Source organism: Canis lupus, chromosome 30, assembly GCF_011100685.1.
Source record: "Canis lupus familiaris isolate Mischka breed German Shepherd chromosome 30, alternate assembly UU_Cfam_GSD_1.0, whole genome shotgun sequence".
Classification (NCBI taxonomy): domain Eukaryota; kingdom Metazoa; phylum Chordata; class Mammalia; order Carnivora; family Canidae; genus Canis; species Canis lupus.
In genome coordinates this window covers 31,672,738-31,815,926 of record NC_049251.1, presented here as the reverse complement: position 1 = coordinate 31,815,926, position 143,189 = coordinate 31,672,738, and the positions used below count along the sequence as shown (strand labels likewise).

Sequence of the window (143,189 nt, the reverse complement as noted above, 5' to 3'; positions counted from 1 at the left end):
TTCTTCTGTTTTTTGGAATGGTTTGAGGAGAATAGGTATTAACTCTTCTTTAAATATTTGGTAGAACTCACTTGTCAATCCTGGATTTGGTTGGGAGTTTTTTGATTACCAATTCAGTTTCATTACTAGTAATTAGTTTGTTGAAATTTTCAATTTCTTCCTGATTCAGTTTTGGAAGACTGTATATTTCCAGTTCTTCTAGCTTGTCCAAGTTGTTGGTATATAATTTTTCATAGTAGTCTTTTAACAATCCTTTACATTTCTGTGGTGTTAGTTGCTATTTCCCCTTTCATTTCTGATTTTATTTATATGGATCTCCTGTCTCTTTTTTTAGTAAGTCTGGCTTAACAGTTTTTTATCTTTTCAAAGAACCACTGTTGGTTTCATTGATTTTTTTTCTATTGTTTTTTTGGCTCCCAATTCATTTATTCCTGCACTAATCTTTATTATTTCCTGCCTTCTCCTACCCTTGGGCTTAGTTCTCTTTTTCCTAGTTCGCTTAGTTGTAATGTTATATTGTATATTTGAGATTTTTCTTATTTCTTAAGGTAGGCCTGTATTGCTATAATTTTTTCTAAGGAAAATTTGCTTAGGGGGATGTTTTTGCTGCATCCCAAAGATTTTGGACCATTGTGTTTTCATTTTCATTTGTCTCTATGTATATTTTAATTTCCTCTTTGATTTCTTAATTGACCCTTTCTTTGGTTGTTTAGTAACATGTTTTTTTAGCCTCCTCGTGCTTGCGCTTTTTCCCCAGTGTTTTTTTTTTTTCTTTCTTGTAATTGATTTCTAGTTTCATATTGTCATGATCAGAAAAGATACATGGCATGATTTCAATCATAAGTTTATTGAGACTTGTTTTGTTACCCAACATAGTATCTATCCTAGAGGATGTTCCATGTGTACTTGAAAAGAATGTATATTCTGTCATTTTTGGATGGGGTGTTCTGTATATACCTGTTAAATCCATCTGGTCTAATGTGTCTATTGATTTTTCTGCATGGATGATCTGGCTGATGTAACTGGGGTGCTAAAGTCCCCCACTATTATTGTAGTACTGTCACTTTCTTCCTTTATGTTTGTTAATATTTGCTTTATGTATTTAGGTACTCCAATATTGGGTGCATAGATATTTACAATTGTTATATTCTCTTGTTGGATTTAAAATAAATCCCTTTTAAAAGGCTGTCTGAAATGGTGTTGATACTACCTCTATTATGCTGTTCTGACTTAATCCAAAGTATAGGTAAAAGCTGCAGATAGTGTAATAAATACTTATATATTACTTTTGAGTGAAAGATAGTTTATTTTAAATTATTTAGTGTCACAAGAGATTATTCTTTTCAATTTGAGTTAAAACTTATGTAAACAGAAGGTACTCAGTTAATGTGTTTTTGTTACTTAATTTCATATTGTAAAAGCAAACAGGTAAAATTATACTGCTGAAATTGTAGGCAAATTATTATCTGAGAAAGAGGTTTGAAAATCTCCCTAGTATGAGACATAACTTTTGGGTTATTTTATAATAACCTAGTTTTATATTCTTGGTTCTACCAGTGTCTTGTTTCATAAAGTAAGGTATGCATTCATAATGCATAGAGTGGAAGGTGTGACTTCCAATGCTCCAAGAAATGAAATGGTTAGGACTGCCTTTACATTTGGGCTCTGCTTTTTCAGATCTCTGTGTCCACATCAGTTTGCTCACTGCCTTGCCTCCCATTTCTTGGCTATGGCTCAAGAAAAGAGATGTGGGTACCACCTCAGCTGTCTACTTGAGTTACCCTCAGCCCCTGTCAAAGCTGAGCTCATGGCTGTGGGGGCCTAACATTTGGGCCTATCATTTATAGTTTGATAATATCCCCTTTATGAGCATCAGGAAAGGAGAACTGGGTAGCCCAGGTGGCTCAGCAGTTTAGTGCTGCCTTCAGCCCAGGGCCTGATCCTGGAGACTCAGGATCGAGTCCCACGTCAGGCTCCCTGCACGGAGCCTGCTTCTCCCTCTGCCTGTGTCTCTGCCTCTCTCTCTGTGTGTCTCTCATGAATAAATAAATAAAATCTTAAAAAAAAAAAAAAAAAAAAAAAGGAGAACTGGAGGATCAGTACTTTTTGCCAAATATGTCTGACATTCTTCCTCACCTGGGTAGCTCAGTCTATTAAGCATCTGACTCTTGGTTTCAGCTCTGATCATGATCTCCGTGTTGTGAGATTGAGCCCAATGTTGTCTGCTTGAGATTCTCTCTCTACTCCTCCTCTCTGTCTCTCTCTCTCAAATAAAATAAATAAATAAATAAAATCTTTATAAAAAAAGTAGACCCCTCTTACTCCTTTTCTGGTCTCCAGTGAAGTTGCTTTTTTTTTTGTCTGGTACATCATAAGAGTTGGTTGCAGAGTACTTTGTTATCACTGGAAGAGCTAGGTATCATAGTACTGTGCCTGGAACTTGGGAGGCACTTGGTAAATAAGACTTGGTTTTAAGGGCAGGGAAAAGAAGATGGTTAATAGATGCCTGATGAGTTGTTCTGTTTTTCAGATGAAGTTGTCACTTGTTTCATATAAGAAGGTAGCATTATACACATTGTCCTTGTTTGAACTTTCAGTTTAGTGTTACTCGGAGGTCCCCATCCCAGGCTTTGTCATCTGAGCACTGATGAGGGCCATGTAGGGTTTAGTCTGTACTTGAGGCTCTTGGGTGTTCAGTGGGTCTTTTTACTACAAATACCACCACTGAGTGAAGGGCAAGGAAGAGAGATTTTATGATCTTTCACTGTTACTAATCAGTAAAGGAGGGATTACACTGAACAAATATTGCAGAGTTGTGACTTTGATCCCACAGTGGCAAACAATAATTGTAGAGATTGGACTTCAAAAGCCCTGAGAATTTACTTTCAGTTTATCTGTTATAGTTTAATCTCTAATGATAAAGATGGGTAAGGATTGAGTGAAATTTTAATAGTGGAAACATTCCTTCATTTGATAGTTTTCTATGTTCCCATTATAAATGAAAAAAATTAGTCATCTATTAATGTATGTTCCCCTGAATTTACTTGGTGACAAGATACCAAAGTAGAAATCCCAGAATCTAGTTTAAGGAATGAATTGCAACTGATATATAGAGCAGTGGCAAGAAATAAGTACCAAAAACACAAGATTAATCTGGCTGCCTGTTTTCTGCCCTACTCTCCTGAGAAAGTAGATGGCTAATGCCTTTAGTATGATTTTTTTATAGAGAGAGTAAAAATAAATAATGATTAAATTTAATGTCAACAGAAAATAAAACATCAAATTTATGAGAGGAAAAATGGTTAATGAAGAGGATTCTAGTGGAGTCTTTATCTGCCTTGCTCATCTGTGTCTCTTGATCCCAGTTTCCCTCTAGGATAGTATAGAATTATACCAGCATCACATTCTATGGAACCATGTTCCTTGAGTCAGACTGAGTTGTTCTTTTTATCCCATGCCTAATATTGTGGAATTTTTGAAGGAATGATTTGAATAATCTCTTAGGGCTTGTCTATGAATGTTGTGGTCAAAAATAAAATAAGTAGATCTCTATTCATGTGAGTGTATATGTGCATGCCTTTGTGTTGAAGGCATCACTTGGAAGAAATTGTGTCTTACAACAATGTAAGAGAACAGGGAAAGTGGGAATTGTGAACAGTTAGAGAAGATGGAAGGGAATAAATGAGTCCAGTGATTAGGCTTTATTTAAAAAAAAAAAATCACCCTCTAAATTGTCCTTAAGCAAATGAATGGTGGGAGGTCTCTTCAGGTTGTTATCCTGGAGGCAGGGCCTCCTTCTGCAGCCACTTGCAAAACATTTTTGATAGTTTTCCTATCAAAACATTTGATAGTTTTGATAAACATTTGATAAACATTTTGATAGTTTTCAGAGCTGGTTATAAACCACATAAGAAGTCATCTTTTTCACTCTGGTAGCATCTTGTTTCCTTGCTCTTGTTATTCCTCACACTTAGTTCTGAATGATTTTTGATTCGATTCAAAACATTCCTTTGAGGATTTTTTAAGAGTGTGCTTCAGGCTGTAGATACAACTCTACAGTGGAGCCATTATTGGAATTAGTGTAAAGCTTTCCTTTACGACTTTGGGAAAGACAGGACTCATTCTTCTGTTTAGTTTAGTTTATTAAGAATTTGTGCGTGTACGTGCACAGAAAAGAAAAAGACCAGGAGGACTTATGCCAAAGTATTGATTGGCATCTCTCATGATTTCATTTTTTTCTTTATACTTTTCTGTTTTCCAAATTTTCTACAATGAACATTTCATTTACAATCAAGAAAAAGGGAAAAAGCAGAGCCTGGCTACTTTGTGGTCCTGTTCATTTTATCTTTAAGCATTGGCAGAAACCATTCTTGACTTGTGAGCAGGTGTCCCAGGTATCAGAGGGTGAGCACAGATTCACTCTCGTGGGTTCAAAACAAGTGATACCACCAGCCACAGTGCATCAAAGTTTTGTCTTTTCAAGCATTAGTTTCTTAGAACAAATCAGTTCTTTTAATTCTTTTTGATTTCAAAAATGTTCATTTCAGTATGTCAGGCAGAATGGAATATGTTAAATAAGTATAGGCTTATTTCCCAAATACTAGTGAAATCATTTCTGATGGAATACTTGCTTAAAATAAATTTTTATGCAGATTGTTTGGTGTGATCTAAAAATACCATTCAAAAAATAGGCACAGCTTCTCTATGTAAGTTGAACTATCTTAGTTGTGGTGTAATTTGGTCATGGTATCATATGGTGGAAAGTAAAATATTCTATGGGGAGAGAAAGAGGATATAAAGAAAACTTAAAATATGGGGAACAGTTGAACTTCTTAAGATGATGCCAAATGATTGCTTTCAAGAAATAAAAGCAGAATATAATACTGAAAATATTTAACAGGTCATTTAAGACACTTTAGGGGTGTGGCCATGGAAATTCTTAATATTGTAGCCATGTGTATACATTTGAAGTAAACACTTCTCTGTTTAGTGTTTTATGCTTGCAGCCTCTGTCTGAGTCATATACAGCTGTCAGATTTTTCAGCATCCTTTGTATATTTAGCGCTATGCTGAAATTTCCCTTTTAGCCCAGGTTTTCAGTTGTCCAAGTATTTCATGTAATACAAGTCATAATTACTTGTGTGGAGTACATTTTATGTTTCTATAATAATACCATGCTTTTAGATCTATGAAGAGGTATCCAAACAATGTCATATATATGAAATGTTCTGGAAACTTCTTATAAAAAATATATAAGTAGAAGCTCCTCCCCAAGGCACTTCAAATCTTTATTTTAGAGGCTATAGCTTTGTTTCTGACACTTCTGGAAGAATTCTGTGCTAATGACCAGCACCACTAGATTTTTTTTTTTTTTTAATGATACCATACTTTTTAAAATCTAGTATTCCACAGGTGCTATGTTAGTAATCTGGAATTGAATTAGATGTTTTTAGGACTAGAGTTTAATATACTTACTGTGTGCTCCAGAATGATTTATTTTATACCACTTGACAACTTTTCCTTTTCTGAAACTCAGAAGCTCCAGAAGAATCAGTTCAGTAGACGGGTTAATTTAGCCCTTCCAGATTAATCTAGTATTTTGTGGCACCATTAAACCAGAGATGCTAGAGCCAGTTTCACCAATTACCTGCTAAAGGAATAAATTCTTATCAGGGATGGTGTTTCCATGCCCTGAGTCCTGGGGAGAAAAATCTGGCAAACAAGGAAAGTTTTATGTAGTCCTTTCCTATGAGAAAAATAGTTTAACAGTGGGTGCACATGGGCAGAATTTTGCTAAACACGTTTTCAACCAGGCAGGATTGAGAGTTTCCTTAAAACTGTAGGTGTATAAAATATCATCCAAGTTTTTTTGAGCAACATGAATATGCGAGCAATCTGCTTTGGATGAACAAAAATGAGTTGTTTTTCTAATCATGAAAATTGATGTTTCTAACCTTAAAATATAAGCAGTGTACCATAGTGGACTGTCAGTTTGATTTCTTTTCTCTGTTGTTTATAAGAAAATTCTGAGCAAAAATCCTTCCAGCTTATTATAATTAGCCTGATACCTGATTATAAACTTGTAGTCATCTGTGAACCTTAAAAGGATTAGGAAATTTAAGGTTCTTGTTTTTCTTTTTAGTAATTAAAAAAAAAACTCAGCTGATTCAAAGTTACTATAAGAGGCTAAAGAGTGCCTCTTCATAAAATCACAAGCTTCTAGAACAGAAAGGACCTTAACAACCACGAATAGCATTCCTCTTATTTTACAGAGCAAAAAATTGAGATGCAGAAAGATTAATTGCCCCGAGGTCACACTGTAGGCCCAGCCAGGAGTGAAATCCAGGGTTTCTGACTGGTAGCTCAGTTCTCTTCCCATTATTCAGATTTTTTCACCATCATATCCATTATTAAAAGTGGGGCATTCTTTTTTGTGATAAAATACACATGGCATATAATCATTATATTAAAAAAAATCTTTCAGTAGGTAAACACGTGAACATGAAACAAAAATCAGAAGGCACGCAAGGGTTCATGGTCTGCAGTGCTGAGTCTAGCTCCCTAACTCCTGTCCATCCCAGACACCCTCCTTGGAAGCAGTCACTATAAAAAATGAGGGATTTTAAATAGGTTGTTTTGATCTAATCACTTGCCTAAACTGACACAATATTGCATTATTCTTCAGGGATTGCAGCTTGGCCTGCCAAGTTTAGGTAATGCCCCACAGAGGAAAAACATAAGCTGTGAAATTGGAATATGGAGAGATTTGTGATTTGGATTTTGAAAATTACCCCAAGCCCCGTGTATTTCCAGTAATAGAAGTGAAAGGTCTCTTACAGCAATTCTCTGTTACTTGGATAATGCCTTTTGTACGAAGAGTCTCAAGTATACTATAGGAACTTTCACAACATCGAAAATCCCTGTCAGAGTATTGTATTGTATACATCTGCTTTGAAATCTATAGCACATTGACCAAAAAAGAAGGAATTATGCTGATGTTTAAATAAACCTCGTATAGCCATGGGTGTGAGACACCACGTGGCTCTACTTCTCTTGGCCTCTGAGCCTCCACTGATGACACCTTAGTGCTTGGTGTCAAGCACTTGATGGGGCACACCCAAGCATTTGGCCTAGAACGTTCCTGGCAGAGTGAGCAAGTTGGATGAGGAGGTGAAAGGGGATGCAGGAGTATGTGGGCACCATACGCCCTGCTGCCACCGTTGGGGTATGGCGTGAGAAAAGCAGCAGGTTCTTGGTGCCACCCAGCACCTTGGTAACCTTAAAAACAGCTACTGGGTTGCTCGTGTGCGCAGCTGCTCATGTGGTGAGAGGTGAGGTGAGGCTGGAGAAAGCTGTGGGCCTCTGCCTGGCATGCCACGGTCAGGCCTCCGGTCTGGTGTAGAAGACAAATCTCTAAGGAAGGAGGAGGACAGAGGCTGCGAGTGTTTCTCTTTCCTCAAAACCTCTGTGTGACTCTGGTGATTTAAAGAGCTGAGAATAGGTTCAGGGAAGAGGGAGAGAGGAAAGACAAGGGGAAGGAAGTTCTTTTTGAGAGAGAAATTCTTTGACTTGTATACCATTAGACTCTTGGATTGTGGGTTTCACATTCTACTCTAAGGTGGTGGTTTTTTCCCCCCAAAACTTCCTTGATCCTAAGATTCTCCTGGAATACTTGCTAAAAGTTCAGCTTCTGGGGCATCTGGCTGGCTCAGTCGGAAGAGCATGCCTCTCTCTTTTCTTTTTCTCCAACTAATATCATCTTAAATGAAGTTAAAAGTGTTTTCTTTTCTTTTAAATTGTTTATTTAAATTCAGTTCAATTAACATATACTGCATTATTAGTTTCAGAGGTAGAATTTAGTGATTCATCAGTTGAATATAACACTGATGCTCATACCATCAAGTGCCCTCCTTAATGCCCATCACCCAGTTACCACATCCACCCACCCATCTTCGCTCCATCAACCCTGTTATTTCCTATGATTAAGAGTCTCTTATGTTTGCCTCCTTCTGTTTTTATCTTATTTTTCCTTCCCTTCCCCTATGATCCTCTGTTTTGTTTCTTAAATGCCACATATGAGTGAAATCTATGGTATTTGTCTTTCTCTGACTGACTTCACTTAGCGTAATACTCTCTAGTTCCATCCACATCATTGCAAAAAGATTTCATTCTTTTTGATGGCTGAGTAATACCCCATTTTGTAGATATACCACATCTTTATCCATTCATCTATCAGAGGACATCTGGGCCCTTTCCATATTTTGGCTGTTGTAGACATTGCTGCTATAAACATTGGCGTGCAGGTGCCCTTTTGAATCACTATGTTTGTATCCTTTGGATAAATACCTGGTAGTGCAATTGCTGGGTCATAGGGTAGTTCTATTTTTCACTTTTTGAGGAACCTCCATACTATTTTCCAGAGTGCTTTCTAGGTACATTCCCACCAACAGTGTAAGAAGTTTCCCTGTTCTCCGCATTCTTCCTAACATCTGTTTTTTTCCTGACTTGTTAATTTTAGCTCTTCTGACCAGTGTGAAGTGGTATCTCATTGTGGTTTTGAAACGTATTTCCCTGATGCTGAGTGATGTTGAGCATCTTTTCATGTGACTGTTGGCCATTTGTATGTCATCTTTGGGGAAATGTCTGTTCATGTCTTCTGCCCATTTCTTGACTGGATTATTTTTTGGGTGTTGAGTTTGAGAAGTTCTTTATAGATTTTGGATACTAGCTCTTTATCTGATATGTCATTTGCAAATACCTTCTCCCGTTCTGTTGATTGCCTTTTAGTTTTGTGGACTGTTTCTTTTGCTGTGCGGAAGCTGATCTTTTTTTTTTTTTTTTTTTTTTTTTTTTTTAAGATTTTATTTTACTTATTCATGAGAAACAGAGAGAGAGAGGTAGAGACACAGGCGGAGGGAGAGGCAGGTTCCCTTTAGGGCACCTGATGCGGGACTTGATCCCAGGACCCTGGGATCATGACCTGAGCCAGAGGCGGATGCTCAACCACTGAGCCACCCCAGTCATTGCCCCTGTGTGAAAGTTTATCTTGATGAAGTTCTGATAGTTGTTCATATTTGCTTTTGTTTGCCTTGCCTTTGGAAATGTGTCTAGCAAGAAGTTGCTGTGACTGAGGTCATAGAGATTGCGGTCTGTGTTCTCTAGGATTTTAATTAGTTTATTTTTTTTTTTTAATTTTTATTTATTTATGATAGGCACACAGTGAGAGAGAGAGAGGCAGAGACACAGGCAGAGGGAGAAGCAGGCTCCATGCACCCGGAGCCTGACGTGGGATTTGATCCTGGGTCTCCAGGATCGCACCCTGGGCCAAAGGCAGGCGCTAAACCGCTGCGCCACCCAAGGATCCCTGTTCTCTAGGATTTTGATGGGTTCCTGCCTCACTTTTAGGTCTTTCATCCATTTTGAGTCTATTTTTGTGGATAGTGTAGGAAAGTGGTCCAGTTTTGTTCTTCTGCATGTGGCTGTCCAATTTTCCCAACACTGTTTGTTGAAGAGACTGTCTTTTTTCCATTGGATATTCTTTCCTGCTTTGTCAAAGATTAGAGAGTTGAGGGTCCATTTCTGGGTTCTCTGTTTTGTTCCATTGATCTTATGTGTCTATTTTTGTGCCAGTACCATACTGCCTTAATGATCATAGCTTTGTAATACAGCTTGAAGTCTGGAATTGTGATGCCTCCAGCTTTGGTTTTCTTTTCCAACATTACTTTGGCTATTTGGGGTCTTTTCTGGTTCCACGCAAATTTTAGGATTGTTTATGCCAGCTCTGTGAAAAATGCTGATGGTATTTTGATAGGCATTGCATTGAATGTATAGATTGCTTTGGATAGCATAGACATTTTAACAATATTCTTCCAATCCATGAACATGGAATGTTTTTCCATTTCTTTGTGTCTTCCACAATTTCTTTCATGAGTATTTTATAGTTTTAAGAGTACAGATCCTTTACTACTTTGGTTAGATTTATTCCTAGCTATCTTATGGTTTTTGGTGCAGTTGTAAATGGGATCGATTCCTTGATTTCCCTTTCTGCTGCTTCATTGTTAGTGTACAGAAATGCAGCTGACTTCTGTGCGTTTTTATATCCTGTGGCTTTGCTGAATTCCTGTGTCAGTTCTAGCAATTTTTTGGTGGAGTCTTTCAGTTTTTCTACATAGAGTGTCATGTCTGCGAAGAGTGAAAGTTTGACTTCTTCTTTGCTGATTTGGATGCCTTTTATTTCTTTCTTTTTTTTTTTTTTTATTTCTTTTTGTTTGATGAGCATGCCACTCTTGATCTCAGGCTTGTGAATTTGAGCCTCACATTGGGTGTAGAGATTACTAAAAATGAATAAATCAACTTGACAAAAAATAAAAGTTCAGCTTCCTTGGCATCTGCCCCAGAGGTTGTGCCTCAGTAAGGTCTGAAGTAGGGTCCTTGAATACCTGGGTAGTTTGCATAGATGTTCCAGGTAATTTTGAGGAATGCAGTGATCAGGGCTGGTGTGTACTGTCATCAGTTCTAGATGTGCTGCTCCAGATTTGCCCTCCATTGTAAGTACAAACATTGAGAGTATGGGGTGCCTTAAGTGCAAATGGCTATGTATCACAAAATGAAAACTTTATTTAAAAAAAAATTATGCATGTTCCTTTTCCCCTGATAATAATGCCTTTGTGTTGCTTTTTTAAAAAAAAAATGTTTCTGAACACTTAAAACATTGTTTAAAACACCAGAATGCTGGTTCTAGTGATTGTTGAAACATGAGTGTGGTTAACCTTTGCGAAGGAACCCCTGAGTGGTCTTGTTTGTTGTAATGGCCCTGCCACTATATTTGACCCAGACCTATGTCTGTGAGTTCTTAAATTACTCAGAATTGAGAGAATATGGTAATTGCTAGTGACTTCTTTTTTTATTTTTAAGAAGTTTTTATTCAAGAAAATTCATATTTTCAAATAATTATTATGAAGAAAATGCAAGCATGAGTAAGATATTGTCTGACAGTAACAGTTTTATAATTAGAACTTTTATAATGAGGAAATAGCCACTGTTTCTTCATAATGGTCATTTTAACATTTTAAAATGTAAATAACACATTTCAGTGATTGTATTGTTTTCTTTTCAGATAGGAACCAAGGCTTTAGCCTTCTTAGCTCATTGGCTGGAGCAAACCATAGCATTGGGTCAGCAGAGACGTGTCATTCAGAGGTAAAGATTCTTCCCAAATCCTTTCATGCTTTAGTTTTCATTTCTCTTTGTCAGTATGAGTCTTTATACCATTTATCATTTTTTTTCCTTTCCATTTGAGAGGCAGCAGACAATAGTAAATGAAGGATAAAAAGAGAATCTAAAACAGTCATCTTGTGCCTGGTACCTGTTGAGAGAAGGCTAGTTCAGCATTAAAGCAATAAGCTCTTTAAGATGTTTGCAATTTGGGCTGTTCCATGACATTTTTTTGCTAGAGTGCTTTAAAACATGTGCTAGGATTCCTTTGAGACATAAAGTTACCTCCAGATATTTATAAAATAAAATTGATGGTTCTTTTTCAGTCCTTACTATGTATGAGGCCCTGTACCAATCTGAGGCAGGGTCCCTGCCCTCAGTGGGTTTCCTAGTCTGACTTCAGCCTTCTGTTTCAAGGACTTTGGTTCAGGTATACTTTGGTCAGCATGCCGGCTCCAAGAGCAAATAAAAGAGTACCAGATTGTATTCCCAGGCATCTTTTTCATCACATTTTGAGTAAAACATGGCTCTTAAAGGAAACAGAAGTCAGTTTTAATAGCCAAGAATAGCAGCAGAATCATAACACTTTGTATTTTTTCCTTGAGGGAAAATACTCCTGACTTAGTGAATGTTTAGCCTCTTATTGTTACTATATATATATATATATATATATATATATGACATTAATCCTTCTTCCATCTCTCCTTGTCTGTAGCTCCTATTTATTACTACTTCTCTAAAGCCAACCAGGAGTGGAAGTGTGAGCCTTTTTGGCTTTAGTTCTGAAATAGCCTACTATTAAATTATTGCTTGTGTGTCTTTTCCTCAACAGCAGCCCCGTTTGCCAGCAGCAGCTAGGACTGAATCTCTCTTGGAGCATCGGGGTGGTGCATCTAACACAACAGACGCTCAGCCTGATAGCATCGTGGGTAAGTTCCTCCTCTGACTGCCAGGAGACAGCTCTGTGGAACTTGGAAGAGGTGTGGGACATAAATCATCCAGGGGGAAATTGACTTTAAACATGAACAAGGGAAGAAAATTGATAATGTACCCCAAGTGAATGTAAGCCTTATGGACAGCTATCAGAAAAGGAGGGAGAATAACCATATAAGCAATCTGTGGGTACCATTTTCTCTCTGATTCGTATAGCAGGATCTTGATTCAGATAGACAGAACCAGGTGGTGAAACAGCTTTATATCTCCATATTCCAGTTTTTTTCATAGTATTTAACAGTTGGCAGAATTGATGGTAACAAGAATAATACAAGTGTATAAGCCCTTTCACATCCTTTGAAAGTTCTTTTATAGCCACTTTCTTGTGTTTGGTAATGAAATTTGGCAGAAAAGTTATTTTATGGATATTAAGCTGAAGCCCAGAGCAGTGTAATAACTTGTCCAAGAGTATCTAACAAGAAGGTCCTGGAGCTGAAACTAGAATCCATTCTGGTGTCTAAAAGCCAAGAAATGTAGTTTACAATAACTGTAAATGTCCCTTTGTTGGGCAAATACTGATATCTCTGCTCTCTCTTTGTACCACAGAGGCCCCATGTGCAGAGTTTTCAAAACTCTTTTTCTGACTAGAAGAGAGTCCATGTAGAAAGTGGTTGGTAATAGAAACATATTAAGAAGGAAAAAATTACATATAATCTCTTTTCTGTTTAGTAAATTCACCCTGTCTTTTCACTTGGGTCCTTCCTATTGGCTTTAGACCTGCTAAAGTCTCTGTCATTAAAAAAAAAACAATAACCACACTTTAGGAGGTAGGGAAGACAAGAACTAACCTAAATAACCTGGGGAAACAGCATTCTGACTGGGTACCAGTAGGCCCAAAACAGAAACAACTGAATGGAAATAGTGAACTCTGCTTAATACATTCGATTGTCAAAGCAGTATGGTTTAGAATATGTAATTTGTAATTACATATGTAATATGTAATGCTTCAGGGTTGAAAAAATAAAATAACAGGGAATGAGAGGTAGGTTTCTCACTTTCCAAGAAACTGCATGTAAGGAAAGGAGAAGGCTTAGATGAACCCTTTGGTACTGGGCTAGAACTTGAAGGTATTAGCATGATGATATACTTAAAGTTAGAGCAATAGAGCAATAAACAGTGATGTGCATATGCATGTGTTAGTATGCATGTATGTGTGTGTGTGTGTGTGTGTGTGTGTGTGTGTGTGTATATATGGATTATATATATATATCCTATCAGTTTCCACTGAGAGGGCCTGGAAGCCCCCAGCTCGAATAGCGGTTGACACCCTTAGCATTTATTTTTTATTTTTACTTTTTGAAAGATTTTATTTATTTATTGATTGATTGATTGATTGATTGACACAAAGATTGAGAGAGAGGCAGAGACACAGGCAGAGGGAGAAGCAGGCTCCATGCAGGGAGTCCGATGTGGGACTGGATCCCGGGTCTCCAGGATGACACCCTGGGGCAAACGGCAGCACTAAACCTCCGAGCCACCGAGGCTGCCCAACACCCTTAGCATTTAGATCTTGCTTTTAATACATCTTCCAATAAAGGATCCACTTGGAGAAGTGATTGATTCGAGGGCTAGGGCAGGAAAAATGCAAGGTGATGAACCTAGTACCATTTCACGGGGCCAGAAAGTAAGGAAGGTACTGACAAAAATGATGGGGATGTGTTGAAAAGGCACCGAACCAACCTGGGAGAGCTTCTAGGGGCCAACACTGGAACAGTTTGACCAGCAAGAATGAATTTAATATTGGGCTGCAACCCATAGAGTAAAATAAATATCTGTGAATCCATACTAGTATAAGAAATAACTGGATTAGAAAGGACTGCTCTTCCTTATAGCAGAATTCTAATTAATACCTGTAAAAGAATGAGGGAAAGACAAATCCTCACCACACACCACAGTAATAAATGTTGTTGTGGCCAGGATCCACTGATGAATGTGAAAATTAGTTGATGAAAGTTTTAGAAGAAACATGACATCTGCATCTTCCAAAGTATCTCTCCCGAGATATTTACTTATTACAAAGACGAAAATAGTAACTTTGCACTGAAAAAACCTGTCAGATAGCACTTCCAGTGGCGGTAAGCCTCACCAGCTATAAGGCGCCCGGACATCACGTGCTGCCTAATAGGGGCACCGGAAGGGCTCATCATGTTTCCGGTCTCTGCCAGAGGTGCGTAACCTCAGTCTCATAGGAAAACTTCAGACAAACCCATATCAGGGGACAGTCTACAAAATAACTACCAAGGACTCTTCAGAAGTGTCAAAGCCATGACAGACGAGGAAAGGCTAAGGGATGGTCACACACTGAAGGAGATGATACAGATCTGGTGGCCAAATGCTGTGTAAGCTTCTGGAACAGGGTGTTAGTGAGAGAGCTGACAAAGTTTGAATGAAGTCTGCAGTTTAGTTAATAGCACTGTACCATTGCTAACTTCTTGATGTGTATCATTGTACCATGGCTAGGTAAGATGTTAATGCTAGGGGATGAAGGTGGAACCCTACTGCTTTTGCAGCTTTTTTTATAATACTACAATTATTTGAAAATTAAGGGAAAAAAAAGGCAAGACTCTACCAACAAGAGTAAAACACATGTCAAGCCCTGCCCCTGTCTCCCTCCTTTCTTTAATAAGCTTTCTAGCCCTCACCACACAGTACTCTTGAGCTCACTCCCACCAAGCTTTTGCCCTATTTACCACTCAAACACTTCACCAGCAACCTCCAGACCACTAAGTAGATACTTCCCAGTCCTTATCTTGACCCCTTGGCAGCATTCAGTATTATGGATCAGTCCCTTTTTAAAACATTTTCTCTTGCTCACCCAACACTTCTCCCAACACTTGGAGTCCTGGACAATTAGGTTCAAATCATGGCTCTTCCAGTAGTGGTGAGATGATCTTGAGTTAAGTTATTTAGCTTCTGTGGGCCTTAGTTTCCCTTTCTGTAAAATAAAAATTTTCCTCATAAATGCTTTTGCAAACATGAAATGAAATCACCAGGTGCCAGGGTGGCTCAGTCCATTAAGCATCCAACTCTTGATTTTTGACTCAGGTCATGATCTTGGGTTCATGGGATCAAGCCCCACCTTTGGGCTCTGCACTCAGTGGGAAGTCTGCTTGAGGATTCTCCCGCCCACCTCACTCCGTCCCTTGGCTCATGTGCAGTCTCTCCCTCTCTAAAAAGTATGGGATGAATTCTAGGGAAGGAGACTTGTGAGCTGGGCTGGCTAGGGGAAGGTGTTTGGCATGGAGTGGAGAGTGAGTGAGAATTCTGATTAAAGACAAATTTTGATGAAGAGATAACAGGCTGTGGTAGAAATAATAAAGGATTTTAGCTCTACTTCTGAGTAGCTGTAATTTTAGATGAGTTCTTTTTTTTAAAACCCAGCCTCTTCGTGTGTAAATTGCAGACATTGGTATCTGTCCTATCCCCACCTTACATAGTGGCTGTCAGTAATCAATGTGAAAATATTTGTTGTATGGGAAAATATGGTATAAATTCCAGACATCTATTGTTGATCATTGCATCTTAGTGGAGAGTGGGGTCTTTAGAGTTGGAAACACCTGAGTTTCCAAGTTCACACCAGTTGTGACCTTGAGCAAGTCACTTCAACTCAAAGCTCTAGTTTTCTCATCTCAAAAATTAAACAGTATTCTTTGCCTCGGTGTAATGATGTATGGATAAAAGAAGTTGCTCTGCATTGGGGAAGGCCAACTAGCAGCCCAGGAGGGGGAAGGCTGGAACACATGGGGTATTCATTCAGCGAGGACTCCCATCAAAGCGAGGATTGATTGCCTTAGGACTGTGTAGTTAGCACACATGTGAGTGATAAATTGCAAATAACGTGACACATCCTTTTTTCAGATCCCATGTTAGATCTGGATATTCAAGAATTAGCCAGCCTTACTACTGGTGGAGGAGATTTGGAGAATTTTGAAAGACTCTTTTCAAAGTTAAAGGAAATGAAAGGTAATTGGCTCCATCGTGTCTAACACGTTCCCATCTCGGTGCTCCTCTATTTTATATAGTAGGATTTTGTTTTTTAACTGTTGATTGGATTCCATGTTCTGGTCTCAGCTGTCTGTGGAGACACTTGGTGACTGGGGGACCATGCCATCTTCTGGTAGAAATTCCCTGGGGAAAGTTTTCCTCTTTCTTCACTCTTCCCTCTTTCTTTGCCATCTCTTGCCTCTCTTGGTTTTCTTTCAGTGTGTCTCATTAACCTGGAATCAGTAAGACCCCTCTGCCAATTTACTCACATCATCCCCATGTGGAAAATCGGGAAGACTTAAGCTCCCTAACATCTGTAATGACTACTCCATGAGTATTTGTCTTTGAACCCCGTCTCCCATCTTCTAGTGTTAGAACATCCATACACTCCAGACTCTCCTGTGCTATTAGATGAATTTCTTAAGATATATTTTCCCCCTAGACAAGGCTGCGACGCTTCCTCACGAGCAAAGAAAGTTGCATGCAGAAAAGGTGAGACGATCAGTCAGGTATTTATTGAGTATCTACAAAAAAGTCCAGTGCTGTTAGAATTATGTATCACACTCATTGACTTCTATTAAGTGTCTCAGTGTGAACTTTTCATTGGGTATTAACTTGGAACGAATTGAATGTTTACACAGTAGTGATATAATTGCTGTAGTCAAACCCAGATTTTTCAAATGTATGTTGAATGACATGGAACTTTCATTGAGACTCAGGATGTTTGCCTTCTTAACTGTTGGGCTGGAAAACTCTTAGTCGTTTGTTTTGTTTTGTTTTGTTATTACCAACGCAACACATGTTCTTGGCAGGAAATGTACGTGGTTTATGGTATTTCATTGTATGAATGTGTCCTAATTTATTTATCCATTTCCCTTTTGGACATTTAGGTCATGTGCATTTTTTGCTTCTATAAATAGTGAAGCTGTGCATAACCTCATACATCCATCACCTTTGTATAGAACTCTGATTTTATCCTTAGTATAAATTTCTAGAAGTCCCTCATCAGGGTATGCAAGGGTTTTTGATATATGTGGCTGGAGGGCACAGTAATAGAATTTTAGGCCTTGATCAGTTCAACATATTGACTGACTCATGAAACAAGCTGTAGTGTAGCTGTGGCCTAAAATGTGTTGCATGCTTCTCTCCACAGGTGGCCAAAGCCTTCTGGATGGCAATTGGGGGAGACAGAGATGAAATTGAAGGCCTTTCATCTGATGAAGAACACTAAATTATTCGTGCTAGGGTCTGTCTGAGATACTTCCCTGCTCCACCCAGTTCTATTTTGCTGAACTTCCCATCACCATGTTGGCCACCTGACTTAGTTCTAGGGCCCCCTTACTTTTAGTTTTTAATAGAAGATAGTAGGGCTTTTCTCCCTTGGTATATTTTAAGGGAGTGAGGAGTATAACGACAACAAGGAGTGAGGGTTTTTCAAATACACCATTTCTAGGAACAGGAGTGAAATGAGGCTCAGCAGCCTGTGTGATTTGCCCAAGTTGAAAGAGAAGGCCACCACGCCATTCCCGGTCCACCTTTTATGTAAATGTCCTCTGCAGTTACACTCGATTACTGCAGATCAGGAGCTGGTGCTACCTTTCCTAGGACTTCTGGACTTTCTGCTTTCAGGGAGCTTGCTGCTCTGAGCTTTGATGCTTTCGATGGCAGGAAAGGGTGCAGCTGCTGATTTGATTTGTGCTGTAGTCGAGATGGGGCCAGAGTCAGTGGACCTCAGGTTAGTCTCTAGCTAAAAAATGCCTCTGGACATTTCATCTGAAATAGAGGGTCTCAGCTCACACTAGACACTAGAAATTACTGAGAAACGAGTGTGAATTTTTAGACAATGATAGAGGAAGCAAAGGTGTCCTTCTCTGGTAGAGAAAACAAACCCATCTACCTTGCTGGGTTGCTGTTGTGGGGGTACAGGCAGGGGTTTTTGTTTAAAAGAGAGAAGGGAACTTCAGGAATTCCCGGTTCTGGGCCATTGAAGCAGTATATGATCGTATCCAGAGGCTTTTGCATTAGTCTCGCCAGGAAGAAACTGTTCTTCCTTAGAACTCTTGAGATGTCAGAGCTCTGCCATCACACTTTATACCCCCAAAACAAGGCAGTTTCCCGCCTCTCTGTCTCTGAGAGCCAAACAGATCACTGCCAAAATAGTCATACTGCAGTGTGGGTGAGCCAGGAAAGGATGTGAAAGGTTAGGCAGTGAAGCTCTGAGGACCTATGTTACTTCCAGGGCTGGGGGGACGAGTGGGGGCAGCCCGAGGGGAACTAATTGCCAGAGGGAACGTTTCCAAAGGAAGGGTGGGAAATAGAGCAAATTTAAAAAAATCCCTATTTCTGTGTTTGTAGATACTTGGTAATGCATGCCATTAACCTTCCCTGTGGTAGTCCCTGCCACGGTTCTAGACTAGTGCCCCATGGCTCTAGACTGACTGGGATGGTGCTGGCTAAGAACTGATCCTGGCCTACTATGGACTGTGAACTCCTTAGGTTACCAGCAGAAACAAGTTTCATCCTCCCCCTCCCCCGGTGCACCGCCTTCTAAGCACTACAGAAAGAATGGCAGGAAGAGTGGAATGCCTCAGGTTCTGGACCAGGGCAGCTACCAGGAGGGAAGGTTTCAGTGATTGGAGCATTCAGGAAGAGCTGTCATCACAGGCAACATTGGCAGTTACCTTGCTTGGTGACTCTTTTTTTCCCCCTTCCTTTTCTTTTTTCCCCTCTCTTAACTATTGTAAAGGTCTTTGAGACCATAGTTGATCGCCAATTCCATCATTGTTTCTTTGAGGTGACATTAAGCTATTGATTAAGAATGTAAGGGAAGTTGGCTCTGGGATTGCAAAATGAAAGACAATGTTCTTCTCAAAACATAAAGGGTTCCAAAAAATACATCAGGTCACATGGTTAGGAAAGACAGATTAGAAAAAGCTATGAATGTGATTTTGTGGATTGAACAAAGCCAGGTGATTAAAAAATGATTTATTTATAAAGTCTACTAATGTGTGTTATGATTTTGTTTTTTAGTATTGGATATGTTGGGGGAAGCCATACTTTCAGATTAGGCATAAATAGTGAATAATCGGAGACTTTGTCAAACTCACAGTTTTGGAATCAACCACGTATGTATAATATCAGCTCACCTTTTCAAGACCTCAGCTTTCTGGGGCTGTTGGCCCCTTCCAGGGGACACAGGGATGAAAGTGTCCAGTGCTTGTCCACTAAAGGTCCATGTTAAGAAGAGTGATCATGAGCTAATAGTGCAATAAAAGTTGCCGTTTACCAGGGCACCTGGGCGGGGGCGGGGGGTGGTCTCAGTTAAGTGTCCAACTCTTAGTTTCAGCTCAGGTCATGATCTCAGGGTCAGGAGATCGAGCACTGCATGGGGCTCTGTGCTGGGCATGGATCCGGTTTAAGGTTCTCCCTCTGCCCCTCTCCACCCCTCTCCCTCTCAGGAAAAAAAAAAAGTTGCAGTCTATCCAACATGACCTATGCACGCGCCAACACAAGTTACTATGGACTGTCTGGGATTTAAAGTGAGAGACTCGTGTTTTTTTTCCCTGCAACATTTCTCTCTTTGTGTAACACACAGGCACATAGTAGGTCCTGAATTTTTGGTTTTGATTTGCATATGCTAGTTTGATGAAATTGATCACAAATTTGAAGGTCCAGAGTGTTGGAAGGTAGGGAGAGACAAAAATAAACTTCCCCCCCCTGAGAAAATCATGTGTTATGTAATAATTTTAGAGTGATGAAGACATAGATATTTTTATAATTTTAAAATGTTATCCTGCCAGAGTATGAGAAGATTGACAGAACCAGTTTGCTTTCTCTCTATTTATAGAACTTGGCCACATCTAATTCAGAGAAGCAAGAGATTCAGGGACGCTAGACTTGGATGGCTGAGTAATATGGAATGTGGTTCAAGGACCATCGAGCATGTCAGGCCATTGCTGCAGACTACTTGTAACATGTGAAATGTGATATATGGCTGCCTTCCTGTACCCACTGTGGAGAGGTGAGGATAAATATCTTCGCCATAAGCTTGTCAGATTCCTTTAACGTTAGGCCAGTCTCTTAACAATGGCCATCGAGAGAGCACGTGGAGTGCCCCTTACCCTGCGCCTGCCACGGAAAAGCAGTCTTAGAAGAATCACTGTCTAAGGGTAAGATGAGAGCTCCATGAACTATTCTGAGTGCTTACTGATGCAAAGCTAAATTTAGCGAACATGTGTCTAGTGTGGTCAGAGGTTCTGATTCATTGAACATTCTGATTGATGGAGACAGAGCTTCAGAGACTTGTGTAACGAGTCAGAGGCCTTCACCCCCACCCTACATTTAAAGCAGTCAAACAATTTAGGTGTGGCATTCGGTCACTAAATACCAAATCCTATGAGAGGACGCTAGGTGGAGAAAGTGAAAAATCTGGTCCAGTCTACCACCTTCATGCAGGACGGGTTGGAGAACACCCTAACGATGAGCTTTCCCAGAGTTTGTACGTTTCCTAAAAGCAGCAGGCTGGGTGTGCAGGGCGAAGTTCACGTTTTGATTTAGATTCCACTTGGGGTTTGGTGTAGTAGTGATCCATCCTGGCGTCTCTGGCATCCAAGCTGTTGCAGTAAAGGTCTTAGAAATTCTCAGTTTCGTATTTTTGGCACTACCTAGCTTGTTATTAATATCATGAGTCTTGCTGTTAATGTAGATCTCTTTATTTGGAGTTTAGTGTGTGTGTTTGTAGCATTAAAGCCACATTCTTCTAGGCTAGGAAGCATCTTGCATGATTCTGCGGTGTTTTCTGAGGTGCAGAGTGAAGAATTAAGAGTGGTAAAAGCAACCTCGTGGGCCTTCGGTTAGACCACCACTAAGCCTCGTTCCAGCTGCTAATGGTTTGTCATTCTACCTTGTTTCCTGTTGGAACAGAATTGAGTCACAACCTGGACCTAATGATTATTACCGCATCTTTGGAACACAGGTTTGGGAAGAAAAATTTTTCCTCTAAAATGTTGTTCTATCTGTATCTGTCGAGAGGTCCAGACCCTCTCTCCCCCCAGTCACGGATCCGGGAGGCAAAGGCAGGTCACACAAGGCTGTTCCTGACCTGGCCTCCCTGGTTCTCTCCCGTGAAGGAGGTGATCAGTCATTGCCTCTCTCTTCTCTCATCAGCCAGGTGGCTTTAATGCTACAAAAATGTGGCCTGAGGGAGGTCTGGGGTAGGAAAGGGCACAGTGTAGGAGACCATCGTCTTCCTCTGAAGCCCAGGGATGTGGTCTGCACTTATCCTGCCACTGTGGAAAGCTCTCAGGATGTCATCAGTGTTGGTTAGAAGGCTACAAGGCTGGAGTTGAGGGAGAGCAACTGTCACATGTTCCTTTACCCAGGTGAGAGCCAGAACTGGATTCAGGGTCCAGCACTAATTGTGAACCTTCTTGGTACCAGGCTGTTCCATGTGTAGCAGAGCACATGTGGGTAAGGATGCAGCTTTTCTCTGGAAGTTCCTTGTCCTAGCCAGGTGACGGGGGTGGAGGGGGGAGCAAGACAAGCCACAGAGGTAGGATGCGAGGCCGCAGGTGAGGTGCTGTGAACCCTCAGTTGCTGCAGGAAGGAGCAAGCGGAGTGGGCTGGGGAGAGCAGAGAGTACATCTTGGAGCGGTCTTCTCAACCTTGAGCCCAGCAGGGCCCCACCCCGGAGTTTCTGGTCCAGTAGGGTCCAAGCAGGGCCTACGTAAGTATGTTTCTACCAGCCAAGGTGGTTACTAAAGCTACTGGCCAGGGCCCAAGCTTGGAGACCCACTGACTTTGAAGAAGTTGAGGCCTAAATTGGGCCAGGGGCTAGGGTATGAATTGGGGCAGATGGGTGAATAGAGGCAGGAAATTCTTAGTGGAAGTTGCAGCATGGACAGAGGTATGGAGAGAAAGCAAGGGGTTATGTTGGGAAAACCCACATAGGCCAGTTAGAGAAACGGTGGCAAATAAGGCAAATTCTCTGAATTTGGAGAAAACCTTGAAATACTACTTCGTGGAGCCCCTGCCTACTCAAGAGGGAATCAAGGAGCCCAAGGGGTTTAGAGTGGAAAGGGCATCCAACCAGAATTACATTCCTGGGAAATCTGGCAGCAGTAGTAGCCAAAACTAATTGATTAGCGCGATCTGCCTGAGAGCTGTGTTGAGGATTCTGAGGCTTGAGAACAGACTGAGTACCGGGACTCCTGCTTTCTGCCGTGGATAAACGGAGTGGTGGTAATTCTGCTGCGTGCCATCCTTGGACTAGAAGGGGACAGAACGTTAGGACAGCTGTGATAAGCAGTAATCAGAACTGTATTTTGGGGGCATTCCTTCAAGCACGTGTAGGGGGGCACAGGGAAGCAGACATAAAAGATATTTCTGAGGTAGAACCTGCTAGATAGAGACACTAACTGATTCATTTATTCAGCAAAAAATGGTGGCCCGAAGAAGGCAGGAGTACAAGAATAAGCTGTAAGTGCTGCTCTCCAGGAACTCCGAGCCTCGAGGGGAAAACACACAATTACCACACAGTTGGGTGGACTGGCGATACATCTGTGAAAGGCTTCCTAGAGTTGTCTGACCTGAGTCTCAGCATTCATGAAAGTTCTCAGGTGACCTGCTGGGGTGTCAGGCAGGCCCAGGGGCAGTGAGCACGGACTGGGGAGGAGGGCTTGTCATCATGGAGAGTAGTATGTAAGGAACTACACCGCCCGTTCATTGCTGGGCTGCAGACTGAAACAGTGAGCTGTGACGGCCAGATAGGGGCCAAGTGAGGAGAGCCCAGTGGTCCGTGAAAAGGCTTGAGAGCGTGTGCTGGGGCCCAGGTGGGGGGCATCTAAAGTTATGAGGGTCACAGGGCAGTGTGGATGATGCATTTCATGGAAAGCAGGCAGAGGCTGGGAGCTGTTGGGGAGCTGGTGCAGGTGTCTGAGTGCGAAGGACCCGAAGTGTAGGGCCGGGAGAGAGGACGAGCAGGACTGGGTGGATGTGGGAGTGAAGGAGTGCAGGGCTGTCAGGCCAGAGGAGAGGGAGGTGGTTTAATGAGGGCAATGATGAATTCCCTTTTTATAGTTGTTGAGTTTTGAGGTACTGTGGCACCTCCACGCACCAGTAGCCAGTAGGCTGTTGGATACAAGTCTGAAACTTAGGATTGATGTCTGGGCTATAAATACTGACTTGGGAGTCATTAGCATCAATGTGGCTTGAAATCATGCGGGGAGATGAGGTCACTCAGGAAGGAATGTCAAGTACATGCAGTGGTCTAGGAACACCGACCCGGAAGAAGTAGGCACAAGCCCAAGAAAAAGAGAAGATGGCATGAGAGGGCCAGGGAGAGCCAGGACATCTGGGGAGTAGGGGCCCTTCTGAAAGGGAGGGGATAGAGAGCACAGGAGAGAAAGGTATCGAACCACTCGGGACTTGGACGATAGGGGAGAGGAACAGGCCACTGATAAAAATTGGGAGTCTGCAGGGTGCCAGCTTGAGAAAGACGATTTGGGTTGGGGCTGTTGTGGTTTGGATCTCGTTTACTAGGCAGCTGGAATTTAAAATCGTGGATCTGAAGGAACCGATTAGGTTAGAGGCATGATTTGAGTCATTTGCTGAGAAATGCAGGCTAAAACCTTAGGGAAGATAGGGACAGAAGGGTAGAACTAGTAATTCCGAAGGTCGGAATTTGATACAGGCTGTAGGGGCCAAATCTCCAGGTCCAGACGGGCCAGCCCGAGGAGATAGGCTTCCCTCCTGGTAGGGAAGGTGTTTATGGCGTTCCTTAGCAGGAAAACGCATAGAAGGAGCCTGGCTAAAGGATTATAATCTTATTTCTTAATCCACATTATCTGGGGTAAGTGAAAATTCAACCAAGTAGTGTTTCTCCTTGGGGAGTTTTCATGGGCACGGACAAACACCTCAGAGCTGCAAAATGTGAAAACCTACTTATTGATGTGGCTTGAAACTACCTCAGTGCCTATGGGAGGATGAATCTGGTGCCACTCACTTCCCCTGCTTGAAGGTCTTCGGCAAGCAACTGGTGCCAACACAGGGGTGGCAACAAGGGGGTGGGTGTGGGGCAGCTGTGGGAAGCAAGGGAGATGTACCCAGGGTGAAACTTCTGACCTCTCCTGGGCTGAGCCCCAGGCTCCTGCAGGCACGGGAGGACAGGCTGGCCCTCGTGGTACCCTGGGAAAGTGAAAGAGGCTGGGTGGGGCAGAAGGGGGGCTGGGGGCATTTCTGAAGCCCCTGGTACCCTTCGGGGCTCCCCTCCCTCCCCCAGCAAGAAGAGACTGCGCTCCCTGGCACAGGAGCTTTTCAATGAAAAGTTTATTAGATGGGCACTTTCAGGGAAAAGAGAGCGAGGACACAGATCTTTAACAGGGGTACAATGTTTAAACAGGTGCTCTGCTCTTAAGATACAAAAGTTAGAAAAATCTAAAACACTATAAATACGTACATGCTTTTTACAAAGGTATTAAAGGTCAGGCTGGCTGAGAAGTGAAGGTAATCACCATCCTCCACATTCCGCCCCCCCTGCCCATGTCAACACCACCACAGAGTCTGGAACAGCCGAGTTGCCACAGCAGCAGGGAGAGGTGAGTGAAGAAGGGCAGGTGGCTCTGGCTCCAGCCCTCTGGGTGAAGTTCTCACCGCTCAGGAGGGAGAGGGGCTGGGTTCGGAGGCCTCCCCCCCGCACCCCCCTGGGAAAGGGCGTACAGGCGACTCAGGCTGCCACGTGTTTAGTCAGCCCAGGGTGGTGGCTTTGGCTGCTGGGCCACTGCGCCCTCCACCAGCCTTCACACCTGGCTGTGCCCCAGACTCTTCCCAGCCACGGCCCTGGGGAGGAGAGACCTTTGCTTTCCAACTTTCTCCAAAAAATTAAATAGTTCTCTGTCTTGAACAGTTTTAAGAAATTATTACATAAATATAAAAACACCAGAGTGCTAGAGTGTACATTACTTCAGCATTAAAAAAAAAAAAAAAAAAAAGAATCAATTACAGAATCACTGAGCGAGTTTCTCAATCCAGTTTACACGGTAGGCGAGTTGATGGGAGAGCTGTGTTTCTGGACAGTTGCCTGCGCGGCGTCATCTCCCCACGGACTGCCACCCTTCCATCAGACTCCTCCTCTTCTGGTTGGAACCATACCCTCTTGTGTACATGTTTTGCTTCCCCACCCTCTTGAGAAGCAGTTGATCCTCCTCAAAAGGATGATCTAGAAGGGAACATTCATGCCACAAAAAGAAAAACGGTACAGCGCAGCTGTGTTGAGGTTTTCTTCCAGTAAAGTGGGGACAACACATGGAGCTCTTGGGGCATAGAACTACAATCACACCCGCTCTTGCTACCGGTAACCCCCTTGGAAACCGGCCTGTGAACAGTCCCCAGATTGCTCTTCCTTCCTCATCCTTCTTCAGGACGACAGAGAGGGGCCTCAGGTGAGCTCTGGCCCTGCAGAGACAGTCACGGTGCCTCAGGAAGGGCAGCTGGGGACCCGGAGCGAAACCCTACCTGCCTTCTCCCCAGACTACATACATGCATGTGCGACACGCACACACCACTTAAAGCCTGTTCCTGCAGTTGAGTAAAAGCATTTAGCCCTGGAATATGTCCAAACTCTAGGAAGCCAAGGGAAGATGGAGAAAAGAAACTAAGCACAAGATACGTGCTATAGCTCATTCCAATACATTAATGATTTTTTAAAAAATTAATCACCACGGTCAATAAAAAAAACACACAGACAACATGAGGATGACGGGAAAGTCTGCCAGCAGCCTTGCCCTCATGTGTGTGCTTCCTCAGAGAAGAGTCAAAGTCCCTGCTCCTGACTCTAGGCTTGTCTCAAAATGTCAGCTCGTCCACAGCCCGCCAGGAAGGTGGCCAACTGAGATGATGTTCCAGCACAGGCCTGTAACCCGAACCCGCTGGGGCAGCTACCTACTTTGCTTGTGCTGGAAGGCCCTAAGTTACTAAAGTTAGGAAGGGGAGGGTGGGGGAGGAAAGGGAAGAGAACAGAAGCCGGCTCCTGGGGGAGGCAGGGAGGGAGCCCGGACAACTACTTCAAACTGCTCTCCAACACCCCTCCCCTCCTTAGATGGCCCTATTTTCTCTCTACCCCATCAACTGTTCTTTAGAAAGCTCTTTTTTAACGTGGAAATGCCATTCATTCAACAGGATTTTCAAACTAAGAAAATAAGCTTTGTGACTTGAATGAAGGACACTGATGTTACACAAGCCTCAACACACCGCTGCAGCCTTGAGGATGGGAAGGACAGCCTGTCCTCACCTCTAGGTATGACTGAACTTCCAGAGGTGGGCTTACCTACACTTTCACCTCCTCCTCCAGGGGTCTAGTCTGGAAAGGAGAGGGGCCAAGGCGGCTTCTGGAGAAACACAAAACTAAAACGTCATGCCTCCTAAAAGTAGCCTTCAGCTCTGAGCATCGGGGGTCCTGAGACACTGTCCGAGCGCAGCCACTGGATCGCCCAAACTGTGCTGTACCTGAAGCTGGTTCCCAAGTAACTGGAGGACAACTGTGTGCCCCAGGAAGGCCTCAGGATCAGGAAGCCGATGGAGAATGCAGGCCCGCAGACACCTGCTGCCGTGGCTTTTAGGGAGGGCATAACGATTGCACGAGCAGAGGTCACGCTGGAATACACCACGAGTCTCAGACCTGACCAGGAGCGGGAACGCACATCCAAGAGGTTCAGGTGGCTTCCTGGAAGCAGCAGTCCACAGATCATTTCACAGCAGGCAAACTTCGGACCCGCGGTATTTGATCCTCTCAGGTAGAGAGGAGTTGCATGGTGTCTCGGTTCTGTGTCAACAGCCCCGTGAAAAGATAAGCATATAGGTCTGGCAAGGTGCTCCTCCCATCTCTTCCTGTGTCCTTAGGGAGCATGGAGAGCAGCTCTCCTACCTGGAAACCATACAGCTAGAGCTGCAGAGGCATTAGGATCCTGTTGGGGAGGCATCAGAAAGCCCCAACATCTCCATAAGGCATCAGAAACGTCATCACATTTGAGATACAGACCTGCCCAAAGTACATACTTTCTCCCCTTCACCTGGAAGAAGACAGGACTTCCATAGGAAATCCCTTTACTTTTCCTGGTAGAAATCCATGCAAAAAGATGGGATAAAGTCATTTCATACAAAAAACAGCAACAAGGGATAAAGTACCAATTGCAAGGGGCAACTCTGTCTGCTGGATCCTGCAAAAGGCCAGTAGAAAAGGAGGGCTTTTTTTTTCCAGTTGAAATAATTTATAATAGTTTCCTCGCTAATTACCACTGGGAGCAGTACTTCTTATACACAATATAGCTGCTAGAGTTGTCACTGATGATCCTCTGCCATGAGCTAGATAATCTTACGTCCCAGGGGAAAGACAGCAGACCTCTGCACCAAGCCTGCAATTTTCAAAAGTGTAAAAAAAATTTAGTAGCCCTTTTCATTGGCCTGCATTGGCCTGCGATTTTTCCCTTCTGGTGAATTTGCTTCTGTTGATTTCAGTTCCCAGAGGTGCTGGCAGGTGTCTTCTCAACAAAACTTGGAAAAGCTTCACCTTGAGAGAGAGGTTGCTGGGCCCCCCGACGCGGGCTTCCCAATCAGTGTGCCAAACCCAGGATTTTTTTTTTTAATATAAAATAAACGTTTAAACGAGCATACTGATCAAGCTCATTTAATTAATGCAACTGACTAGGTAAACCAAGATAGCTGGATGCGTAAGAATAGCAAGTGAGCTCTTACAGATGACTGGAGACCCACGCCATGTCATGCTGCCTTAGCTCAGATGCTGTGATGCGACAGCTGCCTCCTGCTTCATGTGACTACTTCACGTAATTCCAATCTCTGAGATTAACACAAGAAGATAAACTATACATTGCATAAGCGCCGAGCCTCAGCAGATCTCCCAACCGTTTGAAGTTGAGAAAGGACAAATGTAAGAGAGGAGGTGTCTCACCAGCTTTCCCCACTGTCCCCTGTGCGCATGTTCTGAATGCACTGGCTCACACTTATCAGTCTGCTCTGCGAGGAGAGGAGACAGATGAGCCCGCCTCCCCAGCCCCAGTCAGCCCCGCTCCTGGGGTGCAAGGTCTGCTGGAAGGCTGGGGCTCAGGAATGCTCAGTTGAAGTGTTCGTTAAAAGTGGCAGAGGGCTGGGCCTGAGGTTTGCTCATGCCCTTGCAGGCTCCACCCCACCTAGAACACCCAAGGTGAGCTTCACACTCCAGTCTGGAGCCGAGGGCCATGTCCTGCTGGACAGTGACATCCTAGATTGCTGTCATTAAAACAGAAGGGGGCTGGCGGGGGGGCAGGTGGTGAACTACTACCTGTTTGCTCAAGCCACCAGAGCAGAAGCCATTTCTTGCCCTTCAAATTGGGGCCAAAGGGCAGATGTGTTCAGCAGACACAGCTGTTCATAAAATCCATCTCTGGGTTTGCTTTTATGTTTTGGAAAACAGGTCGGCGCCGCTTTGATGGAGGAAGAAAAATTTCTTCTTCATTGACAATAGTGAGTTGAGTTCCAATTTCCTCCACCTCCTGCACGGCCTTTCCCCCCCAAGCCCACCCTCCCCCCCACCCTCCCCCTTCACACCCAGCGTCTCTAAGACACACTGGAACAGCGGATGCTCGGGGAACCCATCTGGGTGAGGACCTTGTCAAGCCACTGCAAGGGCCCGTTCAGGTGCAGCTCGATCCAGCAGGGGGTGCTGGTCACTGTCTGTCTCCTGCAAGACAGAGGGACAGGGGTGGGGTGGAAGACTTCAGAAATGTCCAGAAGGACACACATACAAGTCAGAACACCTTTTCCTGCTTCGGTGAGGGTCTTCTTCCCAGAGTCAGAGGTAGGTCCATGGCGCCTCGCTAGCCCCTGCTCCAGAGGTCTCAATAATGGGCTAAGACCACTGGACCAAACTCCTCCAGGAAGAACCTTGAGTAAATCAGGTTCTCTTGCTGGGGAAGGAGGTAGCCCTTCAAGGGTTAAACGTGTAAGGCAAATTCTAGGGTGTCCCACTTGCGCCCCCCCCCCCCCCATCCCATTTCTGTGACAGGCCTCCCAGTGAAGAACTTCCGGCCTGAGCAAAGGTCTCCCTAGGGTCCCATCTGTCCTGGATGGGCAGCCCATCTCCAGCCCCGGATCCAGTCCCAGCAGGCCATGATGACGTAGGTCTGTCTGATTGAGGGGTGTTTTTTGCACAGTGCCGACAGAGCCCACATGCCATCAGTTCCCCATGTGCTGATATAATTCCCATCTATGGCCTTATTTTGGAAAATCTTACGAGCAGAGCGAGCCATGGAACAATTACTGGAAAAAACCAAGGCACACCACACGTTTCTTTTCCCCAAAGCACTTTGTCTAAATTCAGGCTGGTTGATGACGCAGCGCCGCAGGCGAGCTCCCAAAGGCTATCTGCTGAGGCCGGAGGCGCTGGTGCCAGCTGGAGGTGAGAGGCCTGGGCCCGGGGCCCTCCCCACTTTGGGCCATCTCACAGGAGGGATGAAACCTTATTCTCTTTGGCCCAAGAGGCGGAAGGAGGGCAAGACTGTTCTGGGAAGGGGCCGCACCCGCCCGCTAGGCCACTCTGCAGGGCTGCCAGGTGGCGGTGACGTGGTGGGCCGCACAGGACCTGATGTGCTGGCAGTATGCGTCCCGCGTGGTGACACAGTGCCCCTAGGGAAAGGCTTCCGCCACCGAGGGGCCTCTTCCCAGCACTCAGAACTGCAGGGCCACGGTGCTGCGCCAGGTCGAGGGCTGCTAGCCTGAGGCCACCGCCCTCCTCTTGTGGCCTACACTTCGCCCAAGTGGAGGTTTAGCAATGGGCCTGTGGGGTACCTCTCTGACCTGAGGTGCCTGAGGAGTCTCTGGACTCAAGTCTGGGTGTAGGAAGAGCAGAAAGACCTCTCTCTGGGTCTTTGCCACTTCCCCACTAAAGGAAAAATACTGTTCCCTTCCCCACCAAAGGAAAAATATTAATTTTGTAACTTTTCACTCTTATCCCATTAATGCTTTCAGCCAGGGCTAAAAGGTGGGCTAAAATCTCTCTCGGGCTGGGCCTTCAGGCCTGGGCCCATCTCCTCCAGCTATGGTCGCTGGGCCGTAAGCTCCTGAGCTAACCCTCCAGGCTTGACCACTTTGACTGGTCAGTGGGTCACTCACCGTGGATGTCATGGAGACCCCACAGACCAAGGTGCTGTGTTCCCTGGCCCCGTGGGGCAGATCCAGGGAACAGCAGCTAAAATACGGTAAATAGAAGAGGACTTCACGGACCGAAATCCTCTAATGAGAATCTGACTTTCCATAAGTCATGCTCATCTGGATTTCATTATAAACAGTGGCCCAGTGCCAATATTGAAATGGGTTTGGCCTGGGTGCAGAATGACTACAAAACAAAATGGATTCCAAACATCTGGAAAAATGAAGAGAAGAGGGGAGTCACTTGCAAGGCGCTGGCCCCAGCTGACGTGTGGGCACCTCTGCGTCTGCCACAGGAGCGGGGGGCTGGGCAGGGGGAGCGTGGGGCCAGAGGGGCACATGGCCCTGGCCCTCGCACACCCCTGTCTAGCTGGGGGAGGAAAAGGGACTGGATTCCCTAAACCTAAACTAGAATGGTCTGAGACAACAGAGCAGACCAGGTGGACCCGACCATTGCCATGTTTAAACCAGTATTGAAATTCTGAGAAAAACCTTTCTCAGCAAATAACCTTCATTTTTTAATGACTACCCAAATCTCCCATCTGCCTCTCTGTTTTAATACCCTAGACCCCCAGGGTCCCCCGAGTCAAAGGCAGAGCCCCAGAGGAGGGAAGAACAATGGGATGAAGACTTAAGTCCCTGGAGATGGACATCCTAAAACCATCTGCCCAAAATGAACAATGAGGAAGCAGCCAAGAGGCCCTAATTTCTGGGCTCAGTTTTTTCACGAATGATGTGACTTCAGGCAAGTCACTTTCCCTCCCTGGGCCTCGGTCCCCTCGTCCATGCACAGAGGGTGATGCCAGCATCCCCACCCAGGGACATGGTGAGGAAGAACTGGAGCATGTCTGTTTACGATGCTTGAGAAACTGAAGTGCTGGGCAAACAGTGCCCGGCTCTTCCTTATCTAGGTGGCTCAGGCCCTCATGGCCTGCCAGGCCGTGGCCTCTGACCCTTGGCCCCTGCTCTCTGCAGTGTGGGTGGCCTAGCTCAACTCTGAGGAGCCCCTGCTCTGCTGTCTGGGTCATGTGCAGTTGGGTCCCCGTGGTATGTGGCACCCAGATCTGACCTGTATTCTGCTCCCCAGCCTTTGACGAAGCTCATGCGGATGGTACACATCCGCGTCAACTGGTAGACCGCCTCGAAGCCCTGGTTGACGGATTGAGCCAGGAGGGCGGCAAACTCCTGGTTGTTGAAGATCTTCAGGTTGCACCCTGCCAAGAGAACAAAAACCGTGCTCATGGGGACAGAGGCATGTGCGTCCAGTGCCCCACTCCTGGCTGAAGCCACCCCTGGGTCATCCAGAATGGCATAACTCACACGGTTCAAGTGGCACGCGGTTATTCCATGCACTGGCCACACACTCCCCACTTGGCACCATGCTAGGGACATGCCCCCTTGGTCCCTGCCCTTGATGCCATCCCCACCTCAAGGGAGAGGTGCTGCTGACGCACGGGGCGGATCAAACACCGGCCTGTAAGCTCTAGCTCCCAGAGCCAGGGAATGCTGAGGAAAACTGTAAAGTGGGCTACCAAGAATAAGAGTGATGGTTTGGAGAGCTGGGCCTTGCCCTGGGCAAAAGGGCCAAGGCAGGACTCTATGGACCCAAGCCAGAACGCCCATGGCTGTGTAGGGCATGGCTGGCCACCCGGGGAACAGGAGTCCTTGACATGAGATAGAAGGAGTGCCAGTAGAAACAGGCCAGGTGAAGGGCCACGCAGCTTGTCGCTCCCACAGGAGGCTCAGCAGAGGGTCCCAGGCTTGCCTGGTGAATCCACCTGAGACCAGGAAGGAGCAAATGACTGGGGCCACACTTTGGCCTTTGGGCACACGGCTGGGTCAGGGTGACATTCGCAGCAAAGTGAAGATGTGTGTCTAACCCTCCAGGCAGTAAAACCAGAGACAGGCACAAATAAAGTTTATAATAAATCTCCTGAAATCCTACCACCCAAGTGCCAGGAATGTATCAATCAGAAAAAATAAAGACAACAGCACATGCTAGAAATACCCAAAAGGTGAGCTAAGGTGGCGTTTAGTAACAGGCCAGCACTGGACTCTTAATTAATCTTGCTGTGGGACTGGACCCGGCGCTCTCTGTTTGTAAACCCGTGTCTCCTTTGTCAGATGGGAGGCTGGCCTCGAAGGTCCCTCTATGCGCTAATGAGCCCCACCACAGCCAACTCGGCCCTCCCCAAAAAGGTGGGGGGGAAGGGAGCGGCCACAACAAGCCAGGAATACATCAGAGCTTCCGGTTCTCATTCTCTCCAAGGGGAAGTGTGGTGACAAAGGGCAGCAAGTGGGCCCTGGCTCCCAGCGGAGCCAAGGAGCACAGGAGCACTGGACTCGGCAGTCACACTCGGCTCATCCCAGCTCAGCCACTCACCAGCTGTGTGCCTCTGGGCAGCTGGCTTCACCTCTCTGAACCTGTCTCCTCACCTAAGGAGCCAGGATGCCTGGAGAGAACTAAGCGAGAGCAGAGAGACAGATGTGCTCTGCAGACACGACCACAATGCACTGAAACCGCAGGGCACCGTTGTTCCGGACCTTCTGCATGCTTAAGCTGACCCTGCCCCAAAGCCCATCACCCTGCTATCCATCTGCCACCGAGACAAGAAAACATGTGGCCCTCAGTACCAGCCGGGCACAGCCCACGTTCTGCTAGCAGCGCGGCCGGGGCTGCGTGCCCGTGAGCAGGGGGCTCGGCCGGCGCCCCCAGCCTTGGTTTTCTAAGTCAGGAGGCCTAGATGGGATCAGTCCCCACCCGTGTTGCTGCGCAGCCGTGGCCCTATCCAGCCACCCTCTGGGGTGCAGCTCAATACCCTTTCTTGGGGCACAGGTGGGAATCATCAGCTCCGCTCAGAAAACCTCCAAGAGGTCCCCCAGAACAGAAGCAAAGCTTTCTCGTGCCCTTCTGTGGCCTGGCCCCATCGTGCTTTCTAGACATTTCCCATCTCTTACATGGCCTTCCCCAGCCAGAGTGCCACCCAAACGTGCCCTACTCTCCGTGACCTCTGGGCTTTTGCCCATATCATCCCCCCCGCTTGGAATGCCCTCAGGGTCCCCACCCCACAGCCCCCCTGTGCCTAATGCCAACCAGCCTTCAATGCCCGAAGCCCTCTCCACGAGGTCTTCCCTGATCCGTCCCAGCAGCTAAAGGAGTTCTTCGTGCCTGGATCCAAGAGCACCTCGTCTGTGCTGCTTGCCTGGTGCTCAGGACCCCTTTGTATTAAGCCCATTTGTGTCTTTGTCTGGTACACTCAGCTGGGCTGTAAGGTCTGCGGGGACAGCAGCAGGGCTTCCTGAACCCCTCCGCCTCCCTCAAGCACCTGGCACAGAGCCCACATGCTGTGCGAGTTGGTGGCACGAAGGAAGGAAGCACAATGCCTGAGCATCTGTGCACGCAAGGCAACAAGCAGGTACCCCTGGATCAAAGGCAGATCCATCAGAGGCTGCTCCCTGGAGGGTCAAGGAGAACACAGGCAGGAAGACCCAGAGAAACCCCAAGTGAAGCACCTCCAGGCTGGCGACACAGGAGGAGGAGAAAGGAAAGCAGCTCCCGGCATCGCAGGCGGGTAAGCGCTCGTACCTGGGGGGATCTTGCAGACGGTGGCCGGGTGCCAGCCGTAGCGCTGGTTGCAGTTGGGAGACTGGACAAAGATGGCACTGTCGCTGAGGCACTCTGCGAAGACCTCCCCGCCGATGTAGTACAGCCGCACGCCTCGCCCTAGAGACAGGGGGTCAGGCTGGACCCGGGCGCCCCGGCCCCAGGGCCTCCTGCCAAGGGGGCCAGCCTCACCAGACCAACAGGACCCAGAGCCCACGCTTAAACCCACGCAGGGGACACTGGCGGGGGGTGGGCGGGTGACAACGTGGGGTTCCTAACGCTGGAGGGAGCAGATGACGAGCGGAAGGAAAGGGCACGGGGCAACTCTCCAGGACGTGCCCCGCCGCGGACTAGACAGCGGCCGCTACCAAGGCCCTCCGCCTCTGAGCCTCAGTTTCTTCATCTGGAAGATGGGGTGGTAATAAGACGTACCTCCTCGGGTGGCTGTGCCACACACAGCGCGTGCCCGCGGAGCGTGAGCGGTTACTACTGCTACTACTACAGAAACCCGTTCAGCAGACCTGCGGGGCTCCTCCCGAGGCATCCCAGGAGCCCTTCCCGACAGGGATGGCTTAATGCCACCCCCTGTACCTCTCTCCCCTCGGTGCATTTTTCTAAAACATTCCATAGGTTTATATCATTCACTTTTCCTTCATCTCTTAAATCCATTCCAGATGGACAGAAATTATTTTTAAATTGGCTCTGCAATCCAAGCAAGCAGTTACGTAAACACTCTGAGTCCTCGCCTCAGCCAGGGGATGTTCTCTTCTGCACGGGAAGGCCTCTGTTGCCGCTTCTGGGGAAGAGGCCCAGAGGGCTGGAAAAAGGAGCCAGATTTTACAGGCACGACGTCAAGTGGGAGAGAAACCAGGGGGCCACTGGGTATTCTCCTGCCTCCTGGTCTCACTACGGCCCCACCACCCCGTTCTCCTTGGAGTGCCACGGACAGGCGGGGTGCTGGCAGACGCGGAGTGACGTGGAGGGGCCACCGTGTCATGTCCGTCAAGAGCAGAAGCAGAGGTAGAGATGGGGACACCCAGACCAGAAGAACAGAAATGTGTTCGGGTTTGGGTAATCTTTGAAATGTTATTTTTAAAATACAGAAGAGCATAAGTGAACACCTATGTATGCCACCCAGGATCAGTATCTTTTAAAAAGTAAGACACACGGGGAGGCTGCAAGCTCGGTGGCAGGGCGCTGCTTGTCACCGGCTGTCACACTCACTGTGTGGCGGACTCTGCAAGGCTCTGCTCTTCCCCAGGCATCAGGTTATTCCCTGGAGAATGAGCCCACAGGCCCCGACCCACGGCTTCCAAACTTTGGAAAATTCCAATTTTTTTTTTTTTAAACTATAAAAACCCTCTCTTCAAATGAACTCTTCCTCATCTAATATGAACAAGATCCAGGGTGCTCCGGTTTACCGAGGACCAGACTTCCTGCTGCGCTGCCCAGCTCCTCAGTGTGCCCTGGAGCCCTTCAGACCAACCCCTGGGGGGCTCTGGGCCGAGAATACCTATGTCACCATCCCCATGGCCTTCTGAGGGACTGGGGATCACAAAATTATGAATATCCTTAGCATGATACTTTTATGAGCAACCCCAGTGACACACACCCCTTCCTCTTCCCTAAACGACGTGGTCTTCTACTCTGTCCTGGGTGTTGGGAGGCAGCATGTTAGCACCAGTGCTGTTCAGGCAGCCCAGAATAATCGCGTATGAAGTTAACAAAAGATCACCCGTGTAGGACGGACACCGCCTGCCTCCCCACCTATCAGTACCGTAGGGGTACTTTTATCAAAAGACTTGCATGTATTGCCCTTCTCCTAGATTGCCCATCTCGCCCCCTTAAATGAGCGTTTTCCTCGGTGGCTTTCACATCTTCAGACTTAATCCGTGTTTGGGAAATGGGACTGACCAAGCCACGTGAACTCTCCCGGTCTGGCCCCTAAACAGGGCGATACAGAGTTTGGGGGCTGGCTGGGGGAGCGGGCCCTCTCCCCACGTCCCGGCAGGAGGCTGCTGGGGCCACGGGGTGGGGGGGTGGAGGGTGGATGGGGAGACGCCCTTACCGATGTGCCTCCGCGTGAGCTCCACGGCCGCGTTCCTGTTGACGTTGGAGAGCAGGCCGAGGCAGAAGCGCTCCGAGTTGGAGGGGTCGGTGAAGCCGTCCACCGTCATGGAGGGCTGCGAGGCGTGGAAGGTCTCCCCCACGCGCTGGTTCAGCTCGTAGTAGGAGATGGAGCACCAGAAGGCCGGCTCGCAGTAGGTGACAGGCTGCAGGTCTGGGGAGACAGGCCAGGCTACTGGGTCAGGCCCCCCCGGTCACCTGCTCCTCAACGAGGTCCCCTGGATGCTTCGTAAGACGGCTGGGGACCTCCCGGAGGGTGGTACGATCCCCGCCCTCGTGCCTTGTGTTAAACTTTCAGGACCCAACGTGATAAAGTACTCTCGCGTTTGGAAAGGCCTTCCACGAGCTGGCCACTTTGATTTCGTGTTAGCTCATACCGGCCCTGCCCTGCCTGGCTGGCCTTGTTTGTGCTGAAGCCACCTTTTTTTTTTTTTTTTTTTTTTTTAAGATTTTATTTATTCATGAAAGACAGAGAGAGGCAGAGACACAGGCAGAAGGAGAAGCAGGCTCCCTGCAGGGAGCCCGACGTGGGACTCGGTCCCAGGACCCCAGGATCAGGCCCTGGGCTGAAGGCAAGCGCTAAACCACTGAGCCACCCAGGCTGCCCCAGTGGCTCTTTTTAATAAGATTTGGGAACCCCTGAAATAGAGGTTTCCCCTCATGTGACCCCATATCACCTTTCCTGGGACCCCCTAGCCCTCCTGTCACCTCCGGTCACTCTGGCCCACACCTGCCCAGGCACCCGGCCCTCCTCCCGCCTCATCTGACACCTCGGCAGGTCTGAACTCAGCCCTGGGCCCGGCTCCCAGCCTTCCTCCCTGGCATCAGGGCCACGGCGTCCTAACAGGACTCCCTGGCACCCTGGCTGGGGTATCGCCTCATTCGCAGACTACTCGAATCCCTCCTTGGAGAGCCAGGGAGGCTCCTGCCCCTTCTCCCTCCTCTGGCCTGACCATCGCTCTGGCTCTTCAACGTATTTGGAGCGGCCGCTTACTCAGGGTGCGTCTGGGAGCTGGTGCGAGGGACAGAGGGCTCCCCGGGCCGGGCCTCAGCACTGGCTGGAGACCCCTGCTCCCGCCTGCGCGCCACCTCCTGGAGTGAGAGCCCCCTGGGAACTCTTCTCTACAGGGTCTGGAGGTGCGTGAAGCACAAGCAAAACAAAAAAAAAAATCAGAAGCTGTTCTAGGAGGGGCCTGCAGGGCTGAGGGCCCAGATCTACTTGTGGGGTCTGTGCCCACAATCCCTCTAAGGGCGGAGAAAACGCCTACCACATGTGTGATGAAATGCAGACCGGGAACATCCCTGTGCTCAGCACACACCCCCAGAAAGTGTCAACTGGAGGGAGGCCAGGGACACCTAGACCCGGCTCCTCACCTCATCTTGGGTCAATGAAGTCTCTGCCTGGAATCCTGGGCATCAAGGGCCGCTTGCTTGCACCCCTGGTCGGTGTCTACCCACGAAGTGCCAGCAGCACACCTCTGTCTCCCCCTCCCAAGCCGTGACAGTGACAAATGGCTCCAGATATCGCCAGCTGTCTGTGAAGGGGCAAAATAGCCCCTGGATGAAAACCACCGCCTTAGAGGCTTATCCAGGTCAGGAGCGCAAGCTCGAAGGCCAGGTGGCCTGGGACGCGCTCTCGGCTTGGGCACTGACCAGCTGTGTGGCCGTGAGCGACCCGAACAGCTCCGAGTGTCAGCATCCACATCTGTCCCTGCAGCCACTGGGGCGGGGGGGGGACCCAAAGAGGAGGGTAGGACGCTGTCTGCGGAGGGCCCAGGAGACATCAGAGGAGGTGCTGGGCTCACCTCAAGCACCCAGTAAGTGGTGCTGACAACCAGAGCTGAGCACGTACGTGAACCTGAGTCCATCCTGCTCCTGAAGCGGCCTCCACTGCAGGGGAGGGAGGAAAAGCATCCTCACTCCTTTCCTCTCTTCCCAGGATAGAGCGACATTAGAGGAGGGAAGGCAGGGGACCGAGGCTACTTTTAATGGAGGAGGGCGGAGTGACGGGGCAGGAGCGCCCAGTGGCCTGTGCCCGAGGTTCAGCAGAGCCACATGGGCCACATCCGGCTCTGGCTTTGCTCGATGCTTCGACATTCCAATGAGATAAGCTATATTCTAAACAATGTGGTCACTAAAATGTGAGCTATGTTGCTTTGGAAACCCTAAAAAAGAAAAAAAAAGAAGAAAAAGCCCAAGAAATCCAAGCGTAATCCACGTACTCAAAGGGGTCGGGCAACGGGTCAGAGCCAAGAGGCGCTGAGCAAGGACTGGTGACCACCACTGCCCAGGGGCAGGCTCTGCTGACCCTGCTGCGTGGACGTTCCTGGTCTGGGCAGCGACTGCAGCTTTACTGGAAGACATCTAGCACGAACCATCTGGGTCACTGTGCATCTGGCGTGGGTCAGCCTGAAGAGGCAGCTGCGGCTGATCTGTGCGGGCCCTGGCTTCCCCGGCAAAGTACAGAACAGAGTCCTCACCCCAAATTATAAAGCCTTCCAGCACCCCCTGGGCTTCGTCCAGACAGGAGAGCGAGCGCTTGGCTCCCAGGAACACTGGCACAGCCTACCCATCAAAAGAAAAGCCACAGGCCACCCATCGGGTAACACGGTGCCAGAACCACTCTGGGGAACTGTGGGCTTTGAGGCATCTCAGAAGCAGAGGCGTGCTTGGGGTCCTCGCCCAGGAGGCCCCCCAAGCAGATCTGAGCCCTTATCCAAACATCCCTGCAACTTGCAGATACACACTGGACAGCGTGGTGGAAAACGCTGGACTCGGGAGCCTGACACGTAATTAAGGAGATGCTGGTGGGGGAGGGTGGGGGGTAACAGTGCAGTCAGGCCAAGGCAAAGTCTGACGGGTACCATTTTACAGAGAGCTGTTTGGATGAGCTGGCCTGTGTTCAGAAGCAGGACCCACCCGGGGCAGTGCCCCCTGCCACGTACTCACTATTCTCCGCAAACACCTAAAACCTAGCCCTGCCTTTCACCTCTGCCCCTCCAGGCACCTCTCAGCTGCTTCCTCAAGATTCTTCTGCAAGAGGAGCTGCAGATGAGAACATATGGTCACCACCTCTGGGTTCTGCCTTGAATGGCAACCTGTTTTTAAACAGCATATATGTCCTCATGGTTTTTTTTTTTTCCCCCACTCACTTACCCACACCACGGTTAAGTACAAGGGAAAAAAAAAAAAAAAAGTCAGGACCCTGGAAAGGAAAATATTATAAACAGGGTAACCACGAGGTTATAGCTACTGAGAAAGCACTCAGCTTGACTCTGAGCTTCCCAGCAGACAAGGCAAAAAGGGAACATGAATTGTTATCTGGTTGTGGACAAACAATGCTTACAAGTTCTGCAGGGGAATCGATGCTTGTCCTGATAGCAAATCTTAAATCTGTCACAGGTGGCAATCTCCTCCCACATCCATCAAGCCAGCCAGCCTTAATTTCAAGAGTTTTCCAACAAACGCAGAAGCGACTGTGCGTAAGGTTGCTTCTTGAAAAGGATGTGCAAACATGCCACTCGGAGGCCCGTCCGGGAGGACGACTCTACAGGGCTAAGGGGACTTGCCTCCCTCGCGGTGGTTCCGCTTCTCCGGGCCAAAGACTCAACGCACCTGGAGTGGCAGACGGTGGCATGTGCCCAAAGCCGCCCCTGCAAACAGCCCTGCTCCCTGCTCCCGGCCCGACCCCTGAGTCTGTGCTAATCTCTCTTCCCAGAGCAGAGGTGTCGGAGACGCAGGAACCTCCAGCTCCCCCCAGGCGCAGCCCCCTGCCCCCACCAGTGTGGTACCGGCCAGACTTCTCGAGTGGCGTGGGGCACCGAATTCGTGCCTGGCCCCCTGCCAGCCTAACGGCACTGGCTGGCTTCAGTTTTAAGGCCGATTCCAAGCTGGCATAGACTTTCTGTTTTGTTTAAGGAAAAGAAAACAGAATAAAACCCAGAAGGCAATACTTGGATTAAGGGATGCCTATTAAAAACATGTGCGAGAGATCCAAATCCGGTAAAGGAAAAGGAGGGGCGACAGAAGGGGGAAATTAACTTTCTACTATGAATCGAAAGCAGGGAGCGGGCGAAGCACCGAAGCCGCAAAGGCTAAAGGTCAGAACAGGAACGAACTGCCTTGGTCGGGGTCCTCCCCACCTGTGGAAGGCAGCGTGACCTCCTGTCCTGCACACCAGTCCCCACGAAGCCTCACGGTCCTCGCTCAGCCCCGGGGCTCATCCCTGGCTGCCTGGCCCGCCTGCCCCTCATCCGCCCGGACTCGACCTCCCAGCCCCAGCTCGTGCGGCTGTCAACCGGCCCCTGGTCGCTCTGTGCATCGTGGCCCTCGCGACTGAGCCAGTGGCATCCCCGGGGATGGCACCTGCTGGCCCAGGACGGCCGGGTCCCCGCGCCCGGTGCACCAATTCCAACCTGTAAGATGACGTGTGCAGGGGGAAGCCCGCGCCCGTTCAGCCTCGGACCACCTTCCTGCAGCCGAGACCAGAGGCGAAGTCGGGGGGCCAGGGCCTCCGGCCGGCGGCTACCTCCCTGCCACTGCGACGCCTATGATTTCTTTTTTCCTTTTTTTTTAAAAAGACCTTATTTACTTATTCATGAGAGAGAGAGAGGCAGAGACACAGGCAGAGGGAGAAGCAGGCTCCATGCAGGGAGCCCGATGTGGGACTCGATTCCAGGACCCCAGGATCATACCCTGGGCCAAAGGCAGGCACTAAACCGCAGAGCCCCCCGGGGATCCCCGTGATTTCTTAAGCTTACAGAGGATCAGTGCCTGATGAGGCCGGAGCAAAAGCTTCGTGCAGCAGCGGCAGATGCTGGAACAAGGTAAGGCCGGGCCCCAGAGCCCGTGGTCCTCCAGGAAGAGCTGGTGGCCCTCCTGCTGCCCCGCCCCCCGCCCCGGCGCCTGGCAGGACAGGAAGGTACCTTCTCCACGGGCCGCGCTGGAGCCCATCACTCCCTGCAGCCCCTGGCGCTCCGGCCGCTTCCCCCCGGGCCAGGGCTCCTCCCCGGTGTCCCACGCTAAAGCAGCGACAACTTACTCACTGGCAGCGTCCCGCTCACTCTCTTTTTCCTCCTTCCACTTCCCTCTTCCTTCCCCTCCATTTGGTCCAATCCTTGACCTGGTCGCTTAGGAAAGCCCAGGTGAGTCATCGAGCACCAGCACGATGTGTAACAACAGGCTCGTCACCTGCTCGCATCCCGTCGCTGCAGGACACAGCTGCCGGGTCTCCCCGGAGCCGGCCTGTGACAAGGAGCTGAGCTGGCCCCCAGTCACTCATCAGGGCCCTGCCCCACGTCCCAGCGCCAGAAGGGGCCTCGCTGTGGCAGGAGCCTCCTCCTCTTGCCTGGAGTGGGAAGGAAATGAGGAACGAACCAGACGTCCTGTTCTCTCTCTCCCTGCATCATTTCTTTGCAGGAAATAATCTGATGTCCTGAGATGTCCCATCCTGCTCTGTTGTCATCCTGACTTGTATTTGCCCCGTGCATACCACTGACTGACCTCCACCCACCCCCCATAAGTGCTCAGACAGTGCCCGAACTCCCGATGTCATCTTGGGGCTTCTCCTGCCCCCCTGCCCACTGGCCTCCCTCCGCTCTCGCTGCGGGGGCCCGGCCTTACCCTGACCTTCAGCCTTTTCCACCTCCCTCCCTGCTGCCGAGGCAGCCCCTCTCCGGCCTTCTTTCCTTCTTGAGCTGGGTTTCCCTCTCGCAATTCATCCACTCCCAGGATTCAGCCGAACCTTTGTCAGCGTTTCCGGGGAGCAGTCCCACAGATGGTCGGCAGGTTGTAAGAGCAAAGCATTCCAGCAGATCCACGGGCAAAGGACTGCTCAGAGGCTACGGCACAAGGCTTTCCAAACTCAGGTGATGACAACACCCTGTCCCCCTGAGCCCACTTTGGGAAAGGCTGCCCACAGGCTAACAGCTCCCAAGTGTGCGCAGCAAGACCCAACCTCTGTCCTGATGGCCACAGGCACCTTCCCACTCCAGCCCATCCCAGCTCCTGGGTGTCCCGCCTCCACAGCTTCCCAGTTAAGGCTGGCTGACGATAAGCGCCCGCGGATTCAGGCCCGCCGCCCTCTCTCAGTGCCCCTCCCGGCCCTGCCACCATCTCTCCAAAACAGCTTCCTAAGGTGGGTTTTTTTTTTTTTTTTGATTTATGGGGGAGGGTAGTGGGGTTTGGCCACCAGCCATTTCCTCTAGACCTTTACCTCTATAAAGTGGCCAGATTCATCTTTATGAAGCTGTCATCAGATAACAACCCCCTCCCCGCCCCGGCCAATGACTTTTTTTGTAGGCAAGAAGGGAATCACTAAAGTATGGCCTTCAGGGCTCTTTTCTCAGTGCCCCACAGCCTTGGCAGCCCCATCTGGCTCCTCATCCCAACCAACTATACCGCCAAGCTCTCCTCTGAGCTTGCCCTGGCCTTTCATGCCCTTCCCTCTATCTGTGATGTCCTTCCCTTCTTCTCAGCCTCACAGCGTCCCACCTGTCCTGCTGGGTGCAACTCACACATGTCACCACAACTCTGTCGTCTTTCCTACCCCATCTGGCACTTTCCTCCTCGGCCTATATGGTTTGTCTTACGCCTGCACCCCTGGCACAGTGCATCGCAGTGGGGACGCAGATACCTCCCGCCCGCCCGTAAGACCGTGAGTGGTCACGTGGATCCCCAGGGTCAGTACCGACTAGGAAACACAGTGAAGTTGACTGAATGAATGAAACAGGGACACTGGCAAGTCTGGAGGCATGTCCCCACTGGAATGCCACCACTGCTTCCTTGGCCTCTCCGCCTACTTCAACTGCACCCAGTTTTAAAATTGTTTTAAAATTACATTTAGTCCTGCCTTATTGATCCCCATATTGATCCCCAAGGCCACAGCATCATTCATTCCCCTTCAACCCCCGCCCCCCCCACCCCCCCACCTGGACTCACACTCACTGACTGGGAGAAACACCTGGGGAACCAATGAGGGAGGAAGACACAGGCTGGTCGGCAGAGCTCCCACCCAGGGTCCTCAACCTGACAACTGCCCTCAGCTACAAGTCAGTAAGCGTCCTGGAGCTTTGTTCTGAGAAGGAGGTGGTGATGGGGGAGCTGGTTTAAGTGATGGGAGCAGATGGAAGCATGTAATCTGGATCCCGGAGGCCGGGATTCAGAGCTTCCCCTTTTCCTAACTGTGTGAGTTGGCAGGAATTAGGTAACTAGTCTTGTTTTTTGGCTTCCTAATCAGGAGACTGAAACATTGTAATACTGTTATCTTACAAGTGGTTAAGGACACTGGTTAACACACGCAAAGTGCCCTGTGCAACACTCAGTAAACAGTAAGTTCTCAAGGAATGTTTGCCACCATCGTCACTGTCATCCGGCCCCTTCCAGCTAGGATGCCAGGAGTCTGTAAGATTTGTCTAGGTAGGGATGAAGCTGATAGTCTTGAATGGGTGAAGGTGGGAGGTACTGGGGCCCTGCAGGCAGGGAGGAATCTGAACCCCGACCCATCAGTTGACTCGTTCTCCCGTTCAGGTGTTCCCAGCAGACTGGCCCCTACTCCGCACTACCAGGCTTGGGGGCTATTCCTTCCTTTGGAGAAGTGACCTAAGAATTCTCAACCCTCAGATAAGGGGCCTGAGGACCAGGGCAGCAGGGAGGGAGGATTGAGTCAATGGGACACTTCTGCCCCAGGTCCATGTTCAAAAACCATCCTGTCACCCTGGTCCACACAATCTAGAAGGGAAACCACAGCAAGCAACCACGTGGGACAACTTTCATTTGGAACCACTGAGTCAGGCAGCATGGCTTCAAAGGCAAGGGCTTTGTTCCAGAGTCTGTCGACCGACCGACCGACGACAGGGCTGCCTTGGCCATGGGGCGGGGGTGGAGGTGGGTAGTAAAAAGGGCCCCCAAATTAAATCTAAGCCAGCTGACCTCAAAAGCTGGGAACTCGGAGTCAAGCTCACAGTCTTGGCCTTAATTTCTCAAGTGTTAACACAGCTTCTAGCCTTCAGAGTTTGTTTTTAATAACTCAATCGGTCCTTTCACGTCAGGAATGTGACCTTCCCTCTGCAAAGCCCAACACTCACAGCGATATTATTTTACAAAGATGTTAGAACAGATTCGCCCAAAGTCACATTTTCACACTGCCCACTTGTCAGTCTGTATGAAAGCGGTCTCAGGCATCTCCCAATGTTCTAAATGCTTTTCTTCATCTGATGCTATCAGTCAAGGACTGGGAGCAACTGGGAATAAAAACCAGGCTCCCCCCCACCTCGCCCTCCACCCCCCACCCCCACTGATTCACAGAGCTTGGGTATTAACTCTTTCTTTTCCTGAGCCACAAATCAAAGCCCAGCAGTAAAGGCCAAAATGAAATCAAACTCACATTTTTCTAAAACTACCAGACCAGCACGTTAGAAAAAAAAAAAAAAAAATCCCCTCAATAAGAATGGAATGGATGTTTCATTTGTTCAGAGCGTTTCTGCAGACCCCACTCCTGGAGCACAGAAGCCAATCTCACAACAACCGACCTGGAAGTCCAACGGCCGAAGGGATGGCCACGGAGACGTGGGCCAGCTGCTCCAAAACATCATGAGACAGGATGAGAGAGGAGGCGTCTAAATATGGAAATGCATTTCCAAAATAACAAGAATGAAAAGAATGGATGGACCCTGTGATCTCCACTGGCAAGGCACAAAATACACACGCCTGATGTGCAAGCATCAGAAGGACCGTGATACAACAGCGTGGGCGGGCGGGGAGATGATGGGCAATTGTGCTTTCCCTCTCCGCCCCGATTTCCCTGCATCCTGCTGTTTCAAATAAAAAGTACATCATTATAAGACGAAATACTCAGATAAAATCCAAGTAAGTGTATCTTGAAACCAGTCGACCAAAGTCAGGGGGCTGGAGTCCGCACTGCCGCCCGTGGCTTTGCATCAAACCACACACGTATGCTTGGCTGACCACAGATTCTCGGCTCCTGAGCACAAGGTTTGGGGGATTTTCATTCACTCACGTCTGACTGCCACCCAGGGGAAATACAAACCCGGCACATGGTCGCCTTATTCCTGCCACCGCTGCTCTTAGGTTACTCTGTTCTGTGGGTGACCCCAGAATCACTGTAACCAGAAACCTGACAGGCTGAGCTGAGCTGATGGAGCGGGGCCTCGCAGTCAGGGTCCCCTCCCCTCACGGGCCACCAGCCAGCGCTGCAGCTAGAGGGGGTGACAGTCCCATAGATGAGGAGATACTTACCCAAATTATTGTGTGCTGGGGACATCGGATTCGGGGAGAGGTTTGGAGAACCTGCGGGATGAGACACAGTTGTGAGAACGAAGAGAACATTCTTGGCTCAGAGAGCCAAATTACTGAACGCTTGCCTCAAGATGGGGCAGCTCAACGCAGCAGGAAGAAAACCCTGAGCTGAGCCTCCAAGGCCCTGCAGGAGCCCCGACGCCGTGTCCTTGCTTGACCCTCCCTCCCTGGGTCCCAGGTTTTACCCGTGGGACGAAGGCATGAGCAGACCACCTCAGAGGGGTCCCCGGAACCCGATGGGGTGAGGGCCCCACCAGAGCCCGTGGCACAGGGCACAGAGCCCCCAGGAAAACGCCCCGGCAGGGACGGCCCTCACCCCAGCCTCGCTCCGAGGCCGCCAGCAGCACAGAGAGGGCTGCAGCTGCCCACCTGGCCCGGAACCCCAATCTGGCCCCTTCCCCGGGTCTCGGGATGCTCGAGCTGCCTCAGGAAGGCTGCACCTCTGCTGCCTGAAGACGCAGGACGTGCTGCCCGAGGCCTGGAGCCCAAGCTACCGATCCCCCTGCCCCCCACCTCCCGTCCAGCCCGCACTCCCAGAGAGAAGCGCAGCCTCGGCCTTTGGAAATGCGGGGCTCATCCCGTCCCTGCCCCAGGGGCCGCGGAGCCCTTCTGCAGTCACAGCCCCGTGGGGTGCACGCCCCCCCTTCGGGCCCCCCACGCAGGTGCCGTGGGCTATTCGTGCGGGTCTGTTCCTGCTCCCCAGCTCAGCTCCAACCTCCCTGGGGTGAGGCATGAGCCATGGGCTTCTCTGCTCCCCCAGAGCCCCATCCACCAGGGGAGGTCGAAGAGTCCTGGAGCGTAAGGGCTCCCCGACCGCCCTGGAGTCCGGCTGGGTGACAGCAGTGTCAGCTACGGGATTTTAGCAAAGTGGTCTAACCTCTCGGAGCCTTGATTTTTTTCTTCCCCTTCTCAGGTATAAGACGGGGATACGACCATCTATTGTGTGATTTGTAGGCGTGAAGTGTGGTCGAGCATATACAAGTGACTGCACCGTGACTGCACACAGCAGGCGCTCAATACATGCTGGTTTCCCGTTTTGTGGCAACCCAAATCACAAGAGGGTCCGCGAAGGCCTGGCCTGGAAGGGCATGTGGTGTGTGTCTGGGGGGCACACAGGGCCAGACAAGGTGGTCCTTGGACCCCAATTAGGACACTGTCACATCTCAGCTGCCGGGACAGCAACTTGACTGGTTTCCAAATGGACAACTTTGAGTCAAGAAGAGAGGGGAAGCTGGAGACCCCCACCCATCCACCCACTGGCTGGGGGAGGGGGGGGTCCCTAAAGTCCCTAAAGTCCCTAAAGCCCCATGTCTATGACTGACAGATCACGGATGTCCACACAGGGCCCTGCAGGTCCACTGATGGGAGGAGAGGGAAAACGACGAGGGGACAGCGAGAACGGGGCAGAAAGGAGGGAAGGGGAGGTGGGGGGCGGGTGGAGAGCCGAGGAGGGGGCGCGGCTGGCTGCACATTCTGTACTCAGACTCTCTCTCTCTTTCTCAAGCAACAGTCATCATTCCACAAAGAAGGGACAGCAAGGAGGGGAGAGAAAGAGCGAGAAGAGCAGTGCAGCATCTGAAGAGATGCTGCTGGGCCCGCCTCTTCCCACGCCAGCTCTTCGGAGCTGCGAGCCCGAAGCGGCTGCTGGCCTCAGCGCAGGAGGCCGTCGACGCATGCCAGCGGGTTCAGGCCACCCCCTCGCGGGCCGTGCGCTAGACCCCCAGGTGCCACGACACCCGGCTGGGCATGGAGCAACTGTGTTTACGACGAACGGGCACGTCTCCCTCGTGCTTCTTTCTGGATCTGCACAGCCCGTCTGGGGCCGTGTGCAGGGCGGGGGGCTCTGCTGCAGGTAGCGGCTCCCTGTGCACCAGGCACGCCCCTACCATTGGGAGGGAACATCTGCTCGGCTCCCCCCTCCTCCCTCCCCCTCCTCCTCGCCCAGCCACACGCAACACGGTGTACGTTCCATGTGGCAGCTGGGGTTCAATTCAAGGAGCCTCTGGTTTGGAGCCAATTTGGTCCCATGACAAATGACGCGGGAACATCTGGAGATGTGGCTGGAGACAACTGGGCTGGGGCCCTCGTGGCAGGAATACACAGATCGTGTTTGGTCCCTGCACAAAAATAGATGCTTCGGGGGCTTCCACCGGCGAGGACCCTGCCTCCTGGAGGACTCGGGCTCTCCTGAACTGTGTCGGTGCTCGAGCCCACCCACCACCCCACTGCCAGCAACGTCTCAGTGGGGCACAGACTCTGCGTGAAGCCTGAAGTGACTCCCGGCCACACTTGAAGCCTTGAATGATGATGGTCTTCCTGCCTCGTCCCCACTTTCCAGCCACGCTGGGCACTCGCCACCCCGGAATGCACCGGGCTGTCCCGCCCACACCCCCTCACACCCACCTGCCATGACTCTGCCTGGCATATCCTTCGCCTGCCCTCATGGCTTGGCCAACACCCACCGGCTCCAAGACTCAAGAGAGACCTATGCGGTAAGGTACTTGCCCACCCCCGACACCGCCTCCCCAGGCTGGGGCAGGTGGGCCTCCCTGGGGCCCAATGCCACAGGTGTCCCCCATCAGGGCATACAGGAGATGGCACGGTAACTGCCAGTTGTCTTCCTTAAAACTGAAAGCAGCTCAGGCCCCTCCTCTCCCCCCAGCGCCCGGCACATCACCAGGCACACAGGGGCTGCTCCACAAAGGCGGGATAGAGGGGGAGAGGCAAGGGGCGGGGAGGGCGGGCACTCAGGGTTAGGACTGACCTGCGTCCATGCTGTGGTTCATCTGGTGGTCACTGGTCTCTCCATCTTCGCTCAGGTAGCCAGGGGGTGGGGTTTCTGGGAATCAGAAGGAAAGGTGGTTCACTGAGCGGCCTCTGTGGTTTGGCTCCGAGGCCCCCACTGCACTCATCACGCGTCCACACCCCTCTGCCAGCAGCAGGTGCCGGAGGAACTGTGGGCCCCAGAACAAGGGCACCAGCCCCTGGACCCAGGGGTCCTCACGCCCTTTGACCCCCAGCTCCTTGCCTGGATTGCGACCACTTTTGCTCATGCTGCCCTGACTGCCCAGGCTAACACGCCTGTTCCTAGAGCCTCTGCCCAGCTAACTTCTCCCCATCCTGGAAGGTCGGGGCTAAGCCCACCCCTCCAGGAAGGCCATGCACTTGCCTCAGCCCTACCCGTCTCTCCTCCCAAGGGCACACGCCTCATGCTGCCCCTTGGCTCTGCCATCTACTCTTGCACAGACACCTTGTTCCTCGTCGTCCCTTTAGGGGACATCCTGGCTTCCCCAGCACGCTGCACGTTCAATGACAGCAGCGGCTGCAATCCCTTTCTCTGGAGGACCCCAGATCGTGACTTAGCTCCCTAAGGTTTGCTCAGTGAGCCCAGTGACCTTCACCCCGGGGGGCCAGAGCCACCTGTGAAGGACCCGGAAAGGCCGGGCTCTGAACGCTCTGCCCCCACGCACGGGCCTGTGGTCAACCTGGCTCTGCACAGAGCACTCACGCGGGGCGAGAGGCTCCTCCAAGCCGGAGCGCTCTCCCTGCTCTCACTCTCGGGAAGGCAGGCAGCAGGATTCCTAGGCTGGGACCAGCCCCTGAGCTGCCAAGCAGTTTTCCTGGCCGCCCTGGTGCTGGTGATTCACTCATTATTTGCATGTAAATGAGGGGCTTCCAAAAACATCTGCACTGACAGCTGAGCCCCCTTGCTCCCCCAGCAGGAAAAAGTCCACTCGGCCTCCGCCCCCACCCAGGCTGCAGCCCACGCCAGGCTTACCTACTCAGGGCCCCTTCTCCGCACTGGCTGCCCGGCCCTGGCTCCCCCTCCGCTCCCCCACGGCTCTGCGGGCCCCCAGACCCTTGGGGGGATCCTGCTCAAACTCCAGCCTCGGCCCGCGAGGGCGGTGAGAGAAACACAGCGCTGCTATTTCCGCTTCCAAAATAAATGACTGCACGGAGCCCGGGCGGAAGGGTCACGCCGCCGCCGGCCGTGCCAAGGAAAGCATCATTAGCGCGCGCGGAGCCAAAGCCACGGGTCCTCTCCCAACGGGTGTGCGGGTCTGAGTCAGGGGCCCTCGGGCCAGTGCTGTGTGCAGAGGGGGGACGGCCGAGGAGGGCCCGCAGAGATGGGGGGCGGCCTGCACGCCCCGGGGCCTACCTGGAATATTGCTCTGGGGCTCGATGCCCGCGGGGAAGTTAGTGTTCTCGGGGATGGAATGGCTGTAGTCGTCCAGCGGGGGGAACTCGGCCGGGATCTCTGTGTGGCGTGGCACCAACACGGGAGGTAGAACTTTCCGGAAGAGCAGAGGCAGATCAGTGTCAAGGCCAGGCTGGCATCAGAGCCCTCCGAGCACCGTACGTGCGCCCGGCAGCCCTGCACCCGGGGAAGGGGAAGGACAGGCAGGTGGCCGCAGACACCCCCGACTGCCACCACCGAGAGGCGGCGCCTACCTGGGGTCTCTACCCTCTGATAGTGGTAGGGATTCACGCAGACCTCGTCCTTCTTCATGTTGAAGGCGAACTCACACAGCTCCATGGCCCGCAGCTCGTGGTGGCTGTGCAGGTCGGGCCATCGCCACAGGCGGCAGTAGATGACATGCGGGAGCCCCTTTCGATGGGACACCTGCAGCCGGCCATCCAGGGACCTGTCGGGACGGTGAGGGGCCAAAAGAAACAGCAGAGTGGATTTGGCTTGCGTTCCCCCCAAACTGAGCCCGCACGGCTGCCTCCAGGGAGCTTGCTGGAAGAGCCTCAGGAAGCCCTCCCCGCTGTTCCCCCCAGTGCTCTGACCCGCACAGGACCCGGGGACCAGAGAATCCTGTTAGCTGGCGCTGGCGGGGATCCCAGGAGAGGAACACAGAGGCCCACCAAGGAAGGCCCAGGGCCTCCCAGGGCCTCCCCAGGCTGGCAGGGTGGACCTTGACCGCACCGGGCCCCGGAGTGGGTTCTCCAGCCCTCAACCCCCCACGTGAAGGAAACAGCACTTGAATCACATTCTGAGAAGGTCCACGGGTTGGGCCGAGGGGGTCAGGACTGAGCAAAAAAACTTTAGGTAAGTGTTTGCGTGAGGACGGCAGTGATGCTGTGAGGTGACAAACCACAGGCTGTGTCTGACCCCTCCCAACACTCACTCAGGGTTATTACCCCCAACTCCATGTCAGAAAACAGCAAAAATCCTTTAGTTGGTATTTGTGATGAAGGAGGGAGGGAGGGAGGGCAATTATAGACAATTTTGGACGGTTTAACATATGCCAACCTCTCAGGAATCCCTTTCCGGTGGAGGGTCGTCTGCAGGGGTCACATCCATAGAGCCCTCCCCACCCCCCCAGTTCAGAGCCAAGGCCTGAAGGATGGTGCATAAGCTGAGCACGAACACAGCCTCCAATTCTATATCAGGCTCAGTTTTGCAACTGTCCCCAGCCCGGCTGGACCGAACACCACTGCCAACGACTGTGCCCTGTCCCTGTGCAAACGACGTCCTCTGTGCTGACCTGGCCTCTGAGCAGCTGTGACCTGGCGCCCCCACCTCTCAGGCCGGGCCAACGCGTGGTCCCCGACCAGCAGTACGGGTCCACAGAAGTTTGTAAAAAGGAAGAATCTCAGAGGCTTCCCCAACTTACTAAGTCAGAGCCTTCCTCTTTGCAAAACCCCCCAGGTGATGTGCATGCAAAGAAAGGCAGGCCGAGCAGTGGTACAGGATGGGGCGGCTGGGAGCTCGGGAGTGGCAGGTACGCCGACGGCCCTGAGTAAGGTGGGGAGGCAGGAGGCTTCTGAAGAGCACAACAGTATCAGACGGGTGAGGGGTCCTGTTCACACAGGCATTTAAATATTTTCTGAGCTCCTATTATGGGCACTAGGGGACACAGTGGTGAGGGAAGAGATGTCACAAACAGACCACAAAGTGGTCCCTGCTCCCACGGAGCTTCTAGTGCAACGGACAAGATCAGTATTAATGAAACGATCATACGCAGCTGCAGTCGCAAACCATGCAAGTGTTCTGAAGGAAAAGCACAGGGACACCCATGACCCTGGGGACCTTGCTTTACTGACGGGCTGGACAGGGCATCTCTGCGTGGGTAATGGTTGGCCTGAAAGTCTGAAGGACAAATAAGAACTAACGAGGCAAAAGGGTGTGGGAGGAGGGCGTTCCAAGTAGGGGGAATATCACGTGCAAAGGCCCTGTGAAGGGTGGAAAATACAGGAAGGAGGGAGAACAGAAGGAAGGCCAGAGCGACTGGGGAGGAGAGGGGGTGAGAACTGGGAATGGGAGTGGGCAGGGCAGGCTCTACAGGGCCTCAGGAGCCTTTTTCCTAAAAGCCAGAGGGAGTCCCTAAGATGTTTAAGCTGAGTGTGTGCACGGGTGTGACACAAGACAGGCCCTGTGAGAATCCAGGCAGCCGGGACAAGACGGAGGGCCATGGGGCTGGATGACAAGTGCAGGTGCACGTGAATAAAGAGGTGCACGTGAATAAAGAGGTACACAACGGCGGCGGGACTCCTCTCCCTCCAAGAAGGCCCATCTAGGCCACCATCCCACCAGTCAGTGGGTGCAACTTTTCTTAATAGCTGGGTGGGGCCAGTGGAGAAGCATCTGCAAGCTCTCCCTCCCCTCTGCCCCCAGCCAGGACTGAGGGCACCCATTTGCCTGAATCAACAGAATTTATGGGCACTCTGTGAGGGAAGGCCTGGCTAGATGCAAACCAGAAGCACGAGAGAGAGAGAGAGAGAGAGAGAGAGAGAGAGAGAGAGATGGGAATCCAATCAAAGTCTCTAAGCCACCGGCCTGGGAACAGGGAAGGGACAAAGGTTAGAGCAAGTCTTAGTTACAGGGATTGACAGGGAGCTGCTGACGGAGGGCGTCTCAAAGGATGTAATTACCTCCCTCCCGTGGGGCCCCGAACCAAGGAACCCCTCCAGCCAAAACACAGTAATTACCACGCAGAACAAGAAAGGACAGCCTGGGACTCGCTGGCCCCCCACCCCAGCAGCCTCCCCCAGGTAGAGGACGACTATGGGATGTGGGGTCATGCAGCCTGGGGTCAAAATGGGGTTCTCCTCTCCCAGCCGGGAGACCCTGGCAAGGCCTGAGGTCTGTGGGACGCCCTGTCAGCTGCTTCATCTGTAAAATGCAAACATCTCCCCCCACCCGTGCAGCTCAGTACCCCCTGGAAGTGCCCTGGGAGGCACCACCCCATGGGCGGGTGTTAGTGCTGTGCACTCAGGAGCCCTGGGCAAATGGAGTGAGTTATAGGGCTGAGGAGGAGACGGAGGGTGGGAAGTGATGAGTGGAGGGAAAGTTACTCAGCTGCTCCCACTCTCCTGCGAAGCCTGCAGATGAGGGCCGTGGCCACGTTCACTCTTCAGACGTTGACAAGAGCCCAGCCAAGAGCCAGCTGGGCACTCTGGCTGCCTCTCCAGGGGGAGGCCCTGGGGAAGGGCTCCGGTGCGCAGCGAGGGAGGGTTGTGGCTACGGAGGGAGCCCTCCACCCCCCCCAACCTGTGATTGAAGGGGGTGACCCTCTTGTTTTTAAAAATAACAATAATACAGGGCAAGAGGCGGGGTGGCAAGGGACGACACAAGAGCCGGGTCTCAGCTTCCACGGGGCAGACAGCCCAGGAGCGTGACCAAAGGCCAAGCTTCTGACAACTCTGTACCTGGGCCGGAGCCTTTAGGAAGGGAAGGTGTTGGGGACAGGATGCTCTGGGTGCTCTTGATGAGGAGGGGCCCAGCCCTGACTTCGGAAGCCCCCAGAACAGGGCACCTTGCTCAACAGTGACTGGAGTGGACCTAGGAATTCACACCTGCTCAGGGACCTGCGAGGGCATCGAGGCAGAAATGGGGCGGCCGTGTAGACATGCGGCTCTGGCACATCGCAGGTGACGAGGAGCAAGGCCTGGGTGTGAGGTGGGCTGGGATGTGGTCGCTACGGGTTTTTGCAGTTGAGGGATGGGAAGGAGCATCGAGGTGGCGGAGGACAGGTTTATTGCACCTGTAGGTTGGGGACTTCGGTTTGCCAGTTCCTCGGCCAATCCTTTCTGCATTTCATGGGCTGTTTCCTCTCGAGGATAAAGTGCTTGGCTGTCTCCCTGAAGAATTATGGCATGAAAGGCTCCAGGCAGGGAGGAAGGGGGAGAGAGGAGGAGAGAGAGGAGAGGAGAGGAAAGGGGGCATGGGGGTGGAGGGAAGGAAGAGAGCAGAAAGGGAGGGGTGAGGAACAGAGGAAGGGAGGAGAGGGAGGGCAAGAAATGTCCTTCCACCAAATACAACCAACGGCAAGGGTGCATCTATCTCTGTCCTGCCCAAGGTAACAAGTAGGAGAAGAGGGCACCCAAGCACGGAAAGGCGGCCCAATGGGAAGAGACCTCGGAGTGGAATGAGCGGAAACAAAGCCAACCTAGCAGAGGAAGCCAAAAAAAGGTGATTCCATTTGTGCCTCAGAACCCGGGAAAGACTCAAGAATTGGAAGCACCACACACTTCTCCAGCTGAGGCGAAAACAGGAGGATGGGTTGGAAGTGTACAGAAGAGACAGTGAGACTGGCTCCCCTCCCTGAGCCCCTCAAACAGGACACCCCCTCCCCGGGCGTGTGACAGACAGGTCTGCTCTCTGCAGAAAATGAACCGGAGGAGAGCGGGGCTCTGGGTGGGACCACCGGGGCACAGCTAGGGTCAGGCGAGGGCTGGAGATAGGCTGTTGTGGACGATCTCTTGCTCCCTCGGTACCCAGGACAGTGATGGGCAGGTGCATGCCCCCACCCTCACCTGTGGAGAAACAAACGGCCCAGCCCATAGTCGCGCCATCCCGACATTTGGGGAACCCCTCCAACAAAACGGCCCTGTTCCTGCCAGCTCAGCCTACAGGGAAGCTCACCTGCCAATGCCAAACCAGCATTCAGTCTGCTTTTTACTGCTTCACTCTTAAATGCCTACCAGAATCTTCCGACCTTTAAAGAAAGCCTCCAACAGAAAGCACAGAGACAGAAATAAGTGGGGGAGAAAGAGGAAGTCTCAGACCATGCAGGGAGCAGAGAAACTTGCAAACAAAAGGAAACAAAAACTACTCTCTCAGAGGGACAAGATACTGCAACCCTAAAACCGGAACATTTACAAACTATTCTAAAAAAAACTCTTAGGGGGGCGTCTGGGTGGCTTAGCTGGTTAAGCCCGTGACTCTCGATTTCACCTCAGGTCATGATCTCATGGGTTGTGGGATCGAGCCCCGTGTTGGGCTCTGTGCTGGGCAGGAATCTGATGGGGTTCTCTCTCTCCCCCTGCTTCTCCCCCCGCCCACTTCTCACAAACCAAAACCAAAACCAAAAACAAAACCAAAAACACCGTATTGGAAATAAATAATAAAAATAAGGTAAAAATTGAGAGACTTGAGTTTTTCAACTGGTATACGTGATTTATCAATTAAGTTTTTAAAGATCAAGCCCAGTAACTTCAAAGCAGTGTGTTAAGGGCAAAACCACTGAGAACCACACCAATGGAGCCTAACGAGGTCCAGAAATAGTCGCGTGTATATGGACAGGCTGATGTTCAACAAAGGGACAAAGACAATTGAGTAGAGAGAGGATTGTCTGTTCAACAAAGGTGCTAGGATGACTGGAGACCCATATGCGAGACAAATGAGCTTCAATCTACACTTTGCACCCTATACAAAAATGAATGGAAATGGGTCCTACTACAAAGCCTGGAAATAGACCTTCCAGAAGAAAACACAAGAAGGGATCATTGTGACCTTGGCCCAGGCACATGTGCCTTGGATACCACCACAGAAACACATTCCACTAAAAAAGGAAGTTGGTAAGTTGGACTTTCTTTTTTTAAAGATTTTATTTATTTATTTATTCATGAGAGACACAGAGACAGGCAGACGAAGAGGAAGAAGCAGGCTCCTCACAGGGAGCCCGATGGGATCACGCCCTGAGCCAAAGGCAGATGCTCAACCGCTGAGCTACCCAGGCGTCCCGGAAAATTGGACTTTCATCGAAATGTAACCTCCTGGTCTTTGAACAACATCGTCAAGAGAATAAAAAGCCCCAAGTTGGAAGAAAATATTTGCAAAGCCTGCATCTGATAAAGGACCTGCTCCTGGAGTATATAAAGAACTCCAAAAACTCAATATGAAGAAAACAAACAACCTGACTATAAAAACAAAAGAAAAAAACGGGTTTGATTTGATTTTAAATGATTTGAACAGATGCTCCACAAAAAGATACAAGGATGGTAAACAGGCACACGAAATGATGCTCGATGCCACTTGTCATTAGGGCAGTGCAAACTTAAACCACGATGAGACACCACCTCATAATTGTTCAAATGGCTACACTTAGGGATTGTGCGATGCGCTGGCGAGGTCAGGGAGGGCCTGGGACTTCCCACGCTGCCGGTGGGTGCGTGTAAGGGTTTGACTACTTTGGAAAACACTTTGGAGGTTCAGAACAGTTCTTCAAAAGTTCAAAACATAAACCTACCACGTGATCCACCCATTCCACTAAGTGCTTCCCGAGAGACGGGAAAGCATCTGCGACCTTGCGTACGAACGTCCACGGCAGCTCTACCAGTAACAGCCCCAAACTGGAAGTTGCCCGATGCTGATCACCAGGTGAACGGACAGACAAACCGGGACATACCCACACAAAGGAACACTATTCGGCAGAAGAACGAGGGTCCTGTCGATACACATAACACGGACGAATCTAAAAGCAGTTACGCCCAGTGGAAGAAGCCACGCAGGACTCCGCTGATGTCAAACTACAGAGTAACATAAAGGGAAAATGGAAACTTCTCTCAAGTGACAGGGAGCAGATCAGTGGTTGCCTGGGGTTGGAGGGAGGGATGGGAGTGGGGCCTGATGAGGGTTTAAAGGCTGTTGGTCCACAGGCAGATACAGATGACAACATTTCTCAAGCTGTTCACTTAAATATGTGTGGTTGGTTGTAGGTCGGTTACACTATTATTCAAGAGAAACAAACAAACAAAAAAAGGCGGCAAGAGCTTTGGGGCTTTGGACTTGGATAAACCTGGATCCAAAGACTGACCGTGCTCGAGAACCGTATAAACTTTATCAAACCGGCTCAGGTCTTGGTCTTCATCTTTTAGCATCTGAAATGTAAGCCCCTTTTTGCGATTGCTGGAAAGATCCAAGCATCCTCGGTGCAAAAAGCCTTTGGCATAGAGTTCGAGCACAATAAACGTAGAGGGAGCTCAAAAATACCAGCCCCCCCCCCAACCTCCCCGGCTATGACAGCTGGGGGCACAGCCAGGCCAGCCAGAGAGAGGCTTCGATTGGCCTGGTGTTTCTAATTTCTGCAAGGCTTCTGTGCTCCTCGGCTCAGAGTGGACCCTCCACAGTGCCAGGCCCCCAAGGGATAAGGCAAGGCTGGTGATGACGACGGGACATCGGCGCGTCCCAGTCACCAGGCTCCTCTCCTGGGATCACGCAGCAGTCTGCATTGGGCCATGACCAAAGACCAGCCGCCTTGGCTGCCAGGCTGGGCCCCGATGGCTCTTCAGCTCACGAGCACGTGACCGCCAGTGTGGCTTGGCGGGATTTTCCAGAAGTCATCTGGTCCATGTCCCCTCTTCGGGGCCCTTGACTTCTTGTGCATCGGCAACTACTCCTCTTGGCTCCGAGTCCGGGCTGCCCAGAGCCAGCCCTGGCCGTATTCCTTCTCACTCCCTCCGTCCCACTCGAAATCCTCACCGATGCTTACTGAAGTCAGAATACTGAATCAGGGGTTTCAGCTGCTGGATCTGATTTAGCTGATGTGTCCAGTACACGCCCTCTCACAAGCTCACAGGGCGCCAGGCCCATGTTAAATAAATTCAATAAATAGGCCTTAATTCTGAGCCGATGTTACCATGAACATGCTCAGATGCAGAAGAGGGTCTATTTATGGCTCATTCTGCTCCCTGGCCCAGTCCTTCCTTGTGGCCCAAAAACCAGTCGCTGGGGCTAAGCACACAGTCCCAAGGCCGGGCCTCTGGGCCTCCTCCCCGTTTCTGACGGAGATCTCTTCCCACACCCACTGGCTTCCTGATGAGAGACCTCCAAGTCTTTCTCCAGCAACCCTCTCCAGCTCCTCTGACAGAGGTTTTAATCCTTAAATATATTCTTCACCAGCCGAACCATTTCCTGTGGCAGGAAATTAGGTCTCCTCCCATTGGCTCCAAGTGGGACCCGTAAAGTGTCCCAAAATGGTGGTGGGAGCCACAGCCAAGGACGTGGCCAGAGCCCAGAGCCGACAGTAAGGCAGAGCAGGCCAGAGAGCTCCCGGGGGACAGGGTGGGCCGGGCCCACCGCCCGCCACATGCCATCCACATCCTCTGCTGCCAGGGATCTGCTGCCCGCAGCCAGCCGTGGGCCAAAGGAAAGTACCAGAGGCTGTGGACCTGGGGGTCCAGCAAAGGCCTGGGAGCAGAGCATGGAAGCTCCAGAAACGTGTCGAGATCTACTGGGCATAACCCATGAGCCTGGCACACTGCTGCTATGTGAGAATGCAAAAAATGGCCAGGCCCCAGTCCCCCCCACCACCCCCCCACCTCCACCTAGCTCGGAGAACCGAAGGGGTTTGCCGCCAAGTCCCGCAACTGCGTACGGCAGGCCCAGGACTCAAGCTCAGGCCAGTGCAGAGAAGGGGGAGAGGGGGAGGGCAAGCAGGGCCTCTGCTGTCCCCCGCTGCATGCCTATCAGGGAAACCGACCTCTAGGCAATCAGCCAACACTGACTAAACACCTACCACATTCCAGGCATGAGCCGAGGAAGCCAACAAAAAGAAAATCTGTGAACATTATCCTATCTCAGTTGAAACTGATTTTATTTAACACACATAATACTAACCTTTCTAGCTTCTTCCAGAGATAAGCTTTCCTTTCGGACCTGCCTATTAAGCAGTAATGGTAACAACAGTGACAGAAGTTGCTACTACTACATGCCAGGCACCGTGCTGGTCTCTCGGTGACCGATGGAATTAGTCACCTTGTCGGCATCCGTGCCCTTTGCTGGATGGCATCACTGCTCCTCCCACCGTGGGTGTAGGTCCTTGACTTTGGGTTAGGCTACTACGGACTAGCTTTGGCCCATGGAACATGAGCAGAAGAGCCAAGAGCCATCGTGTGTTTCTGCTTATCCTCTTGCACCTCGCCTTGAGAAGAGCTTCCCCCAGAGATGCTGCCCCCTCCACCGGGGCCCGGGATCTCACACAGGGGGAGCAGATCTGCACAAGGCACCAGACCCAGGTGAGCCACAGAAGCCCGAGTCAGCACGAAAATGGCTGTTTCAAGCTGCTGAGCTTTTGGGAGCGGTTGTTACTCAACACTAGCTGACAGATACGCCACCACCGGTCTTCCAGGGAAACGTGCAAGTATCATTATCATCACATCCTGACGGAGAAGCAGAGCACTCACAGGGTTTCCCAACGTTGCTAAGGCCCAGGGTTGATATAAAGTGAAGTCAGGCTCTGCGACTCTCTCTTCCTTAACCCTAAATGGGGCATAACGGCTATTTCCTGACCTTGAACGGGCCATGGAGAGAAGACTTAACCGTTTCAGAAGGATTGAATTTCCGTTTGTGGAGGACAACCTGCCTACAGGCTTTCAGAGTCAGTTTGTATTGAATATGAAGTCACCGCAATTTCTCAACTACCGTCAATTTTTTGAAGTGGTTCAATCAGCACATTAACCCAAAAACCAAACCTCTGGTATCCACTTCATCTCAATTTATTCTGTACCTTTACATTTCCCCCCTAATATCTGCTCTATCTTAGTGTAAGAAAATGGGGCTATTTCCCATCCCGGGGTTGCCAGTTAATACCACAAACCCACACCCACACCCACACTTCCCTGAATACAGATGCTGCAGCCGATAGGTCCAGTCCATGTGCTCTGAATGTTCGATGGATTCCCCTCCCACACGAGTGAGGTGAGGCCTCACCTCCCTCCCTTGGACAACAATCATGCCAAGCCATCATCTATGTGTCCACCCACGTGCAATAAAATCTTTATGCTTTTCTTGAGCTTTGCAGTATATGCGGGTTTTCTTTGTTTCGTTTGGTTTTTCCGGGACAAAATAAAAGCAAGGCTTGAGTGACTTCAAGTTTGTGTTAGGTGCTCACTCAGCAGACCATCTAAGAAGGCAGAAAAAAATTCCAGAGACCTTATAAGGTCTCTAGCATGGGTTCCATGTGGCCCTTGGGCCGCAGTGGTCTGCCCGAGAGTTCGCGCTCTCTGCTGCTCCTTACACCATGCAAACATCAGAACGTGACTTTCCCTCTTCCATGCCATGGACGGCCCAGGAAACTATCTGATGGAGCAGCAAATGCAAAAAGCCCAGAAAACACCCCTGCTGAGAGAGTCAACTGATTTGGGGGTTCACTCAGGATCCACGTCCTTTGGTAAACACAGCTAAAACCAAAGCATCCTTTGTTCTGGACAGAATTTCTGCTGGGGGGTGGGGCGCAGGGGGGATTTGTGCTGAGCCTCCTGGCTGTGGGTGACAAACCACAGAGGCTTGACATTCAGGGGACAAAATGTCCCGGCCAGCTGAAGCTCTGGTTAAGCAAATGTCCGCCTAAAAACCCACTCTGGAGAACTACACACAGCTGGGACTCGACAGTCTCTTATCCAATCCCTTCCTCCCGTGGCTGGGCGAACAGAATGCTGAATTAAGCATCTCCAGTTCACCCAGCAAATGGACCTAGAGTGAGAAGGGGGCTCCCCCAGCACTGGTTCACTGTAGCCAGGAAGCCTGTAATACGTACAAGTCCACTTTCCTGCCTTGGGAATTCCAATACAACAAAATGCTGTGTTTTGTTTCTTTCTTCATTGTACTGAATCTCAGGTGGCCTGAAGATCTCACTCACCAGGAGGACGGACCTTCAAAAACGGGATGGAGTAATTGCTGACTCTGGGGAAGGATGCGTGCACTACTTCCTGTCCTACTGCTGCGACTTTTTGAGGCTTGAAATGATATCAAAATAAAACAAGTTACAAACAAACAAACAATTGAGCTGTACACGGAATACACTACTGGGTGGTTGGAGTTGAAAGAAAAAGCACATCCGATGTCAGCCTGTTCTTGTCATTTGGTGCCATAAAGAAGGAAGCTGGCTAGGTGAGGTTTGGGGGGAGGTGGGCTCTGGATAACTGAGGTTTCTTTATGAGCTTTGCCACAGGGACCACATGCTCTTGCCCAGTTTCACGTGTTCTCAGCCAGTTCTGAAAGCATAAGCACGGTTTTGAATGTTCCAGTTTAGATTGGCCTGTGAGGAGGCTCAAAACAGGATTTCACAATCCCTGATACCAGTCCCTGAACCCTCCCACCAGGAGCAACCCAATTTCCATCTGAACTTGCACATGGATAATATCCGGTGCTTCAGGCTGCCAAATTTGGTGGAACACCCCATAAAATGCCAGGCCAAACCCCTCTGTGCTTTGCCCCAGAGCAGTGCCTCGCCTCCTCTTCACTCCTCCGCACTGTATGTAGGGCACTCCCCTCTTCCTGTCCGTCTTCCAGAATGTTCTGCTCAGGTCCAGGACAGGCACCCCAAGCAGATGAGCCCTGAGTGTGAGCTCCAGCTGTTCGAAGAGCCTCCCGGGCAGACCCTCAACGGAGGAACACCTCGCCCTGCCCTCTACAAGGGGCTGGACCCTATGGGAAACACATGAAGATTATGGAGATCTCAGGGCTTCCTTCCTCCCCTGGGGCCAGGGGTGGGCACAGAATGTGTACTTCCTGGGAAAAAACAGAAGGCTGGTTTATGGAGAAAGCTCGGCTTAATTATGATCATCTGTAAAGCACACGTACACCAGGAAGCTTTCCACATGCGGCTACAAAGCGAGCCCCACTGTTTATCAACCTCAGCTCTCCCCATGTTTGGGGCCAGATGATTCTTTGTAGTGGGATTGGGCTGTTCTGGGCACCGTCGGGTGTTCAGCAGCATTCCTGGCCTCTGCCCACTAGATGCCACCTCCAACCCCAGCTGTGATAACCAAGAGTGTCTCCAGATACTGCCCAATGTCCCCTTGGGGGCAAATTCACTCCCCTGGTCCCTGAAGAACTGGAGGGATAAGGAAATGCTCTGACACAGGTCAGGGGTGAGGGATAGAAGCAATTCCTACCTCAGCACCGGTGTTTCCCTGGCACTTCTCCCTCGTTATCTTACAGAACACAGGGGTCCTACGTGGTGGGTACCCTGCTCTCACTTTACAAGTATAAGATACATGTGATGTTGGAAGACATGCCCAGAGCAGCAAAATCTGGGCGGCCTTGAATGTGGGTGTTACACCCTCAAACCCAGCTCCCTATGATCTCAAAAACAGTGTTCACTGTATTATCAAATTCTCCTTGGGGTCTGGGGAGATAAATGTCCTGGTCCCCTTCCTTCCCCCATGCAAAGAAAAGTTGTTAAATCTCGGAGGAGGAGGAGGCGGTTGCTTTTGAAATCTTTCTATTTAACAGCTTTGGTTTTTTAAAACTCCCCCCGCCCCCTCCAAGCACCAGCTTGACGGAGGCTGCTTTTTCTCAAGTATCAGCAGGATCGCAGGGGCTTTAGGTCACAAATGGGAGATGCTCGAGATCTGGGTTGGTCTCTGGTTACTGGAAGAAGGGGAAAGAAGAGTTCCCAGGCTTCACAGAACTCTCTGGATGGCCATTTCACTCTGCCAGTTAACATTCACACAGAGTGGAATGAGGCCTGAAGAGCATTTGTTTGTTGTTTCAAGAGTTCACTCACGGAAGGTTCAGGATACTCACAGCCCTTATGGCACTGTTCTGTTGGGCTTACGGCAAAAAGTACACTTAGGCCCAGCTTTTATTACAACCCCCACCCCTAAAGCTCACCTCATAAAATACAGGGAGCTTGAAACAGAATCATAAATCCAGGTGTGTTTAGAGACCTCTTCTCTTTCTACTGGGTGCTTCTGGCCTCAGATCTCCTGCAGCCCCGCACTGGACTGTTCCCACGACCACCACTTAGAGGCTCGGTTTCCAAACTGCTTTTGGGAAAGGGGCAAATCTGTATTTTCAGTTCAGGGGAAGACAAAATAAAATGCCAGGCTATACCCCCAAGACAGAAGGAACCAGAGCAGAAAGGATTCCTTCTCTCCGACGATGTGATGCTCCAGGTGGGGAAACAAAAATGAGCAGTTAGGGAAAGAAATATTTTTACTAGCCTCAGAAGTCTAACTTTGGAGGGAAAGGCAAACAGAAAGGAAAAAGAGATGATTAGATAATTATCTTGGCTTTGGATTCTTTTCTCTACAGAAGGTGCAGCAGGGAGATGGGAGGGCTGGGAGGGGGCTAAAGTGAAGATCTCACTAACAAATGCCTTAAGATGAGAAATACTGGGGCACCTGGGTGACTCAGTCAGTTAAGCATCCGACTCTTGGGTTCAGCTCAGGTCATGATCTCAGGGTCCTGGGATCAAGCCCCACCGCTGGGCTCCCTGCTCAGCAGGGAGTCTGCTGCTCCCTCTCTTTGTCCCTCCCCCTGCTCATGTTCACCCTCTCTCTCTCTCTCTACCTCCTCCACCCCCCCAAAAAAAGACTGAGAAATATCTTTGCTCCTTAAAAAATAAAAAGGGCAGGTCACCAGAACATCACCTCCCCTGACAACTGCTATTTCTCTTATCTGCCGGCGAACTTTAATATTAGCTCACTTCATTAAACAAACAATTCTTATTACACGACTCTTACTCATTCTGTTTTTCACTTTCCTCCACAAAGCAGAAACCATTAAGGTCTGAGTATCCTCTCTGGGCTGTCTTTTCCCAGACCCGGTTCCCAGCCTCCCACCTCCTGCCCCATCAGGTTTGCATGAATAGAGTACCGTGAATCACTTCCTGTGGGCAGATTGCACGTTTAGAGCTGGGATTTTCTTTCTTCTTCCCCCCACCCCTCCCACCCCTTGGGAGAAGATTCTCATAGACGTTTGGGGTTAAACAAGTGGAACCAGGCGATGGTGATGATAACTGGCTGCCTTGTCCTATCAAAACACATCAAAGTTTCCAAAGACTTATAGAAAATGTCAGGCTGGTGCTCGTGTCTAGGGCAGGGGGTGGAGGGGCAGAGGTGAAGAGGGCAAGTAAGGAGGTTTTGTGTTAATTGCACAGTTTTGACTTCCTTAATTATGAGTCACTGGACAGGGAGATAAAACAATGTCACAAATGTCAGAGAACATGCAACGGGTAAACAGGGCAGCATGGGGACATTCCAAATGAGAGGCAGTGCTCAAGCTCCAATTTTATAATTCCAAGCAAGAGACCATGTAATATGGGTTGGAAAAGGCACATTCCCGCATTTCAGTCTTAACCACATTTACAACTCTTTCCCTGTTTGGAAGAGAGGCCCCAAAGCCTTTTAGAATCCTCAAACCTTTCAGGTCAGCCAAGGTGGGGGAGCTGGAAGTATGGGGTGGGTGGGAAACGGATCACATTGCTAGAAAAAGTCAGTTGAAGGACCGTGAGGTTAAATAGCTACCTCTGTGTGCAGAAAATACAGCATTTGCAGGCCACCAAACTCTGACCTTCCACAAACACCCTCCTGCTTTCTGGACCAAAGCTTTACAGGCTTACATAAGCAGTTTCCATCTAACCGGTAACAAAGAATGGGTGTCCGTACATTCTGGGCACCGATATCTTGAGGACAGTTAAGCAACCAATTAGCATTCCTTGCTGTCTAAGGGGACAGACTTACTATTGTACCTTAACAAAAGATTCTGGTTCATTGGGGGCAATTTCACCTAAGACAGCAAAGAACCCCTACGGGCAGGATGATAGGAATTCCAAGGAAACAAGGGAGGACTTCAGAGAGCCAGGCGAGCACTTACAATGCCCGAGTGGCAGCAGCCTGTGGCGAAATAGCTGTTGGCTGAAGGCTGCCTCCCACGGCAGCTGGACAGGCACCCAGGCTTCCAGGTGAGGCTCCGTCCCCAGGGTCCTGGGCACTTAACCCTCGGTGTACTCTGTCCCAGCCAAGATTTGCATGGGACCCCCCCCCCACCCCCCCACCGCCACCAGATCCCTGGTCTGCAGAAGAGACAGACGTCTCAAGGCCTGATCTACAGGTGCAGAAATTCGAAGCGCTTAACCCACCCAAGCAGCAGAGGTAACAGGTTGCAGCCACGGCCCCGGATCATGGGGCTCCTGCGCCCCTGAGCCAGAGCTCTGCAGCCCAATTAGCTCAAAACTTAGCCCGCTCTGTGGCTCCTTCTGTAGAATGCTCTCTCTCTGACCTCCTCCCCCAAAGTCTCATAGTTCCTTGCTGCCCTGTACTCCCCCAACTCATCAGCACTTAGCCCCAAAGGCCTGCTGAGATGAAGGAGCCTCCAGATGTTTCTGGCTTCCCCTCCCAACTAAGACAGGAGCTCCTCGAGGCCATGGAGAACCAAAACTTAGCTCTCCCTGTGCCCTAGACAGAGCACACGGCTTGAATATTACATCTGCTCCCAAGTAGGTCACGACAGTGGAACCGTTCATCTGTGCGTCAACAAGCAGAAGATGGAGGAAACAAACAGAAACCCCGGGCCGCACCCCAGCCTCATGAACCCGATCAAGACACCCAGCCTCACAGGGGAGGGACCCACAGCCCCACGTTACTGCCAGAGGCCCAACATCAGACACGTTCTTGCGGCCATTGGCTGCTCTTGAGAGGTTCAGGTCAAACTGCAAGGGATGACAGGGGATGAGCTCCCCGTCCCTGGGCTGAAGCAGCCAGCGGGGAAGCTAAAATGCTTTTGAGTGAGGAAGTTCCTCCCGCTTCAGCAGCCACACCAGAGGGACACCAGGTCACCTGTGGTGGACTATAGGCCATCATGGTGAGTAGAAGGCTTGGCAATAAATTTGCTTAACAAATATTTGTTGAATGGAGATTTTACCAACCTTAGATTGGCCAGAAGAGAAAGCTCGCAGACCCCTAAGGGCTGCTGGGGAGTGGAGCATTTGCAGCTGTGCTGCCCGATAAGAGTCCCTAGGTACAGGTCACCCCAGCTGTAAGATGAAGGGGTCCATCGACCTCTGGTGGCTCCCTGCTTTCTAAGCACCGACATCCCACACACCCGTGGAATGCGCTCACTGGCAGCAAAAAGTAACTTAAAGCTGACTGTCGCCTACACTTGCCGTTCCTTTACTGCCTTTTTGGCACGCAAGCCTGGGACCAAACAGAGCTGAATCATCGAAAGAAGCAGAGCACATATGTGATCAAGGGTGAGGACGACCACTGAAGTCCCTTCTTCTCTACTGGAAGTGGGACAACAGCAGGGAGGGCGAGACTTTGGTCCAGTGAGGCAGGAGTGAAGCAAAGAGCCCCTAGGGTCACGGAGGCCCAGCACATCTGGGCAGTCACAGCCGCAACGTGATGCACAGGAATGAAGTTGACATCAACCAACTCCCCGAGACAGAAGGTGGCTCCAGAGAGAAGGGTGAGGGAGGCTGCAGGATGGCTGACCTCAGACGTGAGCGGCTGGGCTGCACAGTGAGCGTGCTGGGCCACCGACCAGCTCACACTGGGGGGCTGGCCCTGCTGGAGTTGCACCCGGACCCTGGAGTGCACCCAGACGGCCTCCTCCTGTGGGACCCTCCAGGCTCAGGAACCCCAGGACCTCGGGGCTGAGGGTAAGGGGTGGGGAGGGCTCTAAAGGTCAACCACTTCACAGCCACCTCTCCCCCTTGCCCCCACCCCCACACAGGAGGAAACTGAGGCTCGGGAGGGGACAGTCTCTGAGCCAACTCCCACGTCTTTCTTCAAGTTTAAGAATCCCTGATGCCAAACGATCTGGGACCCAAAGTGGAAATCACAGCTGCTGGGCCCCAAAGCGGCTAATACCACCACATGGGGCAGAGTCCCTGCCTAGAGCAGTCTGTGCAGGGGGGCTGCACGCTTGGATTCCTCAGTTTCCCCAGTCCAGCTGTTGGGGCCCCTGGGCCCCTTGCACCCTGCAGTTCAAGTAAGCCGGGGCCCATCTCCCTGGGTTCTGGAAACGGCTCTGGCTCTTTCCTCTGCGCTAGGCCAGAGCCCCAGAACACCCCTGGCCACCACCACGGGGCGTGGATTGTTTGGTAACAATGGAGGGAATGTTAAACAGGAGCTGAATGAAGACGGGAAGTGAATCACTGACGTCTCAAACAGGCTCCCTGGAAGAAGCAGGGAGGCGGGAGGGGAGGCAGGAGCCTGGGGGCCCAGGGGGGAATGGGAAGGGAGGTTCCGGGGAGTTCACAGGGGACCCTTAACCTCTGCCTGCCTGTGACCAGGGAGCTGCTTCAGGCCTGGGGGAGACCAAGTTCCTGAATCACCCCTGCCATTTCTTGAGGGATCCAGGTGTTCTCTGTCCCTTCCATCAGGCAGAAGGAAGGGGATAAAGTGGGGCATCCAAACACCCACCCAGCTTTATCCCCACACCCCTTAAAAAGATAAAACCTGAGAAGCAGTGGCTGCTGGCTCTCCCAGCAAGGGGGAATGGGCTGGGCTGAGAGCATTCATTACATAAATGGGAATGTTCTTCTCTCACACACACACACACACACACACACACACACACACACACACGATGACTGAGCATGAATTCAGACTGCATCTAACCATCTGAGGCAAAGGTCCTTTCTTGCCCTCCTTCACTGCCCCCGGGTCTGTGCAGATCCGCCCCTCCCCCCGCCCTGGTGCCCTGGCACAGCCAGCCTCAGTACCAACTCTCACCCCCAGGCCCCACCTCCCCAGACCAGCCTGGGCCTGAACAGCACCTTTCAAGACTCATCTCTGCCAGGATTTTGTCCTGTTTTATTTGAAGACTGTATGCAGGGTACGCAGGTACACACACTGCTGCTCTGAGCATCCACAGGGAGAGGGCTTGATCAGCCAGTCTGTGTTTACTGAGGCCCTACTATGTGCAGGGCATCTGGTGAGTGCCTCGGTTTTCTTTTTAAGATTTTATTTGTTCATCCATGAGAGACACAGAGAGGCAGAGACCTAGGCAGAGGGAGAAGCAGGCTCCCTGTGGGGAGCCCAATGTGGGACTCGATCCCAGGACCCCAGGATCATGATCTGAGCCGAAGGCAGATGCCTAACCACTGAGCCACCCAGGTGCCCTGTGCCTCGGTTTTCTTAAACGGTGCAAAGGATCAAGGACCAATGGACCAAACCAGAAAACAGTTAAGCTTCTGTGTGCAAGAAGAGCAGGGGAGAGGGCACCCCACAGTTTGTGCAAATCTGCCCTAATTTCTGTCTTATGGGCATTTTTTTCCATTTCAGTTCATTGTGCTTTCCCACCCCTGCCTCACCTTGATTAAAGCCATATCGACCGGTTGCATTATATAAGCAAGTTCACTCCTAAGCACTTTATATGTATACGCTCTAATCCCACTTTCCAAAAGACAATGAAGTTCAGAGGTTAAGCTGCTATCACAAGGTCCCACAACAAGCAAGGGAGCAGAAGTAAACTCTCAATTCCAAACATGAAAGCCCAGGGTCTTCTCACTGTGTCATGCTGTTGCCCTGCACACCCCCCTTGCCTTGAGGGGGATGGGGACAAGCAGAAATGGGATGAGACTGGGAAATAGGACCTGGATTCCAAGTCTGGCTCCTCTTTGCTGCCTGGGTGATCTTAGGCAAGCTGCCCTATCTCCCAGGGCCAGTTTCCTGAGACAAAGGGGCTACCCAGGAAGACTGTCAAGGGGTTCATGTGAGAGGCTACATGGAGGCTTTTCCTCTGTGAAGTGCTACACAAACTAATGGTGTCACCTTTCATTCATGTGCCAGAAAATACTGCCCAACGGGGCGGATCATCCACCCCTGAATTTTTAACCTATTCCTGGAACAAGTTGGTGAGAAGCTCAGGAGACTATGAGATTTTGAGAACATTCTAGAAACATCATCTGGGACAATTTATGTTGCTTTTTTTTTTTTTTTCTTTTTTTAATAGTTTGAACAGCTTTCAGCACAGGCTAAGAGATTAACAACTTCCTTCCCAAGCCTACCGAATTTTACCAAGTATTCCTGAAATTTCCCACCCTCACACATTAAAGGCTTAGGCAATTTGCTGGGTCCCCCCAAATCCTGATATTAGGGACCATGTGTCAGTTATCCCCACAGTACTCATCTGTAAAATGGGGTCCCTTCTCTGACAATCTGTGACTGTTAGTCAGAGGCTCCCTGGCTTTCCACATACACAGAGAAGACCACCCAGTGAAAATTCTCCTGAAAGAAATGAAAATGAGAGCACGTGTGCAGCTCCCCAGAAACGCTCTTCCGCGCAGGCACCTGTTGGGGGCTGCCCAAATGCTGAGAACATTGGTGAACCATTGGCCCAAATGGTGAACTTTGTGAGGATGAGGGAATCCTCCAGGTGAACTTCCTGCCTGCGCTCTGCCCTCTACCACACACGCAATGCTCTGGACAGGAATCACAGAATTGCAGAAATTACAAATGCCTGACCACAGAAGAACCGAGGGCAGGGAAGGCCTAGCTGCTGTAATGTTCTATAGAGCTACAAAACAGGGCCAGGCCCTTAGCAGACTGTGGAAGGCAACATTTCAACATTTTTGCAAATCTGGCCCAGTTCCGTGTCTACAAGCACTTCAGGCCCCCCGACATAGGAGCTGGTGCCAGAACTGCTGATAGGCCTTCATAAGTGAATCCGTTCCTGGCTGTGACACGAAGTCCTTCTATGCTCTACAGGTACTGCTCCATAATCAACTAAATATGCACAGATCTAATGAGTTAAGTGCAAATTCAGGGCCAAAGGAGTTCCATACACATATCTGCTCTCTCAAAGCATACTTAATAAAACAATACTCCTCCCCAAGAAGCTTTAAAAACAAAAACAAAACACAAACATACACATCTTATAAAGATCACTTGCTTCCAATGGTCTCGGCTGTAATTCTTCACTCATTCAAACATCAAGACCGAAACTCTGTTTACATCTGTACAATGAAATCTCACCCAGCCGTAAAAAGGAGCTCATGATGGCAACAGCTGAAAACATGGAGAAGGCTGTATGCTATGGGAAAGAATGCGGACCCCTGCCCCTTCCCCAAGAAAAGACTCTATCCTGTATGATTCCATCGGTTTGAAATTTTAGGATATCAAACCTAATGTATAGTGACAGCAGACCAGCGGTGCCTCGGGCCTAGTAAAATCACAGAGGGTCAGGAGGAGCCTTTTGGGGGGTGATGGACATGCTCATGTTCTTAACTGTGCTGATAGTTTCGTGGGTGCACAGACATGTCGAACACACCGAATTGCACACTTCCACTATGTGCCATGTATTATATCAATTATATCCCAATACAAATGTCTTAAAAAAAAAACCCTCCCTCAACTCTGATGAGAAAATTATCAGAAGCTGGATTTTGAAATGCAGGAAAGAAACAAGGGGCCCAGACATATGACTCCAGCAGACTCTGTCAAAAATGTTTTCCTCTAAAAAAAAAAAAAAAAAAAAAAAAAAAAGGCTTCCTCTGCTCACTGCATGACAAACTCCAAGCACCAACATTGAAATGTGAATGGAAAAAAACAAAAAGAAACCAAACAAAAGTGAATGGGCTGCATTATGTTCTAAAGACGTGTGACAGACATATATACTAAAGACTTCACCGAAAAAGTAGTTATGGCCTATGCGCTCCATCAATGTCTCATCTACTTCCTGGCTCACCTGAAAACGTACGGAGATTAGTTACCTGACATGACAAGTACCACTCTGGGCTGACGATGCTCCTAATGACTCTTCACCAGTGGAGAGCCCTGAAGGGCAAAGCATCCCATAGTGGGTCACCAAATTTCAAGTTGGCGTTAGAGAGTCGATCGTACCCAGACTCTCACCCCTTCTGCAGTGGTGCGGGGATGGGAGCGCAGTCACCCCTCTGTTAGGCCTGGAGGCTGGGTCTTGCCGAGAATGATCCGTTGGGTAAAGGGATGTGCCGGGGAAAATGAGCAGGTTGTTCAAACGCAGGAGGAAACTGCTGGGTGTGCCGGATGCTGAGCTCTCTCCTGCCCATGGGTTCATGTGAGCAGGTTCCAGATCCACATGGTGGGCCCACCTAATGAGCCACATGGGCCCTTTCATGAGCATCACAAGGCTATTGTTTAAGCTCTTGTAAAACTTCTTTTTACAATTTGATGTCCGTCCAGCTTCGCTGTTTATTTAGCACGATGGTTTTTCTTTTCTTTTTTAAGATTTTATTTATTCATGAGAGACACAGAGGGAGAAGCAGGCTCCCTGTGGAGATGCAGGACTCAACCCCAGGACCATGACCTGAGCCCAAGGCAGATGCTCAACCCCTGAGCCATCCAGGTGCCCCTAGAACAGCGGTTTTCAAAGGTCTTCAGATGCTGGCGGCCTCTACATGCACTCAGGCCTCAGGACCCCCCATCCCGGCCTCCTATTCCATAACAAACCAGATGTTTAATCCTCAGTCCACCAAGAAGCCTGAGATTTGGGGACTGGAGGGGTGCATATCAGGGAACATCATTTAGAAACCTTTTATCTAGGACATGGAACAGAAAAAGCACTTAGCACACTTGTGACTGACACGGCGGGGTGGGGGGGGAAGCAAAGGTGGGGAGCAGCATTAACAGGGTAAAAAAACAGTGTCACCAATCCTGAAGAAAATTCTTTCCAACTCGGTGATTTGTCCTCACAAGTTCTGCAGAAAGACCTAGTTCATTGCCAGCCAGCCCTGGGGTCGAGTGTTTCTAGTACAATTCCACGCAAACCATGGAGGCTCGGTAAATGTTCACAGATGGTGATGAATTCCTACTTCTGGCCAAGTACACAGGGCAAAAAACCCCCACAAAACCCTAGCTGTTAAACATTTGAATGCTGATCATCCTGAGACAACGGGGGAAAAAAGACACATGGAGGAATGAAAACACAATAGGAAAAATCAAACAGGTTAGTGTAGAGGGTGGGAGAGCAGTGGAAGGCAATTACCTGCCGTAGGACCAGGCTTCTCATTGTCCAGCCGTGTGGCCTTGAGCAAGTTGCTTAAGCTCCCTGGGCCCTCGCTGCCTCAAATCATCCTAGCAGTCGCTATTATCCTCAATTTGAAATCCACAGTGTAGGAGACTGGAAAATGTGAGTGACAGCTCACAGCATCAAGGGCAGACTCTCTAAGGGTTACCTACCCCAACCCCCCACTCCCAGGTGAACAGAGTATTTTTTCAGTCAGAGCTCACCTGGCTTTTCCAGGCGGGCTCTTGGCTAAAAATTCATCTGCCAGAGGTTACGAACAAGCTGGTACCTGCTGGGCGTCCAACAGACGTACAAGCCACAAACCAGGGTATGAGGCCCAGGAGTCTAGTGGGTAGGAATGAAAGACCCGCTGAGAGGTCATCTAATCCCACAAGCACAGGATGCAGAGCTCCACTAGAAAGTTCTCCCACGTACAGCGTGAACACAGTCGGCCTCCCGGTCCTAGTAGCACGCAGAACAAGTGTCCCCGGCTAGGATCTCTCTGCTCCAGCTTCTGCGTCCCCAGGTTTTTCCTTAGATGAGGATCATCTCCCCCTGTGTTAAGTTCCCATTTATCCCGGTTCTAATCTCAGGGAGGGAGGCATGGATCACAAGAGTGTATGATACAGAGTCCATCGGCATGAGTAAGACGCAGCTCATCCCAAAACATTAAACAGAAAATACGGCATAACAGAGAAAGTGCTCTGAACATAACAGGTGCTCAATAAATATTTATTGTGCCAACGAGCGCTCCGTGGAAGCCAAGTTAAGCTCCTCTCCCCTCTCCCTCACCTCACTTGTGGTCAATCTGGGTAATTTCCGTAAGAAACTTCCCATCGCCGGAATTCAGAGACACAGAAGACAGCCACCAATTAATGGGTCTAGGCTGGAGGTCAAAAACAGGCGGCACCCTACAGATGTTGTGCTTGGCCTACACAGTGTTTTTAAGATTTTGTAATTAGTTGCCATCTTTTAGAAGCTGGGAGGCTTCATATGTTAAATGTAGATCTGGGGCATCTCTGGAAAAAAAAAAAAATCAGAAGATCTCGCAACACTTGATCACTGGCTGATGCCGAGTCACCAAAGCCCCTTCCGACTGGAAATGAATGCTGGGTCCTGCTCGGTCTTCTCACACCAGGCGCCACTGCAGGCACTCCGGCTGTCCTCCTAAGCATCTAAAGCAACACTCCTCAGCAAACAGGATGTATCCTGAAAGGCCGGGGATGCATCCTTTGTAGGCCAACCCCAAGCCCCTTTGTTTGGGACAGCTCCATTCACACTTCCTGTCCTGGTATCATTAGTACTGGAAGCCCCCTTCATTCTCTGAGGCCAGGCTGGGGTAGCAAACTGGCTGCCCTGGGCCTTGACCAGCTCTATGCCAGTCTGGCTTGCCTTGAGGATTCTTTCTATACCTGGAAGGCAGAAGGCAGGCCACTTGCTCTCTACCCTGCAGATTTCAAGTTCCTTCCGGTGGAGTCCACTCGCTCCACTCAACGATGCTTCCAAAACCCTGCCGAGCTCATGGTGGAGCTTCCTGATGGCTCTCTCAAGGCTGTGGCAGTGGCCAGCACCCCAGGGGGCCCGCAGCACTGAGTGCCCGGGGGTATTGTGGAGGGATGGCCAGGACTGTGCAGTGCGCTTGGAATGGGCAGACGTCAAGAAGAAGTGGAGGGAGAAGAAGAGAGAAAGAAAGGAAGCCAACTACCAATCCCACCTCTGGAAACCATTTCTGTAGCCTGAAGTCAAAGGGAGAACTAAGGTCACTACAGTCTTCACCCCCACTTTCAGTGGGAACTAAAGAAGAAGAGAGGATGGTGGCTTTTAGGAGGAGACAAGTCATCCATTTGGATCTACTGTTCCTTCTAGAACCTTGCACCCTCTTGGATCAAACCCATTGACTTGTCAGGGCCAAGGACACAGTTTCCACCTGTGCCTGCAGACAGACAGGCTTACCAAACCTTTAGCTGGGTGAAGTTGGGTCCGGGTTCAAGAAAAAAAATCTAGTTACTCAACATTTGGGGGGCCTTTTAGCGTAGCCAGGCAGTACCTCACCTTAGAAGGGATGCTTGACAAAGGCACAGAGATGGGAAAGCAGGCAATGTGAGCTGCCTTTCATACCAAACGCTAATACCCCACCAGCTCCACGACCTGCCTGCCTTGGCTGCTGCATTCTTAAGGATTTCCCAATACACCTGAATTCCAGCCTAGGCTAATATGGAGGCTTTATATTTAACCCTAAAATCCAAGCATTCCCCCTCCCAGTCTTTAAAGGGTTAAAAGGCCGGCCAGGGCGGGAATGAGTTCAGGGAGGAAAGATGATGCGAGAAGAGCCCCCTCCACGTAATAAATCTTGACATTTTATGGAAAAACCTGGCATAACCAGATATCCTAGGGCATCTGAGGCTTATTTTCCCCCCAAGGTGAGCAAACAGAAGAAAACCTGGTTCTTAATATCCTTAAGGTACAATGTAATTTCAGATTCCCCATCTTCTTTTCTTCCAGAGTGAGCCTATCACGAGAATCTGTTTCTAGGCTTCCTTTGGTAGCTGTCTCAGATACGGCCCAGCCCAGTTTACTGGCGGTGGGAGAGCTAAGAGAAGACACACTGTGGGTCTAAGTGGGTTCCTGACACTCGGATCTCAAAGTTACCTTTGGGTAACTCTTTACATAGGCACTGGGGAGGGCTTTTGCTTTGAACTGGGCAATCGGCCACTGTTGTTTAAACACGGAATAAAATCCCACAAAAAGGATAAAGAGAAAACCCATCCAGAGAAAGGATATTCGACCCCTTTCCTGATCAAGTCGACCAACAGCTTGGGTTTAGAGGGTTCGTGGGATGCATCTTGCAGGGAGGGGAGGTGCTGAAGGGTATTTATAAATCCTCGGCTGGCTTTGGCCAGGGCCGCTTTTATTGATCTAGATAAACACAAATTATGATGCCTGACGTGACTTGTAGACACAAATAACCATCTGAAAACAGTCACGGGCCTAATTGAAGGAGACAGAAAAAAACAAAACAAAACAAAACAGAGGATGGACAAGTGGAGGAACAAAACAAGGCCCTGACCCACACAGCACCATTCCAGCTGCCCGGCGAGGCTGAGCAGGGCTTTTCCTCCGAGAGGAGGTGGATGTTTACTTACACAGATGAGTTCGCTTCCCTTGGGTGCAATTGTCCCAGGGAGCCACTCGGCACAGCCCTGCCTGAAAGAAGGAACAGCAGCCCTCGCCAGCAGGCTCTCCCTGCACCCTCCGCTCCAATGGCAGGCCTGGCCCTGATGTCATGCGGGGGAGCAGAGCCCGGGGACCGGAACTGAGCCGAGGGCCATGAGGAACGCCTCTGCTTCACTCACGCAGGGGGTTTCCTACGGGAACAGTGGCTTCCTGACACCCCAAGCATGCACATCCCTGCTCGGAGCAGGATAAAGCCTGAAGACCTTTGACACATCTCTGGCCAGCGACCCCATGGGCCAACAGGGAGGCCAGCCCATACCGGACAGAGCACTTGTCTCCATCCTCTGGGCTTCCTGGCCTACCGGCTTGGAGCTGCCCCTTCCGATGGCTGCCCGGGGTTCAGACACTGAATGCGAATCTGGGAGGTCACAGGGCAGAAGGCAGGGGATCTGATGACAGACCACTCTTCCTAGAAGGGGTCTGACTCCTCAGAGCTCCCGTTTGCTCTGCCAAGAACAAAGCACTAACTCCCAGAAAGGAGAAATCCAAGGGGAGAATAATACTTCACAAGTTTGTTCCGAACTCATGAAGCAGCAAGACCTCTCGACCCGTCATTCTGGTCCCCACGGGCATCCTGGCACCAAGAAAAATGAGACTGCAGAGAAATAACCCGAAACAAAACTGGTAACATCCCAACACCTGAAACATTTGTTGAAGATAAAGCGTGGTGTGAAGAATCCTCTCTTCCTGGCAACAATGAAAAAAGTGCAAAATCCACCCTGGGGTGGGAGTTGGGGGGGTGGAATAAACCTCAGAGGGAAAAAAAAGAAAAAGCTCAACATAAAAATGAAAGTAGATAAAACTACAGGCAGTGAAAGTCATGAACTAAGAAGTGATGAAAAAAATTCAGTAACTCAAATCATGCATGCAACGTTTTCCCGTTGAAAAGAATAAAGAAAGAAACCAAAAGAAAATCCCAAATGCCAGAAGTTAAAATCAGTACCAACAACAAGAGAGCAAACAAAAAGAGAAGGATGTTTTGTTGTAAAATGTGCATGGAAATGAACCAATGCTAATGAAAATCATTTTAGCTTCAAAAAAAGAAAAGGAAGAACTCTGGAACAGTCTCGCAGTGGTAGACACTAAACGGCTAAGGCATTAAACTGACCCGTAGCCAGTTTAAAAGGGCAAAATGAAAAATGCCCTAGACCTTTAGACTTTTTCAGGAAAGACAGTCAAAGGCCAAGCCCAGGAGAACATCACCCAGGTTCCCTGAAGAGGAAGCAGCCCCCCCCCCCCACCTCCCCTCTGGTGGGCACTTGTCACCATGCCTAGGCCAGGGCCAGGCACCATGGAGGGTCAGACCCCAGAATGAAGAAAAGTAGACATGGTGGGAAAAACACCTTCAGCCACCAGGAGATGGCCTTCTCGTCCCAGCAGGGACCTGACTTGAGGCGGGTGCTGGTACCTCTCTCGTCTTGGGGACACCCACACAGGCTGAGGGCCTGCTTGCTAGGAAACCCTAAGAGACCATGGGGCCAGCCCCATTTGGAAAGCCCAGGGACCTCCAGTTCTCCACACTGGGGGGAGGATGGGGGATACCTCTGGTGGGGTGGAGCTCAGGCTAGGAGGGCAGCAAACGATTTTAATCATTACTTCTCTGTAGGCTGCAAATCCTCTACAGTAAGTATATGCTATAGCTGTGATCTAAGTGGTGGGGAGGGATGAGGACGGACGGGGAGGTGGGGAAAGCATCACAGGAGAAAAAAAAAAAAAAAGCCAAAACACCTGCTCTAAGAGTAAGTGACTCTGGAATGTATTTACTCACAGGAAAGGTCCAAATGACCCTGGGAGCTCAAGATGGCACAAGCTCAAATTTATAATTAAGCATGGGGGGGGGGTCAAGTTTTAAGTCAAAGGCAGTGGATTTATAATTTTGGAATTTCAGCTTGGGAACAAGTGGGTTTATTCTCTCTTTCTATAGTCACACTCCCCTGGCCTTGGGTATTCATGCTTCTTCTCCTCAAATACTGATTATTTGCTTTGCTGGTTCAAACACATTCCAACGGAGGCAATTTGACTTCATAAACAATAGGCTACAAAATCCCGGCTGGGGAAGGACACACAGCAGTTTCAGGAGAGTAACTACCTGGGGAGCAGGGAGAAAGAAGAATAGGAAGGGGGCAGGGGTACCAGGAGGCCTTCAGCAGAGTCGTTCTATTCTTTTTAGTAAAGAAATATGACATTATAGATATCTGAAGTGAATATGGAAAAACATGAATATTTGTTAAATCCGGCAGAAGGTGGGCAAGCTATAATTTACCTAGAACCTGAATGTTTCACATCTCTGGGCTACAATGAAGGTACCCACACAAACCCCAACAACAACAGACGAAGGCCAGCAGCTGCTCCTGGCGTCTTGGAGAGGGTGTCTGAACCAGCACAGACCCAGCTGAGAAAATCCAAGTTCATAGTCCTCTGGTATGTAAACACTTAAGACATTCTTGGCCTGAAAGTATATACAGCAACATATTAACTTGTCTCTGTCTTCTAAAATTTTTGTTATTAAGGGGGTGGTGGTGGTGGAGGTTATTAAAAAAAAAAAAAAAAACCCACCAAACGAATGGAAGGGGAAAAGAAAACTTATTTAAAGAAGGCGTACTTGGAACCAGGTGCTTCGCAAGAAGTTCTAGGTATCAGCTCATCTAATCTCAGCAGTGAAGAAGGGTGCTGTGACCCCTTCTTTTCCCGAAGGAGGGAAGTGATCTTCAACAGGGCGAAGCTGCTGGCCCAAGGTTACAAAGGCAGCAGTGGTGGGGAGAGAAGCAGGCTGGCCCAGGGCTGCCTCCTGGATTTCTGGCACATGGAGAGGCCCCCAGGTGAGAGGGACTCACCGGAGCCACCCTCTCTTCCTCACCACCCACTCCGGCCACCCTCACCGTGTCCCATGGGGTGGCCGGAACCCAGATGGCCAGCCCCTCCGGACAGACAAGGAGCCTTCCAAGACACAGCCCTTTCCTGCCATCTCGTCTCTGCCATTCCAAAATCGGGCCAGCTTCATGCCTTAAATGTCCTCAGCTTCCATGCCGCTCTCTTAAGACAGGGCCACCCCGGACGCCTCTGCCCCAGGACCCTGGTGGGGATCAGAAGGGCTGACGGCTTGGGCTCCAGTGCTCTCCTCTGCCTCATTACCATTTCGCCTCTATAACCCTTGGTTTCCTCATCTGTAAAGGAAAGGAGGCCTGGCCCCACCTCACAGGTCGCTGTGTCAGGTGCTCTCAGAACAGGGCCTGGCACTGTCACGTGCAAATATTTACCATCAGTATAATGGTCCTTAACACCCGCATGGAAATAGTTTTTCTCAATATCAGGACCTCAGACTTTTTGATGCAGGGGGTGAGAGGGTGGGGGTGTCATGGCCTCAGTAACCTACCCCCACCCCCCCACCCCTCAGCGCCTGGCGTCAGAGGGCGAGGGAAGGAAGCCCAGGAGGCTGGGCCCAGGGTGAAGCATCCACCCCTGAGAGCGAGCTGTGCCCCTTGAAGGAAGGGTTCCTCCCAGCCCTTTAAGACATCCTGTTAGTGAGGAAAACCAATGAAACAGGACCGGGAACTCCCAGCAGTGGCTTTTCATGTTCTGCCGATTTGAGGTCTCTGTATGTCACACACACACACACGCACACACACACACACACACACACGTGAACAGGGGAGATGACATCACAGAGCCTCATCTCCAGTGGGTCAGGGGGAACAGCATTTCAAAAGGCCCCTGATGACCTCACAGCATCTTAAAGCCCTGGCTCATCTGGCTCCGGGAGCCCCTAGAAAGAGCTCCTGCTGCAAAGAGCTCAGCACTGACACACATTCCCTGCTAATGAGCCACAGGCCAATTACACTCACACGACGGCACATCCTCAATGTGCAGTGCTGGGGCTTGGCTTGGGGTGAGCCTGGGGAACCACCAGGCCCCTTCAAGTGTGACACAGCGGTAGGCACCAGCACGTCTGCACCCTGGGTGCGTGTGGCAGAAGGGGACTCTGACCGGATCACCTCGAGTCTAACAGGGAGCACTGCTTTGGGCAGGAGTACATCTCAGTACTCCAGCTGGCCGGCACCAGGGAAGCGGGGGCACTGGCAGTCGGTCGGAGCATCCATCCCAGTGCCGGCCTTCCCGCTGTGTGACTTTGGGCAAGTTGCTGACACTCTCTGAATCTCTCAGTTGTCTCATTCAGAAAACAGGAAGGTTAGAACAGATCATTCTCAAGCCCCTGCCAGTTTTTTTTTTTTAACTTTTATTTTTATTTATGATAGTCACAGAGAGAGAGAGAGAGAGGCAGAGACATAGGCAGAGGGAGAAGCAGGCTCCAAGCACCGGGAACCTGATGTGGGATTCGATCCCGGGTCTCCAGGATCGTGCCCTGGGCCAAAGGCAGGCGCCAAACCGCTGCGCCACCCAGGGATCCCCCCTGCCAGTTTTGAAATTGTCGGAAAAGTACTTTCTTCTGAGGAATATGTGAGTCGGTCCTACTTTTCCCAAATCAGACTTGAGTGAAAAACCAAAGCCACTCTTGGGTGCCTCCCCCTACCCCACAAACACCCATCTGCTTCTGCTCGAGTTTGTGAGCTGGGCCCTGAAAAGTCCTCCCAACCCTGTTCTAATTTGTAGTTAATTATAAGGAACTGCACTTACATTCACTTTTGGGTTCACAAATGGAAAATACTAATGACTTTGCAAATTAATTTCAGATTTGGCTTTATAATTTCTGGCAATAAGATCATACTTTGTTTTCCTTCTCATTGTTTTTTAGAGGCGAATGGAAACTCAGCCCACCCCCTAAAAATACATTAAAAATTCCAATTAAGTTTTTCTGAAGAAAAATAAAAGGCAATATATATTGGCATCTAGGGCAAACTTATGTTACAGTGCTGAAGATTACAGCTGTAAGCCGGGAAGTGCGCAAATGGGCCGAAGGGGACATGGTTTTCCTCGGGCAAGAACACGGATTACAAGTCCGGGAGGGCTTTTCCCATTTCTGCCAGCAGCTCAGCAAATGCGGGCAAGTTCACCCTTCCAAAGAGTCAGGCTGTCACAGTGACCTGCCTGGAGACGAGGCACAGACCCCACACCAGCGAGGCTCTGGTCTCTGCCACTTTGGTGGGGCTACTGCGTTGTGTCCTGCATGTGACACTAGATAGGCCATAAAGCAGCTGGACTTGTCCAGGGAAGGGAGTGACCAGGAGGGTGAGGAGGTGCAGAACATGGGTCGGGGAGCAGCAGACGATGCTCTGCAGGGAGGAGAAGTCCAAGGGCAGGGTGATGAGCGAAGGGCGCCGGCAGCTCGCAGATGCGAGCCCATCTTACATCAAAGTCATGCTTCCAGTTGTTCTACTACGCAGCATGGCTCCTCAGCCAATGCACACCCCGCCTCTGCAAAGCCGACCTCCCAAACCTATCTGAAAGTCCTCAACATGGACACGGAAACTCAGAGGTCACGCAGCTAATAAGCACAGGTGCAGGGCTGTGAACCCAGACCTTCTACCCAGTGCTCTTTCCCCCTAAAAACTCTTACTCCATCTAGAGCCTTGGAACCCCTGTCTCTTGGATCAGAAGGCTGGGCCTGGGGGGCCCGGCCTCTCAGATCCTGCAGGAGAGGCACAAGGTGTCCACCCTGGTGTAGCTCCATTTTGCCTATGGAGGGATTTCCCGAGGGGGCCAAACGTTGTGCAGTGTGCATGCCCCCCTGATTTTCCATCGCAGACAAGGCCAGACAGCAAGGCTATTCCTCTCGAAGCCCCTGACAACGGTGGTGGGGACAGAGTCACTTACCTAGCAAGTGCTAAAAAGTGTTCCACCTCCTATAAGGTCCGGTGAAGGTCAGGCTGAGGTTCCCAGCATGGGAACTTGCCGTTCAGACGGAGAGAGGAGGTGCATTCTCAGGGACCTACGTCAGTCCATATGGCTGTTCTTTCTAGGACTTGGTTTTCCCCCTGTATAAAGTCTCCAAGGTCACTTCCTGTCATGAAGTCCCAAGTCTCTAAAGTATAAGACCACTCAGGTGGCCATCAAGCATGGACTGAGTTTCCTGCGGGGCCGCTGAGGCTGTCGGTTCCACGGAAGAGGACAGCTCCAGGTGCTCCCAGCTTAGGGAGGAGCACACCCCATGCATGCCCTGCCAACAAGGGAAGAGGAGCAGATCAGAGGAGCAGAGAGATACCCTGATGGGGCGCACACACTTGATCTCTCTCGCACGAATACAGCATTCTGAGCCCAGCACTATCCCAAGGAAGCATCGTCTCTTGGGCAGGCTGGGTTCTCAAGAGGGTGGACGGCTGGCCCTGCCCCCACGTTATGGTTAGTAAAACTGAAAACAAGACAAGGCTTCACAAGAAGGTACCGGCAAATGGGGCTTCACGTCAGGACCAGTACTGGACCCCTGTGATAGAGAAGCAGCCAACTGGCTGCATCAGGGCTCTGGAGAGTTGTGTGACTGCAGAAAGTAACGTCTCTGTGCCTTGGTTTCTCCCTCTTTACAAGAGGCCTGAGAAGACTCCCCAGTGCCTGGTGCACACACTCACCAGATGTCAGCCACTGCGATTGCCCTTGAAAATAAAACATAACAAGCACACCACAAAACAAAAATCTGAGAATGGAGCTCACTGCCTGGCAAATGAAGGAGCTCGATGTCTGACTGCTGACTAGACAGACAGGCAGACAGATGGACAAATGAATCCAAACCCCTCATTTCTAAGGGCTTCTATCTTCCGTTCAGCAGCCTCGACAGAGACCTCCACTCTGAGCCTCGGCGCCCTGCGCTGCGCAGGGGGGATAAACGTGAGTACTTGGTGGGACTGCTGTGACGTCCCACCGTGCTGATGAGCAGGATCCTGAGGTAAAGGGAGCACCACACAGGATAAGATAACACCCAATAAATCTTGCCCAAAGCACGTATTCGGTAAATATTTGGTAAATGAGCGAATGAGTAACTGCATGAGTGCACACAAGCATTCAAGAACTCACTCAACCCCCACCTCTGAATTCTTGGGAGCTCCCCAGGCAGAAACTCTCAGCTGCGTGGAGGCTCACAAGGTGCATGGCATTGGCAGCTGGTAGGGGGAGCAGGGCCCAGCTCACTGGCCTCCACCACAGCGCCCACCACCAGCTCACCACGCACCCCCCAGCCCTGCCCCCAGTGGCGGAATAGGGTGCCTTTTCCAACAAAGCCACACTGGTTGGAAAGAATGCTGCTCTTACACACATTACCACCTCAACTCAAGCAGGCCCGGGCCTTCTGAACAGACCTCCTAAAGCCCCTGTTCAACGGGCCTAGCCTCGGTGTCCCCTCCTGGGCGGGCCCGTGTGCTTTCCTGGAGTACTCGGCCTACATCCTCTGCAGTGTACAAGTTCTCTGTCTTCTGCGTAGGGGGAAGAGGACAGGTCAGCAGGCCCCAATTCCAACTCCACCTCTGACCATGACCTTGGGTAAGCTGCTTGGCCTCTCTGAGCCCATTTCCTCATTTGTACAATGCATCGGGTCCCTACCCCACAAGGCTGCCTTAAGGATTAACTGGCATAACAAGGGGAGAGCGTCTAGCACAGGGCCTGGGACACAGCAGACACTCAGCAAATGCAAGTTTCCCCGCTCCTGAGCGGAGAAAAGACCTGAGCTGTCGCCCCACACCGCCCCCTCACTGGACGTAGAACCTAGCAAGTCACGGTCGCAGTGAGTGCACCTTCTTCCAAACGCAGGTGACAATAGCTGACCTAGCAAACAAATGTGCTGCCCGTTAGGGCAGCTGCCAACCACACGCGGCGACAGAGCACTTGAAAGCGAGATGCGTCCGAGTGTGAGGAACACATTAATGTCGGAGGCTTAGTATGGTTTTAAAGAACATTAAAAAAAAAAAAAGAACATAAAATAGCTCATTAATAAGTTTTATGTTGAGTACATGCTGAAATGAAGGATTTTTCATATACTGTGCTAAATACTATCGAAAATTAATTTCACCTTTTTCTTTCTACATTTTAACACCGCTACAAGATTTCACATTGTACATCAGCTCAACTATATTTCTAGAACACAGCACTGCTCTACGACAGTAAGCAATCAATAGTCATTGTTATAGGCGCTATTCTCTCCCCACAAAGATGGATTCCTTCTAGAAAGAGGTCCTCTGTTGGCTTTGACTTTTTTTCTCCTAGCACGTAACACGCAGTGCACACCAAAACACTCTCAGGCAACCTTAAGATTTTTAGAAACGACCATGTGGTCACTATGCACCAGGAACCGTGTTGATGTGTAAAAAGCATACACTGATTCATTGAATTCTCCCCAGAACCCATGAAGTAAACTTCATTCCTGGTATTCTTTAGGTAAGGAAACTGAGGCTCAGAAAGGTTGAGTGATTTGCCCGAGGCCACCGGACGGTCAGGGTCAGCTGGGAGCCAAACCCTAAGTCTAGGGTTGTCCGTTGTCCATGACACAGGCACATAATCCACATTCCTTGTCTGTGTGAGGCCTCGAAATCATACACATCCTAGAAGACCTCTAGCGCGGGCAGTGCTCTGCTTCCCATCCCCACCCCTACTGTCAGAGACTTTCCCAGCAAGTCAGAAATGACACACCACCAAAAGGAGCCCATGCATAACCATGTCCACGTCTGGCCCAGGCTCGGTTAGCTCAGAATTAGTCACATTTTTAAAAGGCGAGTGGTAGGGAAGGTGGATTCTCTTTTGTTGCCTGTGAGCTTCCTGGACAGGGTAGAGGCGGGACCCTGCAGACATAAAGAACCAGTGAACCGACAGCAAAGAGCCTGATGAGATAGTTCTTCAAAGGAGCTCATCGGCAAGGCTGAGAACTCCGGAGCTGCAGCTCAGCTCCTCTGGACTCTATTAAAAACCACCTCCCTGGGGCACCTGGGTGGCTCGGCGGTTGAGCTGCCACCTTTAGTTCAGGTTGTGATCCTGGGGTCCTGGGATCGAGTCTGACATCGGGCTCCCTGCACAGAGCCTGCTTCTCCCTCTGCCTGTGTCTCTGCCTCTCTCTCTCTCAAGAATAAATAAAATCTTTTTCTTTTTAAAGATATTTTTATTTATTTATTCATGAGAGACACAGGGGGGGGGGGCAGAGGGAGAAGGAGACTCGATGCAGGGAGCCTGATGTGAGACTCGATCCCCGGACTCCAGGATCATGCCCTGGGCCAAAGGCAGGTGTTAAACGACTGAGCCACCCAGGGACCCCCAAGAAAAGCCCTCCTCCCTGTCAACTCCCAACCAGCCCGCACTGTCCTCTGGGCCCCAGCCGTCCATTCCAGCCCCAGCACAGGCTTCTCTCGCTCGCAGTGGGGAAAGGCACCGAGCCGGACGCCACGCAGGCTGACCACAAGCGTGTGTTCGTCAGATGAGCGGGTGAGGGGGTGGGTGTACAGATGAACCCCGTAAGGGAACGGACAGCCCTGTATCTTAAGGAACTCACAAGATGGGGTACAAAGGACGAGAACAGTGAGAGGGCTGGGCAGGAGCTGCATATGACTATCCACGTGAGTGCTGAAGGGGACAGAAGAGGAGTGACGGTGCTCTCTTTTGTCGCACCTGGGTCATCATGGGGCATAGGCTGTCTGCAGGTCGAGCTCAGGGAAGGGAAGGGGCAAGAGAGGGCGCGGTCAATCTGGGAAGGCTTCCAGGAGGAGGACGCACCTGCATGAGGAGCAGGGTTCAGACAAGACGGGAGGACATTCCTATGGTTGGCTGTGTCAAGCCGGTCACTTAACCTCTTCACCTCTCCCTTTCCTTTTTTAAAAAGGGGGAGGGGCAGCAGGCAAAGAAGGAGGAGAGAGAGAGAAAAACAAAACTCCTGGTAGACAGTTCACATTCGACCTCAGACAGGGTAAATATTTACTCATGCGTTCATGAGCCTGGCTCTAGGTCTGAGCCACCTGGGTTTATGCTGGTGTCTGGTCTTGATTTGAGGCCCGAGGTGGCCAGTGTTTAGCCCGTGGCACAGAGTCCAGCCCTACACCTTGTCTGCGAGCTAAAAGGATCCTGTTTGATGGCAGTGGAAAAACCGACCGCCACGATGACCCTGCTGCTCAGGCCAAGACGCCAGGAAGCTGCAGCACATGATCTGCCCCCCTGTATGCGGACCCCCCTTCCCCCAGTGTGTGCAGGGAGTGTTCATCCCACCCTCACTGGAAAGCTGGAAGCGATGCCCACTGCCCCCCATTCCTTAGACGGGGAAACGGACCCTCAGCAAAGCTGCACAATCCGCACAAACGTAGCCAGAAGGGAGACTCACCACAGCCCCTCGAGGCTCCGACGTCCACTCTCCCACACGAACCACAGAGCCGAGGAAAATACTCATGTGCCCAGCAAATACATACCAAGGGCCTACTGTGTGCCAGGCACTGTCCCAGGCAAGGGGACAGAGGACATGGGCATGCAGCCACGAACAGGACAGGGAAGGTCCCTGTCCTTGGGGAGCTGGCATTCTGTACAAGGAGACTGGCCTTAAACACACAGCCAAAGATTCAGATAATTCCAGAAGGGTATCCAGGCTTCATGTCTGAGGTAGGAGGTTTAAGCAGAGTCAGCCACCGGGTCACTTTAGCACCAAGGTCCGAAAGAATCACCGCGAACCATGTTTCAAATACATATTCCCATACAGTACCCCAGGGGTTCCATGAGAAGTGGAGGGAGAAGCCAGGAAAGCCCATCTCTAGGCTGGGAGAGGGGGAGGCCCTGGTGCCCTGGAGGCCTCAGGTCCAGGCCCAGGGCTCTGGCCTCACTCCGCCACATGGAGCCCCAGTGAGACAAGAATGGGGACACATGCCTCAGCCTCTTCATCCCTAAAAAGAGCATCGTAACACGGGCCGGACCACCTCGCAGGGTGGCGCTGAGACGTGAAGGTGGCCAGAAGGTCAATGGCAAAGGGCTGAACAAATGGGAGCTACGTACATTCTTAAATCATACTCCTGGTAGAGAGAGGATGCAGGAGAAGACCAGCCAGCAGCGCCCTGGGGACCCAGGGGCTCCCGTCAAACGTGCAGCTGCTCGGCGACAAACACCCCCACGCGTAACCCACCGGGCCAAACAGTGAACTCTTACTCAAGCACGGTTGCTCAAGGGCCGGGGGGTGTGGGTGGCCATGCAGCCGGCCCATGCTGTGGGAACCCAGCGTGTGGGGCTCCTGGTCAGGCGAGCGGCTGCGAGAACTGACCCCACGGCCCGCAGTTCGAGCCCACATGTTGCTCTTATGGTCAGCGTGCTTCGTCCAGCAGTGACCTAACCCCAGCGACAGTTCACTCCGCAGCCTCTCCTGTTATGTGAGGCACCAGCTCACATTTCAGGCCGTTTGCTCCCCTGGGCATGACTCAGAGAGTCAGTTGTCTTTAAAAAAAAAAAAAAATGCTTTTCATATTTCAAATCAAAAATAAATACCACGCACTCTGGACGCCAGCCATCACAGATGTCTCTGCTGAGCTATTAAAGTGAAAAGGCCCGGGGAAGACGAAAAAAGTGGTTAATTCAGATCATCCTGTCCCTGCGGCCTTCATCTATGCCGGGCTGCAAAGAGGCCAGGTCGCCGGGCTGGTTTCTGGCACGGGGCAGCCACAGTGAGGTCAGGGGTTCAGGCATTCACTGGGCCCAGGGAAGGTGAAGAGCAAACCGCTCTGCAGGGTGATCCCACTAGAAAAGAGCATGGATCTAGGCAGAGATGAGCAACCTCACCTCAGAGAGGCTCTGTGTCCCCGACTGCAGCAGGGCTCAATCCCTATGGAAGACAGGCTGGTGGTCAGAAGGGTGAAGGCCGAGGGCCGCCGGGGCAGCCAAGGCGGGGTGCACGCGCTGGGTTGCCGTTAGGGTCCCTGGCACTTGCTTCCCAGCATTCCCATCCCCTCCCCCATCCTGACCCACCCACGCCTCTGACCATTTGGCTTCCTGGGTGGGGTGCCCACAAGGAGAGAACGCCCTGGTTATAACCCCACAGCGGTTAGACTTTCCAACAAATAAACTCGTGGCTTGATGTGTGCTTCGGCTTCTTGCAGGTTAGTGGGAGCCGGCAGTTCTGACTCCAGGCTCGACAAGAAGAAGAGAAAAATGAGGCTTCTGAATTGGAAAGGCCAGGCCCAGCTCCCAGGTAAATTCCCCAAGGTTCAGGGCCATCCTCTGGCCACTGGTTATCCCGTGTCCCATCTTTTCCTTCCAATCCCTCCAGATGCATTCTCACCAGGGCACCACACTGTGAGGCTTTTCAAGGTGCTCTAAAGCCACACCTAGAGAAATATATATATATTTTTAAGGATTTTATTCATTATTCATTTATTCATGAGAGACACAGAGAGAGGCAGAGACACAGGCAGAGGGAGAAGCAGGCCCTCTTCGAGGAGCCTGATGCGGGACTCGATCCCAGGACCCTGGAATCACGACCTGAGCCAAAGGCAGATGCTCAACCACTGAGCCACCCAGGGGTCCCTAGAAAAACATCTCTGAAAGCTGAAGTTCAGCTGAAACTTTACCTTCAGCCATTTTCTCCAAAGCTAATAGATTCTTTTTCTAAAGATTGGGGAGCCTCCAGCCCCTCGGGCCCAGATTATGAAGGGAGTTCCCAAGGCAGAAGTCAGCAAGCTGGGGGTGCTGCCGAGGTGGATGCTTGGCTGGGTTGCCAAGACACCCCAGGACAGCCACCAGCAATTTCTCCTTCCAGAGGAACAAAAGCCTTGAAATAAAACGAACCTATTTTCCAGGGATCTTAGTCTGCGGGGTCTCCAAAAAGTTGGTAAACAGGATACACTATTTTCCCTGTTTCTAGACTTCCTGGGCACTCTGGGATGTATATATTATATTCTCCAGATTAGCAGTTGGCCCCATCACTTTAAATTTAGAGGTCCTCCACCTGAAAAGAAGTCCGAAGGTTGCAGAAAAACACAGAACGTATCATTTAGAAATATAATTAAAATACTTTTCAAAATAAATTTATCCTGTTTCCCAACTTTGTGGTGTCCTATATGTCAGAGTGCCTTATGTACGGGACACCGAGCTATAAAAAAAAAAAAAAAAAAAAAGACAAAAAGACTGTTGGAAGGAGGTGACGATACCATCATAATGCTAATGGTGACCGTTTAATGAGCATTTATATATGCCCAGAATTGTAAACCTCTTACACATGTTGCAATTTAATCATTAAAACAAATGCAGGGAGATGTTTCATCCCTGTTTCGCAGAGGAAGAAACGGACACCCAGGAAGTTTTAAGTATTTGCTCAAGCCCCACGACTTTCAAGTGGCGGGACTAGGATTTGAACCCTGCTCTCTCTAACCCTAAGGCTCCTGAGCCCCTCCACCTTCCTGAGCGGCCTCAGACCACAGGAACATCACTGCAATGTTTTTCTCTCCACGAGAAAACTCTCCCTGTCCATGAAGCGATCACTTTCTTAAGATTATCAGATAAACCCTGGCTACCTGCATGACCCTCCAAGTCCCCTCATGTCTCTGGGCCTCAGTAGTTTGGGCTACAAAATTAGTATCTATTTCCTGAGGTCTCTTTTGGCTTTAACAAAAGGCACCCCCCCTCCCCTGCCTGGCCCCGTTGCCCCCACAAGAGATCACCAACATCCACAAATCCCCAAACAGGAAATGGGCCAAAGGATTGCTGTGAGGAAGGCAGTGCTAGCTTACTCACTCCCAAACCCTGGTGAGAACACCAACAGAAACCAGCCACCCCCCAGCTGGACGGGGTCTGGGAAAAGGGAAGGAGAGCAGACCTGCACTGCGCCCTCCCGGCTACCTGAGGGGCCCCTGAAGCTTCCAGACCAATTTCTCTTCTCTAAGAAAGAAAAAAAGAAAAGTATAACCTTCAGGTTCCTTATTCAGAAAGTGAAAAGGTCTCCTCTGGTCGTTAGACAAAGGACTGCTATATGGATCCACTGAAATATCAACCACGAATGTGTTTTTTATTTTTTTTTTTTGTTTTTTATTTTTTAAGATTTTTTATTTATTTATTAGAGACACACACAGAGAGAAGCAGAGACACAGGCAGAGGGAGAAGCAGGCTCCATGCAGGGAGCCCGACGTGGGACTCGATCCCAGGACTCCAGGATCACACCCTGGGCCGAAGGCGGGCGCTCAACCGCCGAGCCACCCGGCCGTCCCAATCACGAATGTGTTCTGATCAACAAACGAATGGATTCTGGATTCAGGGAGATCTGGATTCGAACTCTCGCTCTGCCATTTACCAGCAGTACGTGGCCAAAGTGCCCTTTATGGGACTCCGTTTCCTCATCTGTGAGGTTCAGACCTTAGACCAGTGCTAGAACCTTCCGTCATGATGGAAATGACCTCTTCTGTGTTGACTAACGGGGTAGCCACTAGCCACATGTGGCTGCTGAAGACCTGAAATGTGGCTAGTATGACTGAGGAACTGGGATCTGAATTTTAACTACCTGAAATTTAAACAGCCACATGTGGGTAGCAGCCACAGAGTTACGTAACACCGCTTTCTACTGTGGTGATAAGAACTATGCAAGATACTGCTTATGAACGGCCTTGCGCGCTAAGTCCTGGAGGAAAAAAAAAAAAAAAGGCATGAAGATGTAGAAGTGCTACTTTTTTTTTTTTTTTTTTTTTTTTAAGCACATCAAGATATGGGTGCCCTAGAAGCTGACAGTGAGACATGGATGTTTCAGAAAGATCTAGAGATGAGATGTTCTATTGGAATCATTCTTTCAAGTACATAAACTAAATGGCCCAAAGTCTGCTATTTTGTTTTATTTACAAATGCTCTCGTCAGCAGATAGAGAGTAGTGTCAGGCCAAGCTGGGTTTTTATAACCCCAGACACCCAGCACAAGCTACCCCATGAGCAAGCTCTCCCGCTCCTCCACCAAACCTCCCATCCTCACGGGCGGCCACCCCCGGCCCAGCTGAGGCCTCCCCAGGGGCCCCCAGGGAGCTGCCCACCGAGCAGGACGCGGCCTAGCTAGGGTCACAAGGTGGGCTGGCAGCGGCCCGGGGCGGGAGTACCCCCCAGCCCCCGCTGGCAGCCAGCCTGCGTCACAGCCCCGACAGGAAACGGGGAGAAGACAACACGGGCCGCGTGGAAATCCCCACCGGGCTGCAGGCCAGAGAGTGACTCAGTGGGGCTGGCCGGCGAGCTGCCCTCCCACCCCCGGCCAGGGCCCAGGGGGCCGGCCTGCAGTCTCTGCACAGACAAGACCTGAAAGACCTTCCACAGTATCAACTACCGTGACAGATGCCATCGTGTCCAGCCTGAAAACCCGCCAGGCAGAGGCCCAATATACCAGGTAGGGGTTCGAGGCCCTTCTGCAACAGCCAAATGGGCTTTCTCTCAAGGGAGGTCTGAGTTCAAGTCCCGGAGCTGCTGTGCAGCCTGAGACACCCACTGAAATGTCCCCAGCCTGACTCCTTCCTGCAAGACGGAGGCGCACCCCCAGAATGAGGCTCCCATGCTCTCCACGCAGCATTCCCAGGCAGCCCCGTCCCGAGGTACCTCCTGCCTCCTCCCAGCCCTCCGCCCTCCCTACACCACCCTGTGGCAGGTACTAGTCCCGGCCCTGTGATGTGAATCATCCTAAACATGAATGTTGTGCCAGGCCTCCCCTCAGACACTAACGTCACCAGGACGCAGGCCATGCCTGACACCGCCTTCGAAGTGAGTTGGATACACAGAGGAGTCTCCCAAATCCCTTCACGTATTGATCCAAAGAGATGGCACCTGTCCAACCCCGCCGTGGCTAGGCTGCCAGAGGCTCCCGCCATCTCCATTCCTTGCTGCCCCATGTTCTTTTTCTTTTCCCATAAGATACACCCAGTAGATTCCAGGGGCTTGTGGCTAATAGGAACCAGTAAGAAATAAAAAGTCCAAAAAAAAAAAAATTCCTAGTGAGATACAAGAGGCTTACTTACTAAATCCAAAGTCTTGACCCTTAGAAATTACTAGAAAAATCCAACCCCCATTATTTCATTTTATAATGCCAACTCGCCTTGACTTCTTACTTTCAGAAGCTCTCTTGGGCAATTTTACCTTTGGACTGCAAATTTCTTACAAAATAATCCATTTGCCCCATTCCCCTGAGTGTGTACTGGTCCGAGTTTTATGGATGTCTTTGGCAAGTCTCAGATACAACTGGGCCAGGGTTCCGTGTGTCTGCTCGAAGCACAATTCCATTCAGCCGGCATGTGGAGCACTCGAGGCGCACCCCCCTCGCCAGGTCATCCCTTGCCTAGGCCCCCACGTAGCCTACCCTGTGGCTCCCTCCCTAACACAATGAGCCACTAGAGCAGTAGCTACCCGGGCCCTCTGCTCCTACTTCCTCACTCCCATTCACTATGGGACTCCACGTGGGCTTCCGTCCCCAACACTCTACCCTGACCTCCTGATTACAAAACCCGGAAGGTGTGCTTTTCACACGTTACCCAGAATCCTGGATTCTCTGCAGCACCTACTGTCCAGGTCCTTGGTGTTCCTGTACACTGCCTCCCTTCTCTTCTCTCCCCATCCCCTAAACGTGGCTGTTCATCAGCTGCTGGCCTGAACCTCCTCGTCCTGCCCTCACATGCTCCTCAACCTGGCCTCATCCACGTGAGGACTCCCAAATGTACGCCTCAGCTCAGAACTCTGCCCCGCACCCCATGTTCATCCACCAAGCTGCCCGGTTTATGTCACACATGTTGGGTGCTCCACAGATGCTTGCTGCTGTGCAGCAGCATTTCCTAAGGACCTTGTTGTGCGTGGCTCTGCTCTAGGCACAGCAGGAGGGAGATGCACATCCCTGGGCTCAAGGAGAACACAGGCCTGGACATTAAGCAGAGCTCGTTTGGTGGCTTTTTGTGACAAACGGATCTTTTCCCCTCAATTCTAAAAATAACCTACCTTTAGACGGGAGTTTGCTGGTCCCAGTCCCACCCTCACTCAGCAATGGGATATGACCTCCTTGGCAAATAGCAAAGACCACTGGAGATGAAGCAAAATAAGAACTGACATCCGTTAGCAGAAGATACATTAGATTTGCTTTACCCTAACCCTAGCAGGGGATGCTCGAGAGAGGAAAGCTCCATCCAGATATGGGCTAGATGGGCTCTAGCTCTCAGCCGGGCTAGATCCCCTCACCGGGTTCCCCCATCGCAATTCCCAAGCCAGATGACATGGTACATGCTCAGCTCCCCCGACTGTGTCGAGGGCACCCAGCCGTGTGTCAGGCCTGTGGTCAGCACCCACCATGAGCCTGCTCACAGAATGAATTTCAGATTCTCAACCAGGAGTTCTAACTATAAATTATCTACATGTTGTGCTTGGTATTATCTGCTTTCTAGGCTATCACTAAAACGTTCCTTACCATTTGATCCTGTTTCCAGGTGTTTCCAACAAGAACTCTCTAAAGAAGGTTTCAAAAATCTGTGCTTGAGAAACCACATGAGCTTGGAGGGCTTCCCAGCAAGGAGGGAAACATCCTCACACCTACCAGAGTCTCACGCCCAGTGCTCAAACTCCACTTGGGGACCTGGTGGCTTCCTAAGGATCAAAAGAGGACATGCACTCTGAGCAGTGGGTACAGCATGGGGCTGGCCTCGGGGGCCTGCCCCCCTCCACCATCACCACTTCTACTTGGGCATACGGCTTCCTCCTCTAAGAATAAAGGAACTGGACTACTGAGGTCGGAGGCCACTCCTGGTTCTGAGAACAGCTGTCTTCCGCCTTCCGGGCCTGCCTGAACAAATCCGCGCCACCCGCCATGGGAGACCCCAGCATCACCACCTGAGCGAGGCCAGAGGGGTGGGAAAGCACCTGGAGTGGAAGGTCCAAAGACCCGAGCCTGAATCCTAAGGACCCAGAACGGACTACTGCTCTTCCTGGCTGCTCTGCTGGACACGCCGGCCACGGCCCAAGACCAACCCTCCAAAGGGGGAGACTCCTTCACACGGCGCGTGTTTAGGCTCTGGGGAGATGGGGGGCCCCGGAGAACTGGGTGGGATAACCCTGAAAGGCTTCCCGGAGGAAGCAGGCATGGGGATTTCCAAGCAACTCATGACATTTTTCAAGATAAACACTGTATTTATCCACTTTCTCACCTCCGACCTTTTGCCTTCCACATCGGACATGCCATCATCTCCAGTCACAAGATTTTTCTTCCACCACGAGGCAGGAAAGCTGGCTGGGTCGCTTCCCCAGAGCTGCGAAGCCATCCGCCCCGCTCGCTGGACACGCGTCCGTTTCCTCTACGCCTCCTGGATACGCCCCTGCCCCTCAAGGTCTTTCCTCACCCCCTGAAGCTCAGGTCCTCTCCTGACCCTGCTCAGGAGCCGCTGCCCAGAGCCCTCCTCCTCTCTGGCCATCCTAGAGCTTCCATGGGCTCCGAGGAACACTCCTCCCAGCACCGGTGACCTCCCCTCCTCTGATTTCCCGTGGCCCCTAATTTTCAAGACCACTTGTGGGACTGTCAGGAATACAGCACTCATCGTGGCAGCTCCCCTTTACCACGGGCTTCCCCAGGCAGCCACTGGCTTGCCACGGTCACGGCCGCCACAAAGCCCACACGCCCGCAGGAGAGGGTAGCACTGTTACCCCCACTGGAGCAGGAGGCACCCGAGGTTCAAAAGCTTAGGTCCCTTGCCCGAGTCCACATGATTTCTAGGCCACCTTGCATGGCTCAGATCTGCATCCTAAGGCAATGTGTCCACTCACTCTGTGCCAGGCACCGCGGATAAGGAGATACGTACAGCATCCAAGGCCCTCATGGCGACCGTCATGCCCTGATTTACCGGAGAGCTGCCCCTGGGCACCTGGGGATGAACTTGGCACCTAGCAGTTGCTCCAAAGAGACCTGCTGAAAGAGACTGAATAGGAGATGCTAGAGAGCAGTGGCCACAATCCCCCAGGCCAACTTCCCTGTTAAAACTCTTCTGCCCGGCTCAGGGCCTCTGCACTGCTTTTCCCTCTGCTCAGGCTACTCATCACCCATCTCTTCTCTCCTGGGGACTCCGACTCGCCCTTTGGGCTTCAGCTCAAATGTCACTTCCTCAGGGTAGCCTTCCCTGACTACTGCTCCCTCTCTGAATGGAATCAGGTCTCTCCCTGGCTCCCTGTCCTCATTCAAAGTCTGCACTGTGACATCTGTTGACTGCTGGGCTCCCCAGACTGCAAGCGTCTCGTCGAGGGACAGGTGCTGCCTCTGTTCACCACCGAATCCACAGCCTGGCAAAATGTGAGCTGTCGATAAGACATGCTGAATGAAGGCACGAAGGCGTTCATGCTGTTAAATTTTATTTCAGCCTGGTCATCACTCCAGGAGGGAGGCTAACCAGACATCATCATCGCCCCCACTTTACTGATGGCTCAACTGTGGCTCAGGGGACACAGGTCTGTCACGTGGGGTCAGGCACAAGGCCAAGACCGTGGCAAGAGTACCCGAAAGGGGACCATGGGTTTTTCTTATTGAGTTCTTTGGCAGCTAGCACAGCTCTGAGCACAGAGATCTGGAGAGCCACGTATATGGAAACAAATGAATGAGCTCCAAAACATCTCGGTGGTGGTGGTAGTGGTGGCGGCGCTAAGCATCATATTTCCATCACAGCAGATTCTGGAAGGAGGCCACATCTGTTTGCTTTTGGGTCTTTTCTACTTGCTTCTGTTCTTAGAACACAGCTAAGTGCTAGAGGGATACAAAGAAATCCACGGGTGTGGGTGAGACTTCACTTCTGGGGAGAAAAAGACAACTTTCCTATTGTCTCAGCAGGCAGATAAGGAAGTGCTAAGGTGTTCCTGGAGGGACTTAGGGCAGCTAGAGTTCCAGGAATTCTAAGCTTGTTGATGCAACTTGATACATATTTGCTCCAGGGCTGGGGCAGGGCACTACACTTGGGGTTAGAGACCTGGCTTCTAAGCCCATCTCTGACCCTGACTACCTGGTGACCCCCAGGGAATTCAGTGTCCCTATGGGCAGAGTGGGGTTAACAGCACCCACACTACCTTCTTCACAAGGCTGTGGCCAGACTCCAGCAAGAGCGGGTGTAAGAGGCTCTTTGTGAGCTATAAGCAGTCATCAGACACCCATATTATTGTATCATTACAAGGCTGTGCCTGGTCCACGGTCGATGGTGCAAAAGGTGATCCCCGGGGGCCTGCTTGTTGACAGCCTTCCCCATGGAGGCAAATGTTAACTTTAAAGGGAACTATGTTCACCTATCAGAAAGAAGGCTGGCCTCTTCACCTCCACAATTAGATAAAGACTAGGGGCCAGCAGGTAGATAAGGAAGGAGGGAATGAAGTAAAAAATCAGGATTCCCTGGGCTGGAGCCGCATCTTTGCATGCCATGGGTCTTGTGACTTAGAGCAAGTGCCTTACTACTCTGAGCCTCCACTTCCCCATCAGTGGAAGAAGGATGGCATCCGTAGAGGTCAGCGTTCAAATCTACTTTTTTAAAAAAGGATTCTACCGAAAAACAGCAAAGCCCTTATTGGGAACATGATTGAAGGCGACTGTGATATGGTGAATTGTCTTTCCCATTTGTACTGGGTCTTTTTGTTCAGGGCTCAGGCTGAGGCTCCTAAAACCCTTGGGTCTTTCTGTGATAGGAGCAATGAAGGAATCTTTTGTTATGTTAACGCAGGTGATTTGGGGCCCCCACCCGAGGGCACTTTGCCAGGAGGACAAAACTTGTGAGTAGAGGGTTGGAACTTTCATTCCTACCCTTGCCATCTCCCAGGAGCAGATAGGGGCTGGAGGTTGAATCAGCCAATGGCCAATGACTTAGTCATTCCTGAGCGTGCCAGCCTCTGTGAAAACCCAACAGAGTGGCACGCCTGGGGGTGAGGGCACGAAGGTTCTTAGAGCCCTTCCCCATACCTCGCCCTACATATCTCTTCATCTGGCTGTTGATTCATATCCTCTAGTAAACTGCTAAACGTTAAGTGTTTCCCTGAGTTCTGTGAACTGCTCTAGTGAATTAAAGAACATAGAAGGTCATTGGAACCTCTGATCTGTAGCCAAATGGTCAGGAGTATAGGTAACAACCTGGGACTTGGGACTGGCATCTGAAGTGTGGAAAGGGGGTGACCTTGTAGGACTGAGCTCTTTACCTGTGGAATCTGATATTATCTCTTGGTAGGCAGTGTCAGAACGGAGTTGACTTCGCGGGCATCAGTAAAGGTGTTTGTGTGGGGAAATCGCCCCTATGTTAAAAACTGGGGTCCAGGAACCCTAAAAGAGCCACCCAACATGACATATGCAGCCAGTTAAAGGTGGCTGGTTCCTTGTCCCCAAGGAAGGCGTTTGTCTGGGTGGGCTCTTTGCAGAGTGGCCATCCTGATGCCAAGCACAACCACAGGTGGCAGCCCCCACTCTGGCGAAGCAATGCCACCTTCCGAAGCTCTCTGCAGAGTCACTGACATCTCTCAGAGCAAAGGCACACACTCCTTCACCCAAAGTTTACCACGGCTCGGGAGCTGAATGCAAGAAATAATCCGCAAAATGCAGCCAGAGCCAACCACTGCCCCCTTTCTACACCCAAGTCAGTCCAAACTACTCTCAACCTGGTGGTAGAAATGTCACCATTCTGAATCTCAGAAGGAATTCGATCAAGATTTTATTTAAGCACCTTCCTGTCCTGTCCTGGGCACTATGAGATGTGAGGCAAATAAGACACAGTTCTTAATTCTCAAGAAGCCATGAGTCTAAAGGGGCAGAATTAACCTAAATGAAATAATGATGTACTTAAGCAGCTCTGGTTCCTAGGACCCCCAAGAGAAATCCTCTCATGTGGTAGTTGCTGAAAATACTGAGAAAAAAATTTTTTTTAATTCTTATTCTTACGGACGCTCATGTTACTCCTGGCAGAGGTCACATTTCTGTTTTACCTCTGGCTACTAAGAAGATCAGAGCCAAATTTGCAGGCCACGTCTAATATCTCGCAAGACCTTATGATATGCAATACTGTGTACGAACACTACCTTTGATCTCATTTTCCTCTCCTTGTCTCCTTTCTCCCTCATTTCCTTATCTATCACTATCTGTTTTTATTCACTGTACGTCTGAGAGTTACTTCACAATCTTTTTTGAACAAAGTAGATGATGAAAAATCCACTGAAAATGTTGACTAATATTGTAACACTTCATCATCACGACTGGCATGAAGATGGACATGTACATCAATAGACTCGAATGGAGAGTCCAGAAATAAACCCTGATTCTCAACAAAGGCGCCAGACAATTCAGTGGGGGAAAGACCAGTCTTCTCAAACAGTGCTTGAGCAACTGGATATCCATATGCAAAAGAACAAAGTTGGACCTCTACCACCCACCGCATATAAAAATTAAATCAAAATGAATCAAAGACCTAAATATAAGAGCTAAAATGATAAAACTCTTAGAAGAAAAACAAGGGGAGTTGATTTTTGTGACCCTGAGTTAGACAGTGGTTTCTTAGAAAGGACACCAACAACCAAAAAAACATTTAGTTTCATTGGAATTAAAAACGTCTGAGCTTCAAACAACATCACTGTGGAAGTGAGAAGACAACCCACAGGATGGGAGAAAATATTTGCTAACCATCTATCTGATAAGGGGACTTGTACCCAGAATATAGGTGGACTCTTACAAAACAGAAAGACAGCCCAATTGCCCTAAAATGGGCAAAGGGGAGCACCTGGGCAACTCACTGGGTTAAGCATCCGACTCCTGATTTCGGCCCAGGTCATGATCTCTGGTCCCGGAACTGAGCCCTCCAGTGGGCTCCTCACTGAGCAGGGAATCTGCTTGAGGACTCTCTCTCCCTTTCCCTCTCACCCTCCCATCCCATGCGCACACATGCATGCTCTCTCTCTCTCTCTCAAATAAATAAATAAATCTTTAAAAAAAAATGGGCAAAGGCTCCGAAAAGTCATGTATCTCAGGAAAATATACAATGGCCAGTAAAAACATGAAGAGATAGTCAATATGATGAGCCATTATGCAAATGAAAATCGAAACCACAATGAGATACTACTTCCCACCCAGTAGGACAGCTCAAATAAAAGGAGACAGACAATAACAAGTTTTGGAGAAATCAGATCCCTTATAAATCTCTGGTAGGACTGCAATAAGGTACAGCAGTTTTCAAAGAGAATTTGGCAGTTCCTCAAAGAGTTAAACACAAAGTCATCAAATGATAGCAATTCCATATTTAGATATCTACTGTGTAGCTAATGAAAACACCGCAAAAAGGCAAAAAGGTATACACAAATGTTCACAGTAGCATTATTTGTAACAGCCAAAACATACAAGTGACCTAAACGTCCATTAACTGAAGAAATAGATGGATAAACAAAATGTGCTCCCTCCAAAGAACGAACTATTATTTGGCCATAAAAAAGAACCACGTACCAGCATAGGCTACAACATGAACTCCGAAAACATTATGGTAAGTGAAAGAAGACAGTCACCAAAGACCACGTATCCCAGGGCTCCATCTATAAGAAATGTCCATAGGAGACAAATCTGTAGAGGCAGGAGGTCAACTGGGTTTCCAGAGCTGGGGGAGGAACATAGGGGGCGGCTACTGATGAGTACTGAAGTTTTTTTCCGGGTGATGAATATATTCTAAAATTAAATCAGGGGCAACCCGGGTGGCTCAGTGGTTTAGCGCCTGCCTTCGGCCCAGGGCATGATCCTGGAGTCCCGGGATCGAGTCCCACGTCAGGCTCCCTGCATGGAGCCTGCTTCTCCCTCTGTCTCTGCCTCTCTCTGTGGCTTTCATGAATAAATAAATAAAATCTTTAAAAAGAAATTAAATCATAGTGACGCTTGCAGAACTCTGTAAAGCCACTGAATTGTACACCTTAAAAGTGTATTTTACGGTGCACAAATCATTAGTTTGAAAGGCTGTCTTTTTTTTTTTTAAGTTGAAAGTCCGATTAAATAAATTCTGGACCTGTGTTCATAGTAATGTGATGTTTGTTTCTTTGTCTTGACAAACAAACCAAGGTAATGTGAGATGCTAACATTAAGGAAATCTGGGTGAGGGGTGCACGGGCACCTCGTGTCATTTGCGATTTTTCTGCACATCTACGACTATTCCAAAATAAAGTTCTTTAAAAAAAAAAAAAAAAAAAAAAGGCTGATCACACAGAGCTCACAATTATGCAGGGATCTGATTACCTTCCCTCATGGACCAGAGCAGCTCAAGGGCAGGGACAGCCCACCGGGGTGTGTGCGCTGCTGATGCTCAATGAACTGGAGGCAGAAGGGCTGAAGCAATAATAAACACAGTGCTTTCCCCTCTTGCTCCTTTCAAGCCTCAGAACAACCCTGCGAGGTGAATCCTGTCACCCAGGGTAAAGGACAGAGGTACTCTTAGCATCCTATCTGTCCCCCAACCTCACCTCGTTCTGTTTACACACACACACACACACACACACACACACACACACACACACACACACTTCTGTTGTGCCAAACCCACCAGCCTGTAAATCCAAATCTTCCAACATTTCCTGCTGCAGGCTGGGGTCATGGGAAACCTAGCCAGGCATTTCCTCCCCCTCCTCCCCCGGCACAGGCGGTAACTTGAGTGTCCCTCGGATCCTTGCACACACCTTGATTCGAGCCCCTAGATCTCCGCGTGTTTATGGGCCTCGTCCCCCAACTGGCACAGAAGTCCAAGGGCAGACACGGTATCTTCTTTATTTCTCTACCCCCGGGGTCTTACAGATAAGCCCCCAACCAATGAATGAGGTCATGAACCCATTCATTCATTAGCTGCTGACCTAGACGAGTCCGCAAAGCGCACGGTAGCACCGTCCTGAAAAGAAATGTGCTGATTTCAGGCAGAGGGCCTCCAAAAAAAAAAAAAAAAGAAAAGAAAAAAAAGCCAAACCCTTCTCCCCCCGCCCCCTGCATGGACATCACTGGTGGGTGCAGGTTTTGTTCTTCCGAGACGCCCCGGGTGGGTTTCCCACTCCGATGGGCCCGGGAGCCGCGGCTACGCGGATGCGGGCGGGTGGGCACCGGGCCACGGAGGGAGCACGGGCCTCGCTCGCATGCTCGGCCAGGCGGATGGCAGCCCCGCTTCCTGTGGGGCCGCGGCCCGCTGACATCACCGAGAGGCCGGCGGCACGCAGGGGGCACGCGGTGTCGCAACTGCAGGCAGCACGCGGGGTCATGTGAAGTTCAGCACTGGGGCTTTCTCAGGCCATTGGGTTTTACTCATCCCCTGCCCATTAAGCGTCTCTCCCTTCCCCTCGCTTTCCTTTGTCTGCGTGTGTGTTTTAATTATTCGATGGCTCTTGGCTTGCTTTCCTAACCCCAAATTAACATTTCTCTCCGCTCCCGAGACACGAGGCCTTCTACCCACTGGAAAGCGGTCCGAGAGGCCAGGGACAATTCCGTCTCTGCGTGTGAGCCCGCGGGCCGCGTCCGATCGCCAAGGAGGAGGAATCCGGGACACAGCCTGGGACACAGCGGGAGCGCACAACACTCTCAGGAGCCACGTGGTCCACGCCCACCTTCCACCCACTCGACAGGCCACAATCCCAAGGCCCCCCGGGAGCACCGCAGTGGCGTACGCACCCAGCCCCAATCAGAGCAAAAGGATTCAATTTTTCAAAACTGCCCCCACATAGCCTGTGGGGCTGTGATCCAGGCAGGCATCCCCCCCCCCAAAAAAAGCATTCCCCCCCCACAGAGATTTTTACGATGGAAATGCTGTCTTACCAATTAACAAGCCACGCACATTTACTCACCACCCAGCACCAAAAGTTCCAAAGTGTCTATTCATCCCATGCATTCATTTGAAAACTATTTATTAAGTGACCGCTCTATCAGGCACTGTGCTAGGCTCAGGAGACACGAAGGTAAATAAAGACCGGTCCTTCTGCCTTTGAGGAGACCCCAGTTGTGAGACCCAGACCAGCCTGTGGAAAATAAACCTATTTCGGGGCACCTGGGTGGCTCAGTGGTTGAGCGTCTGCCTTCGGCTCAGGTTGTGATCCCAGAGTCCTGGGATCGAGTCCCGCATCAGGCTTCCTACAGGGAGCCTGCTTCTCCCTCCACCTAGGTCTCTGTCTCTCATGAATAAATAAGTAAAATCTTTAAACAAAACAAAAACCCCTATTTCAAAAGAGCCTCGCAGTACGTAACATTAAGTAATAGCCTTTGATCTGTATAATTTTATCTTTACCTCCAGGCCAATGAAAGCTCTGTATTTCCACTCTTTATTTCTTCCCCAGTGAAAATGAAACACAACCATCTATTTTCGGTATATTAAGTCATAAACCACAGGGTATAGGCGAGGCCCAAAGCTCAGTTCAGAATCACTGCAGTCCAGAGAACATAACTCCCACAACAAGGCAGGGACCATCCTGTGGTCCCGAGGAGCGACATGCAGCGAGTGACGAGGGCGCCAGCACCCTGCCAGCCGTGGAGGCAGAGAGCAGCCCCAACAGAGCTCCCGGTTCTCAAGAGGTTCACGGTCTAGGGCTGAGAAGACAGACCCAGAGACATAGGATTCTGATGTATCATGGTGCCCCCGCTGAGAACTAAGGGTGCTCCGGTGATGGTGGGACAGTCTGGGCCCAGAAGGAGGTGACGCAAGGAGGTAACAAGTGGCCTGGGGCACCGTGGGCGGAGGGGTTGGCAGGACTGGAGACGGACAAAGAGCGACCCTTCTGAATTCCAGGGATTTCCGAAGAGCCCCCCCCCCCCCCGCACCCTACAGTGTGGTACCTGGAATTATTTACTGCACAGACAAGGCTAGCGTTCACACGGATCCTGATCGTTCGCATCAAATATGCAACCTAGTAGCATCTTCAGACTCCTTACCAGAGCCACCCGGGGCAAGGCTGAGCGAGGGCTGGGAGACATGGCACAGACCCCAGGGGACAAACCAGGCTATCCCCCAGGCACCCAGAGGCATGGTTGGATGCTAAGTAGGGAGGGGTCAGGGCAAGATCTGCTCTTTAGAAAGATTTTATCTCAGGGCACATGGTGAGAGCAGATCCAAAGGGGTGGGAGGTGAGGCTCAGTCATCCAGGTGACGGAGGGTGACTTTCCATACCAGATGTCAGTGTCATGGAAGCCTCAGGCCCCAGATAATCCTCCCTTCCAGAAACTACACTTAGCCAAGTTCACCCACTCATTTCCAATAACTGTCATCCTCCTCGCACCCGAGGCTGATCCTTCCTGCCTCGATTCTCAGGCCACATCCTCATGGGGAGGTTGGGGGGGCATGGGACATACTGACTGTGGGTGGGGGTGGGAGCAGAGGTTCCAAGGAGGCCGTGGGCCCCACGACCACAGCCAGACAGCCAATGACTGGGCTGCACAAACCAACGTGACCTTGACAGGGGTGGGAGGGGCCCAAGAAACCTGCTCTCCTAGGAGGTGTTATTTTCAGCCTTTTGCTGCTTCATCGGCCTCAACCTGCAGATGACCACAAACTGCATCAGACGATGAGGAGGATGTGGTAACAAGACTCTTCCCCCTCCCTCTGGCACCTCAGAAAGCGAAATGCTGACAAATCTCACGTGGGGCAGGAGGACAGGTTGCTGAGTGGTATGGCCCGGTGGGGTAGGCAGGGAGAGATGGGGAGTTGGGGGGGGGCTCTGAGAAGCCATGCCCCTCTATCCCAGTAAAGCCCCCTCTCTCCTGGTCTCCTGGCACCAGCATGGCCATGGTGCCTCAACTTCCCACCGTTCGTCATTCCTCTGGCATCCAGAGCCCAAAGACTGACTATGCCAAATGCTTCATTAACGTATGAGTCATTAAAACATTGATTTCTTTTAAATCCACATAGTAAACATTAACTGAGGGCCTGCCCCTGCCAGGCCCTGTGCTGGGCCCTTGGGGAGGAAGCGGGGGCGATGACGAAGGCCTGGGGACCTACTGCTGGAGGAGTAGACGTGGAAGCCAAATTGTGCAGACAAGGCCTTGCAAACCTGGCTAAGGAGACCTGCCTCTACTTGGGCTCCCTGGGACGTTCCTGAAGCGTCTTAAACCACCAGGGAATGCTAGGTTTTGAGGTCATCATTTTGCATCCCCTGGGGTTATAAACACTATGTCATTAGCAGCTTTAACACCTTAGTGTGAATTAGGTAATCAGACGAAGTGTCACCTTGCAAGAGATGGAGATATGGGACAGATGGCTTCTGATGCCAGAGGAGTGATGCCAGGAAGCGCGGGTGCTCGGTGGCCACTCAGTGGGGACTGGAGAGCAGGGGCCAGGCTCCAGGGGAACTAAGGTGCCAGGGCAAAGCAGCACAAGCGGACACGTCCTCCACATACAAGTCTTGCCTGTAAATATTTGCTGAGCTCCTCAGTCCCAGGCCATGGAAGGGAACAAAAGAGATGGTCCCTGCCCTGGAGGGGCAGACAGACAGTAAACAAATAACCACACAGATTTAGAACTACAACTGAGGAAAGGTCTATGACGGAAGAGAACAGGGTGCTATAACAATATATCAGAGGACAGAGTTTAAATAGAGGAGGAAACAGTGAGTGCTCTCTTAGGATAGTTAAGCAAAGACCTGACTCACATTAGCTGGAAACTGTGGGGACGAGCATTTTAGGCAGAAGGAACAGCATGTGCAATGGCCCTGATGAAAGAAATGTTAAAAAAAAAAAAAAAAAAGGCCAGAGTAGGGATGAGAGCCCAGCTAGGGGAAGGAAGCCTGACAGGCAGGTGAAGCCAGATGCACAGCCTCATCAGGGGTTCAGACCCTTACCCTCAAGATAACAGGAAGCCCCTGAACGCTTTTAGCAGATGTGCCAGATGATAGGATGTGCATTTTATAGAGATCTCTCTGGCCACCAGTAGAGAGGTGGATGCAGGCAGACAGACCAGTTGGGAGGAAGGCTAGGCCAGAGATGCCCTGATTTGGATGAGGCGGCCCCAGTCAAGACGAGGAACCAATGCGGACGTAGCTGTTCTGGAGGCAGAACCGACAGGACTCTGTGATCAATGGGATGATGAGCAAGAAGGGAAAGCTGGTGACAGAAATGACTTGCCCAGGTGTGGCTCAGGCAACTCTGTGGAGGGTGGTTGTTTGGCTGAAAGGGGAGACTGAAGGAGTTGGGCGGAGAGCAGGAGGAGGGCAGACCAACACTCGGATGGGAGACGTGCTCAAGCAGGGCTCAGAGAGGTGGCCCAGCAGACACGTGCCAACAGGGGCACTACCAGGCCCTACATGCAGCTTTGGGCAGAGATGGGTCTCTGGTGGTTGAAAATCCCATGGGATTCCCAGCCAGGCCATCAGGCTAAGAGAATTTCTTGGCACTTGAGCCCAAAGGGACATATCCTTGTTTTCCCCTCCCATGTGCTGCTGTTGGAGAGAAAGGCTTTCCCTTTTCTGGAAGTGTCAAAAATGTAGCACAGGAACCTCCTTCAGCTGCCAGGGTGACTAATATTTATCACTGGTATATACAGTAGCCACCTTTCGAGGCCATGAATTCAGCCACAAGCCTCTCAGGGGTCCTGCCCGGGCTCAGCCATGCCTCTGCATTCCACGAGGCTGAATAATACCCCTCACTTCCCAGAGGGGCTCTGCTCACCACACCCCGGAGGCTCCTCTGCGTCCTGGACTCGCCGCCTCCGGGTCGGGGCCCAGGGTCTCCACTACGGCGCGGAGGTAGGCCGCGACGTCACCAGCCTGCCCCTCCTGCCTGAGTTCCCACTGCAGGACACAGGTGGTGCTTCCCTCCCTATAGACAGCAGCGGAAGGACAGGAGACCAGGAAGTTCCAGAGCCCTTTGGCCAACCCTATGTTTTCAGAGGAGCAGAGAAGTCAAGTCAGTTTGCCCAAGGTCAAGCAGGAGAGCGGACACGGTAGCGCCAGCCCAGGGCTTGCCCCCCAGAGTCCTGGCCACAGGAGCGAAGGCAGCAGGGCTGAGCGGCCGGCGAGACCCCTGGGGGAGAACAGCAAGCAGAGCAGGACAAATGGCCCCTGGGACATCCCACAAGATCAAACTCTCCAAGAAGATCCTCATGGGATGATGCCACCCTGTCTGTCCTCCCCCCGCAACTCTCAATGAGAAGCAGACAGCGGTGCTCAAAGAGGGGAAGAATCAGGCCTCCGGAGAACACAGAGGCGGGCTGGGGAGGGAGGGACCCCGCGGAGGAGGCTGTCAGCAAGACCCCAGCTCTTAACAGAAATGGTTTCACTCCCACGAGGCTGATGAATTTACGTACCCCAAAGGTCCCTGGGTAGGGAAGACCACAGATGAAGTACTTTCTCGGGTGACAATGACCATCGAGGAAACAAGATAACGAGACAGCACGGAATATGACCATCTGGTGTCAACTCTGCCATTTGTGCCCAGCCTCCTGCCAAGGTTATCTGCCCACGGCACCTGCCAGAGCAGAGGGGGCTGATGGGAAATCAACTGGAGAAAGGGCACTGCCCACAGCCAGTATGAATCTTTACCACTCGGTGTGTTCAGAACCACGTGAAGGCCCCGCTGGGGGCGCCGAGAGGAGGGCCTTCACTGCTTTCCCGCCCCAGACATCCTGGATTCAGAGGGTGACCCCAAAATGCAGAAGAGGATGGAGAGGACAGCTTCCAAAGGGCAGTCCTTTTTTCCCAGAAGCTCTATCTTCTCTAATGGGACACGTTGGTTAGTTTTTAGCCCATGACTTCATCATCCACGGACACCCTCCTGAGAACTGGCAGTCATTCATTCATTCATTGAGCATGCTGTGTGCCCAAGCATTGTACCACACGGGGGTTACAAAAGTTGAAAAACACCCAGGCCCTGCCCTGCCTGCCCCATAAAACCTCTCCACTGGCAAAACCAGGGGTGGGGGCAGGGAAGGGTAAAAATCCTGAAATCTGATCTTATCTATTTTCCTGCCTTTGAACACCCCCACGACCAAACCAACAGAGGCAGGCACTTTTGAAAGGAGCAGCCCGTTACACACTCTGCTCAGCTCCTGGCTCCTTTCCTCCTTCCAGATTTCCTGCCTCCCCTTCTGTACCGTCACCCCAACCACCCTTAAATGTCAACACCTCTGCAAAGGGATGACAAAAACTCTGCCACCTTCAATGGTGCAAACAGCCTCTCCCATTAGTCCAAGCGAGTTTTTTTTTTTTTTTCCCCAAGCGAGTGTTTATGGAGATCTAGCAATAAGCTGAAAAAAAAAAAAAAAAAACAAAAGAGGTCCAGCGCGATCACTCGAGGTGACAACAAAGCTGCAAAGGCCATCCCAGAAACACTGAGGTTGAAGGGAAACCTTCCTGATTGTTTTGGCTGAGTTCCAGCCACACAGGAGAGGGGAGCCCACCCCACTGCCCCCTCCGCCACACAGCTCCATGGCTGCCAGTGTCAGAGCTGGAAAGGGGAGCCAAGCCAAGGAAACCGAGACCCGAGGATGGTGAGTGGATCTCAGGGGTCCTGGACTCCGGCTCAGCAGCATACGCCAGCTCTCCGCCACTCTTCAGGCCCCATGCAGGACCTAGCATCAATGTCAAGGCCATGTGGTATTGACAACCGACAAGACCATTCATAACTCATGTCTGCACAGCACTTTGTGGTTTTCGGAAACTCTCTCCTGATCATCGTGGTAGCTTCTGGTACAGGCTGGGTAGATCTTACTATGCTCACTCTGTTGGATAGCAAGGGAGTGCCAAGAAGCCTGTGATTCTTATTGATGCCACACGGGACAGGGAGAGAAGTGTCTAGGCCTTGCAGGATCTTATCTACGACTCTTCTATAAGCTGACAGGGTGGGGGGGTGGGATAATAATAATAAAAAAATGACACTATGACACAGCTCCTATACAGGGAAGTGGGCCCTCACGTCTGGGTAGATGAATGACACACAAGCAAGTTGCCTATCACGGACAGGGCCACGTTCAAAAATATTTATGGAGCATGTACTACGTGCCAGACCCAGGAAGCAATTTGGGAGACCATTTAGAGAAAGGGGAGGCAGCCACGGTGAGCTGGGATATATAGTCAAGGAAAATGCAACAGAGGAGGTGGGGCTCAGTCTGGGTTTCAAAGACAGAAAGGTACAGAGAAGTCCGGGAATGTATCCCAGGAAGCATACGGGTGAGCCAAAGCAAGGCAGTGGGTGTGGATGCAGCAGGCTGCGGAGGAGCTGAGCTGAGCCTCATCTGGAAGGAACAGAGGCCCACAGAGAAGGCAAATTCACAGAGTGGTCAGCTCTGGGGGACTTCAAGTACCAGGCCCAGGAGACCACATAACCCACCTACGGAAACGTGGGTGTCGGGTTCTTCCCAGCCCATCCCAAACCACTGCGTGCTACAGACCACCCGGGACCAAGGGCTTCAGAATTCCACCTGTTTAACAGAACAGAACCTCTAGAACCTTGATTCCATCACACACAGCCCACGCCTGTGTATCACACACACAAGTCAGCCTGGGCTGGGCCTAAACCCGCACCCCGGGCAAAACCCAAAATTCCTGCAGACAAGGAAAGAGCTGAACATTCACAAATCCATTTGTGCTCAAGACATTGTGGGTGTAAGGCATACTTTCAAAAGGGCCACATTTCACACATTTTAAGTGGCTTTCACACATTTCTGTGCAAGTGCATGACTGCTGTGTATGTAAGCATAACACATTTCAAAAGGGAAAAAACAGTGGGTAAATCTGACTCATCCTACTTCCCTGGCTTTCTCCTCTCTCTGAACACATTCTCTCTCTCTCTCTCTTGCTCTCTTTTGCTCTCTCGCTCTCTCATGCACACACAGCATCTTCCCAGGACTCCAATCTGAACAGCACAGTGGGTCTGGGGCTGTGCAGGACTCATCAGGCCAATTGCACTCTCTCTCAACACATGGCCTTCCAGGTGACCCGTGAAAAACACAATTACACTGTGAACTTCTGGAGGACAGGGACTGGGTTTTCCCCACATCGCCTTAGAGCGGGCGCCTCCCAACCCTGCCCATCTGACGGCAGAAAAAAATGCCCATGCACGCCAAGTCCTGTGGCCCAAGGCTGAGGCCCCCCTGGCTCAGGAACACGAATGCCACAACCACCACCCAGCCCCAACTCCAGATGCAAACCAGTGCATGCATCAGTTCAATTCTTTCTCTCAGCCCCTCCCACCCTCCGGTCTCCTCAGTCACCTCAGGAAGAGCGTCGACAGCTAACACGAGCCCACGAACGCCCATCACCTCGCTTGGGCGCTCACCCCAGCTTGCTGACGTGGGACAGGCCAGGACATTTGTTAGGCCGCTCTGCTAAGGTCACACGGCTCACACTGAAATGCTGGTCTTGTCATTGCTAGTGCATGGATCCAACCGAAAGAAAAACTAAACTTGCAAGATCCTAAAACTTCACTTACATTTTTACATTAAGAGTGTACATTTAGGGCAGCCCGGGTGGCTCAGCAGTTCAGCGCTGCCTTCAGCCCAGGGCGCGTGATGCTGGAGACCTGGGATGGAGTCCCACGTCGGGCATTGGGCTCCCTGCATGGAGCCTGCTTTTCCCTCTGCCTGTGCACTGCCTCTCTCTGTGTGTCTCTCATGAATGAATAAATAAAATCTTTAAAAATAAAAATAAAAAGTGTACACTTAATTCAACGACTGTTCCATCTCATAAATGGCATCACCACCACCACCATCATCCCTATGTGGCAGGGACAGTTGGCCAGAGCTTGACCTAAGAAAGAAGGCAAATCTACCCACTATATAACCAGAAGGTGTGTGTGTGGCGGGGGGGGGGGGGGGGGGGGGGGGGGGGGGGGGGAATGGGGACTCCGTTGCTACATTTGAAACCTTTTCTGACATCCAAGCATTTCAACAGCTCATTGACTTCCATACATAAATATTACTATAAGCTATAGTTTCATAGTTTACCCTGTGCTGCGTCTGAGAGGGTTTGAAAGCAGAGTGAGCACAAATTAGGTACTGGAAAGTTTCTCGTTTCCTGTAGGGTCAGATGTTCACAGTCAAAAAGAAAAGAAGAAGCAGTGTCACATGGTAAGTCTCCCATCAAACGCCAAATGTATGTGTTTACACACAATTGGTTCCTTTTGCTAAATGCTGAAATTGAGTAGCACAAGTGGAATTGTTCTACACACACACACACACACACACACACGTGGGGACACAGCCCAGGCCTTTGGCTATGTCTACTAACCAGCCCTGGGCCTCCAGACAGCCGAGCTAACCCACGTGCTGTCCCACCAGCATGGTACAGGTTCCCCAGGTATTCAGGGAAAGCACAAACCACCAGGTGGAGCAGAGCTGAGCCTCTGTGGCCCAGAATGTACCCAGTGATGTGAAAAAGCTACAAAATCCCACTTTTCCTCTAACTTTTCTACTGGAAACTGAGAAGGCCGGAATCCAAATCCGAACTCTGGTATCTTGCTCTGTGCCCCTGGGCGAGTGACTAGTCCTTTCTGGGTCTCTGGTTCCTCATAAAGCTGCGGCCTGAATCAGAAAGCCCCAAGCCTCTTTCAGCTTCAGTGTCCACAAAAATGACCCCTTCCCTTTCTCTACCCTTCAACACACGCACAGGAGAACCCAAGCTGGTAAGAGGGACACCAAGAGAGGAATACACTTTTAAAACCCATGTATTGTGCTTAAATGCACAGAGCAAAAACGTGCCATCGTGAGGGTGTACAACTCAGTGGCGTTCCATTCACGCATGATCTTTGCAAATCATTACATTTACTTAGTATCAGAACATTTTCATCACCCCAAAAGGAAACCCTGTACCCGTTAAATAGTCACTCCCCATTTCCCCCCTCCCTTGACCCCTGGGAGCCACTGATCTGCTTTCTAGCTCTATGGGTTTTCCTCATCTGAACATTTCACATCAATGGAATCCGGGGATATGTGGTCGTACGGGCCTGGCTTCTTTCACTCAGTATAATGTTTGTTTTCAAGGTCCATCACCTGTGTCGTGGCACATCCTTCATTTGTTGGCTGAAAAGCATTTCGTTGCATAGAGGAATGTACCTTTAACTGCTAAGTCATCCACAGACTTCAGTACTATTAATCAGTAGTAGTACTAATTTTTTTTTTTTTAGTAGTAGTAATTGAATAGGATCATCTATGTAAGGTCATGTGAACATGGTGAGTGCTCAATGACCCCTTGTTTCATGATCATCACCATCACCTGTCCCCAACAAAAACTCCTCCTAGCACGTCTTATGGGCGGTGCGTCCCCACATCTCACTTGGGAATCCGTGGCCTGGCTGCCCCGAGGCCACACCTAGGTCCCAACTTCTCGGGGTGCGAGGATCAAAACATTCTGCATACGTAGCAGATCTTCCCCAAGTTCTCCCACCTGTGGGAGCCCCTTCTGAGCCCAGAGGAGTAGGCAGTGACAGTCATAAGCTGGCAGGACAGTGGGACCCCTCTTTTAAGCAATCTTGTGATAACCCTATCTATAAGATAGAAGATTGTTGGGGAGATACTGTAATTCTTCATTTTTCAAAATGACCCACAATGGGATTCCTTTAAATGGTTTTCCTGTCATGCTTAAGACATAATTCAATTTACACAATCAAGGTTTCAGCAACATACCTTCTCCATAAAACAGTACGTGGCCATTAAGAGCGTAGATTCCAATCCTGGAGGGCAGTGGCGGTCGTCAGACAATAGGAATTGATGTTTGCTACCCCCCTCCAACCCCCACGTAATTATCATGTTCCATCTGCAGACAGAAGTCCTGAGTCCTTATTTCACTTTCCAGCCCCGAGCCTTGGAACAAGAAGAACCACCTCTGAGCGTAGGTTTACTCTCAGGAACACAAAAGTCGTACCCACTTTCCCTAAGGCTGGTGGGAGAACCCAAAGGGCTGCAGACAGGTGACTTAGCATTACTCGCAGAACTCACGCCCAGGACTCACTCCCAGGACTCTGACCGTATCCGTGAAGCATTTCAAAACACTGACCCATCTTCGTGGGGAGCTTGAACTTCTTCTACAATGGTCCCCTCAGGAACCAAGACTATCTCCCCACCCACCCCCAACCAGTGAGGGAGGCCCTCCTGCTGTCTCCATCCGGGTCTCCCTGCTGAGCAGCAGGGGTCCTCAGGGCACCACTGGAATGTGTGGGACCCGGACACCACTTCCACCTGCCTTCCGGTCACTGCGGAGGCCTCCACGACTAGAGCAATCCTCCCCAAGTGCTCTGTGGCCAGTCCTCTCCCAACTCCCAAAGCTTATTTTCTTTAATTAGCTCCCTGTGGCAGGAGAAAAACTCGGCCCCACCCTCGAAATGAGCAGACCAGGGCCTCAAATGTACTCTGTGGTTTGCCTCTGTGCTGCCAAGCTGTTAGCCAGGGAGTGACAAGCTACCGGGGCTCGGGAGGCAGGGGGTGGCGAGAAACCCCTGCTGCAGTAAGGCCGTTCTCGTCCCAACATCTGACATTTGTCAACCACAAGGCTGGGCTGCACCCCCGTCCTGAGTCCCTGAAACCTGCCATTGGGACACCAGTCAGGGGACAATCTCAAATTCTGCGGGTTTTCTTTCTCTCGCTCTCCCCTCCCCATCCCTTCTTCCTTCTTTTATAACCTGCTCGTGGGGCAGTTTATGCTACATCCAAGGCTGTTCCTCTAACCTCACAGATGGAGAACTGAAGCCCGGGCAAAGCAAATGCTTCTCCATCTCTCATGACAATAATGAGCAAGACATCAACAAACACTGAAGATGCTCTGTAGAGCTCTTCCTAACGCAGCACCTCGAATTTATGTTTAGGGGAGACTTCTACGCGTGTCCTCTCCACTGGGCCTCGTGCTGTAGGTAGACCCATCACCACTCCATTTTACAGATGAAAAAAGTGATGTTTGATGGGGAAGGGACTGTCACCGGTCCCATGACTAGGAGTGAGACGACAAGGACCCAGACCTTCACACTGCAAATGCTGTCATTTCCCCCTCATTCCAGTAACTTCTGGAACACACGGTCTAAAGAGCTGCTTACAAGTCTGAGGCAAAGGTCCCGTAGGCAATTGTACTCACAGAATCTCTGAGGTTAGAGATTTGGTTAGAGATTTAGGTGCTTTGGTCCTAGCACTTCTAGGGATTATTTCTTCCTCCTTCACCCTTCTGACCGTTGCAACCGTTTATTCAACATTACCTACCAGACACAATGTTAACCTCCTTCCCTGCACTCATTTATTACCCTATGAGGTTGTTACCATTATTCCCTCTTTACACATGGGGAAACCAAGGCTCCAACAACCTGCCCCAGATCGATCCAGAAACTACCTAAGAAGTGAAAACAAGAGTTGACCCGAGAACGGGCCTCCAAGATGCTCACACTCTTAACAGCTAAGTTACAACGGAGAGACTGAGGATCACCTGATGAGGAAACAGATCCAGGAAGAAATGATTTGCCCAAGGAGACCAAGACAGGGCTGGGTTCAACCTGGGGGCCTCTCTCAGCCCACTGCTGGCTCATGCCTCTATGCTAAGCAGCTCAAAAATTCACAACAGTGAATGCACAGATGACCCCAAAACACCTCTAATAAGACAGCGTGTGGGGCCTCTGGAATTCCCCAACTGTGATCTCTAGCAACAGACCCACCATCACCTGGAACAGCCTAGAATCTTCAGAGCAAGTGTCAGTGCTCATTTGTCTACATGTTGCTTGTTGGTCCTGTGACCCAGAAGATAGTATGAGAAGACTGGAGATCTAGCAAAGAGCCTGCGTGTGCAACAAGAGCTCGAGACCGCCAGTCCCGGGATGCCAGCCAGCACGGGCTACGTAATTTGTGGGGCCCAGGGCAAAACGAAAATGTGGAGCCCTCTGGCAAAAACCAAGAAGAAAGTACCATTAATGGTATCAAAATAGAAAACTTTCTCCTTTCCTTCCAGTCTTTCTCTCTCCCCTGACTTGCTGTGGTGGTTTTTTAATTGCTATTTAATATCGTTCTTAGAAAAGTGTAAGTTTTGAATTATTAGCATGTATCTTCCCACTCGTGTGCATGTTCTGCGGTGCAGTTTTAAATACAAATGTAAGGGGATTTAACTAGTACGTGAAATCACTGAAATGACACACTGTGTATTCCGTGGCTTGGTCACACACAGAGGGTGACTTTACCAGAACAGCAGCAATACTGCATAAAACGAACTTAACTAGTTTTACTTCCCTTCTTGAAACGTGCACATCCTAGCAACACTCTACCTTCTGCTTACTGATGAGTGAGGAGGAGCTGCAAGGATCAGACACGATGGGCTGCCTTAGCTCTTTCTTCCACATCGTTTTTGGCATGAGCGGTCGGCTAATATGGGGAAGTAACACAAGTAAGGCAAGGGATAGGGATTTCTTGGTCATTATCGATTCTTAGAATGACATGGCCTTCTTCCTGCATGCAAACAAGTTCTGGTTCAAATAAAGTGTCGGGACTATCCGGGCAGAGAGGAACAATGTGCGTACAGATCTACTAAAGCGCCTGCTCCGCTGTCTCATCAGACTTCGTTTACAAGACCCTCAAAGAAAATCAAGAATTTCAAGATGCTGACAAGACACACTGGAGGGCACAGGGCCCTCCTGAGTGTGGGGCTCTATGTGACCGCACACACTGCGTGCCCACGAAGCTGGCCTCCGTGCCAGCCACGGGCATGTCAAGGACAGGCTCAAGACCCACTCCCACAGCTGTCCTTTCCTTTGCTGCCTGGTTAGTCTAAGCCAAATTAGCTCAAGTCTCCACACCCAGAGGCCCTGCGTCCCAGAAATGATGGTTCAGGGCTTCAATGTTGAAACTAACGAGTGGTCTGGATTAAAATGCTTACCCATCTCAGCACCTGGTGGGCTGGGGGACTTCACAGGCATTTTTTCACCTTTCTGGGGCTGCCATAGTGGGTGACAATTCCTTTGTCAACACAATATAGTAGGCTAGGTGAGCAACCGGCCGTCTTTTTATCGGGTCCACACCAAAGAAAGGGAAGAAGGGACCATTCACCAGCTCTTAGCAAGGTGATCAATGCTGAGCTAAGCTTTGTACATGCATCAACTCAATCTTACAACAACCCTAAGAGACAGGCATCATTATCTCCATTTTACTGCTGGAGAAACTGAGGCTCAAAGAAGTGATGGGACTTGCCCAAGATCTTCCCATCAGTCAGCTCAGGGTGACTTTTCTGGACTTATCACCATCCCCCTGAGGTTCCTTGTGATATTGTGATTTATAATAAGAAACCTACATTTGCTCTTTGTCCACTGTGCCTGCCACATTGCCCCTCAAATCCTTGCAATTTCCTAAATGAGAGCTTTAAGGACATCTTTTGTTATATTTTGTTAGAATTCCTGAAATAGGCCCAGAGCAACGAAGGTGAAAGGAGGATCTTTTGCTATTCACAACAAGCCCTTTTCAACCACAACTGGGTTTCCGTAAGTGAAGGGACTTCTGGAAAGTCCCGAAAGGATGGACAGCTGGGTACCAGGGAAACCAACCATGTGATTAGAAGGCTGGAACCTTCAATCACAGCTCCCCACCTCTGCTCCCACCTCAGGCACCAGGAGAGGGGCTGCAGGTGGAGTTCAATCACTGATGGCCAATGACGTCATTAATCACGCCTAAGGAATGAAGTCACCATGAAACCCCCAGTGAGTGGGGTTCAGAGAGCTTCCAGGTTGGCGAGCACAAGGAGATGCCAGGAGAGCTGTGAGTCCAGAGACCAAGGAGGTTCCAAGCCTCTTCCCACCTATCTTGCCCAGTGCATCTCTGTCATCTGGCTGTTCCTGACTTGCATCCTTCTATAAACTGGTAAAATGTTTTCCTGAGTCCTGTGAGGCACTCTAGCAAATTAACTGAGCCCTAGGAGGGGATGGATGGGAACCTCTGATCAACAGCCCAGGGGTCAGGTGTCAATATGGACTTGCAATGGGCATCCAAAGTGGGGCAGGGGGTAGGGGTGGTCTTATGGGACTAAGCCCTTAACCTCTGGCATCTGATGCTGTCTCCAGGTAGACAGGATCAGAATTGAGTTAGACTGGAAGGAAGACATTCACCTGGTGTCCAAAGAATCGGAGAACTGCTTGGTGTGGGGAAATCACGTGTGCAGGTGCACACATGTGCACACATCTACACACATACACACACAGAGCAACCCAAAGCGTCACAAGTGAAATAGGCTGTATGAGAGGAGAGGAGACACCCAAAAGAGCTTCCTAAACACCCCCTACACCCTCCCCCATGCAGCTCTGCCAGCTGCCCAGATGCTGGGGGCACTGGCTTAAAACTCAAGTGCATTTAAATCCAGGAGGGGAAACAAAAAAAAAAAAAAAAAGGAAGAAGAAGAAGAAGGAAGAAGAAGAAGGAGGAAAGAAGAAGGAGGAAGAGGAAGAGGAAGAGGAAGAGGAAGAGGAAGAGAAGAAGAAGAAGAAGAAGAAGAAGAAGAAGAAGAAGAAGAAGAAGAAGAAGAAGAAGAAGAAGAAGAAGAAGAAGAAGAAGAAGAAAACAATTCTGATCCCAAAAGTCCAAAAGTTCTGGTACATCCAGTCAGTGGCCAGCTGCCAGGGTTTAAATAAAGAATTAATGCAAAGGCTTCTCTGAGACACCTGTTAAGTGTATGTGGCCACATGCTTACCTGGGCTAGTACAGCCTGGTGCGCTTCCCTAAGTGCCTGTAAAGCAGATCTCGGGTAATTATGATCCTCGGGTCGGCCCTGGCTGCATTAGCAATAACGTATACTTAGCGAGTTAAAAAGCTCAGGTCCTGCCTCAGCCACAGTTATTTACAGTCATTAAGACCTGCCCCAGCAGGCCCGGGCTCCATGTTATCACGCCCCACCCTGCCCTGCCACAGCCCTCTCTTCAGGGTAGCAATTTTGAGCACAGCTTGAACAATAAGATTGTTTGGTGCTGAGTCTCCCTGAGAAGCGGCCGGGTAAACGGCCTCCGCCCTGCCCGGGTGGGATGACCTGCTCACCCCCAGATGCAGGCCGAATGGGAGCACTGCTGCTCTCCTTGCACGGCCTTCACCCCCTATTCTGGTGTCACTATGAGTGGCAACCCGCACAGTAGAAGAACAGCTGTTGGCTGGAGGGTGGCACATCTTCTGACCCGCCTGGGGCTCAGGCTGACTTTGCTGGGCCCTTCACACCAAGGACACCCCCCCCCACACACACACACACACACACACTGGCCATTCACTATCCGGCTGCCCACCCAGAGGACCTCCCACAGAAGGGCCGGGAAATGGTGTGGACAAGCCCCGATCATGCCTGGCTCAATAAACCACAGAGGAGTCGTGCAAAGAGCCCTGGACCAGAAGCCACATGACCTGGGCTTAAAGTCCTTGCCTGTTTAACCTCAGGTAAACCACTTGATTTCTCTGAGCCTCAGTTTCTCAGCCGGTACACAAGGACAGCACCTGTGGTGGGATGGTGGCTGGTCCTCCTGCTGGTGCCAGAGGGTTCTCGGGTGCTGCCAGAGGCAGGAAGATGGGAAGGACTGGCTGCCTTCGCTTCTCCCAGGTAGCCAGTCCCAACCAGCTCCAATCAGCTTGTCTCTTCCACCCACACACAGTGCTTGTGACCCCAATGGATCACCCTACATCAGCAGGAGCTCTTACCCTGTTCCTCTTTCCCTTCTTAGCAGTAGCGAGACTCCACCGATGGCTCTGAGGCAGAGTGGGCCTGTCTGTCCGTCCGCTCAGGGGTTCATTCACATCCTTCCTCTTAAGCTATCTGAGTTTGGTTACTTCTCAGAAGACTCCCTACTTGGTAGAGCTGTGGAAGTATAAGCGGAGCATGTGTAGAAGACCCTGGCCCGGTGTCTGCCCACAAGTCACTACAGGACGATGGGGCACCCAGATGCCCGTCCTCACCGATACTCAGGTTTAGTACTTCCTGCATCGGAACTAGGAGGGGAGGCCTACACGGGTGGCAAGGCTGGCCCTGGCTGAGATGGGACCCTGAAGGCTTTCCATTCATGGGGCCCACTAAGGTTCAAGGCAGATTTCACGTCCATCGGCCCACCTGACCTACACCATTGCCATCCAGGCAGGCAAGGTAGAGGTTTTACAGATAAAGAAAGTGCAGCTCAGAAAGCTTAAGTGGTTTGCCCGGGAACACACAGCCAGCACAGGAAGCCAGGGGTCCTGGTCTGAGTCCAGGATTCTTTTCACTCCACCAAGTGGCTAGACGAGAGGGACAAGAAGTGTCAGCACGGGGTCAGGCTTGAATGGTAATAAGAATGGGGTGGGGAGGGGGAAGCTTGACTCCAAACATGCAAGCCTCAGTCCAAGATTCCTACCACTTAAAGCTTGCTCATCAGCTTCCTAAGGGCTCATCACTGACTTTCAGACCACACACCTCAAGTACTGGTACCAGGGCCAATCGTGCATGGTGCAGGAGCTGGCTGCTATTGCCACACTTCCTTCTGCAAAGCCTCAAAAGACCCAACAGATGGGGAACATCATGCCCATTATTTCATTTAATCTTCTCACTACTACATGGTTTGATATTTTTAGCTATTGAACAAAAGAGGAAAGAAGAACCTTAAGGAGGTTAAAGGCAAGGGAGAGGCCTGACCCCGGGTTGGGGGAGGTGTAGCTGGAGTCTTGGCCTGTGCCACTACACCACAGCGCTCTGGGTAAGGAGGCCCAGCCACCAGCACCCTCAGCATCCCGTCCCCCGCCCCTCATCAGTGAGGTGTGGCATTGCCTGTGACAGTGGTTCTCAAACTATAATGGGCATCGGCATCCCCCAGAGGGCTTTTAAAGCGCAGACTGCTGGACCCACCCACAGGGTTTCTGATTCAGGAGGTCTGGGGTGGGGCCCAAGACTGTATTTCTAGCAAGTTCCCTGGTGGTGTGGATGCTCCTGGTGGGGGCTTGCCCTTCGAGAACTGCTGATTTATCATTATTTTTAAGCACTCACCCAACAGCTGGGGAATGGGCAGGCTAACAGTGGTATATCCACTTGAGTTAACATGCAAAATTACAAAGACCACGTGAAAACATGGGGAAAATGCTTCTGACAGTATTAAATTAGAAGAGGAAGCTTACACCCTGGGCTGGGCTGGGTCCCATCTGCCCTCCAATCCATTTCTCATCCGGTTGTGTTCTGCTCTGCATCCCCCAGGGCTGACCCCTGACCTTACAGGCCCCACATCAAGGGCATCTGGTGGGTGGGAGGAGGGTCCAGTAGCAGGAACTCAGGAGACTTGAGGGAGGGAGGGAGGGAGGGAGGAGGGGAGAGGCCAGAGCCTTTCTCCCATCTCCCTCTATCTTGGGTGGGCACATTTAGAGGCAGCTGCATCTGCTCTAGGTAGGCCACCAGTGACCATGACCCTGGCTTTGGGAACACTACCTTCTCCCTTTGTCCCTCCGGCCTAAAGGTGGCGGTGGCTTCCAAAGCTCTGGGTCACCTTGCCTTCCCATGTTTGGCTTATAAGCTTCTTTATCACCCATGAAACCAAGGCCCCATATTAAATTCCCTCCATGGTAAATACTGGATGGAATTCCTGCTTTCCTGGTTTGACAAATGGACAAGCTCTGATGATAGCCACATAAACACACAAATGGACAATTCTAGAAAATATCGAAAAATTAAGCTGTAAAGACATGAAGGTGTTTCCCCCCCAAATGTTGGAAGAGTGTTGGCTATTTATCATTAATATATAAATGATTTTTATCATACGATTTAAAAGAAAGCCAGGTGAGTCTTCATGAAGAAAAAGGCAGGGGAGCCATGAATCCATGACAATAAATCTAAGGAAACCAATCCCTATACTTTCATTTCTAAACACACCTTAATTTGGAGAAACCATGGCCACAGCCACAATGATACCAGCAGTTCCCCTGAAAGTACCGGTGGTTATCTGGGGGTGAGTGACTCACTGGTTGAAGAGGTCACATATCGTAGCACCACAGCGCTGGATCGCCAGCCTCCGTGACAGGGCAGGTCACTGGGCAAAGGCCCCAAACCACCTTCAGGCCTTGTTAACCATGGAGGCAGCTCCCATCCCAGGTCAGCCTCTGGCCTGGAACCTTCTGGGAAATCCCTTCAGAGGAGACAGAGGGGCCTGGAGGCTGGGGAACAGGAGTAACACATGAAGATGTTCAAAATACGAGAGGATTCTGCTCAGCCATGTCCACCAAGTTTTCCTCTCCCAAGAGGAAGAGAAAGATCAAAAGAAACAGACTCCATGAACCCAGGTGATAACGATGTAAGAAATTATGCTGGATTCCTGCACTGGAACCAACAGTCCCCCCCCCCCCCCCCCACCTCAAGACTGAACATACTGCAGCAGATAATCGAACACTCAAGTGGGGAAGGAGGGTCTTAACCTTGGACCAAGCACAGTTTGGAGGTCTGTCTATGATATCTGAGCCTAACAGCACTGCACAAAATGGACCCGAGGCTTACCACTGTGGTGGGGCTCCTTCTAATCCCAAGCCGAAGAGGACTGAATGCCCTAGAGAGGAGCAGTAAGGCTCTTGAAGAGAAAGCGAAGTCTACTTTCCAAGACCCTGAGTGGGCCTTCTCAGTGTCTGAACCTCCCTTACCATCAAGCACACTTGGGAAACCAGGATTCAGCCGACGATGGTTGACATCAGACAAGTACAAGGGAGTGTTAGCGCCCTGCCCCACTCTCCCACCCAAGCTCCCCTCCCCACGAAGCTGACACCAGAGACCTCACTCATTCTCTCATGGGTGTTAACAGACTTTACCTCGTAAGACAACTGACTACTCAGGGAGATTTGTGAGGGTGTGAACGGACAAGAAAACTACCCCAGGTTCATGCAAAGCACGAGCAAACACACAGAACACCTGGGCCCGGGCTCAAGAAACCTGGTCCTAACTCTGGCTTTGCCACTCATTCACTATGATCTTGGGTTACTCATCACACCACTCGGCCTCGGTTTCCCCACCTATCAATGAAGGGGCTGGACTAGAGGACCTGTCAAGTCATTTCTGACCAAGAGAGTATTTTTTTTTTTAAAGATTTTATTCATTCATGACACAGAGAGAAAGGCAGAGACACAGGCAGAGGAAGAAGCAGACTCCCTGCAGGGAACGTGATGTGGGACTCGATCCCAGGACCCCGGGATCATGACCTAAGCGGAAGGCAGACGTTCAACCACTGAGCCACCCAGGCGTCCCGAGAGTAATTATTATATGACCCACACTATGGCAGAGACTCAAGCTTCTGACATATGAAGGACCCCCAAATTGAGATTCAAAGTGTTGGAGTGACTGTCCCAAGAGCCCACAACTACAAAGTAGCAGAGCTGGGGTTCCCAACAAATCTGTCAAGGCTCCAGACGCCTTGATCTTCCTACCACACCAGGAGAGGTGCCGCCACGATCCAAGCTGCCCTATTCCCGGGCATGCCCTTCGAAGTCCACCTCTTGAATAGGAATGCCTGCCCCGGGCAGGGTGAACCCCAATGCCAGCCACTCCCACGCAGCCTGTCACCACTCCCTCAGGGGGCCCTTCACTTGACTTGGGCGTGCCTCTTCCTCACGCGCTGGTTCAGGCCTCCACACGGGGCCGGGCGTGCATAGGCCGGCCCTCCGAGAGAAGATCACGCTCAGGAACCAGGACCCTGTGTGGCTTCTGAGACAAGAACAACAAAGCCTACTGCCTCCAATCACTAGTTACATCACCCACTGCTCCAGTGGACTCTCACTTCCCCTCCACAGCATTCAGCTAGTGCCACCCACTTACCACAGGGCCACTTGCTGGCTGGTGCCCTGGGCTACGTCACTCAGCACCTCCAGCTCTCCGTTTGCTCCTCTAGACTAGCACCTACTTCCAGGGACTGTCACAGAGGTGAAAGGAAATCATGTATGTGAAAGTGCCTTGCACACTGAAAAACAGTCTCCATAGGATCGGTCATGGTGGCGCTTTCCCCTTCCCTGTGACAGCAGCTGGGAAAGAATCCATCGTCCCCTGACGGATGTATCGAGAACACATGCATGTACATTTATTCCTGAGGCAACACGGTGCAGTCACAGAGCTACTCCGTCAAAGGACTAGAAGAATAGCCTCAGTCTCTGCTCCTCCACTCACATATAAATTGCCCCTGGTCACCTACGGAACAGGGATGAGACCACCTGCCCTGTCGCCACCCAAGGCGCCTTCAAGAGGGAACAATGGGAATCTGCTCAGCAAGCTACAGAAGAATGCTATCCATCATCCCACCATGAGGCTGAAGACGAAGAATGTCACAGACGAAAATTTGGCTGGTGTATCTGCTCTTCAAAATCACCAAGAGGCTTCGAGGAAAAAGAAATAGGAGAAAAGGATAATTTGTTGAAAAAAAAAAAACAAAACCAGCAATGATCTTAGCCTAGCTTCTTCAGAACCAGCAGCCCAAAGCAGCCACTCCCTCCCCCAACACACACACATCCCAGTAAAAAGGCCCACTTTGCAAAAGAAGACTGTTGGGTGTACTCACACTCAGGACCGCTCGCTTTATGTCAAATGCTCTCTGGGGGGTCTCCGGGAACTGCGCGGGTCAGGTGCCGAGGGCCTCTGGGGAAGGACCCCCCCCTTCTCCGTTCCCTGGGTCCTCTCCTGTCCAGAGCAGGGTGGCCCTGACAAAGGTACGAGATCCTGACCAGGCCACACGCTCCCAGGTGCAGGCTGCTTGCAGAAGTGGCTGCTCCCTCCGTTTGTGGGGTGACAGTTCTGAAATGGTCTTCCCAGCAGCACTGAACTGGAAGGGGTGTGAAAAAGCAGCAAACCACCACCTGGCTTCCTTCACTGCCACCCCCAGCACGCAGCTCTGGGCAACTCTGCTGCTCTGGTGGGTTTTCTCCCCGGCTTCTCCGGCTCACCTCCCTTTCCCAGGTCTCCCCAGGTGACAAGTAAAGCTAAGAAAGAAGAATGATGTGACCCTACCCTCACCCCCCAATCTCCCAGGAGAGGCCACTTGCACTCAGCAGCAGCTAAACCTAGTGTGTGCCCAGCCAAACATGAGCTCCAGGCTCGGGGCTCTGGGAAGGTACCTATTCCCAAATGGGGGAATAGAGGAAACCGACCCCAGACCAGGACACACAGATGATTCCTTCTGCAATGAAGGTAGTGATGGGGGATAAACTAGTAACTGCATAGCCCCGCCCCCCTCCTCAGGCTCCAGGTTTCTATTTTAATTCTAGGGAGCTCGAGTAATCACATCTGAGCTGCCAGTCAGCTGGTCCGAGTAACTCTAAGAACTCTGACCTAAACCATGGCTTCCAGAGGGCCTGGCCTGCTCCGCCTGCTTCAGGCAGGGCTGGCCTCACAGCCAAACAATTTCAAAGCATAGAGACCATAAACACAAAATTAAAAGGTGAAGTAACGAGGGAGGGAGATATTTACTGGAAACTCAAATTCTGCTGCCCAGAAAATATAGGTCTTTTTTTAAACACACACACACATATATAAAGCCTCTGCCACCCACCGTAAGAAATATGTACTTTGCTCTATATATAACTTTCTTATCTGCCCCCCGATTACACTCGGCTCGTGACCGTGAAGCCTGGAATAATTACCCACAGAGAAATAACAGCCTTGGCCACAGCCAGGGCCTAACAAAGCCAGCCCCACATTTACTGACAGTCACACAACTTGCTCACAGGACGCACTTGAGTTTTCTGATGCGCGGATAATCATTCCCTATCCACACCTGAAACGCGGCCACCACCGAGAGGGTGGGTGCCAGGTGGCTACTGGAACCCAGAACAATCATATTACATGGCATTTCTGAGTCCGGCAGAAAAAAAGACTTTCCAACTGCACCGATGCAGAGAATGAAGGTGGGCAGATGGGGGTCATGAAAGCAGGGGTCTGGCAAGGACCACCCCACCCGTGCAGGAAGAGGAAAGAGCTAAAGGAAAACTTGCACTTGAAAGCAAAGGATGTTGACGGGGGCAAGAATATAAAGTCATTCCTGCTGGCAACGGGGTGCCCATCAGGGCTGCTCCCCCAAAAACCATTGACATAGTGCCAGGAGGGAGGTGGGGAGATCCATACCACAGTGGGGTGGGTGTGTCTCCCTTTCACTGGCTCAGACCCACATTTCCTGAGGCATCTGTCCCATCCCACCCTCCTTCTGAGCCTCCGGGTACTGGCCACGTGACCACAGCAGAGAAGGCCTCCACCACCGTGCCCCATACTTGTGTATCAAGCCCCCACCCCCCAAGTGAGACTGCATGCTCTTTGGACAGAGGGGCCGTATTTTGCATTTCCCTGGTGGTCCCGCTCAGCTTCGTAAATATTTGTTGATGGACGCCCTCCTCACTCATCTCCAAAACAGCAACTTACATCTGGCACATGTGTGTCTACACCTGCATCTCAAAACTTGTCATTTTAAAACCTCCTGGAACATCCCCGCCGCTTTGCGAAACTCTTTGGGAGTTGATCAGAACTGACAAGTTCTCCTTTCTCCTGTGGCTCATTTCACACCAACTCAGGTATTCACCTTTGCATTCCTAACCACCACCTGGAAAGAGATTCAGATTTATCTATCGTTTCCCATTTGGGCCCTTCCCATGCACATCTAACCCTGACAGCTGTGCCCCATCAGATTTCTTAGGCCGTAGGGATGGATTCCCTGCAGGGACCCACTCGCAACTGAGCACACATAGGAGTGTCTAAATGTTACAGCTGATGAGACGGTGGATGCTGTTAACCAAGGGCGGGACCACGGTCACCAAAGCACGGGGAACAGCATACGTGCTTCCATGGCCCCTGGAATCTACCGGGGCATTGCCAAGGATCTGACACTAAGGTACGCCAGCGTTGGCCAAGGCTTCTAACTTTGTTTCTCAAAAAAAAAAAAAAAAAAAAAAAAGTAGTGTGTGTAATGGCCTGTTTAATCCAGCCCTGCTCCGCCCCTACGCTGGCACCCCCGCCCCCCTCCATCCAGCTCTCGGAGTTTCCCAAGCAGAAATAACCAACTACAGATGGTTCTACTACTTCAGAGATGCTGAGAAACCACTGACCCAGAGATACGACAGAAGTGAAGCTCTAACCTCAGGGTGGTGGCAGCTGTGACCGCCACACCGACATGCTTCTAGAACCTAGAACTTTTCGGAGTGCATGTGCTTTTTGTTTATTTATTTTTTAAGCAACCACTATCACCCCCCACCCCAGAGCAGATGCCGGGAACACCGAACCACAGCTTTACATGAGATCCAGGGCTGTGATTCTCCATCCTGGCTACACACCACAGTCACCAGGAGAACTCTGAAATACGGATTCCCAGGCCCCGCCTGCAGAAACAGAAATTCAGAGTTGTTATAAAGCGTCCGGGATTAAGGACCTGCCGCAGTGAGCCTGGCAACCAAGTGTGAATCGTTATGAAGGCGGAGTCCCAGCTACCACAGCTCCCCTTTGAACCTCAAAACTTTTTCCATTCTGTTTTTTGGGGGGCCCCGCTCTCTAGCCCCCACAGCGATTGTACATTGATCCCGAAACTATCGGAATGAGTAACAGAGCCAGTCATTCTCTGAATGCAAGCTCAAGAATGAGAATTTTCACAGTGGAAGAAACTTTAAAATCCTGGTAAGCCAACGTCTTTGGTCTGCAAAGGAGGAAACCAGGGGCCAGGGTAGTCAAGTGACTCACCCGAAGTCACCAAGCTGGCTCATGAGGACACTCTACCTTCTGCCTCTATTTCCCTCTCCTGCCAGCACGAAGCAGCCCCGATGGAGACAGACTCCTGAAAAAAACAGGGTCAAAGGAATGGTCGTTGTTCGCATATCCTACACCTTCAGATGCCATCCTCAATCTATGGAAGGTTCCAAGCCTTGGTGGCCTCAAAGCAGCTTGAGGACTAAATGACGCTTCTCTTTAAAGACTCTTGAGCACACTAGTCAAATTGTAATCCTCAAAGACTAGGCTTGCTGGCTGAGGTTCATGGAAAAAAGCCGTTAGCAAAGAGAATCTACTCTAGTTTTGAAAGGGCACTCTGCTGAGCTGAGCTGAGCTGGGGCCCTGACGGACCAGAATGCCGATGGTGGATTCTGGTTTCTTGTGGGTAAGAGAGAGCTGATTGTCGGTTTAAGATCTCTAACCAACCTGTGAACACGTTTCCCTTCCTTCCTGTATTTTTATAGCACGAAGGTTGGAATGCAGCTGGAGCTTAGAAGCACAGGAAGCATGTGCTTGGAGCTACATGGGAATTCCTCTCTGCCTGCAGACGGATTTCCCCGGGCCTGGAACACGGAGTAGATCCCCATCAGGTGGGCTTCATTCCACCACAAGCCTGGAAGCTTCGGGAAGGCAGAAGTATGTATGCATGACTGTCCAAATCAACAACAGTGCATTTACAACTCCTGGACCGTAGTGTCTGGTCCCATCACCACCACCCACTAAAGATGCTCTGTAAATTTCTAGGCAGTACATCAGATGAAAAATTGGATTTGTCCCCTAGGAAAACACGTGCATCAAGAAAACAGCAAAGGGGCACTTGGGTGGCGTGGCTGGTTAAAGTGTCCGACTCGTGGATTCGGCTCAGGTTATGATCTCAGAGTCTCGAGACTGAGTCCCAAGTCGGGCTCTGGGCTCAGCGGGGAGTCTGCTTGAGATTCTCTCTCCCTCTCCCTCTGTGCCTCCTCTGTTCTCTCTCAAAACTAAATAAATAGGGGTGCCTGGGTGGCTCAGTGAGGTTGGGCATCTGCCTTTGGCTCATGATCTGGGATCATGAGGGTCCTAGGATCAAGCCCCACGTCGGGCTCCCTGCTCAGTGGGGAGTCTGCTTCTCACTCTGCCTCTGCCTCTCTGTGCGCCCCCCCCCACTGCCACTCATACTCACTCGCTCTCATATAAATAAAACCTTTAAAAAAATTAAATAATATAAAAAAAAGAAAAAACAGCAAAAGGCAAGAAGCCAAGGAAGAGAGAGGATGGAGAGGAATCAGGACATATTATAGCTGATTTAAAGCTCTGAGGTTCTCTCAGGCCTGTCATTTTGTAGCTGCAAAGACCAATACCCAGAGGAACCAAGCTGACTTTCTCGAATTCAAAAGGCAACCTCCACCAGGGAGGAAGAACCAGGACACCAAGGCTGCATTTCCTCCATGTGTACCCCTGTCTGTTTACGGGAGGATTCGACACTGCACTGAACCCACAGCTCCGATAAGAATGAAGATGAAAATCAGCGTAGGTGGTGGGAGGAGGAAGACAGAAAGGAAAGGCACAAGTTCAAGTCCAGGTGTTGCCTGGATGTTCGGGTACTGCATCCAGGGAGCAGCAGCGCGGAGGGTCTCTAGCTACTCAGAGACCCAGAGCCGGGGGGACACCCCCACCGTGAAACCCAGGGACAGGAGAGGTTTGCATGGCAGTTTTGATCTAGCCCAGCTGGGGAGCACGAGGTCCAGCATGTGGTTTGATTTTTTTTTTTTTTCATTACTGAAGTGGAGGCCGATAGGCGAAAAAAAGTAAAAATAAAAACACAGTGGCCAAAAGATGACATTCAAAAGGATTCTTGGATCAAAGTCCCTTTGTGAGTACTGTTATTTTACCCTCCTCCTAACGGTAACCACTTCCCACACGAGCCCCAGTAAGGCAACCGTGCAGCCCACAAAAGAGATAGAAATATGACCACACTTCCCTCTTATAAACAGGCGATGGTAAACATCTGAGACCACTGGTCCACAGCCGTGGTTAAACAAAGGGTTGGGGGCACCCCTGGAATGGCAGGCAGGCCCTCCACCTCCCCACATGCTGACTCTCCCTCTGTGAGTGGGGAGCTCAGGCCATTACCTCCAGAACCGAAGCTGATCAAACAGATCCAGCCTGACACTGGGACCACGTAGTTTGCTTTCACACCCAGGCTCACCTGGCCACCACTCCTGGAAACTCACCAATTTTTTTTTTTTAAAGATTTTATTTATTTATTCATAAGAGACACAGAGAGAGAGAGAGAGAGGCAGAGACAGAGGCAGAGGGAGAAGCAGGCTCCATGCAGGGAGCCCAAAGCAGGGAGCCCGATGCAGGACTCGATCCCAGGACCCCAGGATCACACCCTGGGCCGAAGGCAGGCACTAAACCACTGAGCCATCCAGGATCCTCTCCAATTTTTTTCCCCCTCCAATTTTTAAGGAAAGTAGCTGCTTTGGCCTATGCTCCAAGGTGCCTCTCTGTGGGACACCACACTCAGGGCAGGAGGGCAACCTCACGTGTGTACTGACGTGTGCAACCCCCCTTGCCCCCACCTCTTCGATCAGCAGCAGTGATAGCTTCTTTCTTTTTTTTTTAACAATAAAAGCAAAAATGGCAACTCTTTCAATCAAGCAAGAGAAACAAGCAAACCTCAAGCAAACATCTTTAATTAGCTTTGAGATGTCCCCCCCCCCCCCGCCACCCCCGGGGTCCCGAGTTATCCCAGCGTCTAGATCAATAGGAAAATGAAACATGGGATAGGCTCCGTTTTGGGGTTGTTTTTATTTTATTTTATTTTATTTTTTTGTCCTGAATTGGAATGAAAACACATTCGCTGACCTGAAGTCAGTTATTAGCTCACTGTGACAGGAAGACTCCAGGGTATTCCATCTCCGCAGAAAGTTCCATCAGAAAACAACCAAAAAAAAAAAAAAATTACATAAATCAGCCAGCACTTTGTTTTTAACCGCTAAACATTTATAGAATTCTCATTTCTTCATCTATATGCTTTCAGAGAAAGTTTCCAGCAGACTCAAAGCCAGTGAGACTCACAAAGACGCTAATCGTGCCATTGAATTGCACAGGGTTTTGAAACTAGAATACCACAAGAACCTTCAGAAAATTTCCCCCGGGGGCAGGAGGCTCTCAGTTCTGTTCCCTTCCCCCCACTCCATACCCAAGGGCAAGTTTCTACCTTCATTTTGTCAACAGGAAAACAAGACTGGAGGGGGTGGAGACAGAAATCGACTGCCTAAAGCCACCTGGCTTGGGTTACAAGATGTCACCTTCAGGCATGGCCTTCAGAGGCCTCGAAGGTCTCCCCTGAGTCCCACCTTCATCTCCCTAAACCCCAAATTCACACCTCTTCCAAAGATGCCGCACATGGCGGACTGTCACAATCCACCTGCTAGAGGCTCCAAACACAATCATGTAACTTGTTTCTCCATCTCATCTCCTCTTGACTGTAGGCTCTGTGGAGGCAGGAACTGGGGGGCCGGAACTGGCCCCTGAATCGTTGTCTGCCACAACCTCAGAATTAGCAAGACATTAGGGAGAGGTGCTCAGGAGTCTACTCAGAGAAGAAGGTAAACAATAATCAACACTTTATTAATTGAAATTTACCAAGTGCCCAGCAGGTCCTAAGTACGGTAGTGAGTCAACAAAACAGCCTGCACCCTTGACTTCAAGAGGCTCATCACAATCCATTACTTGTGCCATGAGTGCACGTGACACGACCCCGGCCACTGAGATTCCAGGAGGTTCTTCCCAGATAAAGAGACTCCCAAGGAGAAGCAGCCTTGCCTGCCCCCAGGATGGGTCAAGAGGGTAGTGCCTGGAGCAGCTGTGGCCATCACTGGACCAAGAGGGGCAGAGCTTGGGAGGTAAAAACCCTCGGGCTGAAGATGGCAGCGCAGAAAGATGGGAGGCTCCCGAGTCCTTACCCATGCCTCAAGCCTCCCGGCCTCCAAACTTCATAGAGAGAGTAAACCTCCACCCTGTTGAAGGTGTGAGTTGGGTTTGAGGTGACTTGCAGCCAACAGCATCCTAATGCAGTGAGTCTGACCCCAATAACAGAATACAGAATATAGGATGGACCAGAGAGGAAAGGGCCAACTGGCTGAGTGACGTACCAGGCAGGAGGGACCGAGGGCCTCCACTACGGAGGAGAGGCTGGAATGGTCAGGATTGCTGGAGCTCCGCAACAGATTCCAGCCTTACCCACGAGATGGCCTGGTCATCTCCATGGAGCCCAGGGCCCAGTTCCCACGATGGCTCTCCAGAGAACTGGAACATAAATCATTAATACTCCCTGCCCATACGCACCCACACACATGCCTCCTTGTGTCTGTGGGGTAGGGCAAGGGGAGGAGGGTGAGAATGCATCTTGTTCTATTTATAAGACACGGCCTAGCCACAAAGGATGACGACCAGGGCTCCATAGTATCAGCTCAAGTTCTCTAAGCAAGTGCTGCCAAGTTTGGCTTGAATTTACACTTCCCTTTTCTCAGCCTGTGAGCGGTCCTCTTTGTCACTCCAGCTGCTCTCCTTGGAGCTCATCGGACAGGGCCTCGCCTACGACAGCCATGTGGCCGGAGAACACAGAGGAACAGAGGACTCGAGTCCCTTTCCAGGCTTCCAACAAATTATTCGGGGCAAGAGAAGATCACAGGAACAAATCCTGAGAACATAAAGCAGCAGTGAAATGGCTCAGAGCCCTTCCATGTTCTCCACAGAATTCCACTGGCAGAGGGGTTATTTGGGGCCACGTGCTCCACAGAGGCCCTGGCACATTCCATGCATTTACCACAATCAAAGAGAAAGAAAGGCATGCTTGCTGTTATTTTTAATTCCTTCCTCAGTGCCTTCCAAAATTCTTCAGCAGAAGGATTATCCACTAAACTTGCACCAGCCACCGGCCAGTGGTATCCTCGGGGCCTCTAGAATGGAACAGGGGAGCAGGAGAGAGGTCAGCTTACAGAAGAAGTCTCTGCTCCTGGCCATTACATATCATCTCAGTTGCACTGGGCCTGAGGGCATCTCCTGGGTTTTGAAGGGACACGGCCTGTAGAGGATGCAGGCATTCTAGAGCCATGTGAATGCCTTGCTGTCTCCTCACTGCCACCCCCACCTCCACCCTCCCTCCCCTTCCCTTCAGAGCACCCATCAGCAGAGCCAAGCGTTCCCTAAGTCCTGCTCCAGGTAAGGAAGCTCTAGCGCTAACTTCACTATGATTATTTCTAAGGCCACATCCAGTTTTTAAATACTATGTTGCCAACTTGAAAAATGACCCCAAGTGAAGTCCCTTCACCCTCACTAGCAGTAAATAACTCAGCCCCTCACAACAGTATCATATCAACCGGCTGGCCTAACGCTCCCAGTTACCTTCACAGGTGTCATAACCACTGCCGCAGAGACAGGGTGACCGAGGGTGTCCATTTACCCACATTTGGCTGGACAGTCCATGCTCATGCTCACTTTCTGACCATAATTAATAACAGCCCTGCCCCTTTTCACTCTTAAATGGGTCCTCATTTGTTCAATAAATTATATATCGTCACCCTAGATTGTAGAAGGGCTGGAGCTTCTTCTCTTCTTTTTTTTTTTTTTTTAAGATTTTATTTATTTATTCATGACAGACAGAGACAGACATAGGCAGAGGGAGAAGCAAGCTCCCTGCGGGGAGCCCAATGCAGGACTCGATCCCAGTACCCCAGGATCACGCCCTGAGCTGAAGGCAGATGCTCAACTACTGAGCCACCCAGGTGTCCCAAGGGCTAGAGCTTCTGAGGCAAATCCAGCTCCATTTCTTATCATAAGACCTAAAGCAACCTACCCAGGCAATCACATGGACCTGCTTATGAGGCAGGAAATTGCAAGAATGGTAGCCCCTTCTTGAGGAGCCTGGGGGCAGACAGCCAAGGTCAGGAAGCAGAGATCTGAGCCCAGACTCCTTTCTGCCACTGTCCCCTCAAAGCCTCGGGCTCCTCCCCTGTGATGGTGAGCAATCCAGCCTTCTCAGAGTACTGCAGACGGGTAAAGAAGACCAACCAAACCAGTTGATCAGTGGCCCATGCTAGTGTCCTGCATACTCAGTTCATGCTGTCCCCAGGTGAGAGGGCTAAGGTGACCCGCCACTGGTCAACACAGCTGACTCAACCCGTTAGGCAAGGAAGGCCCAGAGCCTCAGCTCGCCTAAGCTTCTGGCACCAGGCCCCAGAGCGTGCCTGCCCTGAGTTCATATTCCAATTGAATTTTGCGCATCATTTGTGAGTTATCTCTAAGGCCTTTGTGAGTACCTGGGTGTGAACTCAGAAGCTTTAGTCTGCCTCTGTCAGAAAGCATCTTTAGCAACACTACAGAGCTGTGCTTCATCAAGAAATAGGAAATGACACCGTAATATTTTCCACTCTGCAAATGCTTTGAAGGCATAGCTCATCCACATAAATAACCTCAATAATCCTACCGAGGAAGGTATCATTGTTCCCGTTTTAGTGATGAAGAAACGAGGCTCTACGGAGCAAGGTGACGTGTCCACGTCACCAAAGCAGCGAGTGGGGAGCAGGGGTTTGAGCGTGGATCTCCTGAACATCAACCCAGAACTCTGCCCTATGCTGTCCCTTCAGAAGGTCTCTATCGGCATTTTCAAAAATGGTCCATGAACAAAAAGCGGTCCCTGGACACAAAACTTTCTCCTCTGGAAACCTGTTAAAGCTTCAACTGGCAACACCGACGACAGAAAGCGGACTCTAACAAGGTAAGTAAGTTGTACCCGATCTCTAAATGGTCAGCATGATTTCCACTTGCCCTCGGTGCTGAAAAGGATGAACGACTTTGGGGCGCCCGGATGGCTCAGTCAGAGGAGCGTGCAACTCTTGACCGCCGAGTTGTGAGTTCAAGCCCCATGCTGGGTGCAGAGATGAAAAAATAATAATAATAAAATAAATCTTAAAAAAAGAAATGAACAACACGAACTTAAGTCAACTGTTGCTCTTATTAGGAATATAATCTGTCTTTAAGACACTTGTGGAGCATCCTGCGAGTCTGCAGGAGAGGAGAACGGAGGCATTCTTGCTGACTGCAGTGTGGTTGGGACGTGGAAGACCTGCCGGTCTAGATGGTCATCAATGAAGAAATGAGAAAACACCGTCCAGAGGCATTCCACCTGAGGCGCTGTGCCAGGCACAGGGGACGCCAAGGGGGCAGCCGAGATCTGGTCTCGAGGCCTTTGCTTGAAGGGACCCGGCACGACTCAGCTCACTTTCCCAAGGAATCCATGGCAAGAGGCGAGCATGACTCACCAGCTAATTACCTGAACACTTGGGCTCCCAGAGCCCTCCTGGCTGTACAACTAGTCTTCTCTCCTGACGGCGAACAAAACACTATTTTCACCCTGGTCCAGACATAGCCTAAAGCCGTCCACATGGTGGTGTAAGGGATTATGACCCTGACCTGGATAACTCAGGCAGAAAACCTGCTGTTACTGGCTTGGGGTGGGGAGGAAATGAAGTCCGAACCCAACGGTGGCTCTGGCCCCAACTTGAAAATCCCCGACACGCTCAAAGAGCAAGGTCCAAACGCTAAGCCTGGCCTACTAAAGCCTTCCCTCAGTTCCTCTCTGGCTGCACCTCCCTCCATGCCCTGACCACCCCGAAACATCCTGCTTGCCCTAGATGCCAGGTCCTTCCACACCCCATCTGGCCAATTCCCTAGGCAGCCTTTGCTACACACCCATGCTCTATCCATTCATCGAGGTCCTGCTGGAGCTCCACCTCCTCTGGGAAGCCTCCCCGCCTCTCCTAAAAAGAGAGCTGCTCTTTCTCTGGGCTCCCAAATCAACACTTGTTTGACCTTGACCTGAGTGTCTGTCCCACCAGCCCACCATACCCGTGGGCAGTGTGACCCTTTTTGCCTCTATGCAGCTCAGAGATAGGACCTCAGCTCTGCATCTCTCTGTATCCCCTGAAGTCCAACATGAGGTCAGTGCCCCATAAATGCGTCGACCAACAAGCACACTAGTGGGGGGTCCAGCTCTCCACTCCACTTCTGAGACGGGCAGCTGCAATATGTGCCACCTTCTCTGTGACCTGTAATTCTCTCCAATCCAGCTTTGCGGTGAAGGGAATCCATCCCTGTCCATTCCATGGCACCTCCAAGGCTGGGCCTTGGTCGTGGCTAAAAACAGGCCTGCTTCCCCACCGGTAGGTCCCGGGCAGAGGCCACGCCAAGGCCCACATGCTGTCATGTACAAGTGACAAAAATCAAGGTAACAAACTGATACACAGGATACGTTCTATCCTCCACCTTGACAAATACCTTAGTACAACACAGAAGGCCAGGGTCGCGTTTCGCGTTCTCTGATCTCTTGGTTTCACAGTGGAATGCAGCCATCCAGGGAGAAGCGGGCCCGAATGCCAGCCCACCCCCTGGCACCATCACACACACTCAGAGGGGCTTCACGCGCCCCCATACAGACGCCACGGGCGTGAATTCTATCCAACTCCTCCATTCCCCTGCCCTGCTTGCCTTGTCGGCCCTTCAGCCCACAGGTGCACACACGTCCATGGCCAAGGCAGCATGGCCTTCCTTGGGCTGATGGATCTGGGAGGGGCCCAGGTGGGACCTGGAAGATGTCTTGAGACCGCCAGGACAGGGAACTGAAGGGTCAGAACCCAAAGCACAGTCTGGAAGGAGGAGGTGCAGGCTCCAGATGGGCTACCCCTTGGGGCGCCCCATGAGAAGGAACACACCCAGACGGCGGGCCAAAGGCCAGCCCTGTGGGCATGGGTCCTCTCTTGTGCCTACCTAAGGGCACTCACAGGCACCACCGTCCTCATCTACGTCATTTCCGAGACCCGAGCTGCTGCCTCTGACCATCCTTACTTTGACAGCCAAGCTGACCGGTAAGGTGGTGCTTGGAACCGGAACTGGCTTCCAACTGGGTCTCGAAAAAACACCAGCCACAATAAACACCATGCACTTCCACACACTTACGGGCAGGCTATCGGTGACAAGTGCATGAGTCACGGCGTTTCTTCTTCAGGAGGCTGCCCATCCCCCGCCCCAGGAGCACTGATTCATCAAAGTTTGTTTTCAATACTATTATTTTTAGTCAGCCAAACAATTTTTAAAATGACAATCAAGAGGGGGAGGGGGAGGGCAGAGCCACCCAAGAATATGAATTGTTTCTCTTTCAGGAGCTCGCCCAGCCCTCAGTCAACAAGTGGCACGGCTGGGTTTCTCAGTGTGCACCGGACGTAGGTTCCATCACCACACCGAGGTCCTCCAAACGGTGAGCTCTGTGGGCAACTGGGTGGGGGGGTGCCCCCAATGGAAACCGACTGACACTGCCTCGAAAGGGAATGATGAGTGTTTCCTGAGCACCTACTATGTGCCATGAGCTGCAAATACTGGCTTGATTGCTGTTATCTCATTTCAGTTGATTTATGGCGGTCCCATCCCCATTTCAAAGATAAGGAAACGGGCTCAGTAAATGGAAGCAAATGTACCCAGGGTTGCCACAGAGCCAGCAACTGGCAGGCCCAGGCCAGGTTTGTCAGACTCCAGTGCCCTTTGCTCTCTCTTCATTACCATGCTTTTCCTGTCCACCCCCGCATCCCCCCCCCACCCCTGCTCCCCAGGTAATATTTTAAGAATCTGTTTGGTTAGAGATAAATGGCAATGCACAAAATTTAAAGGGACAGCAGGACCGACCAACTCACCCTGCCCTCCCAGGCACACAGAGACATAAGGCTCACCTGGAGTCTGAATTCAACGAGGCTAACAGAGACTTTACAACAGGAACGATTTGAAGCAAAAGGAAAAACCCAATTTCCATCATCAGTGCCTGCTTTCAGCCCCTTGTAACTCCTCAAAAAGTCTTTTCTGGATCCATTACTCCACATTTGGGCTCAGCCCAGAGGTGATTTTTTAAGGAAAAAATGCCTTTTGGCATTTTTGAGCTGTGACAGCTTAAAAACAGACCTTTAAAAAACACACACCCAAAAAGCATCACTATTTTCAAGAGTCCAGTCTAAAAGGAAAAAAAAAAAAAAGGTGACACCTCAGAGCTACAACTTGGCTTGGCAATCGGTGATGCAACACTGAGCGGCAAAAGCAACCAGATTTCCAGCTCTGGAGGTTTCGAAGGTAAACCCTTACCCAGGGTGTCCTAAGCAGTACTCTCTCTCATCCTCAACCGAGAGCAACGTGGTAGGAGAAAAACTTGCTCAGTATCAGCACGCCTGGCCATGGGATACAGAAAAAAGTACTTTTTCGGGGGAAACTCATTTTTCACTTCCTAGCTGGGGTATAAACTTGTAACCTCCACGCTGCCTAACAAAAGGCACAATGCTTTCGAAATCAAGTAGAACCTTTCTTTATATAGATGCTTGAAAAATAAATAAAGGAGGCTTCCTGGGTAGGCTCTGACATATGAGCAAACATTTTCCACAGGTATCCTTTATAATGCCTACCTCTTACATTTCACCATTTTTAGGCGTCTGTGGTCATTAGAGTAAGTAAACTTCCTGCTCTGAGAATAGCCAAAAATAGCAACAAAAGAAGAAAAATTGCTCGCTGCATCTCAAGACACGCAGCCTTCGTGTCTTTATCCTCGAATTCGGTTATTTTTCCATTCCTTTGTAGTTAAATTTCACTGACGTAGACTCACAGGGTTAAGAGGGAGGGCAGGAGGGAGGGTGGGGAGAGAGGTAACATAATCAAAATTAAGACTGGATTACAGCTTTATTACTTTCAGTTGTATAAATTAATGGGCACCAGACTGATGGGGTCTTAGGACATTAATAATTAAGAAAGACCTGGGCTGTATTGTTCAGCTGAAGGCGTGCAAAGGGGAGCTTCTGAAATGGTTTGCATGAAAACCACTTGAGAGTTAGAAAGGCCCGCTAGTAAGGCTTAGCTCACCTACGAACAGAGAACATCTGAGGCTCAGAGACGTTAAGCGATTTGCCCCAGGTCACACAGCTAATCAGAAACAGAGCAAAGTCTAGAACTTACCCAGGTCTGCTGACTCTTGCCTCCAAAATGACCCCAAAAACCTTGTTTATAATGAATTTTTCTTTGACAGCATTGATGGGGAGAAAAAGCCTGCTAAACAAACTTTAGCCCAGTCCAGAATTAGCCAAACTTCTTAATTAATAGGCTTCTACGGTGTTTTCATTTTCAACTGAGTCTCTCTGTCAAAACATTCTGCAGCAGTGTGCCACTGTGGCAGGCCCGCTGCTTACAGCTGAGGCCTCAGATAATCAACACCGGATAGTGTGACTTGTGTTACAGATTTGTTATTTCTAAAACTGTTAATTAAATCAAAGCAAAGAATAATGTTACACACTCACGCACACACCTGCGCACGCACACACGCGCAAATTACCGTTGTCAGGAGTCAGAAAACCTGTAAAGCTTGAGGGATTCAGCCCCCTGGCATCAAGAAAACAGCACTTAGAAATCCAAGAGGATGAACACACAGAGCGTTATTACCTATCCAAAGAGCCCATGTTGGCAGCCAGTGGACTAGAAGCTCCAAGAGGGTAGGGATGGTGTGGTCTTACTCACTCTATCACCCCTGCCACCTAGCACAGGGTTTGGCTCCAGGTAGGTACGATGCAGGACAGCACAGAAATGGACTGGACAAGTTCTCTGGAGATCTCTGTTCTAAAACTTGGCATACAGTAAAATTAGAGACCAAATTTCTGCAGGGTGGGGTGAATAATAACCTTTTCCAACTGTTTCCAGGAACCACTGTGCTTGAAGGTGGAGACGTCGAAGGCTCCAGGGCCAGGAACCTCTCAGTGGTCACTAGCTGACTGCCCGCCCTCTCTGGGGAGGAGCTACTATCATCCAACAGCGCACCAGCCATTCCTGTCTGCAAAGGGTGGTAAACGTCCCAGCCCCAGGCATGCTCAGCAGCAGGCTGCCTTCAGAAGCAGCCTTTCTGGGCACTTCTCTTCCCAGCCAACTAATACCATCAGATGTGGATTTGGGGAAAGGTGCAGAGTTTTGTTTTTGTTTTTTTTAATAGGTCAATACATCAAAGCAGAGAAGGACAAAAGTTAATTAAGACTAACCATGAGCCTTGTTGATTGAGAAAGCTGCAGCCCACTGCAGAGAACTTAAGAGCATGCATAAGAGTCTGGGGGGCGGGGGGGGGGGGAGTGGATAAAGAAGATGGGAGAATAAGGTAGAGGGAATAAAGTCCCATTTCAATTTTTCAAGCCAGAGCTGCTTGGTCCTATTTATTTCATAAAGGAGCTCACACAGAACAATGGCTGTATTGTGCATCAAACGGCATTAAAATCCCCTAATAAATTAACAAGTGAAAATTAATGGTCGCTCAGTCCATTAAATCATGTTAATTTTATTTCCATTAAAATAATACAGCAATTACAAGTTTACATTATTAAACCAATATTTATTTTTCAAAAACTCATTTTAATTGGATTCCTGATGTGATAAGCTTGAGCCACGTTCTCTCCATTTCGACAGCTTCTTGCATTTCTCATCAGAGCTAAATGACTACCATATTGGCTGACTTTTCTCCGTGATTAAAACGGTCCTTTAAAACTTGACATCCTTGCAAAGACCTTTAAAAATATACCATTCAAAGCTCTTCCGTTCACGCAGAAACTCAGGCTTACAGGATTCAGTTCAGCAAGTGTTAACCAGGGACACGGAAAGGCTAGGTCACACCAAAATTCTGAAATTCTAAGTATCCACATCAAAAAGTTATCCAGTTTGTATTGACACTCTTTGTTACATTCTGAGCTAATATACCTAAAGTCACTGTTCCTCCCACCCAGGAAACCTGAATTTCAGGTTTGCTATACTAAATTACTTTTTACTTCAAAGAGAGAACGCTGTACTCGGAGTAAATACTGCACTGCACGCAGGTCACTCGCCCTTCCGAGCATGCTATGATGTCACTTATTTATAACAGTACTCAGTTTAGCCAAAGACAGAAGATAAAGACACCCTCATTGGGCAGCCCTGGTGGCTCAGTGGTTAAGCGCCGCCTTCAGCCCAGGGCCTGATCCTGGAGATCCGGGATCGAGTCCCATGTTGGGCTCCCTGCATGGAGCCTGCTTCTCCCTCTGCCTGTGTCTCTGTCTCTACCTCTCTCTCTCTCTCTCTCTCTCTCTCTCTCTCATAAATAAATAAATAAAATATTAAAAAAAAAAGACACCCTCATTCTTGTAGATTGGTATCACCACGTACCCAAAAGCTCACATGATCACCTTGTAGTCCAGAAACTTCCTTTGGATAATAACTCCTCACATTGACTCCTCCCTCCTCTTCCCACCTCCTCCCACAGAATTAACGGTCTGTCCCCATGTCCCTGGGCACTTTGTACATCCTTCGGGAGCAGCTCATTTCTTGTATCTTTGGCCAAGTCTGTCTCCCCCTCTAGACAGGCAGCTCCCTGAGAGCCTAGGGCCCTGCCTTGCTCGTGGTGGCAGATATTTAACAAATGGGTGAGCAATTCAGTAACAGAGGAGTGATGAACACGGGAAGCTAAAAACCTAACCCTTCTTTCTGTGAAACTCCCGGGTTGACCAAACATTTCCACAGGCCTTAGAGCATCCTGATTTCACAGGTGCAGACATTAAGGGGAACTCCTAAGTCCCTCCGGATATAAAAATGGCAAGATCCAGGACTTGAATCCTGTGCTTTTTCTGGAGACAACAGATGGCTGCCATTATTCTATTTTCTGACAGTGACTTCCACAACATTTAAAAGACACATTATAGTCCCACCCTCAAATCACCCGATACTAAAACTCATTTTTCTTCTGTTGGGTGGGAATAAAAAAGCAGTAGCAGTTAGACCCTCAAATAATGCCTTATTAGGGTTTCCATTACTGAAGTGGAAGCTCTTCACAGGCAGGGGCTGTCTCAAATTTACCTCTGCATCCTCTCTCCTTGCCTGGAATATTGACTCAGACCTAGGAGGGGACCAAGGATTATCAATGAATCAACAAGATCCAACCCTGTGACATCTGATCAGGATCCGGGAGCAAGGGGGTGTCTGTAACACGCACTGGCCCAAACATACGACTCCTGCATGCAAGCGGCAAGTTCCAAGGTTCCAAATGTCAAGGGAACATCAAGTGGCATCTAGGTCCAGCCAGAGCTTCGAGCCAGCCCCAGAGTCAGCTACTGTGGTGTCCGGGCCCCTCCTCTTCCTAGCCCTGTATGGAACCAGAGAAAGGAGAGCATGGACCACCTCCCCGGCAGCCAGAGGTGGGCTTGCTTCCAACGGGCTACACCACAATGGTGTTCTGAGCGCCTGTCAGAGAGGCGGGTAGACAGGAGATAGTGAGGTCAACAAGGTATTAAAGAAGCCACTCCTGCAGCCCTGGTAAGAGGTCTGCCCCCAGACGTCTGAGAAAGGAGCCTGAAGGATGACGGTCTTTTTCCTTTCTCCCTAGGGTGAGAATAGCTTGGCAAAGTCCAGGTGACTTAACAGGAGGAGGCTGTGTTAAGAGGCCAGGTTTACTGAGGAAGAGGAAATGGCAGGTGTCAGACCTGGTGTTGGGTTCAATTCCCCCATTTTCCTCTGGATGTTGACATGAGAACGTGCTTGGACACAAGAAAGCCCCAATTCCCTTCCAAACGAACCAGACATGAGGTCTGCTCCAGCTCCCAACCACTGGGCCAAGGCATGGAGCCCATCGGTGGAAGCACAAGTTATCAGTGTCCACCAAAACCGTCATGTTGCAGTGTGCCTGGCCCCTCACTGCTGACACAGAAGGCACAAGCCCTCTCTTCCTCTCCGAGGCAAATGCTGGGACTCCCTTCTTCACTGGCAGGAGGATGCCTGCTGCTTTACTCCGATACTCAAGGCCGGTGACAGGGAAGATGCTGTTATACAACTTGTCTAAGTCCTGCCCCGACCGCCAGACCTCAGAGTATCCTGATAGCCTCTCTGCTGGGGTATCTAAATCAAGCTCTTACCATTTCCTTGGCACTGGTCTCTTTTACATTCTTGGGACCGGGAAGCCTGTACCGCTCCAGCTCCCCTGACTGCCGGGACAGGTTAGAGCCGGCGTAACCCAAGCAAGCACGCAGTCTGGAAGATCCGAGGATGCAGCCGCAACTGCCAAGGGTTGCTGCTGCTGATCACGATTACGTCGTAGCCAAAACACGCTTGTCAAATCTCCCCAGACTGAGGTCTCCTGAAACCCCAGGGCAGTTTGAACCACCCAACGCCCCACACCCCATGGGATAACTAGGCTAAGTATCTCCCTCGGTCAACTTCCCAAAGCCCTGGTTACAAAGGTAGTGCAGAGAGAGCAGACAATATGACCATCACCACCACACTCTTTGGGGCTGAGCAGACACGCTGATACCACTGACGTGGAGGCCAGCTAGCCACCTTCCCAAGACGTGGCCTTTAGTTTTCTGCCCACGACCAAAACAGTGGCGGCCGTTGCCAAGGGAGACAAGGTGACCCAGAGGCGTGGGCACGAAATCCGGGGATGGAAATCCATTTTGTCTGGATCCACCCAAGCAACTGGGTTTCCCTGAGAAAAGATTAAAAACAAAATCTACCTTCATATAAGGCCCCTGCCAAGGCAGGTGGAAAAGATGCCCCACTCCTAACAGAGTCATGAGAAGGCCGGATCGAACCTGCTTGCTTGAACTCCTAGAAGTGTCCAAAGTGTTCCTATGCCTCAAGCTGTGGAGGACTTTGGAGGAGGGAAAGAAGGGCCACAGCTACGCTCACCTGGAGGGCAAAGCCCTACCAAGGCGAGGGAAAGCCAGGGCTCTCCCCCAAGCAGTCACCAACCCAAAGACACATCATCAGCAACCTTACCAACCAACCAACCAACCAACCAACCAATATGCACAGCCGCCCCCACCCCAAGCTAACTGTGCTCTAGCATTCAGCAAAGAATGTATTTGGAACTTTCGAAGTAGAGAGCGGCGCGAAGTAGGAAAAGGGGCGCAACTGGTCAGAGTCCCAAGTCCACCGGGCCAAACCTTTTACCTCCCTCCTTCAGTTTTCTCCACTTTTAAGAAAAGGAGAGAAATCTGAAGTCTGACGGCCTTATCTAGTCAGCAGGAGTTTCTTGCTTTCCTGATCTCATTAAAACCATGTGAAAGTGCTCTGAAAACTGTAAAACACTTCATGCAGCTGTTCATTTTATAACTCATGCCTTTTCTTTCCTTTTTCTTTTTCTTTTTTTCCCTCTGTTTCAAGGCACAAAGCACTTGTCCTCAATGCACCCTGACAGGTAAGAAGGCACGTTTTGCACATCCCTCCCCAGACGGGAGATGTATGACGCTCATTCACCCTACCCCCGCACTCCAGCCAAAGGAATAAAGAAGGATTCAGAACCAGAGCTGGGACCAGAATCCAAGCCTCACGACCCCATCACATCACACCACCTCCTCTGAAGTCAATTCTGGCTCCGGATCACACACCCAGGGCGCACTTCCCAGACGACACACAACCTTCCCTCGCCTTTATTGACTGGATCCACCCAGTTAAAAAAAAAAAAAAAACTATATATTACTTTTTAAGTCAGCACTCCCACCATATGTGGCATTTATTTCCAGAGGAGGCCTGTTCTGGGTTCCTGTGGACAGATGTTGCTTTGTGCCTGCCTCACACGGCGTGTACAGCTGCCCCGAGCAGGTGGCCAAGGATGCAGTCCACTCCTGGCCCAGCAGCAAGGAGGACCATCTTTGTGGGGCTCAGGCCCTGCAGACCCTCTACTCCTAACTCTGCAGCCTGGGACCCCGAGGACATCCCACCCAGATCCACACATACACACACACACTCCTTTGGTGCAGAATCAGACTTTAAAGGGGGCCCAACCGGGAGAGACAGGAGGTTAAAGTGCACACACACACACACCTCCTCCACGACACACACACACACACCCCAATTCCCAGCCAGGGGCAGCGAAACTAAAAGAAGGCCCTGGGGAGTGGAGAGAAGTCACTGACCCCTTCCATCAGCCATCTGTGAGCTCCCGCCTGACCTAGCTAGCGCGATGCGAAGGAGAAAGGAGGTCCAGACAGATGGCAAAGCGCTTGGAGAAGGAGAGCTCTGCAGGAATGCGAGGGCCGATGCGAGGCCCACTTTGGGGTGCGTTTTGTTATCTGATCAGCTCTGCCTCTCCTACATTGGCCGCAATCTCAGGCTGAAAGCAGGGCGCGCGCGCACACACACACACACACACACACACTCGTCGGGGGAGGGGGGAGGACCCTAACCTCTGCCCCCGTCTCTCCTCTGCAAGCACCGCGCTGCACCGAAAGTGCGTGTGCGCGGAGGGGGCGGGCGGCGGGCACAACCCGGGCTAAAAATACTCGATAAAAATGCTAATCCCGAAGGCAAAGAGAGAACCAAGAAGGAACCTGTCAATCACGAGGCTCCCGCTCCGCACCCACAGCCCCAGCTGTACGGACTGCATTCCTGTTTGCGGAGGAGAGAAGTGGGGGGACAGGCCCGAGGGGAAGAAAGGGAGAGAGACACCACCACCTCCACGAGCGCGGGCCGCGGGGGCGGGAGGGGGAGGCGGCGGCGGAGGAGGGGCTCCGGCCCGCGGAGCCGAACAAAGCGGGCCTCAACTTCCAGCCCCAGCCCCAGCCCCGCCGAGGTGGGGGCGGCCGCGTCCAGCGACACCCCCTCCCCGGGAGGCGCAAGGCGAGTGTGCGCTCTGGGAGGGAGCGCGCCCCGTGGAGGCGCTGGGCTCTGAAATCTGTGCAAGTCCAGAGGCGGTTTTGTTGGGGGTCCCCCCCCCCGCCGCTCAGCGCCTTCCTGACCGCGCTCCCGCTGCCCCCCCCCTTGCACACACACACACACACGCACACACACGCGCGCGCGCACCAGCCCTCTGGCTCCCACCCCACCCGCCCGCCCCGCCGCGCTGGGGGCACCGGGCGGGCGCGCCCCCGGGTCGCTGGGGCCCCCCACCTGGGGATGGTGATGCACTTGGTGTTGACGTTCTGCGTGGTGATGGCCTTCTCCAGCTCGTCCAACTGCCCGGTCTTCTTGAGCTTCTTGACCAAACTCTTGACCGCCTTCTCGCACCACTTCTCCTCCTGCCCGTTCTGCTCGCCCTTCTTCCAGCCCAGCAGGCGCTTCACGATCGGGGGGGTGAAGGGCAGGATGGACGACATGGCTGGGGAGCGCGCGCGGGCGGCGAGGGGCGCCCCCGGCGGGGCTGGGCGCGGACGGGAGCTCGGCCGCCCGAACTTCGCCTCAACTCCCGGCCGACTTGCCCGAGCTCCCGGCCGGGCCGCGGCGCTGCAGCCAGCGGGGCTCGGCGCGCGGCCCTGCGCCCCCGAGCGGCTCCCGCGGCGGGAAGGAGGCGGCGGGAGGCGGCGGGAGGCGGGCGGCGGCGGCGGCGCCGGGTCGGGAAGGCCCCGGGCGCGGGGCGGAGGCGGCGGCCGCGAGACTCCGAGTGGCAGAAGAAAGTTTGGGTTTCCGCACGGGGTTAGCTGTTTGGGTGCCGCCTCCAGGAAGGAAAGTCCAACCCCCAGCCAAACTTTGCTCGCCTCGCCCGCTTTGATGCGCAGATCCCTCCGCCTCGCCCGCCTCGCCCGCCCGCTTCCCTCCGCCTTCCCGGCTCGCTCGCTCGCTCGCTGGGCCGGCCCGGGGCGTGCGCCGCGCTCCCGCTCCCGCGCCCGCGCCCGCGCCCGCTCCCGCCCGCTCCCAGTCTGTGTTTCATGCAAATCCGCGTGCAGCCTCCTTTCCAGGCGCTGTCACCGCCCCCTCGCCGCCGGGGCTCCCCGCCTCCTCCCCCGCGCCCCGCCGCCTCCGCCGCCTCCGCCCCCTCCGCCCCCGGGCGCCCGGCCCACCCCCAGCCTCCGGGAGGGCGCCCGGCCTGCCCCCGCCCCGCGCGGAGCACGCCCACGTGGGCGACCCGGGGCCGGCGGCGGCGCTGGCTGGTGCGCGCAGGACCCCGCGCGGCGCGGGCCTCGAGGGCGCAGGGCGCCGGGAGGAAGTCGTGGGAACCGGGCGGCGCGAGGGGAGGGCCGGGTCCTGCGGCGGCGTCCACGCTGCGCTCCCGGCACCCACACTCAGGAAGCTCGGCTGCAGCGGCGGGCTGGAGAGCCACACCGGCGGCGGGCGGGTGCACCCCTAGGGCCCCCGC

At 50.8% G+C, this 143,189-nt stretch overlaps 2 protein-coding genes and 1 long non-coding RNA gene across 6 annotated transcripts in view; 2 read left to right on the top strand and 1 right to left on the bottom strand.

Moving 5' to 3' along the window:
- AAGAB (alpha and gamma adaptin binding protein) overlaps positions 1 to 19,192 on the top strand; it is a 52,545-nt gene extending 33,353 nt beyond the window's left edge. Inside the window, exons 6-10 of one of the 2 annotated variants that reach the window (XM_038580788.1) lie at positions 11,117 to 11,199; positions 12,047 to 12,143; positions 16,066 to 16,170; positions 16,634 to 16,683; positions 17,345 to 19,192. In XM_038580788.1, the coding sequence (XP_038436716.1) occupies positions 11,117 to 11,199; positions 12,047 to 12,143; positions 16,066 to 16,170; positions 16,634 to 16,683; positions 17,345 to 17,422 (413 nt within the window). In that variant the 3' untranslated portion in view covers positions 17,423 to 19,192. The remainder of the gene's footprint in view (positions 1 to 11,116; positions 11,200 to 12,046; positions 12,144 to 16,065; positions 16,171 to 16,633; positions 16,684 to 17,344) is intronic. The other variant, XM_038580789.1, reaches the window with a different exon arrangement.
- Positions 19,193 to 28,633: 9,441 nt separating this feature from the next.
- Positions 28,634 to 142,214, bottom strand: SMAD3 (SMAD family member 3). Its single transcript, NM_001170829.2, is given in 9 exon segments — positions 28,634 to 28,918; positions 31,454 to 31,598; positions 33,971 to 34,108; positions 36,057 to 36,269; positions 45,371 to 45,421; positions 48,195 to 48,269; positions 49,590 to 49,721; positions 49,883 to 50,076; positions 142,007 to 142,214. Coding segments are annotated over 9 exon segments (1,278 nt in total). The 5' UTR covers positions 142,213 to 142,214; the 3' UTR covers positions 28,634 to 28,794.
- On the top strand, positions 36,605 to 44,955 carry LOC119866924. 3 transcript variants are annotated; one of them, XR_005381803.1, is made up of 5 exons: positions 36,605 to 40,941; positions 41,846 to 41,982; positions 42,092 to 42,251; positions 42,592 to 42,795; positions 44,588 to 44,955. It is a non-coding gene; the product is annotated as an uncharacterized LOC119866924 (long non-coding RNA). The 3 variants fall into 3 exon arrangements; XR_005381802.1 differs by lacking the exon at positions 44,588 to 44,955 and having other exon boundaries at positions 42,592 to 44,581; XR_005381801.1 differs by lacking the exon at positions 42,592 to 42,795 and having other exon boundaries at positions 36,609 to 40,941.
- Positions 142,215 to 143,189: the final 975 nt, after the last annotated feature.